General features: G+C 42.4%; 2 protein-coding genes across 7 annotated transcripts; one reads left to right on the top strand and one right to left on the bottom strand.

The window, feature by feature from the left end:
* Positions 1–3,857: 3,857 nt before the first annotated feature.
* On the bottom strand, positions 3,858–55,675 carry URGCP (upregulator of cell proliferation). 5 transcript variants are annotated; one of them, XM_074198429.1, is made up of 5 exons: positions 55,619–55,675; positions 54,865–54,965; positions 25,092–25,165; positions 12,225–12,281; positions 3,859–10,580 (listed from the first exon to the last, which is right to left on the bottom strand). In XM_074198429.1, exons 2-5 carry the CDS (start codon positions 54,876–54,878, stop codon positions 7,990–7,992), a joined length of 2,736 nt encoding a protein of 911 aa, XP_074054530.1. In that variant the 5' UTR covers positions 54,879–54,965; positions 55,619–55,675; the 3' UTR covers positions 3,859–7,989. The 5 variants fall into 5 exon arrangements, with proteins under 5 accessions (XP_074054522.1, XP_074054530.1, XP_074054509.1 ...); XM_074198421.1 differs by lacking the exons at positions 54,865–54,965; positions 55,619–55,675 and adding an exon at positions 43,100–43,321 and having other exon boundaries at positions 3,858–10,580; XM_074198408.1 differs by lacking the exons at positions 54,865–54,965; positions 55,619–55,675 and adding an exon at positions 51,280–51,328.
* A 12,818-nt stretch (positions 55,676–68,493) lies between these two features.
* Positions 68,494–107,208, top strand: UBE2D4 (ubiquitin conjugating enzyme E2 D4). Of its 2 annotated transcripts, XM_074198449.1 has the most exons (7): positions 68,494–68,600; positions 81,676–81,739; positions 82,167–82,198; positions 82,301–82,378; positions 90,044–90,149; positions 94,617–94,710; positions 100,163–107,206. In XM_074198449.1, the coding sequence occupies exons 1-7, from the start codon at positions 68,577–68,579 to the stop codon at positions 100,206–100,208; spliced, it is 444 nt and encodes a 147-aa protein (XP_074054550.1). In that variant the 5' UTR covers positions 68,494–68,576; the 3' UTR covers positions 100,209–107,206. The 2 variants fall into 2 exon arrangements, with proteins under 2 accessions (XP_074054550.1, XP_074054553.1); XM_074198452.1 differs by lacking the exon at positions 82,301–82,378 and having other exon boundaries at positions 100,163–107,208.
* The last annotated feature ends 3,943 nt before the right edge of the window (positions 107,209–111,151 follow it).

Raw genomic sequence — 111,151 nt, forward strand, 5'->3', positions numbered from 1 at the left:
ACCTCTCCAGTCCCTAAGTCCCTAATGCACTCCAGTGGCACTCACCAAAATAAGGCTCTGGTGCTCAAGGATACCAGGTGAAGATAATTTACAGCACACACACACACACACACACACACACACACACACACACACACACACGCAGCAGTCCCTAACATTCCCCAAGGATAGGAACAGTTTCATTGTTTTGTCTCTGTGTACTTAATGAATCCTCCTTCCAACAACTGTATAACTAACCCTGGCAAAGTCCTTGAGCCTTCTCTCCAGCTCCATGTATCCTTCATTGCCCTCCTTGCCCATGTCCCAATATGATATTCCACCTCTGGGTTCAGGAATTTTTCCTCTGGATTTTCCTCCTGGCTTCCCTGGCTTCCTTCCACCTGCCTTGGGCAGGAAGCCTTTCCCTGCCCTCTGCATTCCTGTGCTTTTGCTCTTAATTATTTTCTATTTGTCTTAGGTACAGCTTGTTTGTCCATTGTTGTTTGCTGCTAGTCTTCCTCAGTAGATTGTGATCTCCCTGAGGGCAGGAACATCTTCTGCCTTTCTTTGTACCCACCCTACTTATCTTAGTTTCTGGCACATAGTTGGCACTTAATAAATGTTAATCTATTGACTGGCTAGTGTCCTAGTGTTACAGGGCACAGGAAATGACATCTTGGACTTAAAGATCAGGCCCTTTGGGACAGGAAAGACCAGTTCATGGACCATCACCCATGCACAATGACTACTGCCTTGGCTCCTCCTTGTGGAGTCGCCCTGTGCCGCCCCCCCCCCAAGCCCCCCCCCTTGTCCAGGCCTCTTTGGAGGTGCATTTAAGAAGGGGCTCCCAGAAGAGAAGCCCTCTTTCTTTCCTCTCTTCCTTGAAGGATGGGCACTTTCTCTCTAAGCCAGAACCAGGTGTCCCCACCTAGGTCCCTGGAGAACTGTGGCCACTGTTCTCTTATGGCTGTTTGCCTTTCTCCCTTACCCTCAGGTGGTCTTACCTAAAACCTTGCAGTTGAGCCTGTCCTCCAGCTTAAGGCCTCTCTGGGGTCTCAGCCAGCCACCTCTTAGGGCTCTTTTCTCTTTATCTCTTACCCTCAGGCACCCCCCGGACCTTGTTCTTCACCCTGTCCACTTCTACAAAACTCCAAATAAAACCCCTATGAAGTATGTCGATACAAGAAAGATTTCTGAATTCAGGGCAGTCTCGGTAAGGGAACTTCCTCTATCCTTAGCGAATAAGTTCTAGGGTCCACTTAACAGTATAAGGACTTGGAGTCCCAAGAGGGGAGCTTAGGGATCATCTAAATGAATGGGGTTTTTTCTAGATAAGGAACTAAACCCCAGAGAAAATAAGTGGCTTAATCAAAGTTGTATAGATAAGCAGCTAGAGTTAAAATTTGAACTCAGTTCCTGTGATTCAGATTTTCTCCATCTTAAAAGAGATCCCCCCACACACACAAGTAAAGTTTATTGTGTGGAGTTAACTGTAGCATCTACCCCTCAAGAGTGTTGTGAACATCTAATGAGATAACTACACATTTATCAACTTAAGGAGAGCGGCTGGGCTAATAGCCTAGAAATTTAAAGGTCTGAAGCCAGGACTAGTCAGAGCCGTCCTAATGGGTCAAGAGAACTAGCTGAAGTTTGGCTCAGTGATTTTATAAAGGGAGAAGGAGTCTGGGTCTTGGAACAAATCAGACAGTGCCTGGAAGTTCCAAGGGCATAACCATAATTTGCTATAATCCTGGTGAAAGAACTTGGAAGGTTTCTGTGTTTTATAAAGTTTATAAAGCACTTTGTCTATGCGATCTCATCTGGTCCTCGCAATAACCCTGAGACCTAAGTGTCTTTATTGTTACCATTTACAAGACTAGGAAACTGAGGCAAACAAAGATTATGTATCTTGCTATAAAGGCTCACTCAGCAAGTATCTGAGGCAGGATTTGACCTCAGGTCTTTTGGATTGAAGTCCACATTTTTACCCATCATGCCTCCTAACTGCTAAAAAGAAAGCTTCTTTAGCTGAGGGAAGAGTCCAGGTTTAAGCAGTTACAGGTCTGTAGTTGTCTGAGGCCCAGAGAGGTTGTTTTGGTTTTTTTTTGAGAAGAGTCTTCCTAGGCATATAATACCATTAACAGTCAAAATATGCTTTTGAGATCTGGGGCTGTTTTTAGGGGTTTTACTTAAAGCCAGGGAGGGCCCAGCTCCAGAGACTGGAAGGAGACAACTAGAAAATAGTGCAAGCTTACTAGATGTGAGAGGGTCCACTAAGTGAAGGTTTCTGGGATTTGGAGAAGCCAACAGAGGAGGGTTTCTGATGCCCTTCAGAAGCCATAAAGGACTTCCATTGTTTCAGGATAGATTTTTTTTTTGGTTAGATCTGGACCACTGGGTATTCTTGGACCCTAGAGTTCAGGGAACCCTTCTGGCTTTGAAGAATAAGAAAATGAGAGGAAACTGGTCTTTCGGAGTCTAGGGACCAGGCTCCAGAATTCTGGAAATAGAGATGCTATAGAAAGGTTCCATGGTCCACATGATATTATTTGTCCTTTCTTCTCAAAGAGGACCATAACATGAAGGTGACAGCTTGACTTGCAAGTGATTTGGATTTAAGTAGGGTCACCATCTTCATTCTCCCCTTAAGAGTCCAGTGGCAAGAAATAAGAACCGTCTGTGACCCAGTTCCAGATGATAGGAAGAGAGCCAACTTAAGAGAATATCACAGAATCAGAGTGGGAAGAAATTTTAGCAACCATATAGGCCAACCCACATAGGACAAGGAATATACATTATAATGGGCAGTTGGGTGGCACAGTGGATAGAACATTGGTCTGAGAATCAGGAAGACTCATTTTCCTGAGTTCAAATCCAGCTTGATACTAGCTGTGTGACCCTGGGCAAGTCACTTCACCTTATTGGCCTCACTTTCCTCATTTTTCAAATGGTGTGGAAAAGGCAATGGCAAACTACTTCAGTATCTTTGCCAAGAAAACACCCAACATTTGCCTCATTATAATATACCCAACAAGGGATTCAGCTCCTACCTGAAGAACTCCGAGGGAAATCCCTTTCCATTTCTACACCTAGGGCTCCATCTTAGACTCCTGGGTTTAAATTAAGGACAAAGGAACCCAATGATGAAAAGGATGGAGATGACCAAGGCCTTTTATCAAATCCCTGGATCCACAGATAAAGATGCAGAGCAGGGTTTGTTATTACATCATGGAGGATGAGATCCAGGATGGTTTGGCCAAGGTTGGAGATAATGGGTCACCATGCCATTAATGCTAGCTGCCAGTGGTTTATGGACCCAGGAAAAGAACCAGAGTCAAGAGAGCTGAAAGGGAGAGAAAAAAAGCAAGAAGGGTTGGGATGGGAGAGATATGGAACCATAGGTTTCAAACTGGAAGGGACCTTTGAAGGCAATTAGTTTAATCCCTTCATTTTCCAGATGAGGAAACTAAGACTTGGAGACATGAAGTGGTTTTCCCATGGTCACACTAATAAATATGAGTAGTGATAATTGAATCCAGGTTTTCCTGATGCTAGGTACTGTACTCTACCTTCTGCACCACACTGCTTTTTAGATTTGGGCCTGAAAATGATTGTGGCTCTGAGGTCTGGAGATAGTCCACAATCGTTTTCAGGCCAATAGTTAGTCAGGGCATGAAAGATTAAGTGGATTCCCCAGGTAGAAACCAGAGAGGTTTGAGGAGTTTAGTTCATTTTACATTTGAGTAAACTGAGGCAAAGGACTATTAAGTCACTTGCCGAGGTTACATAACTCAGAAGTGTCAGGTTGGATTTGAACTCGACTCCCTGCCCCTCCCCCCAGGTCTATCTCTCTATTCCATAGCAGAAAGAAGTCAGAATTTTTACAATGGATGTGGACAGTAGCTTAGGGTACCCACAGTGAGAAAAATTCAGTTTCAAACTCCCACCTGTCTGAGTAAGGGTGGGGATACAGGATTAATGAGATTGGCTGTCGACACCCCTCACCCTCACTAAATAATGGCATGAGGACTGTACTAAGTGAATTCTGTACTGTCACACACCACTTAGAACTACTCCTAAGGCTAGGGTTTGTCTAATTGTTGGGATTGTTGAGATACCAGACCTCCAAGTGTTTGTGTTTTTAGGCATGGGAGCAGTGAGGATAGCTAAGGGGCAGGCAGCAGCCAGGGAAGCCTGAGCAGGAACCAGAAGATCACTTATTTGGTTTTGGTTTTTGTGTGTCTATTGTATATGAATGGGAATGTTTGAATGTGTTTTCAATAAATTTTTAGATTACAGGATCCATATGTTAGGGAAATCCTTCCATTGTTTGCTTTCTACTTGGGACATCTTCCATCACAAGTATGGTTCCCTTAAATGAGACACTCTAGAGTAGGGAAAGCTATTGAATTCAAAGGTCCTGGGTTCCAGTTTTGCCTCTTCTGTTTAGTGTGACCTTGAGTAAATCACTGCTCCTCTTTGGGCCTCAATTTCCCTATCTATAAAAATGAGGGTTGGACCAGGTAGCTTTGAGCAGCTCTCCTCTAAATCTACCATCGGCATTTCTCCCTGTCCTACTCATCAGTTCAGTGTCAATATTTAGCCGATCACTGAACAAAGTTATCTTTGTAATCGAATATGTTACTGACTTCTGTTTAATTCTATAGCATGTACGACACTTATTGAGAACTTGAGGCTGTATCTGGTTCCACTGACTCACATGCTTTAAAAAAAAATCAATAAAACAGACACAGTGGAATTCAATATCCTCTGTATAATTCCCTGAGGACTGAACAGAAATCCATCCACCTGCTTTTAAACCTCTTGGGAGCCTGGCTTCGGCGGAGCTTTCCAGTCTCACATTACTCACCTTCATATTCTGGCTGAGTGGGACAATGCTGTCTCTTGACTCCAAGTCTTTGTACAGCGTGTTCCCCATTCCTTGGATGCCTTTCCTCCTTTTGGAATCCCTGACTTTCTTCTAAATACCCTCCTCTAAGAGACCTCTTCCAGGTCCCCAGTACTGGTCTTTCTCACTACCTTTTGTATTGATTTAATCTCCGTATGTGTTGTTTCCCCTATTAGAATGTATGCTTCCTAAGGGCAGGGGCCGTTTCTTTTTCCAGTGCCCAGTTAAATGACACATGGTAGGCCCTTAATAGATGCTGCCAAAATATGGGCCTAGCATCGAGCAGGAAGAGATTAGGTTGGATTACATTTGTGAAATGAATTTTTTCCATGATCCCAAACTACTCACTGGCATGGAAGTCTCTTTCATGCCAGTATTTCTCTTGTGATGCTATCATAGCAACAAATCATGGTAATACAGTTTGGAAGACTGAAAATCACAAGTAATCAAAGGGAAAGTGTACAATCAGGTTGGGGCCAACCCCGAGAGCTTAGACTATAGGCAATTAACGCTTGGTTTGATTGAGTTGATATTACTGAGATATTGAGAGGACATCATTGGATCCAGAAATGGATGCAAAAGGAAGTAGACCAATAGAGGAGGAGAGTGGCCATGTGGACATCCTGATGCTTCCTGCCCCCCACTTCAGTCTGGTGCCTTCCCTTTATCCTGAATATACTGTATTTGTGTATCTTCACTAGCTCTTGGAAGGCAGGACTGTCTTCTGCCTGCCTTGGTTGTTCGGCAGAATGCCTAACTCATAGAAATCAGAGGAAGGTCTCTTCTGTGCCCATGAATGATTCACAGATGGCTGAGACTCACAGGGGAAGAGTGAGTATGGAGGGAATAAACAGACTCTAGGAGTAGTGGAAAGCCCCCTTCCCACTCCTGCCCCAGACACACGTTTGGGAGTGTCCAGACTTGGTGTAGGGCACTCTCAGAGTGGATGCTCCCTCTGCATCTGACTTTTCTGTGTACATGCTGGTCTCCTCCCCCTCCCCCAATGCCCTCCATGGAACAGAAGCTCCTGAGGGCAGGGATGGCTTCCTTTTTAGTTCTGTCTCTACACAGAAAATAGTGGTGCAGAGAACTGTGAATGTGGGAGATTTGTGGTTGGAAATGGATTTTGTAATCTTGTATGCTGTTAAAATTTGTTATATGCTCCTGAAATGTAAATGGGCTCCTACTGTTCCATAGTTAAATGTAAAATTTGTACCCTGTCTCATTCCCAGCCCCCAACTTCCAAACTTCTACCTGGTTTTGATCATGCAGGGAAGGGGGGAGGAATTTCCCCTTTGCCCTCAGTGCCCAGATAATGAACAAGGCTATAAGAATCTGGACCTAAACCCTGCTCTGGGCTGGGTGCTGCCCTCCCTGGCCCAGTCAGCCTCCCCCGTCTTGCTTTTTCTTACTCCTTATCTCTTGTATCTCCCAAGCAAACTTGCCTAGCCTTTTGTTATTTACTTCTGTCCCTTCCTCCAAAGTTTTGACCTGTGTACTTTGCAGAAATTTATTATACATTTAAGCAGTTAAAATCCCAGGGAGTCTGTGAATTCATTCACTTTTCAAATAACCTCTCAATCCTCTTTCTCTATTGGAGGCATGCTGATTGATCCACCAATGCAGATAGATCACCTATTCTTGAATAAAAATTGGGGGCACTGAGGGATTAGGGGATGGACTCAGGGCCAAAGAGTCAGCTCAGGTCAGAGGTGGAACCTGCACCCACCTGGAGTGGGAGGCTCCTTGAGAGCAGGGACTGTTTAGACTTCTCCCTTGGTTCTCAAGCCCTTGACATAATAGTAAAGGCTTAATTATTAAGTGTTTTTTCAATCATTCATCCATCCATCCACTCATTCATTCATTCATTCATTCATTCATCCATTTGTTAATTCATTCATTGGTTCATTCATTCTTGAATCCAAGGCTGGCCCCTTTGGCCATAATGCCTTTTTCTGTGCCCACAGGGTCACATATATAATACTGGAAGGTACTTAGAGGCTGAGACTGAACTAATACCTGTGTTGAATCAAGTGGAAAAGTATTTCCTTTACCCTCAATGAGTCCCTTTTACAAATATTAATGGAATTTTACCCATTTGTCTTGGAAGTTTTTCCAAGATGGTATTTTTGCCCCATTTTCTTCCCCTCTAGGCTTCTCAACTGCACAAACTGCCCCCCCCCTTGGTCATTTGAAGCCCCAGGCACAGCACAAATATCCCCTGGACATCCTGGGGGGGGGGGGGAAAGAATGAGTCCTGGCTATGGAGAAAGCAGTGAGGTGTGACGTTTTTATGGTGACTTTCTGAGGTATTCCAAGGTTACAGACACACACTCATTCATCCTCATCACATCAAGTGGCCATTCAGGTCCTCATTTAGGAGATAGGAAAATTAAGGCACAAACAAGAAGAACCCGCCTGTTATCACTCGTTATTAGCAGAGAAGTCAATAAATAAAGTGCTTTGTACCCCTGGGCCCTTGGCAGAAATGTCAGGGTCAGGAAAATGTCCATCCTGTTCCTTCTAGCCAAACCCTTGGCCGGACAAGAGAATGACCCTCCCCTGAGGAGAGGGTCTCTCTGCCCCCTCCCTGCACCCTCCCACCCCGTGTCCTGGGCATGACGGACAGGGCTGTCCTGGTGAGGACTACGCCATTCCACTAGGAGACAGAATGGAGGGGCTGACCCTTCTGAAGCCCCTGTCAACCTGGGCGCAGCCTTGAATGGTACTCCTTGAGGTGCCAAGCCAGAGAAGAAAAGCGCTGCTTGGATGTTTCCTTCCTAGGGCGTTCAGGGTCCTCCCAGTAGCGACCTTGGAGGTATCTTGTATTCCTGATAAAAGTGCTCTCTCCCCATCCCTCTCTGTGCTCATCTGCTCCGGAGCTGGTTTGTTGATGATTCAATATTCTCTGAACCCGGTCCTCAGAGGACGCAAACCTGACCTGCTCTTTCCCGTGGCTTTCCTCGAGCGGGCTCCAGTGCCAGCTGCTCTCTCTGCAGGAAGTCTTTCCAGGATGGCAAGCTTCATTCTTCACTCCTCGTGGGGAGAGGGGCCCTCCTGGCAGGTTGGTCAACAGCTCTTGTTTCCAGGGGTCTCCGCCTTCATAGCCGCCCCACCAGTTCTACCAGATGTACGATATCTCGATGTTGATGACACACTCCATTTCTAATGTTCTCCAGAAGGCATCTCTTTAACTCAAAGACGGCTTCACAATAGCCCAAGCTCACAGGGGCCATGGGAGGCACACCGTGCCACAAACGAGGGATATGCCAAATGTGCTTCTCAGGATCACACAGGACCATCTCCGAAAGGGTCCGTTCCTCATCCTGCTTCTCCATCTCAGCGACGGCCTTGCTCAGGTCATTCAGTTGTTCCATCAGTTGTTTCCTGTCTCTCAGGTGGGGTCTGGGCACTGGCCCATCGTTGAGGTCCTGGGACACCAGTTGGCAGTTGGGGACATGCCCCAATTTCTCAAGCTTCAAAAAGGCGTGGAGGGCAGCCAGAGGGGTGTCCTTGGTCTCGGCCATGCTGACCACGGTGATGTTGCTGAGCCCCATGGCAAGCGTGGCCAGAGACACCTCCAGCTCGTACCGTTCCCCCCTGGCAGCTGTGGTCCCCCCTGTCAAGCCACCAGAGTCGATCACCAGAATAAAGTCGCAGCCCAGGTCCTGGCGGAAGTCCTCCGTCACTGAAATGAGTTGCATGAAAGTGCCATGGGGCTTGTAGCTCCTGCTGGTGGTAAACTGGAGCCCAAACATAGTGTTGAGCAACGTGGATTTGCCTGTGCCCTCTGCTCCCAGAACCGAGAGCACCAGCAGCCGGGGCCTACCCTCCAGCCGGGCATGGAGCTCCCTCAGGATGCCTGTCACCCACCGCAAGGGGACACAGCAGGTGCTCCGGTCCATCAGCTCCAGAGGGAAGCCATTCAGGACCAGCTCCGAGGCCAGGCCCACAAAGTGGGTAAACCGCTTCTGGCTCTCTGCCATCTTCCCTGCCTCCACCAGGTAGCATTCAGCCTCATAGAACTGCCCCATCTCCCTCAAGAAGTGCTCCACCCCCAAGGATGCTGGCCAGAGCTGCTCACTGAGCTCCGTGGGCCGGCTGTGCTTTGGTCCCAGGGGACCCAGGGTTTCTGGGGGCTGCCGCCGGCTCTGCCTTGCCATCTCCTCCAGTTTCAACTTCATCCACCCCAGGAAGTATTGCTTCTCCACAGGGGAAGGGTTGGCGATTCCCTTAATAAATTCCTGCATGCTCCAGCCCAGCTCAGAGCGATTCTGGTGCGTCCTCAAGGCCAGCAAACGCTGCCTGAGCTCGGACTTGTATTTCTCTGGAGAGGAGTCCCCAGCCCTCTGCAGCCGGCAGAGTTCCTTCTCCAGCTGAGCGATGTTTCTCCAGGGGTCCCCCTGTAATCGGAGCTTCTCCCTCTTATACAGCTCCACATCCTGGATGTCCTGGGTGATCTTTTCTACCCGCTCCCTTGCCTTTTGACACTCCTCACAGTCCTCATCCACCTTGAGGCCCAGGGTCCGGGCTGTTTCTGCCATGTCCTCCAGAGACACCTTCCTACTGGCCGATTTGATAACATTCACCACGATGGCCTGGAGCCTCTTGACAAGGCGTTTGCTGTCTGTGCTGCTGACCTTCACCAGGACGTGAGAGTAATCGATTTGAAGGACGGAGACCAGTTTATTGAGGAACCTCAGGTTGGCATTGCGTTTACCACGGTAGGGACTAAGAATGAGGTAATAGCGAGTAGTTGACCCGCTCAGAGAGCACAGCAGCTCATACTCCTTTTGGCCAATGTTGTCAGTTAATATGAAAACGGCCGATGATGTCTCGGTCAGAAGCTTAAACTGCTGCCAATGACTTCCAATCTCACCCCTCAGGTTGGCAAAGGCGACGGGTTCTGGGAAGACATCCAAGTTCTCTTTGCTGCTGCTGCCTGGAGAGTACCAGGACATCTCGACCAACCCATCCGCAATCTCTCGAGCATTGGCTGCTGATGGCATCTCCCGGTGGCAGAAGTAGTCATGAGGCTGGTGGTGACAAGGGCTCATGACTGAATTGAGGAGGTGGGACTTGGAGTGGCTACTGATGTCCATGCGTGCAAAGGAGATGATTGGCACCCTTGTGAGCACCAAACTCTCCTCTCTTGAAGTCCTGGGCCCCCCTGGGGACTGCCACCACCACGTCCTCATCACACCCCTCAGGGCCCACAGCAAGAAAGTATGGTTTTGGTTCTCTGAGTCGGGCAGTACCACAGGGAGGGCAAACTGGCAGAGAGACATCTTGACCAGCAACTCCTGCTGTAGGAAACTGTCAGAGCAAAGGAGAAGCGCACAGAGGAGGTCGAGGGGATTTAGGGGCACATCAGGGGTTGTCACCAGTTCAGTGAGAGAATAAATGTCCTCCGAGGTACCCCAGTAGATTTCTTGCTCATCCACTTGTGTTTCTTTCTCACCTGTCCTATCATCCTGGGGCAAGTCCGATAGCAGAGTAGTGTTTCTAACTTCTGAGTTGAGAGCCAACAGCTTTCTCAGGAAGCTCCAAGGCAAGTCAGTGGGTACCTGGGGAGCCCAGTTCTTCATACTGTCAAAACTGATCTGCCGGGCATCCTGGAGGCTGAGTTTCCTGTTGCAGTATGTCTCCAGTCCCAAGAGTGACATTGTTTCATGAAGCCTGCTCCTTTCCTCTGTAGGAAAAAAAAAAGGGGGGGGGGAGAAGATCAGTGCTGAGCTGACAGGTTACAAATACCAACGGGCTGGGCTTGGTCTCATGACATCTGGGGTCCTCTGTCTCCTAAAGGTAGACTAAGGACTACACCCCTTTCCCCTGCCCCACTGCTGTGAATGAAAGTATCTGTGAGAATCCTTCTCTGATTTATTCAAAGATTTTCTCATTGAGTTACAGATTCAGAACTAGAAGGGATCTCAGAGGCTCTCAAGTCTAACATCCTTATTTGATTTCTTTTTAAAAATTAATGTTTTCAATTAACAAATCATTATTCTTTCTTTTTCCCTCTACTCCTAATTTTATAGGTGAGAAAAATTGAGACACATGGAGTGATGAGCCCAAGGTCCCATAGGGAAGTAAATAGCAGAACTATGATTCAAACCTAGGCCCCTGATTTCAAATCCAACAATTTTTCCTTTACTCCATAATTTGTGTCTCAACTACTTATTTTCCCTTTGATACCAGTTCTAATGTGGACTTTTCCCCTCTTCTTAAGTGGGAAAAGCTCAAAATAACCCCTCAGGATTATTCCACATGTATAAGATAATGTACTCAGCAAAATTTGTCACCAGTTCCTACCTCCTGTAGCATTCAAACATCCTTCTCCTTCAAATTGCTAACTTAAATCTTTGTGAAAACCCTTCAATCTTCCCCAGCAGAAAAAAACAATATTGCAGTTATTGGACTTTTCAGGGAATTACCCAGAAACATATAAAATCATTTATCAGAGACTCATTAATCTGGAACTGGATGGAACTTTAGAGACAATCTAATCCAATCCTTTCCTTTTACAGATCAAAAACATTAGATATTTTTTCACCAAATCTTTCTCATCACTACCATGATCATTTGCATATAGTCTTGTCTACAATTTGTCCATTCTTCAAATAATAGCGTAAACATCTCTCTACTACACTACCTCTTCTACCTCTAATCTTTAGTGGAAAAAAGCAAAAAGGACAGGAGAAATGTGCCTACCTTGGGAAAGGAGCAAGAGTTATCCTGCTCATCATGGTGGGGAATGGTGAGGAAGATGACAATGCCTTGAAGGAACTTAAGCCATCAGTCACCCCAAAACTGGCAGAGCATTAGTACGCAGGTTTTCTGATTCCCTGCCCAGCTAGAGAATCATTCTACCACTCAGGTGAGCCAGGCACAGTTCCACTATATCCCTGCCCCACCAGAAGGGTCTCCTTTTGAAACCAGACTAGCACCTAGTGATGGCACAGCCTCAGATACTTGAGAATGAAGGATCTCTCATCAATCACAGATGGAAAGTTGCACAGAATCTCCCTGGTGATCTGGTCCAGTTCCCTTATTTTATGAATGAGCAAGTTAAGTGGCCAATTGAACCATAGGATTTTAGGATGGTACCTTAAAGACTATCTATTCTAATGTCTTCATTTCATATAACCCAGAAAGTGAAAAATGGTTTGCCCCAGGTAATGCAGGCAGTAAGTCATGATTGTGAATCTCTGCTTTCAATGGTTCCAAATTCTGTGTGTTTTCCACTGGACCAAGCAACTCCTTCTAATTGAGGAAGGAATAGTTAGGGAAAGCTTGGGAGAAGGGAGATAGAAATGGATAGGAAAGAATGAAATACCTGTAAGGAAGTCAGCCACAATCGGCTGTCCATTTTCCTGGGCTTCTTCCGTTCCATCTGTGAAAAAGCAGGGGAAAATGAGCTGTCAGTCTCTTTGGCTAACGTAACAGTTCTGGTGTGAGCTTGGGAAAGTCCCCTGACTTCTCTGGGCCTCAGTTTCCCTGTCTATATTAATAAGGGTCCCCAAAGGAAAGTCTTTCAAACTTTAAATCTGGGATAATGGTAAAAAACAATCACAGCAGCTAGCATTTAAATATGGCTTTGAGGTTTCCATAGGTTATCTCATTCATTTGGCCCCATGACTCAGCTGCAGAGCTGGCCTTGTCCTATTACAAAGTCCATCATCTCAGTTTTTTTGAATCCCTCTCCCCTCTTCTGAGATATTCTAATAATGTGCTTGGCAATGACCTGAAAGCAGGGACAAAAAAGGAACCAATGAAAAGGTGACAAATGAGAAAGCCTCCCAGTTGGGGAAGAACACACTTCAAAGAGGACAGGAAGCTTCTAGAGCTGGCCTCCCAGCAAGATGAAAACCAGGATGAAAATGAAACTTTGCTCCTAGGTTCTAATAGAACCATAATTAGCATGAAATGAGTAGGACTTTGTCCCCTGGTGCTAACATGGAGGGGGCAGTTCTTCCTCCCTAGGAGGACACACTTCTTCCCCATGGCATCTCATGCTCCCCATACTCGTCTTGAGGTCACTGTGTTTTTGTGAGTGTGTGTGTGTGGGGTGTACTACCCTGCCCCCACTCACCTCCCTGGGGTCCCTACTGCTTATGCCATCCCTCCCAATCCAGACTGGTTTTAATTGGGAAAAGGGCAGTCTGACCACACCCATTTCTCTCCCCATGCCCCAACCCCAGTAGTTTTTTTCCCAGGATGAAAAAATTCCTGGACATCTCTAGATTATAGAAATGTAGATTAGTTTTCATTTTAAAATTTTTTATATTGTTCTCCATATTTCTATTTCTTCCTTGAAAATAAACTGCATTTATTTATTCCATAGATAAGAAAAATATCAAGACACATATTCTGCAACCCCTCCCCTTATCTGTGGGAGAAATACTCTTCTTGAATGTTTGTAAACAAGTATAAAAAACATGCCACACACACACACACACAGAGTTCAGCCTCCCTCTAAAAATCAGGCAAAATACATTCAAATAATATGATTTTTTTCTGGCAAGTTGGTCAATGACCCAGACTGGCTTATTTGTCTTTTTTCCTTTTTAATCTGCTGGAAGGCTGACATGCTCTCACTCCTGCTGAGCCATCTGGGAAGCAAGATTGTGAGGCCCACTCCTGAACCTGGTTGTTTACTCCAAGTTCGGTGACTGTGGGTCGAGGTCAGCCCTTTCCTGCTTTGGGGCAGCCTGACCTTGACTTTGGCAGACTGGGGAAAAGGGGGCCTCCCTTATCAAGATCTCCTTGGGGCTGGGAGCACTTGCTGTACACAGACCTTTCTTCTTCCCCAGGGAGGGTTCTCCCTAGTTCTGAAAATTCACCTGCATTTGCTTAGATGCTGCTTGAGGGCTCCAAAGGAGAGTCAGAGACAGAGTGCAAGAGGGGAAAAAGAGACAAAGTTTGTGCAAGAGACACAGAGGGAGAGAGAGAGAGAGGGAAAGAGAAAGAGGCAGAAAGCACTCTATGTTGGACTCTTCTCTAAATATTCTGGTGCCTAGACAGTATCTGTCCACAGAAGAACTTAACTATCATCTTGTATCATAATGTGTTATATTGTTAAATTTCCACATCCCCTTCTAAAATGTTTTATTTGTTGTATGTTCTATTGGGCAGCTGGATAATGCTTGTCTTTCATTTTCAAAGACCACAACATCAGGGAGGTGGTGCCATGACAAACATGTGAATTGAATTGGGGGGGGGGGGCTGTGCTAAGTCACCACTCACTTTCTACCAGAGCCAACTGGGTCCAGTGGCCAGGTATGAATCAGGATGACTGGAGATGCACCTGGATGTGAGGCAATCACTTTGACTTGTCTAAGGTCACACAAATATGTATCAGAGGCTGGATTCGAACTCCCGTCCTCCTGATTGCAAGGCCAGTGCTCTAGCCATGGGCAGTTGGATGTGGAAGTCAGGAAGACCTGAGTTCAACTAATGGCCTCAGACACTCAGCCCCAGTTTCTTCAACTATAAAACTGGATAGTAATAGCTTCTATTGGCTAATTTGAGGGTCAAATGAGATTCTGTTGTGTCTTAAAGAAGACACTTAATAAAAACTTGTTCCCTTCCACTTGTATATGATAGAATAGAGAATGTGAGTTCCTTGATGACAGGGGCTCTTTTTTTTGTCTATCTCTACAATGAAGGCATACTGTAGGTGCCTACTAAATGTTTGTTAAATTGAATTAAATCTATTTAGTGCTAAAGGGGAAGGCTGATAGACCAAGACAGGCTTGCTATAGTGTTAATATTTGAGCTTGGCCTTGAAGCTAGAAATTCCCTGAGGCAGAAGTGAGCAGGAGATATATTCTGGGCCTGGCCACTGGCCTGGGCAAAGGCATGAAGGCAGGAGATAGAATGTGGTCTAAGACGAAAGATCGACCAGTCAGCCAGTCTGATAGTCAGAATCCTCTAAGGGGAGTGAAGTGTAAGGGGCTTGCAAGGGCAGACTGGAGCCAACTCATAAAGGGCTTTAAAGGCCAGAGAAGGGGTGGCTAGGTGGCATAGTGGATAGAGTACTGGCCCTGTAGTCAGTACCTGAGTTCAAATCCAGTCTCAGACAATAATGACCTAGCTGTGTGGCCTTGGGCAAGCCACTTAACTCCATTTGCCTTACACCAAAAAAAAAAAAAAGGCCAGAGAAGAATTTGCATTTTCATCCTAGGACAAAAGAGAACTATGTAAGTTTCCTGAGGAGCAACAACAGAGCATGATCTGAACTTCCCCCAAGGATGTCAAGCCCAACCCCATTATTTTACAGACAAGACAACCTAGGCCTAGACGGGCCCCAAATCTCTAAAGTAGCAGCATGGTGGGGATCAGTCATCTGATTCCAGAACCAGTGCCCTTCTCCATGATACCATCTGCCATCATTTTGTAGATGAAACCAAAATTAAAGCTTGTCCAAGGTCACATTGGCAATAACTGGCAAAGCTGCAGTCTGGACTCCTGATCTTGGTCTTTCCATTGTACCACACTGCCTCTCTTTGCTTCCACCAGGTAATGCCAACTACTTCCCATTACTCTTGACAACACTCCCAACTTCCAGGGTCAGCAGTGTGTATTGCCAGGGTCCCCAGAGACCAGAGTTTGGCATATATGTACCTGTGTAATAGTATTATACATATACATATATATATATATATATATGTGTGTGTGTGTGTATAATATATAGTATATATTAATATGTATGTAATAGTATAACATAACATAATGTAATATATGTATACAACTTCTGGCGGATGTCTTCTTTTAAATTTGCACAAATCATAAAGTCCCTGCCCCCAAGGGTTTTACCATCTTAGAAAGTCCAACATAAGCACATTTGAAGGGACCTGTGACTTTCTAGGTGGGTTCTCCCTCCACCAATTTACATTATTGGGCTCCTCAGCAGGACAGGAGTCAGGTCTGGAGACTGTGGGGTCACAGAATCAACGAGGTCACAGACTATAGGTGTATGCCCCAGCCACCAGGATTTCCTGGACCAACTAAAGGGAGTCAGGAAGCAGCCCAAGGGTTAGAGATGATGAGTATGCAGGTTGAAAAACATTCTGGGGCTGAAGGAAGGAGAACTTCTAGGTCAAGAGGCCCAGGGGGGTAAGAACCATCCCTTACCCTCAAGAAAATGCCTGCTTCGGGTGGGGGAGGAAGCAAATTTGATGGCAGTGATGAACCCTAGATTGAGAGATGCAGTTCATGGAGACCATACCCCTGATAATTCATTGACCATATTCTTCCAGCCAGACAAACAGCTAAAACATCAGAGGAGAGGATGACCCATGGCCCAAAGGAGCTGGGGGTGGGGGTGGCAGAGGGTGTCCAAGGCCAGAATTCATCCAAGCAGTTGGGAGCCACCTGGCATGTGGTGGAGGTCCAACTGTCAGTCTTGTGGAGGCTGAGTTCCAAATGGGAACTCAGAAGTCCGTGGAGAGGCCAGGAAGAAATGGCCAGAGCAGGACAGAGGCCATAAAGGAGACAGCCCTTGGCTTGGGGAAATGTTGGTGAGTCCCAGGGACCTATGCTTTACCTGGTCTGAGTGGGAGGTCTCCCTACCTGCAGCAAATAGCTATGAACCACTTATTGTGTGTTATGTGCTGGCTGGGAAGTCAAAGACTGGTCACTGACCTCAAAATTTCTACATTCTACTTGGGGATAAAATAAGTCTAGAGATAAGCAGATGAGGAAACTGAGGCAAACAGAGCTAAGTGACTTGCCCAAGGTCACAGCTAGGAAGTGATGAGACAGATAAACAGAATGACCATTAAGGCTGTGAGCTTCTTGAAGACAGTATCTAGCACACAGTAGGTGAACTGAGGACCAGTGCCAGGGAGGAAGCATCCCTCCCCTCCCCCAACTTCTGGGGCTGTGGTTTCCTATGTTAATCAGATAAGGTTACCTTCCATTTATTCTGACCTATTTATATTTTATTTCCCCCTAAGAGAATGTAGGCACCAAGAGGCCAGGCCTGCTTAGACTGCATTGTATCCCAAGCTCTAGGCTCACAGCCACAGCTGATGGATCGTTTTGAAGTCCTTCTGTTCTATTTGGGGAAACCCATGTGTTGGTGAGTGACAGTGACTCTGACAGAAAGAGACAGTCGACTTCCTAAGGCACCTGGGGACCAATGGGTCTGATCTTCAGAGCACAATGACTTTCTGCAGTTCTGAACTCCCAAACTGGGTCTCATCAGTGAAAGGTTGGGGTGTCAAGGAAAATCACTTCTCAGTCTGAATTCCTCTTCATTTTCCCCATTAAAAGCTAGGCTATCCTTGCTCTATTGGAATTCCAGAACCACCTCTTCTCAGGGTGATCAGATGAACTGTCCTCATTTCATCAGCCGCTGTCCACCCCACAGATGAATTCAGGATCTAGAGCAGAGAGAGGCAGCAGCTGCTGCTTTGCTAGGGAAACAAAGAACCAGGGCAGAAGTGGTGGGCATCTGATGCCCAAGACACTTTACAGATACAGAATAGGGAATGACCTTAGGGGCATCATTCCTAGCCAAATCAAGTCAGCATCAACCTTTCATTAGGCATCTATTATTGACCTGGTGTTTGGTACCTGGCAATGGAAAAAAGAAGGGTAAAAACATCTCCTGCCCTCAGAGAGATCATTATCTAATGAAATCAATTTCATCATATCTGGTAAAAGGCCCTCTAACTTTCTTTCAACAAAAATAAACAGATAAAATAAATAAAAACCAAATAAATAAAATGAATGAAAGGGAAATACAATATTCTTCTCAAGGGAGCACATTTCACTTTTCGTATTTCCATCCAGGGGTGGGGAATGGATGTCAACTGGACCTGTGATGTCATCACTTGGGATTCCTTTGGTATGGAAACAACCTTTGACCCCTAGTCAAAATTGCCCAAGTAGATTAAATGATTTGCCCAAGATCACCCATGTCAAGAGACAAGATTTGAACCCAGATCTTGCTGGATCTAAGGCTGGTCCTCTGTCCACTGTGCTGTTCCTGTGACAGTCAAGTATTCATAGCTGATGGTTAATAAGCTTTTCCCCATTGCTCATAGGTTCTAGTTCTCCTCCTTTCCCCTGAGGCCCAGCCAAGGATAATAGCTCCACCATCACTCCCAGTCTTCTTTAGGCTAAACATTCCTCCTATGCCACCCGCTGCCCTATGCCACCATCTTTCGAAGGCACGGTTTTGACTCATCCTGCTCTACACCAGTCAACGGCTCGTTTTTTTGCCCTCTCAGCAGGACACTGAAAACTCCAACTTCCTGAGTTTCACTTCTTCTTTTCTTCTCCATTCTTCCTGAGCTCTAGGACCTGCGTTCCAGCCCAACTGGATGATGGCTGAAGGAAGTCTTCTACTATGGCCTCAGAGAGTTCCTAGAGTAGCCTATGCTGCCTGCGATGTGCATGCTCCTGCCAGAATCCTTCCTTTCTTTCAAGAATCAGCACTACCAAGTCTTCTCTCTGCCCCTTCAGTTACTTGTGCCACTTCTTGGTGCCAGTTTGCATCCCACCAACAAAATGTAAGCTCTTCTCTCTTCGCTAGATTTTTGGGGCAAGCCTCTTTCCTAGCTCTCCTCCTATCTCTCTGACCATTCCCTCTCAGTCTTCTCTCCTGGATCTTCATCCAGGCCATATCCTTTCACAGTACAAAATCAATACAACTGATTTGAGGGTGAGGGAGACAACTAACTCCTTTGAAGGGCATTTTTTTTTAGCCTGTAGGTATCCCCCACCCCTACCCTGGGTTCTATCCTGGGCCCTCTTCTCTTTTCTTTCTATACTATTTCACTTGGTGATCTCATCAGCTCCCAGATCCAGTTATCATCTCTAAAGGGATGGTTCTCAAATCTACCTTTCCTGCCTCAGTTTCTCTGCTGCTCTCCAGTGCCACACCTCCACAATTGCTTTTCAGATGTCTCAAACTGGAGGTGCAGTAGACAGTTTAAACTGATCTCATTATTGTTACCCACAAACCCTTCCCCCTCCCAAATTCCCCTATTACTGTGGAGGGCCACCAACCTTCCAATCACCTTGGCTCACATTATAGATAGCATCAAGTCAAGACTCCTCAGGCTTTCATCCCCCTATCTCTCTCCAGGCTATTGTCATGGTCTGTTGATCTCACCTTTATAAAAATTATAATACATTAATAATAACCTTCTCTCCCCTGACACTGCCACCTCTTTGGAGCAGACCCTCATCATCTTAAGCTTAGACTATTAAAATAGCCTGCTTGGGGGCAAGGGAGGAGGTTAAAGGAGGAGTCCTCCTTGTGTCTAGCTTTCCCCACTTCAATCCATCCTTCATTTGACCTTCAAAGTGATTTTTCTAAAACCCAGGTCTGATCTTGTCAGCCCTCTAACTCAACAAATTCCAATTGCTCCCTCTCACTGCCAGGAACAAATATAGCCTGTGTTTGACATTCAAAGCATTTGCATGACCCAGCCCTTTCCTAGGTTTCTCCAAAAACGTACTCTTCCATCCAGTGATGGCCTCCTGGCTGTTCCCATACCAGATATTGAGCATTCTCTGGCTGTCCTCCATACCTGAAAAGCTCTGCCTCCTGGTTTCCCTGGCTAAAATCCCATCTTCTATGGGAAACTTTTCCTGATACCCCTTAATTTTTTCCATCTGTTGATTATGTCTAGTTTATCCTGAATGTAGCTTATATGCAGATAGCGGTCTATGGCTGAGCTCCTTGAGGGCAAGCACTCTGCCTTTCTTTGTATCACCAGCCCAACACCTGGCCCACAGTAGGCAACTTTTGGTGACAAGCATCCATTTATCAGTTGATTAAGATAAAAAAAAAGCCCTTTAACATTTTAAGATAGAAGCTTCCTCTTACAAGACTGTTAGGGAACCTTTCTTAAAATGGGTTTCTGCCAGCTTTGTTGCTCCTTCCACCCCACGGGACATACAAAGTGAAATGGAATTTTATTGAGAAACTCCTGTCCTGGCCTCATACACAGAAGCAGCTTACTTAGGTGTCCCGCATTTACCTAGGGTGAACCAACATGGACAATACCAGAGGTTCACATTTGTGTATGACTTGAAAGTCTCCAAAGCATTTTACGTGCAAGATTGACTCATGGATGTAAAGGGGATCCCAAAGACCATGTCTGGTTCAACCTCTCATTTTATAGGAAGAGGAAACTAAGTCCATGAAGGTGGTAAAGACAGAGGTGGGCTTTTAGCCTGGTCCTTTGTCTTAGAGTCAACCTCCTTTCTGCTGGGTGATGTTCCTCCAATATCTCATCTGACTCTCATGACAACGACCCTTCCCATAGCAACAGTGGGTGCTGGCCTTGTCCTTCAATTCATAAATGAGGAAACTGAGGCTCAGAGAGGTTTGTTGTCTTGCCCAAGGTCACATAGCCAATTCATGCCTGACATTTCAAACTTAAGCCATTACTGACTTTTAGGCCAGAGTTCTTATCAATTCTACTTTCCCACATCTATGATGAGTCCATTTGTAATATACCACATGGGTCTGAAGATGGACCACCCCTTAAAATGAGCAACTTTTGGAAATAATAAAACAGATGATTATTGAGAAAAGGGTTCCTTAGAATTACTGCAGAAACACCTCACCTCACCACATCCCCACCTCTAACACCCAGACCTAATTGGGAGAAACTTGTTTTGGCCTTTTGTGTCCAGGTTTGGGTAAGTGGATAGAGCACTGGCCCTGGAGTCAGGAAGACTTGAGTTCAAATCTAGCTTCAGACACATACTAGCTATGTGACCATGGACAAGTCAATAAACTGTCTACTTCAGTTTCCATATCTGTAAAATAGCTGGAGAAAGAAATGGCAAATCACCACAGTATCTTTATCAAGAAAAATCCCAAATGGATTTCTGAGTCTGAAATGACTTCCTGAATTTTAGGGAGAACACAAATAATTTGGAGAATGGTCAGGAGAGGGCAAAGGGCATTGAGTTCATGCTAAATGAGGATGACTCAAAAGAAATGAGGATGTTTCTCCTAGAGAAGACTCATAGAGGGACATGACAAGGATATTCATGTACCTGGAATCTGTAATGTAGGATTAACCTCCACCCCAGAATGGTGCAAAATTGTACAAAGCTAATTTAGGCTGAATGTAAAAAGGGAACCTTTTATCACATGAGCTGTCAGTGAAGAATGCTCTACACTGGGGAATCAGTTCACTATACATTTCCAGGAAAGAGGTTGAATTCTAATACCAAACTGCCTCCCTGGGGCCTTGGGAGGCTGGCTGGTACCCTCATCCAGTCTCCCTGGCCTTTGCTACAAGAATAGTGGGTTGTGGAGCCAGAGGCCACCTTGTCAGCTGCTTCTCATCCAGCAGGTCCAGCAGTAGCTTGGTAGGAACCTGATCAATACATGGACAAAAAAGTCAAGAAACTTCCTATCTGAAAGATTAGCTACTCCCTTTTTCCATACCTGAGGCATGATTCATCCAAGGCCTCTATGATCTCCAGGTATAGGGACACTTCCTTGGCTTTCTGTAGCAGTTTCTATTCTACCCAAAGCCCCCAGTACCTGGACATGATTGTACTGGTGAAGTCAATGGCAATTCAATGGGCATTTGTTAAGTTCCAACTTAAGACCACCAGAAAAAGTAAAACAGGGTCTCTGCCTACCCTCAAGGAGCTAATATTCTTCTTGTTCAGTCATTTTCCAGGCATGTCCAACTCTCTGAGACCCTTTAGATGTTCTCTTGGCAGAGATACTGGAGTGGTTCACCATTTCCTTCTCCAGATCATTTTATTGATGGGGAAACTGAAGCAAATAGGGTGAAGTGACCTGTTCAAGGTCACACAGCTAATAAATGTCTAAGGCCAGATTTGATCTGAGGTCTTCCTGATTCTAGGCCTGGTGCTCATCCAGTGGCATCATCTAACTGTTGATACTTATACTCAATCTCTTTACTCTGTAAAATGGGTGAGCTAAACTGAAAGTGTGACTCCCAGAAGTCAGTGAACCATTTGGGGCCTCAGGCAATATTTCAAGACTGTATACAAGTAGCAGAACAGGTTCTGATTTATATTCAGAAAATCTGCTTAGCTTAAGTTCAAAGAGGTCTAACCCAAATGAATGAATAAATGGATGAATGAATGGGTGAGGTCAGTATTGGGTGAGTTTGTTCAGATTTGGAGTGTAGGTGCTTCTGATAATGTTTGTGTAGGAGTTCCCAGACTTTTCTAGGAATCTAGGGAGCAACAAGAAGGCAGGCTGTGTGTTTCACCTTCAGAGAGTTTCTCCAGTTAGAGCCCCAGCCCTGAAATCAGGAGGACCTGAGTTCAAATCCAGATTCAGACACTTGATATTAGCTGTGTGACGCAGGACAAATCACTTACTGATTGCCTCACAAAAATAAAACTCCCCAAAACAAAAGGGCATTAGCCATTCTTTCCAGGACTCATTCTACCCTTTCTCAGTCCTATGTATTTGTTTCTTATGGCCCCTCTTTCTGGAATGTTCTCTTCCTGTGTACCATTTCTCCCCATCACCCAACCACTATCTTTGAGCTCAGAGGACCTGGGGTCCCGATGCCATCTCCGTTATTTACTACTGTGACCTCTCTCTAAGGTAGGTCTCAGCTTTCCTAATCTGTAAATAAGGGGTTGGGCAAGATGACCTCTGAGGTACCCTCCAGCTCTATATCCAATGTCCTACCTGACTGTACCAACTTCATTTTCTTGTTAAAAATGGAAATCTAGTTTTCAGACTCTTTATCCTTGGGCTTGCTGTGAGGAAAAACTTTGCTAACCTCGAATGATTCTACAAATGTGTAGTGGGATCCAAGCTTTGAAAAAGCTTGAAAAGCTTGAAAAAACTGATTCAGACTCCCCTCCAGACCTGTAACCACTTGTGTCAATGATCAAGGCTCAGACCTATAACCAGGTCTGCCCTGATCGATGGAGACCTCCAAGTGGGGAAGGACTAGTCTAAGTCATTTAGCTAGGAATGAGCTGCTGCCTTCTGTAGGTTTCAATCTAGACTAGGGCAAACCTGGGCCAGCTCCAGCTTGTCTCCTGAAAACCATTTCAAAAAAAAAAAAAGTGAGGAGTGGAGGGTCTTATCTCCTTAAAACCTTAGAATCTCAGAGTTAGGGCCTCAGTGGTTATCTTTATCCAATCCATAGTTGAATCACAGTAAATAGCTTATTCCTATTATTTTAAAATGAGAACAGAGATGGAATCTAGGGTGTTTCTTGAATCCTGAGACAGCTAGGTGATGCAAGGAAAGGGAGCATTGAGCCTAGAGTGTGACCCTGGGCAAGTCACTTAAGCTCTGTCTCTGTTTCCTTATCTATAAAATGGAGATAATAATAGCAAATACTTCTCTTCCAGAGTAGTTTTTTTTGAGAAATTTAAATGATATATGTATATATATATATATATATATATATATGTATATAAATGCATTGCAAACCTTAAAGTAATAGATAAAATGTTAACTATTTGTTAATTAGTCTAACTCCCAGGAGAAGGGAGAAGAGGGAGTGTTAATTAATAATAATAACAGCAAAAGAGGCTACTGTGCATTAAAGTTTGAGAAGCACTTTGTTTAGTCTCTGGAAGAAAGGAATCCCAGATGCCGTCTAATGCAGTGCCTTCATTTTCCAGATGAAAAGATTGAGGCCATCAAGAGAGGAAAAAGCAGCTTGGAATTCATAGAGATAGCAAACATCAGAGGCAAGATTTGAACCCACATCCTTCAATTTCCAAGCTTCTCTCATTCTCCAGTACCAGACTTGCTCCCTAACTTAGAAACCTGTAAGACCAGTATTACTACTAGCTATATTCTGGAGATGGCAGTCAAGAGGGTTCTTGCCAACCATGAAATCCAACTCTACCTTAGTTTGGAAATGAGACCTAAGGGGTCACCCAGAGTCACCCATCAAATAATAATTTGAGGGAAGAGTTGAGCTGATCTGTTTCTGACTCCAAGTCCTGCCCCGATCCATCTGTGCCAGCTCCTCTCCTAATTGTCCACCATGTTATATCATCATCCTCATAGGAGGTGTCCCTTTAGGGTTAGTGTGCAATAAATGTTTATTGATTGAATATGATGAATGAATATTTCTAGTGACCTTAATTATCAATGAAAATCAAGAATTGTGCAGAGGTTTTTAATGGGTTTTTTTTCCTGTTCTAAGGCTGCAGGGTTGACCTTTCCGGCTGTCCTCCTTTAGATGCAACAGACCTTAATTTTTATATAAGGGTGGAGGTGGACTTGTTTTTCAATTCAAGGCCACTAGCATTAATTGTCTACTGCATATAAATAGTGATGTCACTTGTAATTTCTTCAATTTCCAAGGACAAGAATCAACCAACCAACTGTGTACAAAATACTGTGTTGGTACTGGAGATGATAACAATAAAAGAATAAACAATCTCTGACTCCAAAGACAAGACATGAGAGATAAAGTAGTACGTGGAGGGAGAGAGGCCTAGTCAGGAGGGAAATCTGGATAGGCTTCTTGGAGGTGGTATCTGGGAGGGGACCCTGAAAGGAAGCTAAAAGTTCTAAGATCTTGACAGAGGGTAGGTAGGAGACAGGAGAAACAGCACTTGCAAAATCAGAGGCTATTTTTGCAAAACAACAAGGAAAGCTTTTAGCTAGAATTGCAGCGTCCAGGAAGGGGAGCAATGTGATAAAAGGTCCAGAGAGACCATTTAGAGCTAGACTGTGTGAAAAGCTTTGAAGGCTAAGCTGAGGAGTCTGCATTGTGTATTCTAGGCAAATGGGAGCCACAAAAGGTTCTTGAGGGAGAGTGACCTGGGTCAGGCTCCTGCTTTAGGAATATGATTTTTGCATCTAAGGATGGATAACCACAGTGGTATCAAATTCAATCTCCCAGAAAAATGGGAACCTGAATCAGGATAGAAAATGTTAACAGAATAAATAAAAATACAAAACAACATATATAATGTTCATTTCTGATTTTAGAAGTCCACTGCAGGGACCTGTTTTTGTTTGAATTTGACACCACTGGGTTAAAGGCAGGAGGGATTTCTGGGGAGGAGACTGTTTAAAGAGGCTTTGCTCCAGTCCAGGTAAAAGGTGAACCTGGCTTAGGAAGGTGTCTGAGGGTAGGGAAACTCTCTTCATCTTTGGCCCCCGGGGGAGGGAGGGGAGGGGAAGGAGTGAAATGGATCTGGGGGAGAGTGAAAAGGAATCCCCAGGGAGGCTGGGCTTCATCTCTACCTGTATTTTCCTGTTCAGCCTGTGCAGTCTCTGAGTCCTTTCGTTCCGGCACCACTTCTCCCAAATCAGAGTGCCTGAAACAATTTGAAAAGAAAATCGAATAGAGATCATAAGGGAGGATCCTAGGACCTAGGAAATCTTCTGAGCTAGAGAGAATGGTTTGAGCCTCCTGGACTCCAGCATCCCCACAGCTGGAGAAAGGGAGGAGAATCAATGGTAAGACTGCTGGGCCTAGAGTCTGGGGACCCCGAGTTCAAATTCAGCCTTAAGACACTTAACAGCTTTGTGACCCCAGGTAATTTAAGCTAGGTCTACCTCAGTTTCATCACCTCCCAGGGTTCTTGTGAAGACAAAATGAGAGAATATTTATAAAATGCTTTGTAAATCTTAAATGTTAGATAAATTTTAGCTATGATTGCTATCTTGGGTAGGGTTCTCATCTATTAAAAAGGAGTAGGGAAGCACTTGGATTCTGTGACCGGGAAGGTTTCTTCCTGAGAAAAACTTATGCTCCCATTAGTAAAACTCTCTCTCTTTCTCTCTCTCTCCCCCCCCCTTCCAGGTTAGTGCTAAAAAGAAAAGAAAATTATTGTACCATATTCTATGAATTAAATATAGAAGGCACTGTAGAAATGATATTTTTTTTTTAGATTTTTCAAGGCAATGGAGTTAAGTGGCTTGCCCAAGGCCACAGGACTAGGTAATTATTAAGTGTCTGAGGCCCGGATTTGAACTTAGATACTCCTGACTCCAGGGCCAGTGCTCTATCACTGTGCCACCTAGGCGCCCCTAGAAATGATATTTTCAATGGTATATGAGAAAGGTTATACACAAAGGTGAAAGATACAATGAAAGTCTTCTAAGAATGGGGATTTAGAAAATAAATTTGATCCATTAAACTTCGGTCATTCATGATGGAGTTCATCCAGGAAAAATAAAAGAGAGCAGTAATGACCAAGTCCAGTTTTATGAGGCCAAGGGAGAGCTGCTGACTGGCCTAGAGTAGAACCTATATAGACAGAAGGCGACAGAAAGTAAAGTTGGCAACTAGGAAGGATCAGTAAGATTTAGAAACTAATTAAATATTGGGAATGAGGAAGAGGGAAGACTCCACTAGAATGACAGGGAAGATGGTAATACCCATTATGTATGTGTGTGTAATACATACATACATACATACATACATACATACATATAAATTGAGAAGTTCTCCAAGACCTCCAGGGTCTCTTAGGTTGCAAATGTTGGCCTCAGCCTCATGATTTTATTTCTATAAATAGCTTAATGTAAATTTATATAAATTATAATATATGTATATAACATATAAATATACTATCTAATGTAAACATATAAATATATTTCTATATACATATATTTCATATGTTCTCGAATTTTCTGCCGAGAGGGTGTGAGGGGTAGAGAAAGAAGAGAAGCCTTAGGGATTGTCCACTTAGAGGGTGGAAGGGAAAGAATGATCCAGCAAAGACAATCTAACCAAACCATGAAACTGAAAAACTTTTTTTAGAATAAATGTCTATAAAGTTGGAACATATCACCATGACTTTGCAATCTCCTTTTCCTTTAAAACAAAGGAAAAACAGCTGACAATTGGAATATGGATATTTAGTTTGTTCTATGCCTGGGAAATTGCTAAGAGATGGAAGCCAATGTTTTCCACCTAGGAGACCATATTGGAGACTACCTGTCATGGTGGGGGTGTGGAAGCAGCCTCTGAATTGTTCTCCACATACATACAGAGGAAATATTTTCAAAAGGACCTTTGATATGCTGGTCTGGGGCACTCCCCCTGAAGCTAGATGAAAGGCAGTGGGGCCTAGTGGATAAAGAACTGGCCAGGAAGCCCTGGGTTCAAATCTAATCCTCTTTCAGTGCTCCAGTTAATGCTCTAAGATGAGAAATAGCAGAGTGATTGCAGATCTTTATTCCTGGAGGGAGTTTCCTTACCTAGAAGGTTCCTACAACTGAGATACTTACTGTGTGATGTTGGGGAAGTTACCAAAGGTAACTTCAAAGGTGGTATTTTTAAAGCACCTCTGTAAAGCTTTAAGTGCTGTGAAAGTACTTTTGGTTGTTGAGTCATGTCTGAGGTAAACGAAGCTGTGATTTTCCCAGCATTACCCAGCTGGATTAGTTTGAAGCTGCATTTGAACTCAGATCTTTCTGACTCCAGGCCAGGCGCTCTATCCACTGTACCAATTAGCTGCACCATTTAAATTCTAGACACTATTATTAACTGAAAACATGAAGAAATAGCATTTCTCTGATCTAAAACTTAGATATTTTAAGGAAATAGATTAGGAATGGACACTGTTCCTCTGAGCAAAGCTCTGGTCTGTTTTTTGAGATGAGAGGGAAGGCAAGGACTCATATCTCACTGTGGAGAAAGAGCTGGGACTAACCCTTTTCCATTCAGAAAGACTGACATGCATATTGGGATCATATGGGAAAGGAGACCCTTTTCAATCTTTGGGTGAACATGTCTAGGAAGGAACTGTTGTCTGGGAATATTAGTCCTAAATTATACTCCAATATATTAAGACCTCTTTCTTGTTCAATTGTCTTGGGGATAAGAGCTATCATTTGGTAAGGAATGCCCAGTGTGGACCTTCTTCCAATACAGATGATAGCCCATCTATTAACAGATAAATTGTAGGGAACTGTCTAAGGAATTTAGTCTTGCCCAGAGTCACATGGAGAGTTCAACCAATGTCTTTCTGCCTCTGTTCATGATATCCTACTACTTCTATTACCCAGGGTTTGGAGGACCAGAATCATAATTTCATTAGAATAGGAAACTTATACTACCTCTGAAACTACAGAGTTGTCTGAGAGCTGCCACAGTTCATCCATTTTTAGTTGTTTGATCCTTAGTCATCCTCATTTGGTCCCTGGCTTCAAATCTTGATTCATCCTAATGATCCCATCAGTCTTGTGTCGTCTCCTGGTCACCACCCTCAATCGAGGGATCATTAGAATGAGACAGGATTTGAAGTCAGAGAACTATACCAGTTTGGACATTCTCTCCCTCTCTGTCTATGTCTCTGTCTCTCTGCTCTCTCTGTCAGCTGGAAGTGGCTTAGGTCTAGAATAATGATAAATTAATAAAGGTCATTTTTAGTAGACTTGTGCCAACCTGTCAGGATTTTTTTTCCTTCAACATCATTAATGGATGAGGTATAAAAGTGGACAGTGTGTTAGACCCAGTGTTAAATGTCTTCAGGAGACTACAAAATTCTTTAATTGGTGTCAAATTCAAATAGAAATTGATGCCTATGGACTGTGAATTGGCTTAGGAAATCACAAATTAACATAATCTATGTTGTATTCTATTTTTTCTTATTTTGCTAATCACTTCTCTGTTACATTTGGGAGTTTTGCTAGCCCCTGGCTCTAACTCAGGCTTGATATTTCTTCAGCAAATGATCCCATAAGGCTCCTAGAATTAAAAGTCCATCTTTTAAAATATTGGTCAATGTCGCTTGATGACTAAGAGACACAAAACACAAGATTCTCTGAAGAACCAAAAATGAGCATCATTCTCAGTAAGCAGTGGAGAGTACATGGTGCATGTGAGCATATGACCCAAGAGGAACTTTGAAGATCAGGAGATAGAACACTGGACTTAAGTGTCAGGAAGATCTGAGTTCAAATCCTGCCCCCAAACACTTACTACCTGTTAAGTCACTTTATCTCATAGTCTCATCTGAAAAAAATGGGGCACGTATTTCACAGGATTGTTGTCAGGATCAAACATGTTAACACATATAAAGCACTTTGCAAACCTTATATACACCTGTTATTATTATCATTAAGGTCTCACCAGGGAAATAATGAATGAGAGGAAGTTCTATGCCAATCTGATTACCTACTCTAACCTGTTTCCAGGGGATGCTGCTAACATAGGTCAAGTTACAACTGTCAATTATTCATGCTAATGGAAAGAGGCAGGGGTGCAGATAATCCAAAACAAGGCCAAACCAAGTCATCCAGAACATGACAAGCAAAATGCATTGCCAGTGCTTGCAACATGTGGTTAGTCAGGAAGCCAAGAGGTTTTTCTTAAGAGCCAGGCACAGTGCTAAATGTTGGGCATGCTTCCTATAAGCCTGCCAGGAATTTGAATTTGTTGGAGTTTACTGTTCAGTGAAGTCCTACTATGACTCTTTTAGTAAAGCAACAACTCACTGTTAATCTACTCTATTTCCCAGGTACCCAAAGATACAAAGGAAACTAGTAGAGAAGCTATCATTTGGTAAGGAATGCCCAGTGTGGACCCTCTTCCAATACAGATGATAGCCCATCTATTAACAGATAAATTTCAGGGAACTGTCCAAGGAATTTAGTCTTGCCCAGAATCACATGGAGAGTTCAACCAATGTCTTCCTGCCTCTGTTCATGATAACCTACTACTTCTATTACCCAGGGTTTGGAGGACCAGAACTTAGAATAGGAAACTGAAACTACAGAGTTGTCTGGGATTTGCCATAGTTCATCCATTTTTAGTTGTGTTCAATCCTTGGTGACCTTCATTTGGTCCCTGGCTTCAAATCTTCATTCATCCTAATGATTCCATCAGTCTTGTGTCTTCTGGTCACCACCCTCAATTGAGGGATCATTAGAATGAGACAGATCAATTTTTGGAAGGTAGAGCCATGAACTCCCCCAAACCTCTATATACGAAAGGAGATCAGCTCAGAACATTTCATTTTTCGCTTGACTGAACTACCTTGGGACTTCCTCCTCCTCCCAGTCACAAGTACCTTCATCTACTTCATGTACATCATATACATACATTACCTTCCCTGAGCACTGCCCAGCCTCTTTCTATTTCCATTTGTGTCTTCCCCTAATAGAGTGTAAGCTCTTTGAGAGTAGGGACAGTCTTTTTTATATTTGTATCTCCAGTGGTCAGCACAGAGGCTGGTACATAGTAGGTGTTTAATACATATTTATTGGATGACCACCTGCTATTGACTGATTGGACTTGGCAGTTGTGTCACCTTGGTCAAGTCTGGGCTTTAGTTTGTTTATCAGTAAAATGAGGGAAGACAGCTAGGTGGAGCCCTGGGTCTGAAGTCAGGATGACTCATCTGGACTCAGAGGACTCAGAGGTGTGTGACTCTGGAGAAGTCACTGAACCCTGTGAGCTGGAGAAGGAAATGGAAAACTATTTCATTATATTTGCCAAGAAAACTTTAGTTGGGGTCATGAAGAATCAGACTAGGAATCTTCCCTGTGATCCTGAGAAGGGATTGAGTTGCTCAATATACCTTTTACAAGATACATATCAATAACTGATTGTTATTGGAATATAGGATCATATATTCCATTTTGTCTTTACAGATGAATCTTTTTTCTGGTTAGAAAATGAAGACTGCATAAGTCAATATGTTTTCATTTCTTCCTAAACTTCCAGGAAATTTAGGAAAATTCAATCCTTTGTTGTAGTAATGAGAGAACTTGGGAAGAGGACTTGGGCTTAAATCCTGCCTCTGATATTTATTAGCTGTGTTACCTTGGACAAGTCATAGTCACTTCTCTGGGCCTCAGCTTCCTCATCTGTAAATTGAGGAAAGTTGGACCAGAATGATTTTTAATTATAAATCTATAATTTATATATATATAATTATATTAATCTATAATCTGTAATAGTCTCATTTTATATTCTAACTTAATCAACTTAAATTTTCTTATAAAAAAAGTAAAGTAGAAATTATTTTTGGGGGGGCAGTAGATGGTGTAGTGGATAGAACATTGGCCCTGGAGTCAGGAGGACATGAGTTCAAATCCAACCTCAGACACTTAATAATTGCCTAGCTGTGTGAACTTGGGCAATTCACTTAACCCTATTGCCTTAAATAAAATAAAAATATATATAAAAAGTTTTTTTGAATCAAGTAGAAAGAATCTTTAAGCTATTCTGTAAACATAAGCAATTTTTCTAATTCCCTAGATGGGGAAAAACTCTGCTCAGTCCTACCTCTTTGGGCAGAGTGAAGTAATTCCATAGCCCGTTCTGCTTTACTAAGCTGTGTGGAGAAAGCTCCCTGGCCTGTCCTATCTATGACATTGGATGGAACTCCCTGAAATCCACATTTTCTCCACTGGAATTCTTTGGAGAGATCCCATTCCATTGCAATATTCTTATATTCATGTTCCCTTGATATAGATAGATTCTTTCTAGAGGGCCTGCCTTTGGGTCACCACCTCACCATAATGGGGGGGTGTTCCTCTGACATTTTCTCAATATCCCTAGGGAAGGAAAAGGGAATAATCATTTATTAAGCACTGATCATTTTATAAATATTCTCTCAATTTCTCATATTAAATTTCAAGAACTTTCCAATCTCACCTACCCCACTATGATTATAGACAACACCTTCTTTTTCTATCCTAACCTCACCACAATAGAAGAATAGAGGACAATGGATTGAAGACAAAGGATGTAGGGTTGAGTCCTGGCTTTGTAGAAGACTTTAGACAAATTACTTCATTTAATTTCTTCATGAATAAAATAAGGTTAATTACATGCTATCTTAAGATCCCTTCCATCTTTTAGTCTCACAACCCCATGCTTCCTTTCACCTTCCACATAGAGCAGTCAATGAGCCTGTTAGATTGGTCCACTCCAACTCAGCCCAGAGGTGGTGTCCAGTTCCTTCCAGTAAAGATTCTCCTTTGGGCTGGTCTCCGATGAGATGATCCCTTCCTGCTCTGATGAAGTCTACAGACCAGCCTGACATCTGAGTTCCTAAATCCCTCCTGTCTCCCAAAAGGGTTGGTCTTCTTCTACCTTACTTCCCTTTATCTCCTGAATTTTCCATAGCTTCCCAGCCATGCCTGGAATTTTCTCTCTTCATCTGCTTCTACATCAAGCCTTTCCCAATCTCCCTTAATCATCATATTAGGAAGTCCAGAGATAGAAAGGGAGTTCTTTACTCTGTGTAACAGCCTAATAGTCACCAGGATGATTGGTTTTCTCACACAAATATGCATTATAACTCCCTGAATGGGGATTCATCCTTCGGATAACAGCCAAATTGATATTCTTAAAGTACAGGTCTGCCTCTGTCACCTCTCTGCTCTTGGAATTAAAATATAAAGTGAGATTTGGAGCTTCCATTTAGCAATTAAAGTCCATCACAACCTGGCTCCAGACGACGATCTTTCCTGGCTAATTATACATGACTTCTCCCCATGCACTCTGCTCTGGGCCAAATAGTCCTAATTGTTGTTCTGTGTAAACAACATTCATTTCCCATCTCCATACCTTTGCACATGGTGTGTCCCCACCCTTGCTTTCTGCCACTTTCTGCAAAAAAAAAACCTTTCATTCCTCCAGATGTTATTATTTTGCTCTTCTCACTCTTTGCCCTCTAGCTCTGTGATTTTATTTTGTTTATATTCTGTATTTACTTATCTGTGGACAAGATGAAACCCCATTCATATGAGCCCCTAGAGGATAAAGGCTGGCTCACTTTGGGATCTGTATTCCTGCCACAATGCCTGGCCAGAGTAGGAACTTGCTAAGTGCTTACTAATTGATTGATTGATATTATAAAAGGAAGTGGTGTCAAAGGCTGGTGGAAGGTGGAAAGGATAGGGTTGTGAACAGGTGGAGGGGTAGATAGGGACCATGAGGATAAAGCAAAACCACATGAAGAACAGAATTCTTTCCTTTGGACCCTGACCCTTTGTTCCCACATCTTCAGGTCTGGTTTCTCATCCCTGCCTGACTTGACCTCCCAGACTTTGGATCTTACAACGAGTGGATTTCTGAGCCATCAGATTCCTCCATGCTTCCACTACCTCCACTAATTTTTCTAACTTAATTGTGTCCCACCTGATGGTGGGCATCAATTATCCCCCTTTCTGTTTAGACCAGGGGTTTATGAGCCTTTTGTGTGTGTGTGTGTGTGTGTGTGTGTGTGTGTGTGTGTGCATGTGTGCGTGCGTGTGTGCGTGTGTGTGTGATAGACCATTCCCCTCCCCTCCACTTTTGGCAGGCTGAATCCTTTCGCAGAATCATGTTTTTAAAATAATTGAAGGGAATGTTAAATTTCAGTTAGAGATTAGTGAAAATAAAGATGTCATTCTTTTTTCCCATACAAAGTTCATGTACCTCCTGAAATCTATCCCTGGAGACCCCAGGTTAAGAATCCCTTATCTAGATTAATTCTCTGTCCTGATTTCTCTTGGTCTGAGTCTTATCCTCTTGCCACCCACCTCTAATTTGAAAGTGGGAGATAAGGTCTGTTGGACAAACCAAGATAAAAAGACAGGGAAGAACAGACTGTTCATAGGTTTGAATCCAAAGGCAACCTCTCTCTAGAGAGTCTATGTCAAAAGCTGGAATGAGGAACAGAGAAAAACCATGAGCCAGGTGGTGGAGGAGGGGACTATGAAGTCAGTAGGACCAGAAGTCAAAGGGGTTGTATCTGGGGCCCATACAGGAAAAATGCCTAAACCTCCTTAATACAAAAGAGGAACTGAAGCAGCAGCTCCATCCAGTACTCTGTCCCATAAATGATTCCGATTCACATTACTAGAACAGCCTTTGGAGATCTATGCAGAAGTATGGCCCTGGGCTGTTATTAGTCCCATTTTACAGATGAAAAAAATGAGATTTGGAGACTTTTGGTGACTTGCTCAGGATCAGTTGTCTAATGTTAAACAGATACCAGGTGGACTGTCCAGAACCCTAACTTGAAGGGTCCTAGACATGAAAGAAGGTATGACATTGGACAAGTCATTTGACTCTTTAAGCCTCAGTTTCTTCAACTGTAAAATGAATGGGTTTGGGGGGGTGGCTAGGTGGCACAGTGGATAGAGCACCAGCCCTGAATGAAGTCAGGAGTAGAGGAGATCAAATCCAGCCTCAGTCACTTAATAATTACCTAGCTGTGTGGCCTTGGGCAAGCCACTTAACCCCATTGCTTTGCAAAAACTAAAAAAAAAAAGAATGGATTTGATGATGATATCAGGTGTTCTTAACTATTTTGTGTCCTGAACCCCTTGGGGAGTGGGGTGAAATCTAAGGATTTTCTCTCAGAATTGTGTTTTCAAATATACAAAATACATAGGATTGATTATAAAGAAAGTCAATTATGTCAAAATACAGTTATTAATAAAAGATCCCAAGTTAAAAACCCCCTGGATTAAATGATGCCTAAGGTCTCTTTTAGCTACAATCCTATGGGTCTTGGTTTCCTTTTCTAGATAAAAAGCTAGACTAGATAACACTGCAGCTCTAAATCTATCATCCTAAAATTAATGATAATAGCTAACATTTACATAGTACCTACTATGGGCTATGCACTGTGTAAAGCCATTTACAATTTTATCTCATTTGATCCTCACCAACAAACCTATTATTATTCCCATTTTAGGGAAAAGGAAACTGAGGCAAACAGAGGTTAAGTGACTTGCCCAGGATCAATACAACTAGCAAGAGTCTTGAAACTGGATATGAACTTAGGTTTTCTGATTCTATACCTAACATTTTATAAATGGAGCTCCTGGCTGTCTCTGAACTATATTCCGAAGACAGATTTGTCTTCTAAAACAAACAGAAACCTACTTTCATTACATCAGTTTCCTACATTAAAATCTCAAATGACTCTCCATTGCCTAGAAGATAAAAGTCCAGATTTCTTAATAGCCTGGCTCTCCTAAGCCTTCTGCAATATGACCCCAATCTATGCCAATTACTTGGCTGTCCTTTCCTATCAAACTTACATACTTGAAAAAAAAAACAACTTACATACTTGGCATCTCTTGTATATGCCTTTCATTGGGGCTGGGCACTCTTCCCCTCATCCCCACCCAGACTGCTCCTCTCTGCCTGTCCAGATACTATCCAACACTGAAGACCAAAATAAAAAAGCAAATTCAGAACAAAGGTTCAATGTGGAGTGGCAGGCTCCAAAAAGCTAGTCCTCCCCTTGGTTACCTTGAGAGTAGAATGTCTGAAATGAAGCAAGGGAGAACTGCATTACATCCTGCCCTTATCAGACACTATCCGGACTATTAACATTCAATTCTGAACATCACATTTTAGGAAAGACATTGATAAGACAGTGAGTGCCCAGAGGAAGACAAGCAGGAGAGCTTCAGATCCCAGGATCATCACTTTTAGGCATGGGGAATGGGAGAGGAATAAATTTAGGAAACAATATACACAATTGTGTCATTAGGTAAATAGAGCCAATTTGAAAAGACAACAAAAGCCTGTCCAATAAAGGTACATCATCAAAGGTAGGGATATAACCCTTCTTTCTAATGAGTTTTTGATTGGAAGAAAGGGAGGGGATGGCAGGTAAAGAGGGCAGGGATATGTTATTTATAAGGGTTTTGTTTTTAATTGTGTTGCCAAAACCAAACCAGAGACTGAATTTTATGAAAGTGTTGAAAGGTTTAAAAGAATTTCTCCTATATTATCTCATTTGAACCCTCATTTTGTTCTCAAGCTATAGGAGCTCACTTGGTGAAGGACTCATTACATATCTACGAAGATGATTCCCATACATACATATATATGTATATATCTATCTGTATCTATCTCTCTCTATGTATATATATGTATATATGTATATCTCAAGCCCCATTCTCTCTCATATCTTCACATTTCACAGCCTTTTTTGGACATCTCACCCCAACATGCCCAAAGCATGCCAAAAACAATTCAAGATTCCTCCCTGCCCCCTAAACCTTCCCCCCCTTCCAAACTTCTAAAATTATGGAAGGTGCTATAGTCATTCAGGCTAATAACCACTGGTTGTTAAGCTTTACTGCTCACTCTCATTCACTCCATATACTTATTTCTTTGCCAAATCTTTTCTATCTTTACAGCATCTCCCTGCATACAGAACCATAATCCTCATCATGTCTCACCTGGATTAATTAGTCTCCCTTGCCAATCTAACTGGTCTCCCGGCCTCAAATCTCTTTCCTCGACAATCCATCCTCCATTCAGCTGCAAAGGGGATTTTTCTAATAGGTCTAAACCATGTCACTCTTTGGCTCAATGAGCTCGGGTAGCTCTCTTACCTCTAGGATCAAAAAATAAAGTCCTCTGATATTTAACTCTTCATAAACTAGACTCTTCCCCCTTTTCTGATTTTCTCATCATTTGACTCTCTTCCAACACACTTAATGGTCTAGCTATATTGGCTTACTTGCAATTTCTTGGATATCACATTCCTCTCCTATCCTTTGCACTGTTCTTAACTTGAATCCTGGAATTCTCTGGCCTTCTGAAGATGATTTCCAATCCTTAGTTCCTCTGGCTCCCATTAAACCTTAATTCTTGTGAGGGTTTTTTCCTGGTCTGCAGACTAACCAGTCTCTCCTTTCAGCTTATCTTTCCACTTGCTGTTTGTATCTAGTACATTTCTAGTTACTTTTTGCCTCCTCCATTAGAATGTAAACTTCTTGAAGGCAGGATCTTTTTTGCCTTTCTTTGAACGGTTGTCCTTAGCTGATGCCATGTTTATTAGTTGTCTCTTTCCTGTATCCTTTTCTCCTTCTATACAATTTCTTTCTTTCTTTCTTTCTTTCTTTCTTTCTTTCTTTCTTAGGTTTTTTTTGGCAAGGCAAAAGGGGTTAAGTGGCTTGCCCAAGGCCACCCAGCTAGGTAATTATTAAGTGTCTGAGACTGGATTTGAATCCAGGTACTCCTGACTTCGGGGCTGGTGCTCTATCTACTACGCCAACCTAGCCGCCCCTTATACAATTTCTTTAAATGATTTCTTCAACTCTGTTGGATTCAATTTTCAACTTTCAGCTAATGATTTCAGGTCTACTTAACCAGCCCTAACCTCTCTCCTGACCTCTCAGTTTATTTAACATCCCAAATCAAACTTCCTGAAAATATCTTAAAAGAAACATGTCTCAAAACTGAATTCATCATCTTTGCTCTCTTTCTATTACTTAGTCTCCCAGTTTCACAACCTAGAAGTCATCTTGGATTCACTCTCTTACCCCCACGTCCAATGTGGTGTCAAGGCCTATCAACTTCACTACTGCACTATCTCTTGAATATCCTTCTTGTCTTCTAATGCTGCTGCCCCACCCCCAATATTGCAATAGCCTGGGGGTGGGTTTGCCTGCCTCCAGTCTCACCCCATTCCAAACTATCCACACCATTCAACCCCAAAGTGATCTTTTTAAAGCATAGGTGCCACCATTTCTAAATCATAGGTGCTCCCTCATTACAAAGACTAACAGGATCATCTCTACACTGACAATCTAATAACACAGACAACATTTTTTCCTCTAGATTCTCATCTCTTTAGGATGGCAGGAGATATGTGACATCATCTCTTTTTCAGGACCATTATTAATTTTTCTGTTACTCAGTTTTGAGATTTTTTTTTAGAAAATCTTTTAATTTACATTGCTGCCACTATGCATATTATTATGGAACCATTTCTTTCACACCACATCTGTTCATAAACAGAGCACTTTGCAAGAGAAATTTCTTGGAAAGTATGTCATGTCCAAGCAAACCACATCAGTGAGTTAAAAAAAACTAGAAAAAATAGATTGGAGGATTATGATAGCTGTCTTCAAATTTCTGGGAGTCCTTCAAAGACTAGTTAGAAAAATAAAAATAAAAATTTAAAGGGGACAGGCTAGGAGATATAGATAAATCACTGGCCCTGGAGTCAGAAAGATCTGAGTTCAAATTTGACCTCAGACATTTACAAGTTAGATGGGTGATAATGGTAAAGTGACTGAAATCTGATTGCTTCCAGAATATAAAATAAAATGACTCTGGTTTGGTCCCATGGGGAAGAATTTCAAACAATGAGTTGCAAGATTTATGGAGACAGATTTAGGCTTGATGTCAGGAAAAACTATCTAATAATTAGAGCCATCCAAGGCCAAAATGAACTTCCCTAGAGGAGTGAGATTCCCATCACTGGAGGTATTCAAGTGAAGGCAGAAGGAAAAGCCCTTGTTGGGGATATCATAGAGGGGAGTCTGATTCAGATCGGGTTGTTGAGATGTCTTTGAGTTCTCAAGAGAGTTTCTGTGATTCTATGAAAACCCTATTCTCTTGCTTCCTTAGGAAGTCTTCCTAGATTATTAGATAAAGTCTACAGTGTGGAGACACAGCAGGCTCTTAATACATGTTGATTGATCTCTACTTCCTCTCAGGAACTTTAGGACTTTGGCCTGTAACATCCCTTTACCAACTAACCATACACCACTTTATGACCTTGCTAGCAGCATTGTTTATTTTTCAGGATGATGTAGTAGATAGGGGTTCTGGCCTTGAACCTGGGAAACCTGGGGGGGGGGTGTCAATCCTGCCTTTAACATAAATTGACCCAGGGCAAGACATCTAACCTCTTAGGGCCTTAGGCAACCATTTTAAAAGACTGCCTATCATAGAGAAGCTGCATATCCAGTTTTGGGAGAAGGCTTCTCACCTGGTAGTTTCCCAAATTAATGAACTCACAGGTACAATCCCTATCTCTCCTGTCATAATTTAATTTTTTGAATTGCTATATGCTTGGTCTTTCCAAATAGATTCAAAGACCCTAGATGGTAAGGAACTGCCTTAGAGGTCAACATAGGCCAGATGCCTAAATAATCTAGACCCAGGGATTTCCTTGAGCTTCATTTCCTACAGCAGAGAGAGTTAGCCTCTTTTCTTTATCACTGTCAGCCTGGGTAGCATCTAATCCTCAGCATTTCTCAGTCTTTGGGCTCAATGGTAGCTGCTTCCCAATTCCCCATACCTCCACTTGAAACCCCAAATCAGGGTGGTAGGAACATTGTGATCAGTTCCAAAACAGGTTTGTCTCTCTTTCCTCCCACCTTCCCCAAGGGAATGGTTTTTGCCTTTTGTCTGCATCCCCTAAACTTAGTACAGTGGCTGGATAAATACCAGGCAGGTAGGTGGAACGGCAGGTAAGAGCACTAGGTCTGGAGTCCGGAGGACCTAAGTTCAAATGTACCCTGAGATACTTAGTAGCTTTCTGACCCTGGGCACATCAATTAATCTCAGTCTGCTTTAGTTTCATCTGGAGAAGGAGAATAATAAAAATTATAAAAGGGGATAACGATAAAAACCCCTCCCAGGTCCTAGGGCTGTTGTGAGGCTCAGAAGAGCCCTTTGTAAGGTTTTTATTGAGCCTTAAAAGAGATTTATAAATGCTAGCTACAATTACAGTAAGCACTTTAAAAATACTTGATGACTGGTCCTCTTTTACAGTATGCCCCAACCTGGGCTCTTCATCTATCCTCTACTCCACCCTCACCTCATCTCTTCCAAAAAGGTCTATCTTTTTCTTCTCTTTCCTAATTTCCTTTTTTCTCTCTCTTTCCTTCTTTCTTCTTTTGGAGGCAGTTGTGGTTAAGTGACTTGCTCTGGGTCACACAGCTAGTGTCTGAGGCCAGTTTTGAATTCAGGTCCTCCTAACTCCAGGTCCAAGGTTCTATCCACTGGATCACCTAGCTACTCAAAGGTCCTCATTTCTATGGAGGACAGTGTCCTCCAAGCTGCCCAGGTTTGAAAACTTGATGGAATCTTTGATGCTTCTCTCTCCTAATCAATTGCCAAGTCTTGGATAAGATCTAATCTAGGATAAAATATAACAAATTCTTCAAGTAATAAAGTCCTCCATCTTCTTTTTCCAGCCTCCTTCTCTTGCTTCCCTTTGGACACATTTCCCATCTCCTCCTTTCAGAATTCCAGCTCAGGTGTCACCTCCACCTTCAAAACTCTATTGTTTTGCCCAGATGTTAATTCTCTCTTCCTCCTCCTCAAATTGCAGAGTATTTATCTCGGTCCACTAGAGCTATTTCCCTTTTCCCAGTGGAACAGAAGCTCTTGGAAGGCAGGAACTGGGTTTTGGTGATGTTGGGGAGGGGAGAACTTTGTATCTCCAACATTTAGCAGAGTTCTGGCATATCGTAAGTGTTTTCTAGAATTGTTGGCTTCTCCATGGCCGAAGAACCTGGCTTATTTGAAAGGAGCCATGTGGCAGACCCGAAGGGTATCCATGGGCCAGGGAGCCTGTGAATCTTGAACTCATGGATGCACTATCCCCTTTATGCCGTTGGATTCATAAGTTCCCAGCCTGGCTGGTGCCTGCTCCATAGACAGTTATAGTGCCCTGTCCCCATCTTCAACTGTGCATATCATTTTAGCATCAATAATCAAAGACAATTGAAAAGGAAATGCCATTGGGGCAGCTGGGTGGCACAGTGGATAAAGCACCTGGAGACAGGAGGACCTGAGTTCAAATGTGACCTCAGACACTTAATAATTGCCAACTGTGTGATCTTGGGCAAGTCACTTAATCTTGTTGCCTTGCAAATACAAAAAGAAAAAGAAAAAAGATCTTAAAAAAAAAAGGCCATCCAAAAAAAAATGGCTTAAAGGAAATGCCATCCACATTCAGAGAAGGATCTATGCGGACCAAAGCTCAGTTTTCAATTTTTAAAATTTGTCTTAGGTTTTATGATTTTTCATCCTCTTGTTTTTTCTTATTGTTCTGATTCTTCTTTTACAACATAAATGATATGAAAACATGTTTAAATTAACATAGTTATATATGTATAATCGATATTAGATTGCTGTCAGGGGAGGGAGAGAGGAGGGTAGGAGGGAGAAAAAGGTGAAACTCAAAACCTTACAAAAACGATTGTTGAAAAGTATCTTTGCATATAATTGAAAAAATAAATTTATGAAAAAATAAAATATTTTTAAAAATTTTAAAAAAGAAAAGAAAAATTCCTGCATAGGAGGGAGACAACCCAAGCTTGAATTCCATCTCCTAGTTTACTATGAGACTTTAGATAAATCACCAGACCAATCTAGGACTCAGTTTCCTCATCTAGAAAAATGGAAGTAAGGGTTGTTGGGTTAGATGATATCCAAAGTTTCTTTTAGTCGTAACAGTTTGTTGAAATGATTCATGTATAAACAATTTTATATAACGAGTGACACGGCTTTAGTCATCAGTTACTCAATTTCTCTAGGCTTCCAATTCCCTAAGCAGCAAAAAACTGGGAGAGTTGGCCTAAGGCAAGAATTTTTAACCTGGGGTGTGTGAACTTTCCAAAAATATTTAGATAGCTCTATTCCAATATAATTGGGCTCCTTTGTGATCGTACTAATCTTAAGGCTTTAAGGACCTTATTCTGTGAAAGTCTGCCAAAGGGTTCTGTGACACACAAGAAGTTAAGACTGCCTGCCCAAGGGGAGGCTAGAGCACTGGCCCTGGAGTTCAAATCCAACCTCAGACACTTAATAATGACCTAGCTGTGTGGCCTTGGGCAAGCCACTTAACCCCATTGCCTTGCAAAAATAAAAAAAAAATGTGTGGCCAAGATGTTCTTGAAGACCCTCATTCTACTCTACAGGGGCACTGGGGATGGACCTGAAGGACTGGGTTAAAAACCTTCCAAGAACTCGCTATGTGACCCTGAGAAGGAGCTGGGCCTTTCTGAGCCAGGTTTCCTCATCTGTGAAATGGGAATGAGAATGGATGAAGGGAGCAGCTGCTTCAGGGCTGAGTGCCTTGTCAGTCCCTACAAACAGGTGATATGCTACCCCCAGAAACGGCACTAGAATTTCACTAAGAACAACAACAGAAAAGCAGATTTAGCTTGAGCCCAGGAAAGGCAGTGCAGATCCCTGGGCTCTTGGTTTAGTTTTCATACCTAATTCCTTTCTAGAGCCTTGGAAAATTACTGGGCCTCAGAGAGCTGAGGACTTCAGGGGCATAGTTCCCCGCCCCCCCCCCCAGCCTCTCAAGAGGCTCTGACCAAGCCCCCACCCCCACTCCAACTGTTACAGCAGGTCAGGCCAGAAAATGGGGCCAGTGCAGCGGTCGGCCCCCTGCTCTGGCCGGGAGTCTTTCCCCAAGTATCATCACTGAGTCTGACCGCCACATGATGTGGTACTCAATGAAGCCCAAATGTATGAGTGTCCGTGGGAGTGAGACAGACAGAGAGACAGAGAGAGAGAGGCAGACTGAGAGAGACAGTGAGAGAGAGAGACAGAGAGACAGAGAGACTGAGAGGCTGAGAGACTGAGAGACTGAGAGACTGAGACTGAGAGACTGAGAGACTGAGACTGAGAGACTGAGAGACAGAGACAGAGAGAGAGAGAGTGAGAGAGAGGCTGAGAGACAGAGAGACAGAGAGACAGAGAGACAGAGAGACTGAGAGACAGAGACAGAGAGAGAGAGACTGAGAGACTGAGAGACTGAGAGACTGACTGAGAGACTGAGAGACTGAGACTGAGAGACTGAGAGACTGAGACTGAGAGACTGAGAGACAGAGACAGAGAGAGAGAGAGAGAGAGAGAGACAGAGAGAGACAGAGAGAGAGACAGAGAGACAGAGAGACAGAGAGACAGAGACAGAGAGAGAGAGAGTGAGAGAGAGAGAGACAGAAAGACAGAGAGAGACAGAGAGAGACAGAGAGAGAGACAGAGAGAGAGAGAGAGAGACAGAGACACAGAGACAGAGAGAGACAGAGACACAGAGACAGAGACAGAGAGACAGACAGAGACAGAGACAGACAGAGAGAGTGTGTGTGTGTGTGTGTGTGTGTGTCGAGGGGGTGGGGAGTGAGAATGGGGGGCGGGGGGCCCCGGCCCCGAGCCGCGGCGGCCCGGTCGGCGGCCCGGCCTGGCCCAGGGCCGCCCAGGGCCAGGCCGGGGCCGCGGGGGGCGCAGGCCCGAGCTCGCAGGCCAGGCCCGGCGCCCCGGCTCCGCCGCGCCCGGCGCCCCCCGCCCCCCCGCCGTGATTGGACCTGGGCTCCGCCGAGTCTCACGTGTCCGGGGCGGCCCCCCCCCCCCCGGCGGCGGGTCCCGTGTCCCGGGGGGGGGGCCGAGGCCCGGAGCGAGGGGGGGGGCGCCGGGCCGGGCCGGGGGCTCTCCCTCCCCGCGGCGCCGGGCCGGGCCGGGCCCAGTCCCCCCCGGGGGCCGGCGGGCGCGGGGCCGGGCCGGCAGCACTCACCCTGCGGACGCCATGGGGGCCGGCCGGGCCGGGCTCGGCTCCGCTTCCTCTGCGGCAGAGCGGTGAGTCACGGCGACTCGGGCTCGGCCAGGAAAGCCCCGGGGTGGAGCCTGCCCCGGAGACAGCCGCCGATTGCACAAGGGCCGGGCTCCGGGGCGCTGCTCCAGGGACGGCGCTGGCCGGGGGGGAGCCGGGCGGCGGCGGCGGCGGCGGCGGGGGGCGCGCGGGGCGCCCGCATCCTGGCCCGCGCGGCGGGGCCGGGGCCTCCGGGAGGCCGAGACGCGGCCCCGCGGCCCGGGGGGGGGGGCGGCGACACGTGACCGCGCCCGCCCGGCGGCCCCCCCGGGGAACCAGGCCCCCCCCCCGGGGAACCAGGCCCCCCCGGGAAACCAGGCCCGGCCCGGGGAACCAGGCCCCCCCCCCGGGGAACCCCCCCCCCCGGGGAACCAGGCCCGGCCCGGGGAACCAGGCCCCCCCCCCCGGGGAACCAGGCCCCCCCCCCGGGGAACCAGGCCCCCCCCCGGGGAACCAGGCCCGGCCCGGGGAACCAGGCCCCCCCCCCGGGGAACCAGGCCCCCCCCCCCCGGGAAACCAGGCCCGGCCCGGGGAACCAGGCCCCCCCCGGGGAACCAGGCCCCCCCCGGGGAACCAGGCCGGGACCGGCCTCGGAGCCCGCAGTCAGGGTTCGAATCCGCCGGCCGCCGTGTCCCCGCCGTGCGACCCCCAGCCCCCTCGCCCGGCCCGGGGCCGCCGTGTCCCCGCCGTGCGACCCCCAGCCCCCTCGCCCGGCCCGGGGCCGCCGTGTCCCCGCCGTGCGACCCCCAGCCCCCTCGCCCGGCCCGGGGCCGTCGTCTCCAGGAATGGCGGACACGCCCGGCCCGCGGCCGAAGCGCAGGCCCCGAAGCCGCCAGAAAGCAGGGGCTCCCCAGCAAACCGCCGCGTGAAACAAAGCTCGGCCCCGGCGAAAGCCGCCCCTGTGCACCCCGACAGCACCCCGGGGCCACGGCCAACGCGGATGGACTCGCCCCGTCCACCAGGGCCACAACCAGGGACAACCCGGGCTGTCTGCAGGGAGGACACCATCTGTGTCCAGAGAAAGAACCGCGGAGTTTGGGCAAAGACGAGGACTTTAACTTCAAAAAGACCCGTTATCTTCTGTCATTCCGCTGGCTCTGATACTTGCTTTTTCTCCCTTAAGGATAGGATTTCTCTCATCACATTCAACTGAGATCAAGATAGACCGTGGAATCAGTGCAACGACTGGCAAATGGCCTTCTGTGGGGGGGGACCGGGAGGGAAGCAAGATTGGGGGAAAAATTGTAAAACTCAAAATAAATAAATAAATAGATTCATAAAAAAAAAGAATGAAGAACAAACAACACCCTATGGATTCCCTGGGAAATATTAGTACATGATTTTGATGAAATACAAAAAAAAAGTAAAAATTAAAAAAAACACTGTTCTTAGAACCCCTTTAGGTGAGGAAATGGAGTCCCAGATTTCCCCTGTCACACAAATCCCAGGCTGTTTCTGGACCTCAAGGCAGTAGCCCCAATCTGCAAGAGTCACTCCTGTTTCTTTTCCCGCTGTAGATTCCTCACAGCTGAGATAAACCCCAGCCAGGATGGGATTCCATCTCTAGATTTCCAAACATGTAGCATGTGACCTATGGGATCTAGGGGGATTTTCAGTCTCTCTGGCCCTCAGTTTCCTCAATAGAAAAATGAGAACCAGACTAGATAATTTCTGAGGACTTCTTCAGTAGTCAACATAGTTAAACCAAGGAGAGGACGTTCACCTAAAGGATGGAGATTCCATTGCAGCTCTACCATTTGCTCCCCTTTCCCTAGTCTTTAATATTTGGGGGGTGGTGGACAATGGGGGCCATACAGCTAGTAAGCTTCAAAGAACTCAGGTTCTCCTGATTCCAGGGCCTGAGCTCTATCCACTGCCAACTATCTATCTGTCCTACATTCTTAGTATCTTTATCCATAAAATTGAAAGCATTTGGATATGACCCTGGAGTCCCTTACAGCTCTGAATCTGACCTTTGACTTAATAATTGGTCTTCAGGGTCACTTTTATTGCCTCAAGAGATCATCTTTCCTATATAAAATGGACACAGAGAATGGGACTATTTGTGATTCAAGCAAGGGAATGGACTATTGGGAGGCAGCATCACTTAGAAGATAAAACAGTTGACCCCGGTTTCTGGCTGCACCTCTGCCGCTATCTTGGCAGGACTTTTCACTTCTCTGGACCTAGAGGATTGTTGAGAGATTTAGATGGAATGATGGATTTATAGATGGATTAGTCAGGAGACCTGGGTTTAAGATCATGGTCCCACAACTTTGCCACTGGAAGATTCTGTGAGACTTTGGGGAAATCACTTCACATCTCTCCTGAAGGGGTTGGGTTGTGGATAGATCAAGTCCCCTGGGCTGATTTATTGTGGTAAAAGAAACCCTTCACTTCAACAAGCATATGTGACCTGCCCAAGGCCATCCAACAGCAAGACCCAGAGAGGGATTCCAACCCATCATGAAAGCTCTTACCATTGGACCATCCTATCTTTTCTGATGGAACAATAATAGGCAAAAACCTGCACTCAAAACTATGATACTGTCCTGTGTTTCTGATCTGACTGACTCCTACTTTTCTATTCTTCCTACACCTGTCTTCCATATAACTGAAATTCATACTTGATCTACAACTCTGTGCCTGGAATGAATGCTTTCCCTTCTCAACTCAACTTTCTGATTTCCTTCAGGTCTCAGCTAAAGCTTTCTTTTTCCCCAGTTTTTATTTATTCCAATTAATGTAGCAAAGATAATTTTCAACATTTTTAATTTTTTGGTTTTTGCAAGGCAATGGGGTTAAGTGACTTGCCCAAGTCACACAGCTAGGTAATAATTTTGAAGTACTGAGGCTGGATTTGAACTCAGGTTCTCCTGACTCCAGGACCAATGCTCTTATCCACTGCACCACCTAGCTGCCCTTCCACATTAATTTTTGTAAAATTTTCTTCCTCTCATTCTTCCTTCCCCTTCCTCCCTAAGATAGCAAGTAATCTGATGTAGGTCATACTAATACAATCATATTACCTATATTCCTATTAGTCATGCTATGAAAGAAGAATTAGAACAAAAGGAAAAAAAATCACTAGAAAGTAATAGCAAAAACAAATTTAAAAAAAGTGAAAACCATCTGCTTTGATCTGCATTCAGATTCCATAGTTTTTTCCTTTGGATGTGGAAGATGACCTAAGTCTAGCATGGTTGATCCTCATACATTATTGCTGATGTTGTATATACTGTTCTGGTTCTGCTTACTTCATTCAGCACAAGTTCCTGTAAGTCTTTCTAAGTTTTTCTGAATTTTGCCTGTTCATCATTTCTTATAGAACAATACCATTTCATTACATTCATATACCCCAACTTGTTCAACCATCCCCCAATCGATGGGGAATTCACCACAAAAAAGCTCCAATTTCAAAAGAAGCCTTTCCTAGTTCTACTTTTTATATTTTATATTTGATTTATATATTATATTTTACATTTTACATATAATTTTAGGGCCTTCATTAAGAACTGCCCCTGCCATTGTATCCTTCTGTAGCTTTTTATAAATGTTTGCATGTTGTCTCCTCCCCCACCCCACATTATGAGCTCCTTGAAAGTAGAGACTATATATAGATAGATAGGTGTTACCATAGACAAGAACCAGGGCTGGACTTGGAATCTAGAGACCAAAGTTCAAATTCAGCCTCAGATGCTGGCTAGCACCTGGGCAAGTCATTTAACTTCTGTTTGTCTTAGTTTCCTTAACTGTAAAATGGTGGTCATAATAGCATCTACCTCCTAGGATAGCAGTGATGATTAAATATGATAATATTGGACTTGTTTAGTATTAATCCACTGAACTGCACAGAGTAGGCCCTCATAAATGCTTGTTCCCTTCTCTTTTTGATCTTTCTTTGGATTCCCAGCACTTAGAGCAGTGTCTTCCTCATTGTACTCACTCAATAAAAGCTAATTGACTGTTCTTCAATGTGGATACAAAAATAAAAATGATGCCCTAATGACACCAGAGATTTGGAGCTGGACTTCACAGACCATCTGATTGAGACCCCTTATTTTAGAGAGGTGTTGATGTGACCTGCCCAATGTCATTGACGGCAAGACCCAGATAGGGATTCCAACCCACCATGAAAGCTCTTTCCATTTCTGATGGAGCAGACTGTAATAGAAAAGCAAAAATTTGCACTCACAACTATGGGTCCCAGGAAGATGTGTACTTTTGAGGGATGTGATACAGGTATCTGGGGTCTGTAATGGCTTTTACCTTACAGCAAGTCTTCTGTTTTCTGTTGCATGACCTTGGGACAAATCACTTCCCTTTTCTCTGGGCCTCAGTTTCCTCATCTAAAAATGGGGGGTTGGCCTCCATAACATGGGAGGACCTTCTAACTCTTATCTACAACCCTCCAGAAAGACCAGAAGGGTCTTCCCCGTTGGGGTTGGGGAGTCCCTGAGCTGTGTGACTCTTTTAGAAGATGCACAACCAGTGACCCCTGCTGGTCAATAGCAAAGGCTATAGCTTCCAGTTTCCCTTCGCATCTACTGAGACATTGGAATACAGATCCAAAAGTGAGATAATCCTTTCCGCTAGAATGATACCACACATCCAAGGAGTTCAAAGGAAGTAGGTACAATTTTCAAAGAGGTTTTAGCTCCTTTGTTCATCATAACTACCTAATGACATAGGCAGGAGTGGGCATTTTCATTTTACATGTGGGGGATGTTGATATTTATTGATGATAAAATATTTAAATAGCATTTTACATATATCTTATTTAATTTTCATAACAACCTAGTTCTCTATTTACAGATGAGGAAACCAATTATTTGCTCAGGGAACTAACCTCTGAGGCTGAGTTTGAATTTGGGTTTTCCTGTCTCTGGCACTAGCATTCTATCCATATGTCCTCCAGGTTGCTTTCAAGGAAGTTAATCTACTTGATAAATTTCCTGGGAAGTGAGATTTTGAGACTTGAAGCATCCCTTTTTATGGAGAGTATGAATATATCAATCTCAATGAGAGGATTAGGGACTCTCCTGAGCTTAGGTACTTATTGGTATAGAGGATGAGTGATTGGAGATGAATTTATTAGGGAGGGAAGGGGAGAGAGAGAAAGACACACACACACACACACACACACACACACACACACACACACACACACACACACACAGAGAACCAAGTTCAATTCACTCTCCATTTTTTTTTGAGAGGAGATCCAGAGAGATCAAAGACCTGAAATCCAATTTGGGTCTCTTCCATGGACCAGTGGATGCTCCAGCTTAATCTCAGAGCTGAATGAGTGAGGTTCAAGCCTTTAACTCAAGAGAAGGCAGAAGATGAGAACATTCAAAAGAGTTCTGGAGTTCCTGGGCCAGGAGCACCTGAACCCAGCATCAAAGGGGCAGTGAAAGAGTCAAAATCTTGTAGTTGCACCTGCTCTTAAATACATAGTCCCTGAATAGCAGGACCCCACTGAGTGGTGGGAAATCCCAAGTTCCATTTTTCTGGAGGATTGTTAAGAATTCCTGAAGCTCCAAATTTCTAGAGGGATATCAAGAGTGCCAAAAAAGGACTGAGTCATGGAAGGGAGTAGTAAAAACCTGAATTGTGTTCTCCCACACAGCCACGAGTTCTAGGAACATTAGTGTAGGTCTGATAGAGATGGGGGTGGCTACTCTAGCCTCTCCACGTTTATTTCCCTCTCAAAGGTAGGTCCAAGTCCCTGAGACACTACCATGAGTCTGAAGTCATATATGGGTCCCTGGGATGGAGGAGGGTTTAATGGGATCCTAGGAGGTACTCCTCAAGCAACCCCATATTTCTTTTCCTCCTAGAGTCCAAATCTTTAGGATAAGGGAAAGGACCAAGGGTTTATGATGTTTTTACTACTCACCAAGCATTGTGCTTAGCACCTTGCACTGGTCATTATCTCATTTGATCTTCCCAGCAACCCTGGGAGGTAATTGCCATTAACCCCTGCACCCTCCCCTTACAGTTGAGGAATCTGAGGCCAATAGAGGTTAAGAGACTTACCCAGGGACATACAACTAGTATGTGAGGCTGCATTTGAACTCAAATCTTCCCGACTCCAGTTATCTACTATAAGGCTCAAGAATGGTCCCTAGGATGACTGTGAGATTGGCTGGGGTTTAAGGAGTTTAAAGTTTTGTTGATTTGTTGATGAATTGTTTTCTATATTTTGTCTGTGAAGTAAAATAAAGGCTATTCAATATCCCCAAAACATTGCTATCCTTTGTGCTTTCATGGGACCTTGGAGAACAGTATGAATTATTTTGAGGTTCCCAAAGGAAAATATGGGTAGGAACAAATAAACCAAACAGGGATGATCATATTTTTTTTTAGAAACACCAAAATTAAACCCATTATTGCACATAACCCCATGACTTGTGGTGCTAGACCCTTGGCTTTCATATAGATGAAGAAACTCAGATTCACAGAGGTAGATAGGTAGCCTTTATATATTTTTTTTTAAGGTTTGCAAAATGCTTCAGACATTTTTATCTCACTTGACCTTCACAACAACCCCCAGAGAAGTAGGTGCTTTGATGATCCCCATTTTACAAAGGAGGAAACCAAGGCACCAGAAGTTAAGTGACTTGACCAAGGTCCATGGAGCTAAAATGTCACAGATCTGGGGGTTAGGACCCAGCTCTCCTAAGTACAGGGTTCATTTCACCATGGTTCATATTTATTGACTTCCTAGTGTACAGGGTTGGTGGAGGGTGTTGCTATGAAATCATTAGACATGGTAGTAACCCTCAAGATGTTTGCAGACATATAAGATGACAATTCAATTTGGCAAATCTTCAGTAAGTTCCTATAAGAAAATCTTGGGATCATGGGTCTCAGTTCAGAATAAGGAATAAGATATAATAAACTTTAAGACATAGTAAAGCATTTTACCATCAATTCTTTGAACCTCACAGTGACCTTGTAGGGTAGGAATTATGTAGCAATATTATTCCAATTTCAAAGATGAGAAAATTAAGGTTCAGAGGGGCTTAGTGGCTTCCCCATGGCCAACTGAACCAGGCTATCAGTTCTTGACTTTTGTTTCATAGACACTCTGGTCATCTCAGTCAAATCAATAAGAGTTTATTTAGCACCTACTTCCGACCAGGGAATGTATTTAATGCTGGAGATATAAGGAGAAAGGCAAAAGATGGTCCCTGTTCTGAAGGAGCTGGTAATCTAATGGGAAAGACAACATTCAAACAATTGTGTATAGATAAGATAGAGATGGGAATAAAAGGGAGATAATCAAGAGAGGGGAGGCACTAGAATTAAGGGTAATCAAGAAGACAATCTGTGATAGAGAAATTGGAAAGGAGGTGATTTTGGAGGGAAAGATAAGGCATTATCTAACAATGATCCTTTGAGCACAAGCATTATTACCACCATTTTACAGATGAGGAAAAAAACTAAAGCTTACAGATTTAACCATTATTATCACATAGGGTAAGAAGAGGCACCATGATTTAAACCCGGGATTTCTGATTCCAAAATCAAGTTGTTGTTTTGGATTTTTCACTCCACTGAATCTGTCACAGAATACTAGATCAAGATGCTAGATTGAGGGTTCTTGAAGCCTTTTAATACAATCCCTTCATTTTATGGGCAAGGAAATTGAGGTCCAGGGAGAGTTAAAAAACTGATCTGAGGTCATACATGTAGTAATTATCAGAGATGAGTTTTGAACTCCTGTCTTCTGACTCCAAAACATTCCCCATGCCTAAAAATTCTTTTCAAAGGCTTCAATTTGACTTTCCTATCCTTTACCTTATCTTTCTTTTCATAGTCAAAAATCATAAAGGACTTCTACCCTCTTTACTTCTTATCTTCTGACCTCTCCATTACTCTCTCCAAGTTTATCAATAGCTTTTGCTAAGGATTTGTCCATATTGACTTCTCCATAGCTTTTCCCACTATTGACTGTCAGACATAAGTGCCTGCTACACAGAAACCCTTCATACATACTAATTGACTCATGAAATGCTTGTGGTTGACCACCCTCTGCTGGAGGAGCCCTCCCACGGGGTCTCTTGGACCTTGCTTTCTCTTGGTTCTCCTCATACCTGTCTGACCACTCCTCCTCAGTCTCCTTTGCTGCTTCATCATCCATCTCCTGCCACCTAACTGTGGGTGTCCCCCCAAAGGCCCTCTTCTCTTCTGGCTCTGTATCCTCTCTCTTTGTGATCTCATCAGTCCCCATGTTTTCAGTCAAGCATTGGTCTCCCTCTTGGTCTTTCAAAACCAACTCACTATTGCTGAACCTCTCCACCCAGGGGGCAGGGGGTTTTCCAAGCATCTCAAACTCAACATGTCCAAAATGGTACTCATCTATCCCCTTTAAAATTTTCCTTATTTCAATCAAAGACACCACCAAACTCATTGCCAGCCAGATTGCAGCCTCAGCATCTTTCTCAGTTTATCTCTGTCCTTCACCCATCAGGTTGTTTGATTAGTTTAATATCTCCAACTTTCACATCCATCCTCTAATCCCTGCTCACATGGCCATTAACCTAGTTGAGGTTCTCATTACTCCTCCTCTGGACTTTTACAACAGTTTCCTAATTGTATGGCCTTGGGCCATATCAATCTTTTTCTAAAATACAGGTAAAAAATTTTTTTTCAACATTGATTTTTAAAAAAATTTGAGTTTCAAATTCTCTCCCCCCCCCTCCTTCCCTTACTCTCCTTGAGAAGACAAGGGATTTAATATAGATTATATTTATTTCTATATTAGCCATATTGCAAACAACAAAACAAGCAAAAAACCTAAGGAAAAATATGTCTTGATCTGCATTCAGACTCCATCAGTTCTTTCTCTGGAGGTTGAGAGTATTTTTCATCATATGTCCTTTGGAATTGTCTTGGATCACTGTTGAGAATAGCTAAGTAATTCATAGTTGCTTTTCATATTAAATTGCTATATACTGTGGTGGTCTGGTTCTATTCACTTCACTTTGCATCAGTTCATATAAGACTTCCTAGATTTTTTTTCTGAAAGCATCCTGCTCATCATTTCTTATAGCACAATAGAATTCCCTCACAATTCTATACCACAAATTATTTATCCATTTCCCCACTTGATGGGTATCCCCTTAATTTCTAATCCAAAGAACCTTTCTAAAATTCTGAACAAGTTATTTCCTACCCTCTTCAGAAAATTCAGAGGCTTTCTCTTTCCTAAAGGAAAACTGCAAGCCTTTCATTATTAAAAAAAAAAAAAGCCCTTTGCAAGCAAGACCTCACCCTACTTTCTCAGAATTAGTATTACTCCCCCTCAAGCACAATATGCTAATATTCTTCAATACTCTGCATTCTTCCCTGAATTCAGTACTCCTCCAAGCCTTCACTACTTCCTCCTTCCTCCTCAGAATATTTGCCCATCTCTTCTCTTGTGCTAACCATTCTTAGCTTTTATTGAGGTTGAGCTCATGTGCTAACTTCTATAGGAAGCCTTTCTGGCTTTCCCTCATTGTAAGTATTCATCCCCTTCTGATATAACCATGTAATAGTTTACATTTATATAGTGGTTTATGGTTTACAGTGTTTTACAAATATTATCTTATTTGATCCATAGAGCAACCCAGAGAGGTAGATATTATCCTCATTTTGTAGATGAGGCAACTGAGACAAATAGAGGTGAAGTGACTTGCCTAGGATCATACAGCTAAGTAAGTATATGAGGCTGAATTTGAACTTGGGGCTTCCAAATTCCAAAATCTAGCTGCTTCAAATACACATGTACATCCGTCCATCCATGCATACATGACTTCACATTCACTTTTATGTGATGGGACCTCCCTGCCCGCTCCAAATAGACCATATGAGCACTTAAGAAAAGGAACTTTTTCATTTTGATTATTTTCCCAAGTGCTGTGAAACAAAATTGGTGTTTAATTATGTCTTTGTTGGATTGAACTATTGTTAGAATCCATCAGTATTTCCAGTAGAATGGCCCTGAAGCACAAAAGCCTCTAACAGACTTGAGAACTAGATGATTTACACTGGAGATGGCTGGCTGTGTTCCCCAAGGATTCTCAGAAGGCAGCTATGATTTTCTATTTGCCTCTAGACCCTGAAACTTTGCTTGGTGGCCCCATCAGGCTTCATGGATAGAGCCTTCTAAGATCCTACTGTCCTTACCTACCTTTCCTCCTACTGTCTTCTCTATACTTCCAAGAGTCAGCAGGGGACACATGCCCAACTCTCCTGACATCACTCAATTGTCAGCTTTCTACTCAGCAAGTCTCCTTTTTTTTCCCCTGTCTATTCTGTCACCCAGAAGAAGTCAAACAGGAAATATTAGGGTGGGGCTTTCTGGGGTGTTCTGACCCTGGATTACTGGATTCCTAACTCACAGATTGGGAAAGAGACTTGGGGGATTATCAATCCCCATGCTTGGTTGTACAAGCAAAAGACCCAGGAAAGGGAAATTCCTTGCTAAAGGTAAGATACAGGTAGGACTAGCCAAAGAGCTCCAGTCTGAATTTGTATATCTTATCACAGTGACTATTTTTGTGTTGTTTTGTGTTTTGTTTTTGAGTTTTGAGGGTTTTTTTGGGTTTTTTGCCCTTCATTGCCTCCCCAGTACTTCACTACAGTTACTCTCAGGTCAACTGAGATTAAAGATTAAAGCAGAGATTTCTTTTGGATATGGGTTAACACAAGTTCTGGAAACCTCTGATGGCTTTTTCCTCTTGATACTTGCTTCTAGGTCCCCCAATGGAGGCTTTGTTCCTTTTTTTTAGGTTTTTGCAAGGCAATGGGGTTAAGTGACTTGCCCAAGGTCATACAACTAGATAATTATTAAGTGTCTGAGGTCAAATTTGAACTCAGGTCCTCCTGACTGCAGGGCTGGCACTTTTATTCACGGAGCCACCTAGCTACCCCAAGGATGCTTTATTCCTAATATAGATCTAAGGTATAAGTCAATGTTTCTGGGATCCCCAAATACCTTCCTTTGCACTATGGGACTACAGGTGCCACAGGTCTGTTCTACCCACCATCCCCTATCAAGATGTTATTGATGACCATGGAGTAGGTGATGGTGTGAATCTAGGAACCAGGAATCTGAGGAAAAGTAGGTTGGACCTTAGGTCCAGTTCAGAAAAAGCAGAACCGGCAGGTATAGCTTATTTGCCCTTGAAACTTGATCTCAGTTTCCCTTTCTCTATTCCTTTGTAGTGGACTGTCAGAAAGTGGAGTCAGGAAGACCTGAATTCACATCCTGCCTCAGATACTCACCATGTGACTGTAGGCTTATCACCTTACTTTTATGCCTCAGTTTCCTTATCTGCAAAATCTATAGTAGTACTTCAAAGGGTTGGTTGAGGATCAAAAGAGATGACTACAAAGTACTGTGTAAAGCACTATATAAATGTTTATTATTATTATTATTATTTCAAAGGTGAAAGAGACCTTAAAAATCTTGTAGCCCACCTGCTGGAGAAGCAACATGATACAAAGAGAAAGCTGTGAACTTGCAAAGGCCTCAGATTCAAATTCAACCTACATGACTTTAGGTTTTATTTTCCTCACCTGCAAAACGAGATAGGACAAGGCTATGTGCAATGACTTCTAACAATTAAATCAACAAACCATGGTTTTCTATAGACGTGGGAGCCAAGAGAGGAGGACCCAAGGACACATACCTAGTTAATGGCATGGTAAGACGTGAACCTTGGGGGCCCTGTCTTCCAATTTAGGTTGCTTCTCCTTGGGCACTGCTGCTTCTCTGCCACATGTGGAAGCACTTTTCAACATGGAGAGAGGAGAGAGAGAAGTAAACATGCTTCCATCCCTTTTCTGAGGAGGTGGGGATTAGGGGTGACCAGACCATCAGATCTGACTGAAATGTTGGTTATTTTTGTATCTAAAGTGATCTATACACACCCCCATCCCTTCCACCACCCCCCATCCCCACACATATTTTGTACCCCACCTGTGGTGGGCATTCTGAGATCATATTGGTCTAACAGAGTCAAATACACTGTAACTTGTCTCTAACTTAGTGATGTCATTTTGAAAATGAAGTACAAGAACCAACCAACCATTTTAAATGAGTTTCCTGAGGGGGGACAGATATATTCAGAAATGGATATAAAAATAATAGCTATCAATAAAAAATTAAAATGTGCTGGACATCACTCTACCTGAAGTCACTTCCCTTCTCTCTGAGCCTCAGTTTAAGGAGAGAGTTGGACTGGGTGAGCTTTACTTCACTTTTCTGTTCTGAAACCCTGTGACTCCATATTGTCCTGGCCCAGGCAAGCAGGCTTGGTATTCATATCCAGTGGGCATGGCCTCATACCCTAAATATCATCCAGGACATCCATTATTTTGTGAATGGCCGTTATACTCCTTACTTCAAAAAACCCATGATTAATTAGTGATCAATTGACTGACCATGGGTCGCTGGGCGAAGCTCCTTCTCTGATAACGAACCTAGGTCTGCCATAGAGTGAAGCCTTCCCAGATAATCAGGCCCACTGCCAGCTTGGCCTTTGAGAATCCTGGGTTACCCCATGTCACAATGAAACAGAATCAAATTCAGCAACCATTCCATTCCAATTTGGTCATTCTGTAATTCTCAACCTGTGCCAACAGAGGATGATCAAAGATGGGAATTAATTCCTCATCTCTATGTATTAGATGATTAATTGAACAAACCTTTATTGAGTACCTGCTGCAGGTAGAGAATGAGGCTAGGTGCTGGGAGTAGATAGAAAGTTTAGGTAGAAGGACACTTCTGCCCATATGGAGCATACAGTCCAGTGCAGGGTAGAGTGAGGGATTAGATCATCTATGCAAATATTGACTACAAAATACAGGATAAACCAGTGAGAAGGCAAACAAGGTATATCATGAGATTATATTCAATTCAATAAGCATTTTTACAACTGTGTCCTGATGAGTGCCAGCCCCATGAAGTGGTTGCAAGGTGGGACACTCTAGGAGTGCAGACCCTGACTGGGCCATGCCCCATATCTGATAGATTTCTACATTGAGGTTTGAATTTCTATTGTAGGATTTTTTAAATTTAAAAATGTAAATTTTAAATTCTTTCTATGAAATGATTTTGAAGAGATCATTTTATTTTATTTTTATAATATATATTTTATTTTTTTGATATTTTATTTTTCCAATTACAGTTAAAGTTTTTCTAAATTCATCCACTTGCACATTTATAAGTTACACTTTTTTCTACCACCCTCCCTTCACACTCCCCTCCTCTCATTGGTGAACAATCTAGTAAAAAGTTGGTCATGCTCATTTATGTTTGACATGTTTACATATTAGTCATTTTGTGTATGAGGAATTAGGACTGAGAGCAAAGGAAAAAAACTATGGGATAGGAAGGAAAAGCACAAGAGAAGTTTTAAAAAATGAACATAGCATTCATTTAGATTCTGTGAGGGTTTTGAGGGGTTTGGGTTTTTTTTTTAATTATGTTTTGTTTTCCTCTATATGTGAATGGCATTTTCCTTAACAGGTCTCCCAGGGTTGTCCTAGATCTCTGAACTGCTGAGAGGAGCTGCAGCCATCATAGTTGGTTAACTCATAGTATTGTTGTTAATGAGTACAAGTTCTGAAGAGATCATTTTATTTATATTGCATATTTTCATTGGATTGGAACTACCTACCAGATTTTGCATTATCTGGAAGCAGACTTGACTGTTCTTGTTTAGTTGTGTCTGACTCTTCATGACCTCATTTGAGGTTCTCTTGTCAGAGATACTGAAATGAATTGCTATTTCCTTCTCCAACTCACTGTACAAAGGAGGAAACTGAGGCAGGGTTAAGTGACTTACCCAGGGTCACACAGCTGGTAAGGGTCAGAGGTCAGATTTGAGTCTTCCTTATTCCAGGTCAGGAACTCTATCCCCTGTACCACCTAGTTGCTAGGTGACTTGTCAAATGATTGGATGTTGGGGAGGGAGGAAAAAAAGGGAAGAATTAATAATAACCTCTTATCACCCAAGACTGCAAATTTAGGTGACTGGGAGGAATAGTGACTCTTATATAAGGAGGGACAAATCTGGGGAAGAAGATAATGAGTTCTATTTAGGACATGCTGGGTTTGAGAAATCTTTTCTTTTTTAGGGTTTGGTTTTTTTTGCAAAGCAATAGACTTAAGTGACTTGCCCAAGGCTACACAGCTAGGTATTTAGTAAGTGTCTGAGGCTGGATTTGAACTCAGGTGCTCCTGACTCAAGGGCCGGTGCTCTATCCACTGCACCACCTACCTGCCCCCCAGGGTACACTCTTCAGATAATCTAGTCTGTAGGTGTATAATATACAATAATATGTGTGTATGTATGTATGTATATATATATATTTATATATGTATATGTATATGTATTTATATATCATTTTATGAACACCTATCAATTAAAATTGTTATCTTCAAGATTACCAAATTGTGGGAGCCAAGATGGAGACAAGAAAGGATGGTCTCTTAGGTGCTCTCTCATAAAACTTCTAAACTAAGGACTCTAACTAAATTTTCGAGAGACAGAACCCACAGAGGGACCCAGTGAGGCAGTTCTCCTACTCAAGGTAACCTAGAAAAGAGCAGAAAGGTTCTGCTCCCCAGGGTTGTTGGGGTGGCCTGCCAAAGGTGTGGCCCACCAGAGCAAAAGAACTTCAGCCTCCTGGAGGCAGCCCCATGGTGCTGGGAGCCGCAGCTCACAGCAGTGGGGGAGTTTCCTGACTTACGCCCCGGGGAACACTGGGCACAAAGTGGGGGAGTGGCTGGGGACCTCTGCCAGAGCACATGGAGCCCAGCCCTCAGGGCACACAGTGAGCAGCGTGGCCCAGATCCAGGAACAAGAAGGGGAAGTCAGTAAGCAGGGAGGGAGTGGAGAGAGACTTCCAAGGTCTGGCCTCTGTCCCTGGAACAGGACTCTGGGGTTCTGACCACATTCAGATCCTGATCGCAGTCTAGGCCCCCCCCATAGAACAGCAGGCCCCCCCACCTCAGCCCCATGGCAGAGGGGGGTGCTTATGGTCATTCACAGACCAAGAGGGAGGACAGAGCCTCACGCATGGAGATCCTTGTGAGGTTGTCCCACTAATACTCAAAAGCTCAGGAAGCAACCCAAAACTAGACTCAGGCTGGGAAAATGAGCAAGCAGAGATAAAAGAAGAACACCATTGAGAAATACTTTGCCTGTGAGCCCAAGAAGGATCAAAATACTCAGTCTGAAGATGAGGAAGCACAAGCTCCTGCATCTAAAGACTCCAAGAAAAACAGAAATTGGGCTCAGGCTATGACAGAGCTAAAAAAAAGACTTTGAAAATCAAATGAGGGAGATAGAAGAAAAACTGGGAAAAGAAATGAGAGAGATGCAGGAAAAACATGAAAATGAAGTCAGTAGCTTAGTCAAGGAAATCCAAAAAAATGCTGAAGAAAATAGCATGTAAAAATCAGCTTAGGTCAAATGGATAAAACAGTTCAAAAAAGTTATTGAGGAGAAGAATGCTTTAAAAAGCAGAATTGGCCAAATGGAAAAAGAGATAAGAAAACTCTTTGAGGAAAACAAACCCTTCAGACAAAGAATAGAACTCAGGGAGATTGCTGAATTTACGAGAAATCAGGACTCAATACTTCAAAACCAAAAGAATGAAAAATTAGAAGAAAACATGAAACATCTCATTGAAAAAACAACTGATATGGAAAACAGATTTAGAAAAGATAATTTAAAAATTATTGGAATACCTGAAAGTCATGATCAGGAAAAGAGCCTTGACATCATTTTCAAAGAATTACTACAGGAAAATTGCCCTGATATCCTAGAAGCAGAGGGCAAAATAGAAATGGAGAGAATCCACCGATCTCCCCAAGAAAGGGACCCCCCCAAAAAAACCCAGGAATATTATAGCCAAGTTCTAGAACCCCCAAGTCAAAGAGAAAATATTACAAGCAGCTAGAAGGACACAATTCAAATACCGTGCAGCTGGAATCAGGATCTCACAGGACTTAGCAGCAACTACATTAAAAGGTCATAGGGCTTGGAATATAATATTCTGGAAGGCAAAAGAGCTTAGAATGCAACCGAGAATCAACTACCCAGTAAGCTTGAATGTCCTCTTCTAGGGAAAAAGATGGACTTTCAATGAACCAGGGGAATTTCAAATGTTCCTGTTGGAATGGCCAGAACTGAACAGAAGGTTTGATCTTCAAATACAGGACTCAGGTGAAGTATAGGGATTGGAGAAGAAGGGGAAAATATGAAAGATTTAATGATGATTAACTGCATGTATTCCTATATAGAAAAATGACACTGTTAATACTCATATGAACCTTCTCAATTAACAGAGCAGGTAGAAGGAGCTTTTATAGATGAAGCACAGGAGAAAGCTGAATTTGAAGATAAAACATGGTGTAAAAATGGAGTCAATAGAAAAAAGGGAAATGTAATGGGAGAATGAAAAAGGAGAGGGGGGAATAGGCCAAGATATTTCATATAATAAGATTTTTATTTATTACAATGAGCTATTGCAATGATATGGAAGGGGGGAAGGCAAGGGGGAATGAGGGAATCTTCGCTCTCATCAGAGGTGGCTAGGAAAGGAAGCAGCATATATATACTCAATGGGTTATAGACATCTGGAGTAAAAAGGAGAGAAGGGGGGACAGGGGGAAGGTGGGGATGTGAGTGATGGAGGAGAGGATGGACCATGGTGGGGAGAGTGGTCAGATATAACACATTTTCTTTTTTACTTCTTGCAAGGAGCTGGGATTGGATGGCCTGTCCAGGACCATAGGGCTGGATGGATGCTGGGCCTAAGGGGTGGTATGGGGGCTCAGGGCCTCTGGCCCCAGGGCCAGAGATCTATCTGCTGTGCCACTCAGCTACCTTACAGCAGAGTCAGAGTGAAAGGAGAGAGAAAATATAGTTCATGGTAGTGGAGAAATACCAAAGGAGGGAGTTGCGATCAGCAATGGCAACGTTGGAAAAATATGGAAGCAGCTTTTGTGATGGACTTATCATAAAGAATGTGATCCACCTGCGACAGAGTTGATAGTGTTGGAACAAAGACTGAAGCACATTTTTTGTTATTATTTGGAAGAGGGTGCAGGGCAAGTGGGGCTGGGTGGCCTGCCTGGGGCCACATAGCAGGGTGATCGTTGGGTGTCTGAGGCCGGATTTGGACCCAGGTGCTCCTGGCTCAAGGACTAGTGCTCTGTGTGACACCCGGCTGTCCCTACTATTATTACTACTTTATTTTATTTTGGGTCTTTTTTTCCCTTTTTTTTTTTTGGCTTTTGCAGGGCAGTGGGGTTGGGGTGGCTTTCATGGCACACAGCTGGGTGATTGTTGGGTGTACAGGGCCGGCCATGGGCTTGGGTGCTCCTGGCTCCAGGGCTGGTGCTCTGTCCATTGTGCCACCTGGCCACACCTACAATTATTACTATTATTTTTTTAATTTTAATTTTTTCTCTCCCCTTTACTTTATCACTCAAGTGAGTCCATATTTTTTGGGGGAAGGGGGTATTTTGTTTACTCTTAAACAAGAATATTTTATTAATGTATATATAAAAAGAATTATTTGTACAAAATGAGAATAAATAAGTATTAAATACAAAAAAAAGAAAATAAAGGTGATAATTTTGAAAAAAAAGATTACCAAATTGCTAAATCCATCTGCCTGAATCTTCTCCTTCTCTTCTCTTGGCTTTCATAACAATACTACTTTGCAGGGGTCCAGCCTCTGCGGGGTCCTTGGAACCTGACAGGAGGGATAGAGTCGATGAAATGAGTTGAGTCAACAAATGGGTAAAGGCAGGAGCAGGATGACTGACTGTCAGCTGCTTGGATTTATTTTTATAGTTTTGGAATCATGTATGTTTCAAGCAAGCTGAGATCATTTCCTTGGTTACAAGAGTGTACAATTTTCATCATCAATCATATAGTTCATGTGGTTACAAGTTTTAATCATGTGATTACAAGTTTAAGTAATAATCATATAGTTAATTGATTTCCTATCCCTACTCAGACCATGATGACCTTAACCTGTTACCTTATTTATTACTACATTATATAATTGTTAATTCATTTAAAGTTATTAATTAAGCAATTCTTTTAATGGAAAGTTTTTTATATTTTTTGTGTAGGTAATGTTTTTAGATACACTTCCTTAACAATCTATAGTGAGGGTCTTTATGCTTGTCCACCCATCCGTTAACTCTTACAATAACCAATTTTTCTTTCAGGCCTTGTTGGTAGAAGCCACAGTTTCTGTGACTTTTTTATTCTTTCCCATGAAACTAAGGCTGCTGGAGTTCACATATCGGTCACCTGTACTAACTATTCTCTCACCATCTTTTTCATATATTCCTGTGTATGGTAAGGGGGGCAAAATTCCCAGTGTTGGGTTTTCCAGAGATTTCATAAAGTTGAAGCCTTTTGTATGCCTCAGGGAGAGGCAGTCTTGTTAAATTTGGACAGCATTTACAATCTGTTTTATTCAAGGAATTTTTCTGAAATCCTTCCTTTATAGTCATTCCAGTATTAGTGTGAGTAAATATTGTAATCAATAATAAACCTATAAATATTGGTATGCATGAAATCCCTATATATGTTGAAGAAGGAAATGTTGTTTCATCAGGCAGTGTGACTGCCTTGAGTCTTCTTGCTGGGACTGTGTCAAACAGCTTAGAGACCCTGGTTCCCAACACTACTTCCTCTGAGTTATCCCCTGTTTGACTGCTCCTAATCAATCTTCTTTGCTGGATCATCAATCCCTATGTGAGGGAGAGGGGTGTCCCCAAGACTGACTCTCTCTCTCTCTCTCTCTCTCTCTCTCTCTCTCTCAGAGAGATTGGGCTCAGTAAGAAGGCAGTTGAAATTCAGTTTTGTGCAGATAGTAACAATCCAAAGTGCTTTTATGATGTCCTGAAGGCTATTTATGGGTCAAAGACTTATGGTGCATCTCAGCTGCTCAGTGCCAATGGAACCACATTGATCAATGATAGGAACATGATCCTAGAGAGAGGGACTGAACATTTCCATAGTGTTCTTAACACACCATCATCAATCAGGAGTAGTCCTTTCCAGATAACTCTTCATTTTCTGTTAGAAACCCTCCTCCTCCTTTTTTGGTCTCCATTTTTGTGGGTGTTTTCTTCTTCTATTAGAGTGTAAAGTCCTTGAGGACAGATAGTTTTTCTTTTTTCTTATTTGTATTCCCAATATTTAGCATAGTGCTTAGAACAGGGTTGACATGTATTATTTCTCAAATATTATTCAATTATCTAATGTTGAATTGAAATGGAATGGAATAGAGATTTTCAGTTAAAATAAGAGATATTTTCCCCATCCAATTTCACACATCATTTTGAAATCTTGGGGGTCCATGGACCCCACTTTAAGAACTCTTGCTAAAAGACTCTGATAACAAATTCCTTAAGGTACAGTATCTGCTCAGGCCACCAGATGGCATGAAAAGCTTGCCTGGCTTGAATTCATTTTCTGCTCTCCATGAGGAGTTGCTGTTTTCCCCCATGGATAAGATGCTCCCATGTATAAGATGCATCTTAATTCTGGGGCCCGAAATTAAAAGAAAATACATAAAGTTAATGAAGTCAAGTTTTATTCATCATCAAATTCATACAACTACTCATTACTGTCGAAACTCCCATCCATTAGCTCATCCTCATGTGTGTTGGATGAGAAATCCCTGTCTTAGAAGAGACTCTGACTGCTCTCTTGCCTGGGCTCTGGTCTGTGGTTGACCATAAACCCTCCCTGGACTTGGTGTGTGGATGCATGCTTGGTCCATTTTGTTTCAGGAACTGGAAGCACCCATTGTATCTCCTTTGAAATCAGTCACTTCTTTTTCATCACCAGTTCTTTGTGGCTCCTGCTGAATTATCTTTGTGGACACAGCAAGTCCACTTGCCCTTTCCTCTTCAATCTGTCTCTTCAATTCCTCTCTAACTCAGGTCATTTGGCTGCCTTGTCTCTCATGGCTTTCTTCTGCCGGGACATTTTCAGGATGGTTTTTTCTTCCTGGAGCCAGTATTGGATTGGAGGAGGACCACACAATAGCGTGATTTCCATTCCCTTTTGCTAAATGGATTACTTTGAACTTGAATTCATCACTGGAGTCATTTCTGGGCAAAACATCACCTAATATACTGGTAACAAATGCAAAACAATGAGTGCAAAGACAAGTGCAAAAAAGTGGGAAATACAAATAAAAAAATCTACAACCACTGTATAAGATGCTCCCAGGTTTTAGACCCCAAATATTTTTTAAAAAGTGTGCATTTCTTACATGGGAAAATAGAGTAGTTCCCATATTCCAGTCTAAGGAAAGTTTTGAGTATTCTCACATCACAGCACACTCAATTTCTTCTGCAATACCCTTATGTATAATCCCATCAAAATTAATAAATCGTTTGGTTTGCCCTCATTTCCAAAAGATCTTAATCATCTTTTCCCCAGTTTCACAGATTTACTCATGTATGGATTTAGAAAAAAAAAAGTTAAAATGTGAAAGGTCGGGGCTAAAATATCCATTAAATGGGGCACTAGGTGACATAGTGGATAGAGTCAGGAGGACCTCAGTTCAATTCTAGTCTCAGACAAATGGTACTGTGTGACCTTGGGCAAGTCCCTTGACCCTACTGCCTCTCCATGGTCCCCCTTCCAAAAGTACTACAGACTATTACATCTTGCATATGCCACAGCAGCTCAGGTTAGCCTGAATTTTCCAAGAGCCACTCTTGCTTTCTGCCTCAATGCTGTCACCGAGACACAGGTAACCCATACCTCACAATAGATAGGAATTGAGGGAGGGAAGGGGCCATTATATCACCATCCTGTCCTTGTTCTAACATATAGTTATCATTTTTCTGAGCATTGCCTCAGTCAAACTGAAGTCTGGGAAAAGATCTTAATTTAGAAAGGCCAAGGTCCATCCCAATGGACTTGTCTTGCCTTTGGACTTTGGACCCTCTGGGAGAGAGAATGAAGCTGATTTGACTTTGCACAACCCCACCTCACTTAAATCCAATTCACATAATAAGTCAAGACATTACTCTTATGTTGTCATTGGTGTTCCTCAAGAAAGAAGACGCACAACTCTGACTCTTGAAACTACTTTACTCAGTGTCCTAGCCACTGCCAAGTAATCTATCATCGCTGTTGGCATAGCCACTGGCATGTAGCAGAGGCAGGGGGATTGTTTAGCCCTCTTTCTACTCTCTCATCTCTCTTTTGGGATTAAGATGGTAAGGCAAAGTGGCAAGACCAGGTTTCTTACACACACACATAGACAGACACACACACACACACACACACACACACACACACACACACACAAACACACACACACACACAGAGCAACCCAGGCAAGAATTGCATAAAGAGATGGTTGGAGGGGTGGCTAGGTGGCGTAGTGGATAAAGCACTGGCCCTGGAGTCAGGAATACCTGGGTTCAAATCTGGTCTCAGACACTTAATAATGACCTAGCTGTGTGGCCTTGGGCGCTAGCCCACTTAACCCCAGTTGCTTTGCAAAAAAAAAACAAAACCTAAAAAAAAAAGAGAGATGGTTGGAGCACAGTAGAGAGCAGGAGAGACCTTGGTAAATGGAGCACAATTATAAATCCTGAAAAATAAAGAAGCAAAGTCAGGGAATAACAAAAAAATACAGTAAAATATCACGATTAAGAGAAACCTAAAGGATAATTCTAGATGAAAAGATGAACTCAACAAATAATGTACTGGTTACAAGGACTGCAAGAAAAGCTATTGGGAGTTGTTAGGTGATGTAGTGGATAGATAGAGCACCAGCTCTGAAGTCAGGGGAACCTGACTCAGTTCTAGCTCAGACACTTGAGTTGTTAGTAGCTGTGTGACTTTGGGGAAGTTGCTTCATCCTGACGTTTGCCAAAAACAAAAAAGGTTATAAGAAATGAAACAAAAGATGAAAAATTAAATTAGAATTGAAGAATAATTTAAAACAAAAGGTTTTAAAACATTTTTTCCAAATGATGGACTCCCCGAGGGGAGGGGGGAAACAATAATTAGAACTCAGTGGTTTCATAACACAAATATTCAAAATCAAAACATTTAAAAAACAGAAGAAAATACATATCTACTATTAAAAACAAATGAGGGGTGGCTAGGTGGCTCAGTGGATAGAACACCGGTCCTAGAGTCAGGAGTACCTGAGTTCAAATCCAGCCTCAGACACTAATAATTACCTAGCTGTGTGGCCTTGGGTAAGCCACTTAACCCCATTTGCCTTGAAAAAACTAAAAAAAACCACCAACAAACCAAATGAACTAGAATATAAGCTAAGAAGAGTCAATTTAAGCAAAAAAAGAACCGTGAAATACCCTATTTCAAGTTATAATTAAATAATTAAAAAGTTACTAACACTATATGGCAAAGTTATAATGGAAAGAATTCACTGGATCATCCCCTGAAAAAAAAGCTTCTAAACTAAAAAAATTAGGACAATCATAGCCAAATCACATTGTTTCCAAGTCAAAGAAAAAACGTTACAGTCAGCCAGGAGTTCAATGACCAAGAAACACAGTCAGGATCAAACAACACTACGGTATGACTACATAACATTCTAAAAGGTAAAGGATAAAGGTTTACAACTATGAGTAACCTGCCCTTCAAAACTATAATTTTAAAAGGGAGAAACAGATTTTGAACAGAATAGAGGACTTTCAAGCATTCTTGTTGAAAATATCATAGCTGAGTAGAAAACTTTGAAATAAAAATAGTACTTGAGAAGCAATTAGATGAAGCAAAATGAAGATGAAATCCTTAAATTTTAATGTGGGAAGAGGTAAGTATCCTAATAGAATACAACTTTCAATGATCACTAGAAACACAAACATAGGAATTAGGTTTTGTTAGTTTTAAGAGAGGAAAAAAAGGACACATTTTTGTTCTTCATTCTCAAAGAAGACCAAAGAAGACCATGATACCAAGACAAGCATGTGAATTGGATTTGAGAGAGGGAGGCTGTGCCATGTTCCCAGCCTCACTTTCTCCTTCAGTCATCTGATTCCAGTGGCCAGATATGAATCAGGATGACTGGAGATGGTCCTGGATGCAGGCAATCAGGTTTAAATGATTTGTCCAAGGTCACACAGCTAGTAAGAGTCAAGTGGCTGAAACCAGATTTGGACTTCCATCCTCCTTGCAGCTAGGTGGTGCAGTGGATAGAGCACTGGCCTTGGATTAAGGAGGACAGTTCCAATCCTTTAATATTTCTACCTTTACATCCCTCTACTTTGATTAGTAGACATTTATTCAAATAGCAGGAATCTATTAAGTTTTATTGTGTGTAAAATATTGGGCTCTGTTCTAGATTTTAGAGGGACAGGAATATAGGGTGTGTTTAAAGTTTTTTTTTTTTTTTTTGCCAAAATAGTATTTTTATTTTGCCATCTGAATAAGTAGTGATTCTGCAGGACACAGCCTTTGGCATCTTTTCTGACTTATTCATCAGCTTGTTGCACTGTGCTTTTCTAAGAAACATAGATACCATCCCAAAACTTTCTGATATCCTTGTTTTGACTGCAGTGGCCTATTGGATCAGGGCAGCTGAGTCTGATACAAGTTCCATATCATTTCCTTCAAGAATCAACTCATCATGTTGTGCTTGAGAAACTGTACAAGCCACACCAGGTCTCATGCGCACTTTTCTGATATATTTTTTTTTTAGTTTTTTCTTTTTTTGCAAGGCAGTGGGGTTAAGTGACTTGCCCAAGGCCACACAGCTAGGTAATTATTAAGTGTCTGAGGCCGGATTTGAACTCAGGTACTCCTGACTCCAAGGCCGGTGCTCTATCCACTGCGCCACCTAGCCACCCCTTGGATATATTTTTCACTCAAGAAATTTCTAATTTAACAAGTGAGCCATTCTCTTGAATAACAACATTGATGGGGAAGTCAGCATACACAGACCTCATCTTGTAACAAAAACCCAGAGCAATGCCTTTGATCATGTTCTGAACATGATTGCAGATTGTGCATAGGATTGCAAATTCTTTTCGATTTCTTCACCACTTGTCCACTTGGAGTCTTTTTCTCTTATTTTTTTTTAAGGTTTTTGTGATTTAGCACAGCCCCCCCCCCCCCACTTAGATCCACTTTATATGTTTGTCATGGTATCACCTTCCTGATGTCATAGTCTTCTTTGAGAACAAAAGACTAGCAGCATAAATAATTAGCACTTAGACAATACTTAAAGGTTATCAAATTGTAGTAATTATTTTAAGTTTTTACAACTATATTCCTGGTCAAAGGGCTTGATTTTCTTAGCTATTGTGAGGAATGAAATGTGTCCTCCTTTAGATTAGAAAGGAAGGCTTGTCCTGCCCTCCTTAGTCCAGGAAAGAATTGCCCCCCCTTTAGACTTGGAAATTCCTAAAACTCATAAAACATGTTATCTCCTTTGGCAAGCTAGCATTGAAGAAGGATGATTCTCTTTGATATCAAATAATAGAATGATCTCCAGGGAAGTTGAAGGCTTTGCCTACTCTTGTTATGCATGCTGTTCTCCTATGTTTTCTGATCTCCCTCAACTTGGGGTGGCCATCACTAGAATGACCTCCAGCTACAGGTTAATGGTAAATCCCAAAGAATAAAACTTCCTGTCTAACCTGCATTTTCTGTTGAATTTTAATCCTATATTTTTAAGACTTTGTTTTTAGGATCAACGAGGTTTACAATGCTTTACGAATATCCTCTCATTTAATCTTCATAACAAAAAAAAAGGTGATGGGTCCTTAGAGGTGAGGAAAGGGAGGCATTCAGAGACTGGGTGAGCTAGTGAGGGGTCTGACGTAGGATTTGAACTCGGGTCCTCTTGACTCCAGTTCCTTGGCTTCCTCCTGGCTCTCGGGGAGGTGGCTGCGTGCAGTCTGCCTCACTGGACTCATCTTAGGGCTGGGGATGGTTTGGGTCCTCCTTCTTGGCATCCCTGGCATACAGCGGCACTTAATCAATGCTTTTGAATGACTGGGTGGACAAAGGGGAGGCAGACGGCGGGCGGACTCCGGGAGGTCACCGCATCGGGCAGATGGGGAAACTGAGGCTCCAGGGAAGGGGCCTGCCCGAGCGTGGTCAGCCTTTCACGGAGGCCCGGCCGCCGGGCGGGGGAGATGGCTCCCTCCAATGGCTTTAGCCCCGCGCCCCTCCCCGAGCCCCGGCGAGCGGACTACAAGTCCCACCGTGCCCCGCGGCGGGCCCGCAGGGCGCGCGCGCGGCCCCAGGCTCCTCCCCTTGCAGAGAGCTGCGAGGCGGCCGAGCCTAGCTGCGCTGCCTCTGGTGGCGCCCCCGGCCCGGGGCTGAGTCGCCGTCCCGCAGCGGCTCGTAGGATGGCGCTGAAGCGGATCCAGAAGGTAAGCCTCCCGCCTCCCCTCGTCCTCGGCGTGACTCCGGGGACGGACGAGCCGCCACCGCCGGCGCCGCCGCCGCCCCGGGCACCGCGGCAGGAGGCGGCGCCGCGCGCAGGCGCGGGGAAACTTGGGGCACCTGCCCGCCGGGGGGCGGCGCCTCGCGCGCCCGCTGCCTTACAAGGGAACGGCCCGGCGCGGGGTCACGGGGCGGGGCCTGGGCGGGGCCGGCGGCCCCGCCGGCCAACCGCGGCCCTCCCCGAGCCCCGCCCTTCCTCCTGACTGGCTGCGGGCGCGGGGGGCGTGTCGCGCCGCCCTCTGCCGCCGATTCTGGCGCCGCCCCCCCGCGCCCGAGGGTCCCCCAAAACTTAATTGTCGCGGGGGATCCTCCCCGCTTCCTTCTCGGTCCGCCGCTGGGAGGGGCCTGGGGCCGAGCCCTCCCCGAGCCCCGGGCCGGACCCCCGCCGCCGCCTTAGGCGCCCTGGCAGCGAGGAGCGCGGGCCCCGGGGCTCGGCCGGCCTTGGCGCCCCCCCCACGCCGCCCGGGCCGCATCCATGCGGCCGCCCCGACTCTGTTTCCCTCCCACGACCCCCCATCCATTGATTGATTTTTGTTCGTTTTCCAACCAAAGAGAGTCTTCAGCGTTCATCCTTGCAGATGGGTGACTGTTCCAGAGACCCGGGCCTCCCACCCCCCGGGGGTGTCTGTCCGTCTGTCTGTGTCTGTCTGTCTGTCACACACACAGACACACGCACACACACGCGCGCACACACACACAGACACACGCACACACAGACACACGCACACAGACACACACAGACACGCACACACATGCGCGCACACACACACACAGACACACACACAGACACACACAGACACACGTACACAGACACACGCACACACAGACACACACACACAGACACACGCACACAGACACACAGACACACACGCGCACACACACGCGCACACAGGCACACACACAGACACACACACAGACACACAGACACACGCACACAGACACACAGACACACGCACACACACAGACACACAGACACACACACAGACACAGACACAGACACACAGACACACATACGTCTCTCATTCTCTGTCTCTGCCTCTATTTCTCTCTCACTGTCTCTCTCACACGACCCCCTCCCACGTGATGTTTCAGAGGAGGGACTTGAACCCAGGTCTTTTGGACTCTGGGCCCGTTGTTTCTTCATGGAGTTGTTGCTTTCCTTCTCCTTCACGCTTGTTAGGTTCTCTTGGCTTTTGCTTCTTGTACCCATTATCAAACCTTTGCCGCACTGGGCACTGTAGAGACCGCCTCTGCCTTAGAGCTAGGATCATAGAATTATTTAGGGCTTTGGAAGGGACCCTAAGAGATCTTTTAGTAGAACTTGCTTGTTTTACAAATGGGAAAACCGAGTCTCAGGGGGAGGGTAAGTCGTTTGACCAGGGCCACAAGCCTACAGTGCATTTCTTCATGGGTTCTGCTTTTCCTGATTTCTCTTAGAAGATATCTTTGCGATTTCTTCCTCATTACCAATTTCATTTGCGCATTGACTTCCTGTGTAGTTTCTCATAATTTCTTTGGGACACTTTTGACAGATAGCTTTTGAATAAACCCATTTTACCATTTAGAGTCATTATTTCTTCCCCAAGGCCCACATCAAGTTAACCTTAACGAGCTAGTCTTGTTTCCATCTCGGACTAGGCATGCAGACGAACATTTGCCTGCTGGGTTGCCTCTGTTTTTAGGGTGATCTAGCCTACTAGGCCTTTCAGGGGGTGACTGAAAAAGGCACACAGGTTCTAATTCACTCCCAAATATCCATGTTTCTATTTGTATGTGTTCCTGCACTTAAATGCCTGTCTTTGTATATTCTTTGTACTTTACTTGCTGATATCCTTGTTGTGCCACCTCAGCAGAACATCAGTTTTTTTAGGATTAGAACTGTTGGGGTTTTTTTTTTTTTGCTTGTACTAAGAAGGTCCTTAAGGCCAACCCTCTTATCTTCCAGTTGAGGGAACTGAGGTCAGGTGATTGCACTAAATCACATAGAAATAACACAGGCAAGATAACAGAGGCCCTCTGACTTCAAATCTGGTGCCCTTTCTAATGTTCAGGCATACATGTTCAGGGACATGTATATGTACCACTATGTAGTATGCATGTATGTATGTGTGCATGTGTTTACGAAACATTCATAAATTGATCCCTGTTCTGTTCTGTTATATTTGATATTCATGTCATAATTATTCATAGTAACTTCTCTCAGGGTTACTAAAGTTTTTGAGCCTAATGGAAGAAATAGTTTTATATAGTGATACAAAGATTTTCATTTGCTTTACTAAGTCAAATTCCCTCCTCACAACATATTTTTCTGTAATTGCACAAACACAAGCCCATGGACATACTATATCTATCTATCTATCTATCTATCCATCTATCTATCTATCATTTATCTATCTACCTATACATACATATTCCCATGAGAGACCTGTTTACTTAGATTGATAACAGTGTAGGCACATCATTTAAACCAGATCTAGGCTGCCACCAGGCTGAGTAAGAATCAGAGAATCTGAGAGTTGGAAGGGAATCAGTGGCCTAACACACCAAATGCTCCATGAAAGGAAATCCATTACAAGTGGTCATCCAACTTCTGCTTCAAGACCTCCCATGTTGGGGAAACTCGCACTGCCTCTCCAAACTGCCCCCTGCTTGCTGGACAGCTCTCATGATTAGGGAACTTTCTCTGAAATCCAGCCTAGATTGATCTCTTGGCATCTTCTACTCACAGGTGCTGATTCTGTCCTGTCAGGCCAAAGAAAACAAGTTTTAATTCTTCCTATGTAAGATAGCTTTTTGAATACTTGAAGACAAATAGATAAAAAGACAGATGCATAGATTTAGAGAGATAGGCAGACATAGATACATAGATTTTATGTATACATCCATATATGCATGATAGCTATTAGGTAGACATAGATGACAGAATTTTAGAGGGGAGGCAATGGGTTGAAGTAACTTGCCCAGGGTGATACAGATAGTAAGAGTCTGAAGTTGGATTATAACTCAGGTCCTCCTGACTACAGTGCTCTCTCTACTGCTCCACCTAGCTGCCCTTAGAAGGTTTAAGTGCTTGGGGCAAGCCCCGCACATACAAATAGAAGTATTCCAGACAGTTCTTGCCCTTTGGGAGTTTTAAATTCTAGTGTTTGAAGATCAGAGCCTCCAGTAGCTTGGTTTGGAGCTGGTGGCCAGGGAGTGAGGTGAGGCTTATTCCAGGCAAATTCAGGTGAACCTGTTTCAGAGTTCAAGGAGGCTCCTGGAGGCCAGGGCAGGGACAGTGGAAGTAACATGGTTCGGAACTCATGACTCACATCCCTCTGAGTCTTCTTCTTTTCTATTAGCTAAACATTCTCAATTTCTTCAAAGGATTTTTATATGACATTCAAGGTTCTTGCCATCTGGCACTTTGTTTACCAGGAGAGGCCGCAGAATGTAATAGAGCAGAGATTGCAGTCAAGAGGCCTTCACCATCTACTCTGGATGTGACCTCGTACTTTCGGTTCTGTCATCAGTAACATGAAGGGCACTGGATGGTCTGCAGGGTCCCTTTCTGCTCTTGGTCAAGGCTCTTCTAATGCTGTCCATTGGAGGTGTTCTCTTGGTGTCTCCATAGTGAAGAGTGGAAGAAGAGCATTACTTTTATTCTTTCTGTTATTATTCCTAGTAATCAACCATGACTGTTTCTGGGTCTGAAGCAGGGGTACCCTTGGGGGATCCCTTTGATTGCTGTCCAGTGGTTAGCATGAGAATGGGGAAGGGTCATAGCTTCTGTGGGAAGAGTGATTCATTCTAGATTGTTGACAGGGGTTTCATTGATCAGCTGATGGATTCAGGTATATAACATTCCTTGGTTCAGCTAGATGACAGACACATCCCATTCCTGTCTGTACATATATTTTCCTTGCATTGTTTTGGGTTGTAAGTGCTCTATAACCCTTGTTTACTCTAGCCACACCCAATGAGGTTCTCTTCAAGTTATCATAAAAAAATTACTGAATATATATTTTCTAAACCTGAAGTCCCCATTTCTTCCAAAGATCAGACCTGGTGCTTGTCCAAAAATGCCTTTTTTTCCCATAGGCCTGGCATTCCAAGGTAAAGATCAAAGGGGCAAGCCCTGTTTCATTGTTTCTTTGAGAATTGCAGAGACTCAACATGGTTGTCAGGGCTAATAGACAACATGTCAGGATGTGCCAGATTGAACCATATTTCTATACATTTTACATATTCCACAAAAGTGAACACCTTTTCTCATTTTGTCCTCACTGGTAGTGATTACTCCCAGTCAATTCCTTTTGTAATCAAGAGTAAATATTTTCCAGATGGCTGGCAGAGTTAAGGAGATGATCTCTGCCCATTGCCTGGCATTTATTTAGCTTCACAACTGGAATACCACAATTTCTTAGGGCTTGGGGCAATCTGGGACAATGGACAATTGGCTTCACCCCTGTTTTGAGATTGAGTAGTGGGAATGTTTTGATTATGTAAATTTCATCAGCCAATGACATCCCCAAAAGTACCAGTCCGAGCTTCCACCTTGGGATGGAGGTGACCCTGAGTTTGCAAAAGTTATGCAGGTGTAGTACGGCCAACCCTGGAAAGATTCAGAGTAAGGACTCTGCCACTAGAACTGGACTTGATCTGTGTATTTTAGAGAATGGCCTCATTCCTGGAGGATGAGCAAAAAGTGACTTTTTTTCTCTCTTTCTGCAACTCAGGAGCTGGTACCACCATCTAGTCCTGGTAATATTTGCCTCAGCAGAGGGAGTGCTCACAATTATGAAATCATCATTCCCTAAACCATTGAAGTGTTGGCATAATTACATACCTATGAATCCAGAGGCCACCTTGATACTGCAGTGGCTATCTGATAAATAAATTAGTGATACAAGTAAATGTAGGCAGAAATGCAACATGAAAAATTCATCCCAAGGAAGTGTGGCAGTCTGTGGCAACTAAAAATGTCTCACCTGGCAGACATTATCAGCCAGAAAAAATGTGTAGGAATGAAAGAGTTGTTATGAGAGAGGGTGGGTTTTATTTGAATATTCATAATGACTCAGGGGTAGATATGTTTTATTTTTAGTAGGATGACACCCTGCCACTTGGCTTCATTTCATTTAGCTTGTAAATTGATATCACCCCATTGCAGATTGGAGAATAATTCAGCCTCCCCCTCTCCCTCCTTTGGTCTCTGTTTTTCTCTCTCTCTCTCTCTCTCTCTCTCTCTCCCTCTCTCTCTCTCTCTCCCCCTCCCTCTCTCTCTCTCTCCCCTTGGTTCGGAGCAAGTTGCTGGCTATTTAAGGATAAAAAGCAGCTGAGGAACTCTCTGCAGTAGCTAGTCATCTAATTAACATTTTAGGGGACAGCGATAAGATTTGATACTATTTTGGCACCCTAGGCTCCTAATGACTGGCAGACTCCGACCAAAGTAGCAGCCCTCCTGGACATCTCTGTGGGCTCCCTCTCCATCTTCTTTCCCTTATTCATTTCTTTTTCTATCTCATTATTAGCCTTATTCTTTCCCCCTTCCTCTTCTTCATAGCCTCTTTCTTTTTCTCTTTTCCTCCCCTGTCTTTTTCTGTTTTTCTCCCCGTTCTCACCTTAATTGAACTATAAGGCCCAACTATTGAATTGAAGCATATTTTACTGAATTGAATTCAATACCCGTTGAACTTCACCTTTTATACCTCTGCCTGTTTCCCCACCTTCAAATAATTAAATAGGCTCAAAGCAGCTCTTTTTGTTTGTTTTTTAATATCTTCTGTGGCCCTTGGTTAGTTTTTTTTCCCTACTGTAGGTCACTTCTTAGGATATATTCCAATACTGTTTCAAAGTATTGATTTATTTCTGTATATACATTTATGTAGCCACACACATATATTGCATTAAAACATTTTTCATATTAATTTTATAGCCACATCAGAGGATTGAATGGTGATATGGTTACTTTATTAATCAAGGTTTTTATTGAATCAGATTCTTGGGAAGTCTTTGGGATGTGAATTCACACAGAATGAACAAGCAAATATTTGGAGAATGTTTTAACATTATATATTAGGAAGATAAAAATGATGACCAGAAAAAGATATTTAAATTCTTTAATTAAAATAAATGCATGGTTTTTTTTGTTTGTTTTCTTTTTAGATTTTTCAAGGCAATAGGGTTAAGTGGCTTGCCCAAGGCCACATAGCTAGGATTTGAACTCAGGTACTCCTGACCCCAGGGCCAGTGCTCTATCCACTGTGCCACCTAGCCGCCCCTAAACACATGTTTTTGAGATTTTTAGTCAACTAGTACATATAATTATTTTGATTCTTAAGTTCAAAGAGCATATGCCTATTTTTGAAATTATAAATATTTTAGTTATAGATATGGATCGTAGTTTGGAACTTTTTTTTAAAGATAACTTACACCTTCATCCAACTCAGCATTAGAAATTTTAAATATTGGGTTGAACCAGTTAGTTTTAGTCTTCCTTTTCTTTCTTATGTATAGGAAAGAAATGCAACTTTCTCGCTTTTTAAAAATTCCAAATGTTTCTTTCTTTTTTTTTTCCAACAATTTAGGTTATATTCCAAGAAAAGGCATTTTCTTTCAACACCTCAGAATAAGCTGTTGTTATTTAAAGACTGTGTTTTCACTTCAGTAGTTTTCACTTCAGTAGTCTGATGACTATTAAGTGACTTATACCAATTCAGAGTTGTGACTTTCTTTAAAATGTGATGTGTAAGCCTGAATACTCCCCCCCCCCCCCATACCCCTCCACCCCAGGCTGTGAAGTTTGTTGTCATTGGCATTAGAAAAAGGTGGTTTTTGGCTCTCTACATTAAGCCAACTTTTCATATTGATGATATCTTCTACAGAACAACTGTATGGGGGCAGTGAGATGGCGCAATGGATGGATCACCAGCCCTGGAAGCTAGAGGACCTGAGTTCAAATCTAGCCTTAGAGACATAATAATTACCTGTGTAATCTTGGGCAAGTCACTTAACCTCATTACCTTAAATAAATAAAAATTTAAATTTATGTATATATATATATATGTATTTATGTGTGTATGTATGTATTTACACATATAAATATTGTCTTCAAGAGGTTCTGTGGCCAAAAACTTAATCTCTCTACAACCATTCTGATGATGAGCTTGCATGTCTTCCTAAAGTGCAGGCCGGCCATGGCACCTCTCCCTTCCTCAGAAAACTGCAGTGACTTCCTACAACCTCTAGATCAAATATAAAATCTATTTACTGTTCAAAGTTCAATGCAACCTCGCCTCCTGCTTTTTAGTCTTCCTTCTTAGACCTTACTCCCAAAATGTACCCTGGGATCCTACTGATACTGGTCTTGCCCAAGACACTCCTCCTGACTCCAAACACTTTCCTGGGCCATGTACACATGACTGGAAGGCTTGCCCTCCTCATCTCCTGGCTTTACTGACTTCCCTCAGTTCCCCCTAATCCCACCTTTTACATGAAGTTGTTTCCATTTTTCTTGTCTGCACAATTTTTTTTGCTTGTGAGCTTAGACTGTGAGCTCCTCGAGGGCATGCTTGCCTTCTGTCTATTTTGTATCCCCAGTGCTTAGCGAAGGGCACTTAATAATCATTTATTGACTACTGATGAAATGGTCCCAGCTATAATTTGTCACTAGCTGTCCACAAAGCCTTTTAAGTTTGGTAGAATTGGGTAGAATTTAAGTTGGGTAGACCTTGTATTTCACTAGGCTAACCTACTATTTACCTGCTGGCATTCATATTGATATTATTAATATCTGTTTGAAAGTGCTGGAATAAGAATTTTGCTGGAGATGATGACCCTATAGTTAGAAAGCTATCTTTGTGTATAAGCTAACATTCCTCTCTTCCCCTCCAACTCTGTTTTAAATCTGGTATTTAGTGGCCACTTCGAGTTTAATTGATGTGTTTTGAATTCATGTTACAGACATTTATAGATTACTAATTCCACTTTATGAAGTCTCTTTTAATAGTTAATGCAGGCCTGAAAGGACATGTGACATTACACATCTGAGGCACCCCTCTCCCTAACTGTTGTTTTTTTAATAAAGTAAGCAAATCTATTTTCCCTTCTTCCCCACCCCATGGGGAGCAGGGAAGAGGAATGCCTTGTAACAAATATGCATAGTCAAGCAAAATAAATTCCCTCAATGATGAAATATGTTTTCAAAGTTGCTTGTCTTTACATTGTTATTGTATATATCATTCTCTTTGTTCTGCTCTTTGTTCATTCTTCAACAGTGTACAAAAGTCCTTAAAATTGTTCATTTTTGTAATATTGATGTTATTAGTATAAATTGTACTGTTCCTGTTCATTTCCTTCTGCATTCATTTGTCTTTTCAAGTCTTTCTGGTTTCACCCATTCATTCTTCATTTTTTATAACATCATAATATTTGCTCTTATTCATATATCACAACCAGTTTGCTGTCCATTAATTCTTGGACCTCCTCTTGGATTCAAGTTTATTATTTTTTTTTTACTGCTATAAAAAGAGCTGCTATAAATATTTTTGCAAATAAAGGACCCTTTTCTCTCTACTGTTCAGTAACTTTTTGTATGTAATTCCTTAATGTTTTCTACAGTGGTTGTACCCATTCACAGGTCTACCACCTTTGTATCAATGTTTTCCCATGGCCCTTTATAATTTTATCATATTTATCATTTATCATTTTTCTCTTTTGTCATCTTTGCCCCTCTGATGAGTGTAAGCTAGAATTTCACAGGTGCTTTTACTTGCATTTTGCTAGTAGTAATTTGGAAATTTTTTTTCATATGGCCATAAGATAGCCTGAGTTTCTTCCCTTGAGAACTATATGTTCATATTTATAGACCATTTGCCATTTGGGGAATGGCTCTTTTTTTCATTATAAAGTTTTAAAAAATGCTTTTCCAGTTAATTGTGTAAAATTAAATTACTAACAAAATCTTAGCTTTCTTAGATTTGTTTCTGCAAATTTTATGTAAAAAAAAAATTTTCCATGAAAGGTCTGAGTCTCAAATCCAAGATTTCTGTTCTCAAATCCAGTGCTTTTTCTCTTATGAAGTATGAAGCCCAGGAGTAAATGAAATTAATGAAGCTATGAGAATAAAGAAAGGGAAGCTGAAGGTGGGATTTTATTTTGGGTGGTTGAAGAGATGAAGGAAAGTTAGTGTGTTATTCCTGTTTTGCAGATATAGAGCCAGATTCAATGAAGCCATGTAGGAAGAGAGATAAATGACTTGATTAAAAAAAGTAATGCAGTTGCATAGCTATTTATTAGAAGAACTTCCAGTGGAGGAAGCTCATTGCCTCCTGAGGCTTTCAGACCTCTTTAAGGACCTGTATCTGATACATTGGCAAGGCCTCGAACCAAGAGGAACAGGTAGGGTGAGGGTAGGTGAGGGCATTTCAGGAAAGGGACAGTGTATTAGGTATGGATTTGGAAGGACCTTAGGAATCATCAGGTCTCACACTTTCATCTTATAGGTAAGCAAAGTGATACCTGAGATAGTCTTGGTTTTGGCAGTGTACTCTAGAGATAGGGTGTGGCCCAGCCAGGATTTGAAACTAGGCCCTTGGACTCTGACTACCATGCTGTTCCCCAAGTTCTGCTAGCTTAGAGAACATCTAATTGAACTCCTCCCTAAAGAAGAAACTCTTTTCCATACCCCAAACATTTCAGCCTCATCCTCCTTTTTACCTTTGTCTGTCTTCAGGAAGGCAGAGCCCATCTCAAAGTCTAATTTTCTTTTTATGTTTTACACCATGGTGGAAAGAGAAGAATGAAGTATTCCTTCTGCTTGGACCCTCCTTCTGTAGGCTCCCCAGAATACAGCCTATCCCTGTTTGTGGAATGCATTGCTGCTGTTATTGTTCATTTGTTTCAGTCATATCTGCTCCCTGTTTGGGGTTTTCTTGGCAAAGATTCTGGACTGGTTCTCCATTTCCTTCTCATTTGAGAGATGAGGAAACTGAGGCAAAGAATCTCACAACTACCACAAAATTCTCTTTCTGTGCTATTACTGTGGATGAGCTATATCAGATCAGGAAAAAATAGGACAGTTCATCCTTCTTCAGGGTGAAATAATTTCATGGAAAAGCAATAATGCCCATAGTAAACTCAAGTGGCCTCTATTAAAGCAGAAAACCCCAACTCTCCTCTACAAGATGAGTATGAGATGACCCTGGATTGTTAGCTGTTGAAGTCAGTAATTAAGGTTCAGTGACTATCCCTGACATGGTTTGTGTTGCTCAGGCATGCCCAGCTAATAATGTTTACTGTCTGTATCTTTTCTTTTAGGAATTTTTTTTTGGCAAAGGCAATGGGGTTAAGTGACTTGGCCAAGGTCACACAGCAAAGTAAGTATTAAGGTGCTGAGACCAGATTTGAACTCAGGTTCTCCTGACTCCAGGGGCAGTGCTTTATCCACTGCACCACCTAGCTGCGATGACACAATGAATAGAGCACTGGCCTTGGAGTCAGTTGGATGGGAGTTCAAATTCCATTTCAGACAGCTGACACTTACTAGCTGTGTGATCTTGGGCAAGTGGTCACTTAACTCTACCTCACATCCAGGGCGATCTCCAGTCACCCTGATTCATATCTGGCCCCTGGACCCAGGTGCCTCTGGAGAAGAAAGTGAGACTGGTGATTTAGCAACCCTCCCCCTCTCAAATCCAATTCACGTACATGTCATGGCATCACCTCCCTGATGACATGGTCTTCTTTGAGAATGAAGGACAAAAAAAACCCAATATTATTAGGATATTAACTCATGCACTGATTTGATTCATGGAGATATTAAATGTGACAGAAGTTTTGAAACTGTGAGAACTAGTGTCATAGATAAAAATAAGTAAGGGAAACCTGAACTGTGGCTATAGATAACTTGTGTCCACAAATGGGTTATCATTTTGGGGGGCTTGTCTATGACTTTGTTTCCCTCCCCTGCCTGAGTCCTAGTGTAGAATCAACCTGGTCTAGTGGGCTCCTGACAAATGGTTTAGAATTGATTTCCTTCCATACCCAAGGAATAATTCTCCTCATTTGTTCCAGTGTGAGATGATCTAGAAACCACTGCTGAAGTATTGAAGCCCTTTGTGTTCTACTGAGTAGATTTATGTCAAGCAAAGGATTAACCAAAAGCAATTAAGATTTAATTGGGCCCCTCTCTCCCACCATGAGGGAGGTGTGCCATTTTGTTAAGATCTTAATAAAAAAAAAAGCCATTTTAATCACACAAAAAAGATTTAACTGGAATGGGGCAGCCAGGTGATGCAATGGATAGAGCACTGACCCTGAATCAGGAGGACCTGAGTTCAAATCCAGCCTCAGACACTTAATACTTACTTAGCTGTATGACCTTGGTCAAGTCATTTAACCCCATTGCCTTGCTACCCCCCCCAAAAAAAAGATTTAACTGGAATAAGGTACAAATAGTAAGGTGGTGGTGGTGGTGTCATAGGACTCATATACAAAGACCCATCTCCAGCCATCCCTGTAGTGTGGATATTTAAGCCACAGCAGCATCCTCACTGCAGGCTGTCTAAGATAACTACAAGAAATTTGAATTTTAGAACATGGGAATAGCCCCTCGATAGAAGACAGATTTAGGGGGGTTTCTTCCAGGTCCACCTTTCCTGCCCTTCAGCCTCTCTCAGGAGATACTTTGGTACAGACTTGGGACATCCCTAGACTAACCTTTGTCCTGTTGCTCTAAGTGTTCTGGCTACATACTCACTGGTCCACCACCTGATATTTTCTTTGCTGATTGTGGAGAATGTCAATCTGTGGCTTATGTTTGGTTAGTCTTCCCACTGCAATCCCTTCCTCTACTCAGCTGTCAGGGTAAGATTCCAAAACCAAGGGTCTGACCATGTATTACATCCCCCTCCACACACACACACACACACACACACACACACACACACACACACACACACACATCTCGCTGTCCATAAGGTCCAATGGTTCTCACAGTCTCCGGGATCAAATAGAAAATCGTTTTTTTTACTTTCAAAGCTCTGCTTCCCTGGCCTTTTCACATCTTCCCAGTCTCATCCTATCCTCCCCTCCACAAACTCGATGATCCACTAATTTTGGGTTCCTGGCTATGATCGATGCAGAACACCCTATCCTTCAATGGCAGGCACGTTCCCTGGGCATTCCCAGCTTGAAATTCTCCGCTTCCTCACTTCTGCCTCTTGACTTCCTTCATGATCCCGACTTTTGCACCCCTTCCTGGTCCCCCTAAATGCTGAGATTTTCTCTGAGATTCTCTTGAATCTGCTCATTCACAGCTGTTTTCAGTTGATCACCCCTGCCCACCCCCCAGAGACTGAGTCCCTTGAGGACAAGAACAGTTTTTCCTTTTCCTTGTATCTCTCCAGTGCTTACCAGAGTGCTGGCACATGGTGGGCACTCAGTCAATGGTTATTGGCTCACTGTAATGGAAGGGACTGAAGGAAGCCTTCACCTGGGTCCCTTCCCCCAAGACTGTCTCCTAATGTCCAGGGGAGGGGAGGCATCTTTGTTGGATGGAAAGAGTGGGCAGTCAAGCCTTTAAAAAGGTGATGATGATGATGGGGTGGCTAGGTGGCACAGTGGATAGAGAACTGGCCCTGGAATCAGGAGTACCTGAGTTCAAATCCAGCTTCAGACACTTAATAATTACCTTGGGCAAACTGCTTAACCCCATTTGCCTTGCAAAAAAAAAAACCTTAAAAAAAAAAAGGTGATGATGGAGGCCCTAATGGGAAGCTCAAAGCTTTCTGGGGAAGAAGTTTTCTTATTTATCTCCCTAGTCTGTCAGCACATCCATTCTTGGTTCTTCCCTCTTCACCAGGAGGAATAACTTGTTCATTGAAAGAATCAGTGTTTGAGGGGTGTGTGTGTGCGTTTGTGCGTGTGTGTGTGTGTGTGTGTGTGTGTGTGTGTCTGTGATCATGGCCTCCCAAGAGAGCAAGCATAGCTAATTCTGAAATCACTCTCTCATCTTCCTAGGAATTAACTGACTTGCAGAGGGACCCACCTGCCCAGTGCTCAGCAGGACCTGTGGGTGATGACTGTAAGTAATGGTGTTTTAGAGCCTTGGAGTATAGGAATCTTATAAATACATCCCCCATTTTGCTAACTCAGTTTTCCCAACTGCAGATCATGCTGTAAAATTAATGAAGCAGCCATCTTTTCCTCTTTATTAGGTTTAAGTTCCAATTTCATTAGAAGATAATTTTAAATACTATGGCAGGTCAGTAATGAGCATGCCTTTCTAGTTAGAGGCCCTGTGGAGGCGGTCTAGACCAGCACTCTGACCGCTGTAACACCTAGTTGTCTCTCATAAGGAATCTGGAAATGAGCTTTTAGTCAGTAGTATAAGAATTGATTAAAAAAAAGAAAAACTCTAAATTGTTTGCATTATAGTTGAGCTGGTATGTTTATCTAAGTGGTTATGAATTTGATGGATTTATTATATCTTATCTCTCTCTGTTTTTCAGTATTCCATTGGCAGGCCACCATCATGGGCCCGGTATGTACCAGCTACCAAGTTCCCTGCTTTGGCCTTCCCTTTTCATTTTAAATTCCTATTTCTTCTTCTAATTGGCGTGTGTTTGATGTCTTGTCATTCTAGAATGATAGCCCTTACCAAGGTGGTGTTTTCTTCCTGACTATTCACTTCCCTACAGATTACCCTTTCAAACCGCCAAAGGTAAGGAAGGGTCTTGTTGACTTTGGCTGACACTGGTAGACAAAGGAGTACTAAGTAGATTTTAAAGTGGTTTCCTAGAACAGCAGTGGGGACACTGCCTCCATCTCCTTAGGGAGAAGCTGGGTTAGCTTGGGCTGTGGAACCATTCAGTAGAGAGGTATTTTAATTTCAATCATTGATACTGTTTCACATCCTGAAAATATTTTTTATAGATGAGGTTACAACCATATCTAGGACTTGGTTCACCTCTGGCAAGGCCAGAGATTTGGAAGAGGTAGGGAGAGGGATGGCAACAAATAGTCTAGCCATAAATCCTATAGTGCCTGGAAAGGCAATGGTCTGGTCCTTGCTTCTATGGAAGTTTCAGGAATCTGGGAGTGGTGAACAGGACAGGGATGGAGGGGAAATGGAATTGTGCCATACTGGGGTGGTTGTCACCCCAGTCATGAAGTAGGCACCCCTAGGAAGGACTCTGTTCTCTCCCCCCCCCCCCCCCCCCATTCTGGTCATCATTGCCTGGGGATGAAGTCCTATCTGGCCCATACTAGTTACAGCCCTGGTATAATTTTCAGTGTGACCATATTTCTCATCACAGATTCCTCATCTCATCCTTTCTCAACCCTAAGTTTAGTTGTGTGATCTATGGCCAGATTTCTTTACTTATCCTGAAGTGAGAGCAGAACTGTAGTTCTTCAGCTTTTATCAGTGATGTATCTGTCCTTTGTTTGGGTTTTAAGATAGATGTCCTTGTTAAGGTATAGGGTCATCAAGAGAGGAATGAAACTAATGACATACTTTGTCCTTTGGGTCTGCCCTTCCTAACCTGACCACCAGGCTCTGGAATCTCCCTGGTGACATGGTCTTCATGCTCTCTCATAAAAGCAGAATCTGTAAAGCCACCGTTGAGGGAAGTCCCCTGTGAAATCTTCATAGCTAGGTATTCTCTTATGCTGTTAACACACTGTCAGTGCCAGAGACTGGCATGTCCCTGCAGCTGTAGAACTGGATCTCCTGGCTCTGTTAGCTGTATCTGTGGGCACCAATGGAGAGGATGGGCTGCCCTCTGCTTTGGACACTGTCAGTGTTAAGCCACAGAAATGTAAAAAACCTTTGTAATCACCCACCTCCTCTGGCTTTACCATGCAGCCCCCCCCCCCCCCATTATGTCCAAGCAGGGACTGGAATCTGCACACCAGAAGCAGGTTGGTTAGATGAAAAATGAGAAATTTTGGTGTCCTGAAGACATGTTGCCTCCACTTTTAATTATGTGCTTCAGATATTGGTTATGGTGTTAAGTCATGATGGACTTTATCAGTGTGGGTAAAGATGATTGTTTACCATTGAAATATTTTTGTAGATGGAGACTAAAAAGTCCTTATTTTATCCTGGTTCACTTCCATTTAATGTAACTGAAATAAGTTAATAAGCATTAGTATACATCTCAGTCCAAGTGTCCCTCTGACTTAGTGATTAATGATGATTTCAGAGCAGATTGGTCTGTACTCTGTAAAAGATTAATGTTCTGACTGCCCTGCTCATTAGCATCCAAATAGATATTTTCTTCAAATAAACACTAATGTAGATTATAATTTATTTGGTTGGGGTTGGAGGAATTCAGGGAGCCACATTTGCCCAAGGGCCAAAAACACCAACTGTGTCAGTTATTAAGACTTTAAAAACATATCTCTAGTAAGTTGGCATTAATTTAGTAAAGAATGCTAAAAAAAATAGTTCAGTTATAATCTCCAAAGGAAGATAACCATAGACTTTCTGTCTCCTCCCACAAGAACAAAATGAAATGTTTCATTGAAGAGCAAAGAGAGTAGATAGTAAGAACTCAGTATAAAGAATTTTGTCCTTGGAAGAGAAAGCAAAGGAGGGGCCATGGTCTCTAGTACCAGAGACTCTCTTGGAATCATTAAGTCCATACCCATATCAGCTCCATGCAGGATTCTCGAGGCAGTCTCCCAGACACCTGGGTATCGTGGGCATCTTGGGCATCTCACACCTATGTTGCTTGTACACCTGCAAGGGTAGGGCACTCACTACTTCTCTCATTGACACCAAATGTATTTTCTGGACAAATCTGATTTTTGGAAAATTCATCTTCTTGTTTCTGTAGCTTCTACCCATCTGTCCTAGTTCTGGACTCCAGACATTCTCAGACTAAATTTAATCTTGCATTAATAAATACCCTTTATGTGAGAACTTCAGCCACATCTCATGGGACATTGTGTCAAAAACATTTGTTTCAAAAATTGTTTAAAGCCCATTCTGTACTTGATATGTGTCCCCTGGATAAATTGTAGTTTATCAGTGTTCAATTTTTTAAGAAAAATTCTTAATATATTTTGTTTTTTAATAGAACCAGAATTTCTCCCAGTATCTCTTCTCCTCCTCCCTCACGGAAGTCTATCTCATAGAACAAATCAGTTTTTTCAAATTTAAGTTAATGAAATCAATGCCAAGTTGGAAAAAAGTGAGAAAAGAAGAGGAAAAGTCAGCAAAATTGGTTAATACATAGAAAAGTTCTGAAAATATATGCAAAATGATCTTCCACCTCTCCAAAGGCATCTTAAGTCTCTTCTTTGGGGCTAGGCTTGTTCTTTGTAATTTTGCAACATTCACTTGATTGTTGTATTGTAATTATTCTTTCCATTTACATTGTTGTTATTATGTGTATTGTTTTCATGACTATCAGTTTGATTGTATCAGTCTTTCCTTATCTCTGTAGTCTTAATTTTCACTGTTTTTTGTAGCACAGTAATATTCCTTCCTATCAATATACCTCGATTTATTTAGCCATTTCCCAATTTGTTTCCACTGTTTTGCCACCACAAAAAGTGCTTCTGTAAATATTTTGGTATATGTGGGTATTTTCTTCTTATCGGTGACTTTCTTGGAGCATAAGCCTGGTAGTGAATGCTCAGCATCCAAGAATGTGGATATTTTAGTTACTTTATTTTCATAATTCCAAATTGCTTTTCAAAATGATTGCTTTGATTCACAGCCCCATTAACAATGCATTACTGTTCCTATCTTCCCACAACCCCTCCAACATGCCAGTGTCTTTCTAAAAGTGAAAAGATGGGGTCTGGTTATGCAGATTATGGAACAATTATTACCTTTTTTATTCAGAATATTATATCTTTATTAAAGAAATCTAAGATTGCATTAGGGTTTTTGATTTTTGGCAGTCCTATCATTCCCATTAAGCATTCATTCAACCAAAACCCTCTCTCTTTTTTTCATAAACTGCTGTTCAACAGAGATTTTGCTGATGTCATTTTGAAACTTAGGTGTAAAATGTTGCATTTGTTTTTCTTAAATTTGAGCTAGCCTCACAAGGTTGTACTTCTTTGGGATCCTGATTCTGTCTACTATATATTAGCCATTTGTCCCAATTCTCTATCATCCACACATTTGTTATTCATGCTTGCTCTTTCTACATCCTGGTAACTGTCAAATCTTCTTATGTTGGACAAGGCAGGGCCATGGTCACAGTCCTTGGATACCTCCAGAGACTTCATCGCAGCTTGGCCTTGATTTCATTAATCAAACCCCTGGGCAGGGTCGTTCAGCCAGCTTCTCACTCATGTACCTGTGTGACCATCCAGTTCACATCCCTACATAGGAATATCATGAGATTTTACCAGATGTTTGCTCAAAATTCAGATGATAATAATAGCTATCATTTATATAGCACTGCCCTTGGAGCAGACCCTGTGCTAAATGCTTTATAATTCTTATTTCATTTGATCCTTACAGCTACCTTATAAGGTAGGCGATGTTATTATTTTACAAATAAGGAAAGTGAGGCAGAGGTGATGTGTCTGACATCAGATTGAACTCAGTCTTCCCAGCCCCAGGGCTCTCTGGTCTCCCCTAGGATGCTCTTGGCATCCTAGGGTTTAAACCAGATCATTTTCCTGTTCTATCTCATTGATGAGCCAATCCAAAGAGGCAATGAGAAGACTTTATATGGCTTATTCTGACCCCTCCCTCTTTGAAAGTGATCAAATAATAATTATTAAAAAATAAACACGCAATTGAATTTTAGAGAGTATTGGTGTCCTTAAACTGACTGCTCCATTTTTTAGACTCTACAAATCAGGACCTTCGTCCATTTATTCTTTTTTTTTTCTTTTTTCTTTTTTTTAGTTTTTGCAAGGCAAATGGGGTTAAGTGGCTTGCCCAAGGCCACACAACTAGGTAATTATTAAGTGTCTGAGGCCGGATTTGAACTCAGGTACTCCTGACTCCAGGGCCGGTGCTCTATCCACTGTGCCACCTGGCCGCCCATGTCCATTTATTCTTAATTTGACTCATAGTAGGTGCTTAATGGATATTGCTTGATTGAATCCCTGGCACACCTCTCAAATTCTTCACCACAACATTACCAGGAACAGATTTTGTTTGATTGTTTTTGTCTGTACATTTTTCTTTCAATACCTGAAATGCAACTCTTTGCTATCAAGAGATTTAAATTAACTTAAACTGTGCTGTTTTGCTTCTGGGCTTCATTGCCTCTTAACCAAGATTTTTCAGTTCAGTCTAGAAGGCAAAAAATACAAATATCATATAACTCAACATTGTTTCTTTTGTCCATCTGAGAACAATATAAGCTCTGTCCCAAGTAGTGGGCCTGACATATTTTTGTTCTTTTTTTTTCCCCTTCAAACAAACCTGAAAAGCACCTTGTTACTATTTTAAAACCTTTTATACAAACTATGCCTAAGCCCATACAAACTGTATATAAGCCTTTTCTGGGCTTTTGCCTTTCTAACTCAGCTCTTAGAGGGATTGCTCCTTTCTGTAGCTTCATTCCCTTCTTTCATATTTTGATCATGAGGTGTGGCTAGATGGTACAGTGGATAGAGCACCGGCCCTGGAGTCAGGAGTACCTGAGTTCAAATCCGGCCTCAGACACTTAATAATTACCTAGCTGTGTGGCCTTGGGCAAGCCACTTAACTAACCCTGTTTGCCTTGCAAAAAAAACCCCCTTAAAAATAAACCAAATAAAAAAAACATATTTTGATCATGACATAAAAACCTGAGCTTATCAAAGAACTTCTTGAACAGTTTTACCTGAATTTTTTTGTTTGCCTTTATTTTCCTAATCCAGATCATTTATGATTATATTGCCTTTTTTTTTTAAAAGAGCCTACTATCTCCTCTGGTAGCATCTTATCTTCCCTTAGAATCTTTATCAGTGGGACAATGGCTTTTTTTTTGTGATTCTATGGGACCTGGATTTAATTAAAAGGAGGAAGAACGTATCTGTACAAAAGTTACATATAGTTGCATTATTTTTAGTGGCAGAAATCTGGAACCAACCTAAATAACCAATGAAAAAGGACAGTTCAAATAAATTATAATATGTCCTTGAAATAAAATACTGCTGTACCACTGAAAATGATAAATTTAAGGAATATGACTGCAGAAAGATACAGAATAGTGCAAAACAAAGAAGTTAGAAAGAGAAAAAGTTTCAGTGTGTGAACTACAATTACAGATAAGTAGGATGCAGCCACAGATGGGCAAATGAATCAGAAATCTAGACCCAGAGGGATTAATAGGTGAATTGTTCTTACATTCTAGTTTATTGAACTCTCCCCACAGTGCTGTGTAATGAAGAGAGAGACAGAACTGAACCCAGAGCCAGAGAGCCCTGGGGTTCAGGGTTCCCTCTCACACCTCTAGCTTTTTCATTGGCAAGTCTGCTAATCTCTCAGTGTTCTAAGAAAGGGCTAGTTTTCACTCACCAGGAGTGCCCTCTACCAATGACAACTCAGAGCTAGTCCCAGTCCCTTGTTAAAGCATCATTTTGAATAATTTTGAATACATATGTGTGTGTGGGGACATATATATGTATGTATATATATATATATGTATGTATGTCCATATTTATTTTTCTAAATACATGCAGGGATAGTTTTCCACATTCATTTTTTGTAAGATTTTGAATTCCACATTTTTCTTTCTCCCTCCCTTTCCTTTCCCCACCCCTTGACAGTGAGTAATCTGATATAGGTTCTACATGTATAACTAAGCTAAACATACTTCAATCAGAATACATGTCTATATTAAGATAACCAAATAAAGCCTAGGGTATGCCTCTGTCTCAACCATTCTTTTCTTTAACCAATATGGGCAAGATATTTCAACATTTATATTACATCCCCATAGTGAATCACTTATTTTAGCAGTTTGTACCTTCCTAGAAAAGCGAGAGAAGAGTCGATAAACTCTCAAGAGATCTCCTAGCCATTCTATAGTTGTTAAATTCATAAAGCAGGAAGGTGAGAGAATGAATTAATCACTGAAACACCACCAAACTTTCCTATGTTAGAAAGTAGGTTTGGGCATGAGACATTTTCCTGTGGCTTATGGAACTAGACTCATTGGTTTAAATCATGGGTACTTAACTTGAGATCCAGAGACACCCATAGGGAACTTGGATGGGGAAAAATGATATCTTTATTTTCACTAACCTAAGTGAAGTATGAGTGTAAGTATGAGTGTAGTCAACAAATATTCTAGGGAGTTGTTCATACACTCACGATCATAGGATCATAAGTGACTTTAGGGATCATCTGACCTACCTCTATCACTTTTACAGATGAAGAAACTAAGAGAGAGTTAGTCACCTGCCCCAGGTAGTAAAAGTGGCCAAGTGGGATTTCAACTGTGATGTCAAGTCTAGTACCATTCCAATTCCCCAGTTCTCATTTTTTTTACCCTTATTTTTCTCAGTATTGTGAGAGCTATGATTAGTTTAAAATTATCAGTGATCCATCTAGTGTTAAGATAATTTGGTTCTTGCTTTTATTTTACTTAGAAGAATGATGGCAGGAGTTGCAAACTCATTTTTTATACTTCCATAGGCTAAAATAAGTAGGAAAAAATAAAATAAATTCTTACAGGCTTTTTTTTACTATATTACTTGATTTCAAGTCTTAGACATGATTGTGGTCCTTTTTCAGTAGAAATTTATCCTCATAAAGACAGTATAGACTTCTTATAGCTATGATGGTCACTGTTTTTTTCCCCCCACTCCAAAAGTATATTTCCTTCCACTGCCATCCTTCTCTGTGTGGTAAGTTCATTCAAGAGGGAAAACATGGCAGGCCATGGGTAAATGTAAGTTGTATTTTGGTAATAGAGCTCCTGAATTCTTGCCCACTGTTGAGTCCTTAGTTAAATATCCTTCTCTTCTATGTTAGTTATGGTATCAGTATTGACAAGAATCTCTAGGTTGGTATTTCCTAGATGTAGGTCTGGCCTGCAACAAACCCCAACAAGTTCAATTGCCTTTCAAGGCTCCCAAGGAGGAGGGTCTATTTCAGGGACATGCCTGGAGGTCCTCTCTGGTTTTACTTGCCAGCTTTCTTGGCCTCATCTACTCTTAAGTAACAGGGCTGCTCCAGAGCAGGAGGAGGAGGATGATTCCCATCCTGTCTGAACCTCCTGGCCACGAGGTAAACCTGAGACCAGATTTGAGGCTGGTGAGAGCTGGTAGTGAAGTGATGGACACCAAGGTGTGATCTTAGCTATATCCTTCCTAATAGTGCTTTTAATTTTAACTTCATTGATTTTGCAAATTCAGAAGGTCTGGAATAGCCTCATTCCTAATCTTAGCTTTTGGTCTTTTATCCTTTCAGGTTGCTTTTACAACCAAAATTTATCACCCTAATATCAACAGCAATGGCAGCATCTGTCTTGACATCCTGAGATCTCAGTGGTCTCCAGCATTAACTGTATCAAAAGGTAGGAATGAAAAAGGGATGTAGAATCACTTGTAGCCATTTGATATGCCATGTCTCAGGAGGACTTGATGGAAAATGCCATCCATCACCTGCTATTGGACATGCAAGAGGTTTTCAGTTCTTCAGGGGCTTTTCAAACCTTGATTTTTAGGAAGCCCAATTCAAAGGACTTGTAGAGAAACTACCAACAAGTTCAAATTGAAGTATATTTTTATTCCTTTGGATGATGAAAATCCTTCTTGCTAAAACCATACCAAGGTGAGAAAGTATGTCTGTTAAGATGGGGCAAGAATAATTAGAATGTAAGTTATTCTTGATAAAGGCAAAAAAAGTGATTCTTTCCATATCATGATTTACCCTATCACGGTTTTGGTATATCATGGGTCAAGCATAAGAAATTAAATGGGAATTTGGCAGAAGCCATAAATGTCAATCAAAGACTAGCAGATGACATGGAAAAAGTTTAGAAATTCAGAAATGCATAAAATATATGTATAGTATTGTATAATATAGCCTATGACCAAATACTTAACCCAAATTTTACAGTAAGTTACTATGAATGCCTCATAAAAGAAAAAAAATTCATATTTTTTCCTCCTCTACAGAGGGAGGGCTGAAAAATTTTTCCAGATCAAGGGGATGCCAGACTCCAGCCCCCTCCATGTGGAAGGGATAACTATTGTTGTTAATGAGCTAAAATGCATTAAGTGTAGACTTGGGGACAACCAATTTGTGACTAAGGATAGAAGATTCCTATTAGGAAACATTGAAGCTACTTAGTTAAGCAATAAGATGTGAGTGAGTTGGAGACTCACCCAGAACCCACGAAGCAGAGGCAAGTTGATAAGACAAGGCCAGAAAGCTAGAGTAACTGCTTAGAGGACTTTGTTTAGACAGAAAGTCTTAGAGGAGATGAAGTGATGCTTTTCCTGAATCCAGGGTAGGATAGAACTCCCTTTCAGATGTCTTGGACCATGCCTCCAGGAAACATCTTAAACTCAATACATCCAGAAGAACAGAATTCATTCCCCCCCTCCCCCCCATTGTAGAGGATGTCCTTGGGCTTGAAATCCCGATGTCCTTCTGAACTCTTCATTATCTTTCAACTCCCCTGCCCAAGCTGGTGCCCAGACCCATCCACTCCACCTCCATAATATCTCTTACCTGACACTGCCCCCCCCCCCACAGGTATAGGCCACATCACCTCATGCCTGGACTACACCTGGGCCTGGATCTGCCTGCCTCCAGTCTCTTTCCATTCTAATCCATCTTCCTTTTAGCCACCCAGTGTCACACGCGTAGACCTCCTCCTCCTCTCACTTCCTACTCAATCAATTCCAGTGACTTTTCCTGTCTCCAGGAACAAATGTAGAGTGCCCTTCATAACCTGCTCTCTTTCCAGTCTTCCTACACCTTAACCCTAGAGGTCCTCTAAAGAGAGGTCCTCTTTGAACCAGTGAGCCCAGACTCCTGCCTATCCCTCTAACAAGACCCTCCAGTTCTCATCTCAGGACGTTATCTATGTGTATCCCAGACTTGGAATGTTCTTCTCCCTCACCTGCCTCTACCTGGCTTCCTCTGGGTTTCAACTCAGATCCTGCCTTCTCCAGGATGCCCTTCCCAACCCTTCTTCATTCTGAAGCTTCCCTCTTTTCATTGTGTCCAATTTCTATAGTATATAGTTGTTTGTTGTCTCCCCCATGAGTGCCTTGAGGTCAAGGATTGCCTTTTGTTTCTTTTTGCATTCCTAGAGTTTAATACAGGAGAAATGGCTAATAAATGAGATTCAAGAACCTGGGCTAAAAAAGTCAGAACAATGAATAAATAAATAAATAAAATCTAGAGCTAGAGAGTGTCTGGTTAATGAGTTAAGCTGTTTCCCCCAGCTTTAGGGAATAAGCTTATGACCCACCCCAGGAGCTGGGCTGTCCAGCAGGGATTTCTGGCCTCCCTCACAGTCCTCCGATGGGGGACAAAAGCTCCCTTCTTAAATTTCATCTTTTTTTTTCAGTCCTTGGTAGTTCTTCAAGTTTTTGCTTATGCCTTAAACAATATCCTGCTTCCATCCTAGTCATTTTAGATGGGTCTGACCTAAAACAAACATTTTAGCCCTAGAAGGTTTTTTCTCTCTGTCTTTACTCCCCTCATTTTCCCCTAACCAGGGCTGTGGTTCATGCTGACAACATTCAGGCTGGTTGGTGCTTCAAAGGACTCAAAAGGGAAAGGCTCACCATCCTTTAGGGCACAGTCTGTGAATCAGCTCCCAGTCTCTGGGATGGTCATAGCAAGAAGCCTGCCCTCCAGTGAGCACTGGAGAACCTTTGGAGCAGCTCCTGCCCTGGGCCCCTTCTATGGCAGCTTGACCTGATTTATCCTCATTTGGGGGTCACATAGGTAGGCAGCTTCTTCAGAACTGGAGTAAGGGGAAGCAAGAGGAAGTCGATGTGGCCATGGATAGATTAGTGAGGGGAAAAGTGAACTCTAAGTTCAGCAAGCATTTATTAAGCTCCTACTTTGTATCAGTCCTTGTGTCAAGTTCTGGGGACTCAAAGGCTAAATTAGGCCCTGCCCTTAAGGAATTCCCAGTCCAGTATGGGAAACAACATGTAAAGAGCTTGGTATGAGCTCCCGTGGGCATGTGTGTAGATGGATGGGTAATCTTAGAAGATAAAGCCCTAGGGAGAAGAGGAGAGCTCTCTTGGAAAGTTTTATTGCTGCTTCTTGTTTGAGTACCCCTATATATTCCCTGGTCCATCCCCAAGCCCCACTGAATAGAGGAGAGGTGTCTTGAAGACACTCAGCCTTTATACTCAGGAAAGCAAAAAATAGAATTTGGAAGCTCGTTATTTTTTTCAATTCTCAGGGAAGGTCTGATTTCTTCAGCTTGGGGAAATCCTTTCATCAACACAGAAACCCATCTTTGAGGGTGTAGTTAAGTCCTAGGAGTTGCTGAGGTCATGAATGGGTATTATGACTTGTCTAGATCTCTAGTTATTAAACTGAATTTGAACCTATATCCTTACATAAAGTATCTCATGTGATTCCCCCCCCCCCCATTATTTAAATACTCAGTTTTTCTGTCATTAGGACATAGCCACATTTGCTTAGAGTAACTACTGTTATCTCTGCAGCAATAAAGTGAGAATGAAGCATGATTCCACTGCTGCTGAAAATAACACTAGGCTAGGTGAGATGATCACCTTAAAACCTGGGTGATATCCCATCAACTCCTTATAAAAATGAAGGTGGCAATTCCTATCTCCCGGAGTGATTGGGAGGCTCTAAAGCATTAAATTAATATCATCATTGTCATCATAATTCCCAGTGACCTTAGATTAAGCATCTCCTTGTTTTCTGCCTCAACTTTCTTATCTGTAAAATGAAGGTGTTGTAACAGGTGATCTCAGAGTTCCTTTCCTTCCTTAAAACTAATGGTCCCCTTCCCCTCATTAGTCCCCACCAACCCATCACTTGCCCCTGAAGAAAGAGGTGGAGGAAAACAAAATGATAGAAGCAGTAGATGGAATGGTCTTGCTCCCTGGCCTGGCCTGGCCTGGCCTGGCCTGGCCTGGCTTGGCTTGGCCTGGCCTTCCCTCCTTCTGAGCCATGAGTTTTCCCTGCCTTCAGACCTGGGCTTTAGAGTAGAAGCTGTGGAATCACTACATTCCTTATTCTGGCCTTCAGCCTCCTGAATGAATGGGGGGCATGTGGTTACAGTCTGAGTGTTAATAAGAATGTCTTCCCAGCTCTTTTGTAGGTTATGGGCTTTTGGCCATATCTGCTAAGTGCTGAGCTAAGGGGTGAAGGCACTTTTGTTTCTGAGGTGACTCCTGAAGAAACTGAGTCCCAGAGACTTTTCATGATGGTCCCAAAGTTCCTTAGGGAATGGGTAGCCAGTGTTGGGTTTTAAAAATGAATAAGCATTTGTAAAAGTGCTTTGTCTAACACTTGAGCTACAAATGCAAACAAAAAAATAGGCTTTGCCCTTTGGTCACTCATGTCCCAGTGGGGGAAGGAGTGACTGTCAGGGAGGGGGCTTTTGCCTGGGGGGAGTCAGAGGGCCAGTGGGTGGACCCATAGGGCGGTTGGTTGACACATCCTCTCCAGGATTGGAGGTAATGATTGGACTGTTCTCAGAGTCAGAGATGGAACATGAGTCAAGAGGTTGGGAGGAGGAGAGAAGGGAGAAGTTTGTTAGAGAGCTTGCTAGGTCTATTTCAGAGGAATGGAGGGCACCCATCCTGGGGAATGCAGGCTTCTGCAGAGGAGTGGAGTCAGACTGGAGGTGAGACAAAGATATGCCAGTGGCCAGGGAGTGATCAGTGGGGTGGACTAACCCTGGAGCATAGATGAGTTATAAAGGACAATTACCCTAGCAGACCCTGAAGTTCCTGGAGTGCCATTGAGGGGGGGAGGAGCTCACCAGAACACATAAGAGTTGCTGCTTCAACTCTTCTTTTTCTCTTAGTTCTGTTATCCATCTGTTCCCTGCTCTGCGACCCCAACCCTGATGACCCTCTGGTTCCTGAGATAGCCCACACCTACAAAGCTGATCGAGAAAAGTAAGCCCTCACTTTGAGTTTTTTGTTTTTCCTGTAATTGGTTTAACAAATGTCAGTCCTTGGGCAAGTCACCTTTTGTCCTCAGGTTTATCTGTTGAAGGTTATTCCTCACTATTTCTTTATAATAACAGGTCACCAATAACAGGTCTGTTTTGTAAGATATCCACCAAACTACTGGAGTCAGTTGGCAAAAAGACAGTATAGGCTAGTGGATGAAGGTGTGAGTTATAAACAGGAAGTCTGTTTAGGTCCTTCACTAGTCAGTCTGGTGGTTTTTAAGGAGGAAGAAGGGGATGGTCGGCTGCTTCAGAAGCAATTGCCCCTTCTATGGAACTCACCAGCTGCCACTGTTGAAATCATGAAAGTTTGAAAAACTGTTTCCTCCAGTGGTCTGGCTAAATTCAACACTTGAAAGACTCAGCTGGCATATGGAGGGTCAAGAACCAGAGCTCCTCAGGGCTCATGTGGCAGAGAAGATCATAGGGATTTCAGTCAGCCCACAGGCCTGCTATGTGCCAGGCTCTGGAGGAGGGCCTAGGGTGCAAGTACAAAGAATAAAATGTCCCTTTTTTGTAAAGGACTGACATTTAATGGGAGAGAGGACAAGTACATTTAAAAATATATTCAGCAAAATATAAAATGAATAAATACAAATAACTCCAGAGTAGTTAAAAACAAGGAAGTTTGAGAGGGAGCGTACTGGAGAGAGCCCCAGAGAAATCCAGAAGGATAGCATCCTGAAGGAAGGAGTTAAAGTACATTTTTTTTTTTTTTTAGGTTTTTGCAAGGCAAATGGGGTTAAGTGGCTTGCCCAAGGCCACACGGCTAGGTAATTATTAAGTGTCTGAGACCGGATTTGAACCCAGGTACTCCTGACTCCAAGGCCAGTGCTTTATCCACTATGACACCTAGCCGCTCCCAAATATGCCATGATTTCTTTTTTCTTTTTTTCTTTTTTTTTAGGTTTTTTTTTTTTTTTTTTGCAAGGCAATGCGGTTAAGTGGCTTGCCCAAGGCCACACAGCTAGGTAATTATTAAGTGTCTGAGGTCAGATTTGAACTCAGGTACTCCTGACTCCAGGGCCAGTGCTCTATCCACTGCGCCACCTAGCCACCCTAAAGTACATCTTAAAAGAAGAGAAGGACTGAGGATGCAGTGAGGGGAGCATTGGGAGCCATGCAAAGGTCTAGAGGTAGGCGATGATATGGTGTGTGACACAGTGGGAGTGGAGAAAGAAGACAGGTATGCTGACAGAGGGGAACAACAAACAAATACCTTTGTTAGGGGGTGCTAGGTTTCAGAAGTCATCCAACTCACTTGTCCTGACTGATGCTGATGTTTTATTGGACGGCTTCTGTGCCTGGCATGGCAGAAACTACACTAGACACAGCATGGAAAAAGTAGCATGAACTTGAAAAGTTGGCAAACTTTGGCCTTGGAGAAGACAGGTACACTCTCATTGATTACTGATAGAAGGGCAAACTTGTATGATATTTTTGGACAACAATCTGGCAGTTAAAATTTGACAAATAATCACACTCTGACTCAATAATTCCATTGTTTGCAATACACCTTGAAGGTGTTATCAAAACAGGTTAAAAACAAAAAACTCTCTATTTGCTCAAAGATTTTCATAACAGGATTACTTACAATTGGGACTAGAGGTTAACCTAAATGTTATACAGTAGCAAACTGGTTAAATTCATTGTGGTGCATTGATTTAATGGAGCTATATTCATGCCATTAAGACTAGTCTACATAAGCAATATAAAGAAATTTGGGAAGACCTTTGTGAAATTAAATTAAGACACAAAAAGCGGAGCTCAGTGACTGATACTGTGAGGTAGAATCCCTGAGATCATCAGGCCAGAGCCCTGATGGAAACCCTGAGACAGGAGCTGCCAATTTAGGAGAGTTTTGTTGAATTAATTAATTTTAAGTGGTTGCTAAGCAGATTTAATTAGTCCAGTTGACATTCAATATTAATTATAATGCTTAAAGATAAATCAAATGCAGGGGGGAAAAAACTTGCTAACAGTATCTGGTCCAATTGGATACTGATAATTGCTAAAATATCTAGAAAAAGGTAACTTTTTTGAGTGTGTGTGAGCCTTTTTTTTGATTGATATTTTTTGATTGATATTTTATTTTTCCATTTACATGTTATGAACATTTTTCACCATTCATTCACTTGCATATTTATAAGTTATACATTTTTCTACCCCCCACCCCGGCAGCAAACAGTCTGGTAAAAGTTGTACATGTTCATTTGTGTTTAACATCTTTACATATTAGTCATTTTGAGTATGAGGAATTAGGAACAAGGGTAAAGAAAAAAATCATGGCATAAGAAGGAAAAACCTAAGAGAAATTTTTAAAAGATAAACACAGTATCCATTCAGATTCTGTGGGTTGTGTTTTGTTTTGCTCTGTATGTGGATGGCATTGTCCATAACAGGTCTCCCAAGATTGTTCTAGATCTCTGAATTGCTGATAGGAGCTGCTTCCATCATAGTTGATCAACTCACAATGTTGTTAATGTGTACAGTGTTCACTTGGTTCAGCTGTCTTTGCTTAGCATCAGTTCATTTAATTTTTTCTATGCTTCTCTAGAGTGGGACTATTCATGATTTCTTATAGAGCAATAGTATTCCATAACATTCATATATCATAATTTGTTCAGTCATTACTCAATTAATGAACATTCCTTCAATTTCCAATTCTTTGCCACTACAAAAAGAGCTGCTATAAATATTTTGGATTATGTAGGATTTTTCCCCTTTTTTCTGATTTTGTCTGGATATAGGCCTAGTATTGGTTTTGCTGGTCAAAGAGTATGAACAGTTTTATTGATCTTTGGGCATAGTTCCATATTGCTCTACAGAAAGGTTGGAGGAGTTCACAACTTCACCAACAGAGCATTAATGTTCCATTCTAGAAAAGAGGTAACTTAAAAAATTAACAAATAATTTATTTTCTCTCTCTTCCACCCATCCCCATGGGTGCATAGTCAAGTAAATGAATGTGCATAATCAAGCAAAACAAATCTCTCCCTTGGCTTGTTCTGGAGTCCTTTTCTACTCCTGGATCCACCCCCTGTTTCTCAGGAGATGAATCTCTAAACCTCCATTTTTGGGGCCTCTACTTTAGGCTGATTCCTTGAGGCTGAACTGTCACTTTCCCAGAAGGTTCTCATCAGGAGTCCTAAGGATTTTGTTAGCCACTTGAGCATGTTGATTGATGGACATCTGTTAAATAGAAGCCTCATTTGAGAACCTGAAAAAAAGGCAAGGTAGATGAGGGCTCTTTGCAGCTATGTAATTATTGAATTCTGGAGGAAAACTTTTTCCCCTCTTGACATATTTTTCTGGCCCACTTCTTCTTTAGATTTATTCCTCTTTAACTGCTCTGGTTTCTCAGTCTTTTAACTGAGTGCAAAAATGTGTGAAATTTCACTTTTGAGTTTTTTTATGTCACTCAGTCCATCCTTTGAATAACAGGAATTATAGAAACTCCCCTAACCACATTTTGCATTATTATTGATGTCATTGATGACATTTGAAAAGAACATGATTTACCAAGTAATGTTTATCCAAAGTCCCATGAGGAAAACCCCAGAGTTTTTTGCTGCTAAACCTGGGATTCTCTGATTAAAATTAGCCTTTTTGTTTTCTTTTCTCACATTAGATTCTAATTTAACCTTTCACGTCACTTTCTGGGACTTGATCAGGCTGCTCTTTTTGTCTTGCCTCTTTGATCATAAAGTTAGTTTTCGTTATTCTCAGGTAACATAAGCTTGGGCTTTTCCTACTATCCTTATTATGTCATTACATAGAATAGGGGAAGGGAATCAGGAGAAAGACCAGGTGACTCTTGAAGAAGTGACAAATGAGGGGTGGCTAGGTGGTGCAGTGGATAAAGCATCGGCCTTGGAGTCAGGAGTACCTGGGTTCAAATCCGGTCTCAGACACTTAATAATTACCTAGCTGTGTGGCCTTGGGCAAGCCACTTAACCCCATTTGCCTTGCAAAAACCTAAAAAAATAAAAAAATAAAATAAAAAAATAAAAAAATAAAGAAGTGACGAATGACCTTCTGGGCTGGGACCCCTAACTAACAGGTCATTGTTGCTTCCATGATGTAAGAGTGCTCAAATTTTCAAGAGAATTAGAAGAAAGAGGAGTCTTTTTGTTTCTATATAATTTTTTAAAAATTAAAAAAAATTTTTTAATGACTTCAGACATGCAAAGATAGTTTTCAACCTTCATCCTTTGGCAAGCTTTTGAGTTTCATATTTTTCTACCATCCTCCCTTTCCACCCCTCTCAGACAATCTGAAAAAGGTTATACACCTACCATCATGTTTTAACATATTTCCATCTTAGGCATGTTGTGAAAGAATAGTTAGAACTAAGGGTGGGAAGAACATGAGAAAGAAAATAAAAACATAAAAGAAGTTTTAAAAAGTAAACTTAGTATTTGCTATGCTTTACTCTGCATTCAGACTCCATAGTTTTTTCTCTGGATGTGGATGGCATTTTCCTTTACAGAACTCTCAGGGCTGTCCTTGATCTCTGAACTACATCCATCATAGTTGATCATCTCACAATGTTGTTAGTGTGTACAGTGTTCTTACTTCACTCAGCAATAGTTCACATAAGGGGCGGCTAGGTGGCGCAGTGGATAAAGCACCGGCCCTGGAGTCAGGAGTACCTGGGTTCAAATCCGGTCTCAGACACTTAATAATTGCCTAGCTGTGTGGCCTTGGGAAAGCCACTTAACCCCATTTGCCTTGCAAAAACCTAAAAAAAAAATAGTTCATACAAGTCTTTCTAGGCATTTATGAAGTCTAGCCACTTGTGATTTCTTACATAACAATAGTACTCCTTAGCACCCATATACCCCACCCAGCTTGTTCAGTCATTCCCTAATTGATTTCCCTCACTCTTCAATTCTTTGTCACTACAAAAAGAGCTCCTATAAATATTTTTGTACATGTTTGTCCTTTCCCTTTTTTTACGATTTCTTTGGGATACAGACCTAATAGTGGTATTGCTGGATCAAAGGGTATGCACAGTTGTATTAACTTTAGGTCATAGTTCAAAACTGCTCTTCAGAATTGTTGGACTAGTTCATACTTCCACCAAAAGTGCATTAGTAACCTAACCATGTCCTCTCCAACATTTGTCATTTTCCTTTTCTGTCACATTAGCTTATCTAATAAGTGTGAGGATGGTACCTCAGAGTTGTTTTAATTTGCATTTCTTTAATCAATAATGATGTAAAGCATTTTTTCATGTCTATAGATAGCTTCAATTTCTTCATCTGAAAACTGCCTGTTTCTATTCTTTGACCATTTATCAATTGGAGAATGGCTCGTATTCTGATAAATTTGACTCATTTCTCTATATATTTCCGCTATAGTATTGAGAACCTTTGCTCTTTCTCTTACAGGTATAACAGATTGGCCAGAGAATGGACCCAGAAATATGCCATGTAAATGCCATGAAGATTTGACTCTTTACAAGCTAAGAAGTTAACCTTTCAGAGCAATCTCTTAGTGGAAACTCTGGGTTGTCCACTGTTTACTTGATGCCACGAGCCATTTGCAAGGAGTCTCCTACTCTGTGAACAGACCCTGGTTTCCCTTTTGCTTTCATCTCAACCTGGAGTACCACCTGCAGCCATTTGGGTTCTGACAACTTCATGTCTTTGATGCCAAAATCAGAAGCCACTTTCATTTACTGATTTTTAGCTTGGTTCAAACTGGAATCCACCTTCTACTCAGACTCCCTTGACCTTCTCTTGGAATGGCAGAAATACCTGTACTCCTTCCTTCAGTCTTTCCTCAGGGTGGCCCATGCTGTGCCCTTCATGCTTTACAACAGGAGCTGGGCAGCTTCCTGAGAAGCCGTCCTAACAGAACCAAGCACTAGCCTGGTGGACCCAAGAGTACGCCAGACAAGATTTCCCCTAGGTTTCAGTTTGTTGAAGAACTCTATCCAAAGAGGAATCCTGGCCCCCCAGGGACATTGCATGGGATCAGGAATGGTTTTGTAGTGAAATGAATTAGTGACTGGATTTTTCCATTGTCTCCAAGTAAAGAAGGATGATGGGGTTGACCAGTCTTCATAGGCAGTAGTAATCAAAGTCTCACTTTTTTAGACTAAGAAACAGAGGATCTGAAGCACCCATTGATAATGGCCAAGCACTTCATCTCTACTCTCACTAACCAAATCACTACTACTTTATAGTTTCACAAGAAAAAACCAATCATGAGATTTGGAAAGATTTAGGATTGTGTCTAAAGATCATGGAAGACTCTGAGGCCCTGAATTTCTGAAATTCAGAAGGCTGAGAGTGTGTTTTTTTAGATAAAAAGGTAAAAATGTTCTGGCACCATGGGAGAGACTTCTTTTGTAAATAAACCTATAATTTTCCCTTTGAAATAATCCTCAAATTATTCAAAGGGAGAGCTCCACTTTTATACTCACATTTCTCTTTGCATTCAGATAACAAAGATTGGAAATCTGTACAGGTCCTCCCAAAACCTCAGCAGGAATGGCTCATTGGGCATTTTGGCTCAATTAGCTTTCAGGTTTAAAACAGTTTTTATTAGAATTGGAACAAATGAAAGTATTGGTTGCCTTTAGAGTTTTGTGAGTATTCTAGCAAGAAAATAAGCAGATTGGTTTGTGTTTTTTTTTTAACCTTAGCTAAACCTTCTCCAAGAGAAGCAAAATCTATTTTTTAAAACTCAAGGTAATGATTCACTTGTCTCTGTTTTCTCCTTGTTCTCAGAGTTACTTTGCACTCCTTGGGTTACTCCATGATAAAATAATAATGTTTGGGGGAGTACATGGGAGTTGAGTGACAGTACAACTATGCAACTAGCAAATGACTCAGACTTTTGCGAGTTTAAAGAGAAGGTAAAGGAGATGGATTTGTTAAACCTTGATCCTGAAGGGCAGCTAATTCTTTTTCTGAAAAAAATTGGCTTAGTCCAGGGACTCAGAAGTAGTTGTTCCGTTATTGCCAAAAGATTTCACAGAGGAAACTTGCTAAGGTCAACTCCTCATAGAAGACATAGCAGTGATGGACTTAGGCTGCTATTCTGCCTTGTTTAGACAGGCCCCTGTCCAACTGCTCTCCTATTGCCATAAGATGGTGTTTTCTTGTCTGGGGATTTCCCGTACCCTGGGTCCTTTGCCTTTTGCCATAATGAATGTTGTCCCCTCTTTTCTCACCACTCCTTTTAATCTTTTTTAAACTAGCTGATAAATTAAAACTCTTAAACATATCAGGTATGAAGACTGTGCAGCACACCATCATTATGGTGTTAGTATAGAGAGAGTGACTATGAGAAGCGAAGTGGCAGTAATGACATGGGGCTTGGTGCTTGAGTCCACTCATTGTTTGGTTACAATGCATCTTGTGTCTAAGGATCACAAAGCACTTTACAGATACCACTTTGGTTGCACATTGTGAGAAGGATAAGAAGGGGTTGATTTTCATTTTGCTGATGGGATATGGAGGCCCAGAAAGGGGCAGGTCCAAGGCTCCCCATCATACTGGAAGCCAAAATGAACCACAGACTGCTGGAACTTGGAGAAATCTTAGAGATCCAGTGTCCCAATTTTACAAATGAATAAAGTGAGCTTGCTTGAAGTTATATAGTATGGACTGAGCAACCTAGTGACAACTAAAAAAAAAAAAAGACTTTTTTTTAAAATAAAGTGTTGTGTTTTGTTTTTAATCAGTTCAACCAAATTTTTAAAAATTAAGTCTTCCTATCTAGCAGGTTCCATGAGTAGTAAAACAGGTGAAATCAGGTCTTTGTTTCCTCCTCTTCCAACATCTGACTTTATTGGATCTTTGCCAGGAGCCAGTGTCAAGCCTCTACTAGACACAGTAAACTCAGAGAGTTATGAGCTGGAGCCAGAAAGCACATGTCATCTTTACCTTGGCCAGTCTCACTGGTTCTTTCACTCATGAAGTCACTAGACCTGTCTCCTTTCAATGGTTAAAGCCTTTGGCTGTAGAGCTAGACAAGACCTTAGAAATCATGTGGTCTAACCTGCTTCTTTGACAGATGAGGAAATCAGTGGGGGAAAAAATGTATGAGGTCAGGTCCCGCAGGATAAGGAGGTTTGATTTCTCTATAGGTTTCCATGTAATCATCAGCTCCCTACCCTTAGGACCTCCTTCTAGGAGAAGCAACCCTAGTTTGCAGAGGAATAGCCAGCTATGCAGCATTTTTCCCCCTCTTCCTAAAGGCATGGTTGATGTCCACAATCCATGTAGACTGACTCATTGTGTTCTAGTGCACTTTGCCATTTGGAATTCTGGTTGCCTTAAAGGAGCAGTATTGGCATCCTTGGATTTTACAGAAGGTGAACTTGAAAATTGACAAGCCTCCTCCATTAGAAGACTGAGAAGAAAGAGGGGCTTTTCAGATCAGTCTGATCAGAGGGCATTTCACCAGGCTGGGCTGCCCCCGAGGTCCCCTTCTGAGTAAGCAGCAGCACGGCTTGGTTCTAAGCTACCTCATCACACTTTCTTAGGGATTTCTTTGAAAAGCCAGAGCCAGCCTTCTTGGTGGCACATTGGCAGTTTTCTGTGCTCACGGATCTGAGGTCATCCAGTTGCCAATGGGAATTTAGGGGAGGGGCTTGAGATGACACAAAACCTCTCCATTCTGTTCTCTGGGTGAATTTACTTGTTTATGACTCATTCTGGCAGGGCCAGAGGGAACTGGGTGGAGCTGGAGCTGAAGCTGACTTGTAGGGCCTGATAGCCTTGCTCTCCAAAGAAGACTGCCAGCCGGCATCACAAGTCACACTGAGACCAAGGGGTCAGGCTGGGGACACTTACTGTGGCCTAAGTCTGGACCCAGGCCGAGGATGTGCTTGTATCTCCCACTCCTTGTCAGATAGTGGAGAAGCTGTGAGCCTCCTCCTTCATGGCAGTTTGCTGGCTTCAGTCCCAGAGTTCTGACTTTCCTTCAGGAAAAGCTGTCAGCATCTTACCTAGTGTCCCAAGTCTTTACAATATTGTGACATTCATATCAGAGAAATGAACACATTTTATGCAGCTTCTTTGATTTCCTCAAAAGTGATTAATCAGGACCACTTCAAGGGCATTCAGTTGCTCACTGCAAGGCCTCCAGCTTACAGCTTCAAAGGGCAAGAAACTTATGTTGGCTAAGAGATACCCAGGTTAACCCCCATTCCCACTCCTAGCCCTAATGGACAAAGTACCTGTTTGTAGTAAAAGAGGACGGAATTAGCCTTGAGATGCCATGAATGGGTCAGCCAGGAACCCATTCATTGAGTTGTCCACATTAGAAGCTACATTCATTTATTCAGACTATTTTTTGAGCATGCCAATGCCTACCAAGCATTCATCAGTACTCTAGGGAAAGGGCTGTCCAGCCAGTGCAATTAGTTGGAGATTCAGGATATGTGTTCAAGGCAGAATGTAGAGTAAGTCTAGGATAAGTGTCAACGATCAGAAAGATCACTTGGAGGTCAGTATGAGAAAAACCTTGTGGAGACTTGAGTTAATGGCCAGCAGAGGGGATCTGTACAGGTGAAGGGCCGGGGGCATGGCCAAACTGAGAAGTCAGCAAGATTTGTTTGGGGACATAGAGGAAGTTGATGATTCATATAGGGGAGTAGGAAGTTTGAGGTCTCTAGGTTCAATGGGGAAGGGCTTGATAGAGGACTCTATGGTGTTCTAACCATTATTCCCTTATCTTCCCTTGGCATAGCTATGAAATACAGTAAAGATTTTGTGCATAAAAAGATCTCTGCTATGTTTATGTAGGAAGAAAAGGGAAAAAACCCATCAGAATCTGATTGCCTATCTAAAATACATGTTTCTATCTCTGGATTGAGTATCAAGGAGCAATAACAATCCTTTTCAGGGCAAACTGCACCATCTATTCATGAAAATAGGAATAGATGGGGCAGACCAATAGCCTGGGAACTTTTGCACTATTTCAGATCAGGTCAAGGTATGCAAGCTAAAACCCAATCAGTTCAGATTGTTGAGAGCTACATTTAGAGTTTGCATTTTTTTTTAACCAAGAAATGCTAAGATGTCTCAGAAATTCAAAGTACATTGATCATATTAAAGAATATACTGGTATTAGGTTGTTTACTCAGTGTGTTAAAATGTAAAATATCAGGGACAGCTAGGTGACTCAGTGGATAGAGCACTGGCCCTGGGGTCAGGAGTACTTGGGTTCAAATCCTGCCTCAGACACTCAATAATTACCTAGCTGTGTGACCTTGGGCAAATCACTTAACCCCATTGCCTTGCAAAAAAAAAAGCCTAAAAAAATTCCATGAGAAAAGTAAATTATCAGACTGTAAATGTCAGACTTAGCTCTGGACTCTTCCTCCATTTGCAGAAATGCCATCTTCCTTGTGATTTTACTTCTGTTTTGTGTGTATGAATTGCCAGCCCATCCTATATTTTCTTTAGATATTTTGCTATCTGAAGACTGTATGCTATGGAATTGGGGTAGATGTGTGCATCATTACCCGGACTTTGGACATCCATGAGAATTCCAAGAAACTGGAAACATTTTTATTATAGGAATGAGGGTCATCCTTCCTTTGGTGTGGAAAGAACTGGGCCACCAAGAAACATTACACTTCCTCTTCTCTTCTTTGGAGGAATATGTCCATTCCTGGACGTCTAGATGCATTCTATCAATGGAACTGTAGTCATTCGAAGCTGTCTTTAGTTTTCCTGTCACTGCTATCCAGAAGAAAAACTGTGATGTGTGTTGGCCCAGAACTGTGATCAAACCCAAGAAGCCAAAGTCTCGCTTTGGGTTTTTTCACTGTGGGCTGGTTGGTAGGCTCCTCCAGTTGTCTAGCACATTCATTATTCTGTACCCTCTCTCCCTTTTTCCCCCTTCCACTGCCATCCAATGCTCATTACTGTTCAAACCGTAGCAGCTATTTACTATGAAAGGTTTGTGTCTATTTTTTTTCCTCAAGATTTTGAAATATCCATTTACTGAACCTTACTTGCCATTTGCCATGCACCATATAGAGTGGATATGATTCCTTTTTAAATGAGGAAAAGTAGAGGCTGTAGCCTCTCCAACTTCTCAATACTGTGGCCACATGTTGGTTTGAGCAGGGAAATGTCATCCTGGAATTCAGCTGAAAGATGATTTTATTGCTAACTGTGAATGTTTTGTTGATGCATAAGTTAAATAAATGGTGGTCCCTTCTTACTGGTCTTGCTGTACCTTCAAAGAACAGCCTCTTTTTGGATGCTTCCTGTGTATGTTTGCCTATTATGAATTGCAGAGCCAGACAGCTTCGAGAATCCCTCTTCATTGCCCCATCAGAACCCTTGAAGCTATCTTTAGAACATGAGCCCAATAGTTAAAGAGAATTTAGAGAATGAAGTTGAGTTGTAAAACCTCTGGGGAAAAGCATTAAATCTACAATGTAGTTGTGCATGGACCTAGGAAGAGAGGGTGGAGAAAGAAACCTAATACCCATTACAAAAGAAAATTATCAAATTAAATGAGAGTTTAGAATGAAATCCTTAAAAACACATTGGGTTTAACATCCTTAAAGTTAGAATGAGCCAGCAAAAGACTTGGAAGAAAAGGTGATGTATTGGATGGTATCTAAAAGAGAGGATCCAAAGTGGTCAAGGGCCTTAAATCTGTGCCTTCTGAGGATCCATTAAATGGCTTGAGACAATAGAGGGAGCATCATAAAGGCTGTTAAATGAAAGAGGAAACATACTTGTTCTGTTAGGCCTGTGATGTCAGAAAGAAGAGCAGTAGTAGTAGTTGCAGTGAAGAAAATTTAGGTTTGATGCAAGAAAAATATCTAGACCCACCAAGAAGTAGAAGAGGTTATTGGAGAAACTAAGTGATATAGTGGACAGAGTATTGGCCCTGGAGTTAGAAGAACTGAGTTCAAATGAGTAGCCAATAGATACAAGCCACCATTGTCCCTTATTGCTGGTGGTGGGCATATGTGGTATAATGGGGCAATATATGACATTTTAAATTAATATTTGCTATTTTAAAATTTGCTTGATTTGTATAATTTCTCTTTTTTATTTTTTAATATTTGCTATCAATTTTTTTTCCCCTTAAAATGTAATGAAATGTGAGACTTGCTTGACTCAAGGGACTGTGGCACAAAGGGACAAAAGGATAAAACCCCATGATGACCTTTATACAAAAAGCCTGTACAAGAGGAGTCAGGACATTTCTCTTTGCTCAGGCTTCTTGTCCAGTAGACCATCACAATCAACTGAGAGGCAGGGAAGCTACACCCAACTGAATCAATGCCACAACTTTTCTGTGCTATAGGTAACTAAAAATTTTATTAACTGGCTACAAAAATCTATTTTCTTTCCAGTTCCAAACCTGAACTACCAGACTTGCCCTGCCTAACAAAAGTGGTTTCTATAAATTTGTAGTAAATTGAACAGGCTAAGAGAAAGGGATGGAAATTAAACACAGAGATTGCCTACAACTTCCATGAGATAAAATTTTTTCATCTATTTTAAAAAGTGGGGGGGTGGAGAAAAGGGAAATAATATAATGCATGCTACCTACCACATAGGGTTGTTATTGGGGGAGTTATTTTGTAAGTCATTTATATGAATATAAAGGGGAATTATGATGGAATAGAAGATGGCCATTGGGGGAAAGATTTTAAATATAAAATTTCCTAAGGAAAGGAAAATGGATTTGTACAATGCTTTCAAAGATACCAAGTCATGATTCTAGAGCTGGAAGGCACCTCCTCACCACCAGTCATCTAATCCAACCTCATTTCATAGAGGAGGAATCAATCTTAGTAACATCAAGTGACTTGCCCAAGGACACAGCTAATAACTTTCAGAGGTGGGATTTGAGCTGGGTTTCTCTAACTCCAGAGCCAGGGCCCTTTCTATGGCACCAACAAAGCAGAATTCATTCTTAAGTAGCTTGGGGGGGGGGGGGGGTTGCTAAGAGATGCAGATGCACGAAGAGACAATGTGAATAATTTTCATTTATTTAACCAAGATTTTTGAGCATCTTCTATATACATATAAAACACTTAAGGGATGAATAAAATACTGCTATCTTCCCTCAAGTAGGTTATACTCTAATGGGGTGAATAAAGTAGTGTGGGGTCCTGATTGGTGAAAGTTGCATTAATAAAATGGGCATGGTGGCCAATTCAAGGCCTTGCACACCCAGGACTTCACCCAAATAGCACTGATATGACACCCAGATGTCTGGGACTTGGACCCAGTGCTAAGCAGAGAAAACCCAAGAAGATCAGTCAATCCATAACATACTCTATAGTTCCTCCTTCTTTTGTTTGGTTTTTATAATTACCATGGGGCTTCCCCCCGCCAATCTTTGCAGTGATCCACTTTTGTCATCTGGCTGCTGTCCCAGACAGCGCCTATGTAGTAATCCATTTTGATTATTAAACTACTTTGGAGTTCCTGGTTTCTTGCTTCAATTTCAAGTTGGGACACCTGATTTAGGAAAGCCTTAAATTCCTACTGCAGTGGAATTCTGGGAAAGACAAATTACCTCAAAGTTTTGGGTAAAATATGAGATAAGGATCTCAATTGAGAGGGTTGGAGAAAAGGGAGTCATAAGAGGCTTAGTTTAAGATCGGAAAAAGAAGTTATGACAAGGCTATATATTGCCACCTCATTTATTTAACTTATATGCAGAGTACTTCTTGTGAAATGCCAGACTGGATGAATTAAAAGGTGGAATTTAAATTGCCTGGAGAAATATCAACAATCTCAGATATGCAGATGATACCACTCTGATGACAGAAAGTGAAGAAGAATTAAGAAACCCCTTGATGAAGGTAAAAGAGGAGAGTGTAAACGCTGGCTTGAAGTTGAACATTAAAAAGCCCTAAGATCTTGGCAACTGGTTCCATCACTTCCTGGCAATTAGAGAAAAAAATAGGAGCAGTGTCAGATTTTATATTTTTGGGTTCAATGATCACTTATAGACAACAACTTAGGTCACGAAATTAAAAGATGCTTTTTTTCTTGGAAGGGAAGTAACGGCAAACTTGTACAGCATACAAAGCAAAGACATCAAATCACCAACAAAAAGGTCCATATTATCAAAGTTATAGTTTTTCCAGTAGCAATGTATATCTGTGAGAATTGGATTGTGAAGAAAGCCAAGTGCTGAAGAATCAACACTTAAATTGTGGTGTTGGAGAAGACTTTTGAGAGCCCCTTGGACAATAAGGAGATCAGATCAGTCAATACTTAATTCAGTCTATTAAGTGGAAAGTCAAATATTGAAGCTGAAGCTTAAAAACTTTAGTCATATAATATGAAGACAGGACTCCATTGGGAAAAAACCCTGAGGTTGGGAAAGATTGGAGGCAAGGGGAAAAGGGGAGGGCAGAAATGGATAGATAGTGACATGGAAACAACAAAAGTGAACCTGGGTAGATGAACAACAAAAGTGAATTTTGGGAGATAGTAGAGGATAGAAGGGATCCTTGGGATAGGAAGAGATGGGCACAACTGAACAATGAGCAGCTGCTTGTGGTGGGTATGAGCGGTGTGGTAGGCTAGAAAGTTTGAATTTATACCACACAGATAACTGTCAATCGTAGAACATTTTTAAGTAAGAGAGTGAGCTGGTTAGGAAGTCTTACTGGAAGCTCTTTGAAGATGAGCTAGAGTGGGAAAACTGATGCTTAACATTGAATAAGCAAGCAGCATCAGAAAAATACAAGATTTTTCTGCCCTCAGATAAGAGAATATTCACTATCATTGAGGGATAAGGAACTAAGAAAGATAACTAAGAAAAAATAAAAAGACAAAGAAAAAAATGGATTAGGAAGGGTCCAGATACTAAGTAAAAAATAAAACCAGAAAAAAATGGAGGGAGAATGTAAGAAGAAATCAGGAGACATGGGAAAAGTTCATTATGGATATTGTGATTTTGATTTAAAGACAGTGGCAAAATTTAGCTGGTGAGGGAGGAGACATTGGCACATGTTGGTGTTCTAGGTGCTCTGTGAAATGAATATAAAGATAATTGCATTTTGTAGGAGAAACATGGTAAACAAATTCATTTCAATATGATTTAGTTGAACATGCCTTGGGGTCAGAAGACTTGAATTCAGTTTTGTTGTCAGTTTTCCCAGCTGTAAACTGAGATAGTAATGCTTACAATTACCTATCTCGGAGGATTATTAGGAGGTAAGCAGCATATAATTGGTTTAGTTGTCAATTCTAATTATCTTTGTAATTTCTGACTTGCCTAGTCAAAATCATGAGGTCACAGATTCACTAAAGTATCCTTAGAAAAGAGCAATGTTATCTCCACAGCTACCCTAGTTTGATTTTCAAGGGATTTTGTCTCCATTTTTTCTGGGTTCAGTTACAATGAACCCATTCATTGAACAAAGTCACACCTGTCCCTGATCTCATTCAGCTTGAACACTACTGCAGGCTGAGCAGGTAAATAGGTAGGATGTGTTTAAAACAGAGAGTTTTATGGTTCTAGGCGGGAGGAAGAGGGGAAGAGACCCACGGCTCCTTCTTTGCTTCTAGTTGGCCAGTCTAGGTGGCAGAGCTTCTAGCTCTTTTTTCTCTTTTTTTCCAATTGATATTTTATTTTATCTTTCCAATTACATGTTATGAAAGTGTTTCAATATTCATCTACATGTATATTTATATTAAGTTAGGTAATTTCCTTCCACCCTCCCCCCCAACTGCAGTCATGTGAATATGGTAACACATTTGTGTTTAACATGTTAATAGATTTGTCATTTCTGTTATGAGGAATTAGGATTAAGGGAAAAGAAAGAAAACCATGGGATAGGAAAGAGATACATAAGAGAAATTTTTAAAAAGTGAATGTAGTAAAAAAAAAAGTAATGTGGTCTTCATTCAGATTCTGAAAGGTTTTATGATTTTGTTTTTCTTCCCCCGGATGTGGATAGTGTTGTCCATACCAGGTCTCCTGGGGCTGTCCTGCCTGAGATGCCGAGAGGGGCTGCATCACCCACCGAGGTTGGGCAGCTCACAAAGTCTTCTTGGTTCCTTCAGCATCAGTTCTTGAAATTCCTTCCGTACTTCTCTCCAGTCGGATCTTTATGGTTTCTTAGAGAACAATAATATTCCATCACATTCACACGCTCTTAACTTGTTCAGCCATTCCCCAATGGAGGGACATCGCTTCTCTCTTTCCACTTCTTTGCCATTAAGAAGAGCGGCTATGAATATTTGTGAGATTTTCCCATTTCTTGAGGATTTCTTCTGGATATAGCAGGGAATTGGAATGGCTGGTTGGAGGGTAGGAAGGCTTTTCCTGCTCTTTGGGCAGAGTTCCCCGCTGCCCTCCAGAAAGGCCGGAGCCCTTCACCACTCCGCCAGGTCCTTTTTCTATTTTTGGCTTGC

This window comes from Macrotis lagotis, chromosome 1, assembly GCF_037893015.1.
Source record: "Macrotis lagotis isolate mMagLag1 chromosome 1, bilby.v1.9.chrom.fasta, whole genome shotgun sequence".
NCBI lineage: Eukaryota > Metazoa > Chordata > Mammalia > Peramelemorphia > Peramelidae > Macrotis > Macrotis lagotis.

Bases quoted from the DNA above. Each gene is read 5' to 3' on its own strand.
- URGCP (XM_074198408.1), bottom strand. From the start codon at position 51,326: ATGGATGATGAAGCAGCAAAGGAGACTGAGGAGGAGTGGTCAGACAG. The intron at 25,166-51,279 runs GTATGAGGAGAA...AAATTGTTTCAG, and splicing joins GAGGAGGAGTGGTCAGACAG to GCACTCTGATTTGGGAGAAG. The intron at 10,581-12,224 runs GTATTTCATTCT...TTTTTCCTACAG, and splicing joins TGTGGCTGACTTCCTTACAG to AGGAAAGGAGCAGGCTTCAT.
- UBE2D4 (XM_074198449.1), top strand. From the start codon at position 68,577: ATGGCGCTGAAGCGGATCCAGAAG. The intron at 81,740-82,166 runs GTAAGTAATGGT...TCTGTTTTTCAG, and splicing joins AGGACCTGTGGGTGATGACT to TATTCCATTGGCAGGCCACC. The intron at 94,711-100,162 runs GTAAGCCCTCAC...TTTCTCTTACAG, and splicing joins TACAAAGCTGATCGAGAAAA to GTATAACAGATTGGCCAGAG.